The following is a 144,179-nucleotide window of genomic DNA, read 5'->3' as shown; positions in this document are numbered from 1 at the left end:
GAAAAGGCTGGATATGCTAAATTCATATAGTCATTGAATAGAGATGTTTCTTTTTGTTTCAAATTATCTGTTTGGTATTTAATCTGCCTAGTTACTTATTGCCCCACAATAAGCAACCCGGAAAAATGAAAGAAAACAGTTCATTTTGGATATGTCCCAAACACTCCCACAACTTTCCCCTAAAAACCACTCATTTGAAAGTCGTTTTTTTTTTTTAACAGCTCCATAAATTGTATATCCCAACTGTGACTCAGAATTATTGTTAATCAAGTTCAGAATTAAAAACATATTTTAGACATTCTACTAAAATATGTCCTTCAACTGAGAAAGAATTCATTAGAATTTTGAATGACTTTGAAGCTTTTGTGGATTGGGCCCTACATCACGTGTTATTTTATGAGTTCTTTTTGGAGGGCCAGCTTTTTTTCCTCATTCCTATCATCCCATATTCATCAAATATCTATTATGAACTATTGTAAAAGACTGAAGATTGTTGAGTCAGTCCCAAATCTTTCCTTCTTTTCCCATTAGGTGTCAGAACAATCCTTAGGGCTGAAGGGTTTTATTTTTTAACTTAATTTATTTATTTAGAAGACTTTATTTAAGGTTTTTTTTTGGGGGGGGAGGTAATTAGTTTACTTAATTATTTTTTTGATGGAGGTACTGGGGATTGAAACCTAGACCTTGAGTATGCCAAGCATGCGCCCTGCCACTTGAGCTATACCCTCCCTCCTTGAGGGGTTTTTAAAAATGAGTAAAGTAAGTTCCTGTAATCCCAGAAGAGCTTAAAATCTAGTAAATAAATATGAGAAATGTATAAAATCCAATGAGGATCCTCTCCCTTAGGAGAGAAAGAGATCATATTTATTAGGTGGGGCTAGATCACTCACGTTATTTCTCTACATTGGTCTTTCCTATTAGATTGTAATAATAACTACCATTTATTGGGTATCTTCTGTACCCAAGAGAAGCTGGCATTTAAGAAGCATCAGACTCAGATAGGTTCATTGACCTTGCCCAGTGTCACAGAATTCTAAGTGACAGAGCCTGGAATTGACCCATTTGCTTGATTATAAGCCCCTATTTATTTTTCCCCCTAACTTAAAATGTACTCTTTCCTTTGCCTTGAACATACATTCTGTGTTCCCACCTTTCCCTTCACTATAGTCCACTTCTCCTATTTTATACAAGAAAGGCACACCCTCAAGTATCTGGAATCTGCTTATGGTGTACTGACACAAGAAGTAAAAATCTCCTGGTTGCCCAACAAAGGAACAATTCAAATGACTGAGGAAGCCTCCTTGAATAATTAATCAAAACATATTTTAAAATATGTCTAATGCTTGTCTTTTTTATACATATTTCTGTTAAGGGCAAAATGTTGTTTTAGAATCAGGGTATTCTGGCCAGTGTTGAGATCTTCTGAATTAAATCAGAAAGGGCAGTAGGGAGGCGGGGGAGGCGGGGGAGAGTGTGCCTCTGCCCTTTTTGCAGAAGAACGCAGTGCTTTTGAAAATTCTATGACAGCAATGCAAAGATAGCTTTAAAATCTTTTTTAAAGGAAAGCAATTCTTTTCATTATAATTATTGATTATATAATTAATTATAAAAATACTCATCCTAGCACTTGTAAGCTAGTAAGAAAAGCACCTTCAAATTGCCTAAACAGTAGTGGTAATGATGCTGATTATTTTTTAGTGTAACTGGAATTTCTTTTAAGGAATACTAACTTTTTAAAGATACATTTCTTAACACACATAAAATTTTTACCAGATTTTTCTCAGATCAGTTGTATATCATCCAATAAGAGTTAAACCCTATTTTATCAAATCAGATCATGATATACTCATTCTGATTACAGTTCATTCCCATTTTATTTCATCTTCTGCATTATCTACTGTTCATTATCTCCCAATAACAACATATGAATCTGCTAGCTGCTGGATCAATTAGTTATAAGCTATTGTGACAGAGGTTGGCTATATGCTCACCAACGGGGTTTCTTCTTCCTGAGTGTGCAGGAAAACCACATTCCCACTCTGCCCTGCAGTCAGATTAGGGCCACATGCCTGGGTACCTACCACAGGAACACGAGCAGAAATAATGAACACCACTTGCCAGGTCTAATTATAAATACCCCTGGCACCCTTGTTCAAGCTCTCATTCCCTTCTGCTGGGGCCACAGCGGTCAACACTGCAGATTACCAGAGACAAGGAACCAAGCCACTGTTTTGAAGACAGCTGCCCAGGAGTCACCCTGCTCTGACTGGGGCTATGAAATGATTGAGAAATAAAACACTGTGGACTTTTTTTTCAGCAGCTAGTTTTATTACTCTGATTAATACAAACAGTATATACCTTTATCTTTTATTAAGCACGTAAGAAAAATCTGGTATCAGGGTTCAAACCATATACGTGTACATTTCCTAAAGAATATTGTATGTGCTCTCATAGGTCTTGATTCATAAGTAACTTCTACTTTAAGCATGATACTAAATTGCATTATGGTGAACTAAGTAATGAAAAATGTATTGTTTTGTTTTAGCTAATGTAAAATTAATTATATTAGAGCTATGTCATTTTAATCTTGATTGCTTTTAGAAATGTACAATCCAGATTCTGTAACTTATTCTCAGTGTTTTGGAGAGTATTCCTTAAAAGAAGTATTAGCACATCTGACCTGAAAAATGAAATCAGACTTTTTTTTGGAAAGAAAACAAGTCTTATCTGACTGACTAGTCTGAGAATGAGAACTGGCTTTGTCAATTAGGTCATATGGCAACATTTTCCCATACATGCAATAAATGAAAGCTTTAAGATTTTGACATGCGATAAAAGAAGTTTATCAAAAATATTGTACTAGCACAGATGTTGAAATTAGTATCTCCAATTCTTACTGACTATATTGGTTTAAATGAAGCACTGCTGGGTGGAAGAATAAAATATATAATTAATAGTCACTTGATAATCTGTGATAAATTCTTTTTGGTATAGCTTCAGAGACTGAGACTTAAGTCTATTTAATAAAACTCTTTATAAGTCAGATGGTTTCTAATTCATAGCTTTCAACAAAACTAAAATGAAGACCTAATTAAATTGTTAGCTGATAAATCTTTAAAAGTAATTTTGGATAACAAATTACTCTGTTATTTTTGACATCTCATTTGAAAAAAGTTCAAAGAATTGGGTGAGACTGTCATAATTAAATTCTTTCTATTTTTATGTTATTATTATTGTGAAAAACAGCAATAAAAGTGGTACTCTGTTCCATTTTAGACATAACTAACATTCTTCCACAAGTACCTGAACTAATGGAAAAATAAATCCCCGTTAATTCCAATAATAGGTACATTCTTAAAATTTTCTACTTGGATATTTAGCAATTATAAAAATGTTTAATATATTTATATTGTTTTAATAATAATTATCACTGTAACTATAGAAGTGCCTTCTTTTAACTTAGAGGGAACTAAAAAATTTTAAATGTATGTAAGTATTTTTGTTTGAGACACAATAAGATGACCAGTGAAAGCTTTTTGAGCACAAACACTTCTAAACTGGGGTAAAAAACTTACATTAGGGTGAAAAACTAGGGGACATGGAATGCAAAGAAGTTTGGAAAGTAAAAAGAAACAATGCTCATTTCCTGACCGCTAAAGAAGAGCTCATGTATTTAAAAAAAAAAAGTATGCAAGTCTCAAAGTTGCTAATATCAGATCATACTAGTCTAATAATTTGTAACTTGGTATTTCCCTTGTGTGTGTCTTTTTTAAAAACTGGTTATGCTCTGTGTATTCACATTCTGGTTCTGCCACTCACCTATGATGAGTGCTCGGGCATGCCATCTAACTTTTCAAGGCCTTGGGTTTTTCCCTATAAAATGCAAAAGTTGAACCAGATCATTTGCTGGCCCCCTGGTATCTCTAATATTCTATACCTCTGTGACTACAGACTCAGAAATATTCCTTCAAACAACTGAAAACAAAAAGTATCTAAGTGTGCACTTGTTTTTTTCCCTTCTTTTTCATTTTCCTTCTTCTCTTCTTCCCTCCCTCTCTTCCTTCTCCCTCCCAATGTCACTAAGGCCCTGTTGGCATAGAGCAAAGATGGTATTTTTTGTGGGATTTACAAAAATTGGTCTCATTACGTGGCAATTAATTACAGTAATTCATTGGTTTTCCTCAGTCAAAAACAATCAAACTAGTCATGACAGTATTATTTTACTAGTAATTGAAATCTGAAAAGCATATAATAAAGATAATAATATCCAAAATAAAAAGTTCATATTGACATGATGATCATACTTCCTCCTTCTGAGGTAGCTAGAATTGTGAAATAGCTCATCAGAAATAGAACTCTTCAGAATAGTTAAGTTCACCAGAAAATCTCTAACTGTTAGAAAATATGTATGAAGTCCACTAGCACTGCCCTGGGCTATTTTCAAAACAATGCAAGTTACGACACATAAATACTATTTTTGGTTTTAAATATTTCCATTTGGGTAATAGAATGCTGTAGTTTTTCATATTTGCAGTGAGAAAAGGGCTTGAAATGCTAGTCCTATGTTTTTTCTTTCTTGCCCCACACTTCCATCCATGAAAGAGTTTATTAGTTGGATGTATAAATGAATTAATACTGTACACTTTCTTATATGCCATCTCATTTAGTCTTAAGACCCTAGTATTTTTCCAGTATAAATATATACACATAAAAAATATACATATGTAAGTATATACATATACTCGTGCATGCATAACCAGGAATAGGTTTCCCAGTCTAGACTCTTCCAAGTGCCAAAACTGGAGCTTCTGTTTCTACTTCATCTTTGATGTCCTCTGGTGGTGAGGGATCTCACACTGTTTTGAAAAGAGTGTCCTGTTGAGAGAGGGTGAAATTCACAGAGAGCAGTTCATGTCGAAGCCCAGCGAAGCCTGAGGGCAGAGGTGGACATTCTTTACCTGGATGAGCCATCAGATTGATCCATCTATGCTGGCCTGGGGACAACTGAGATTGTTAGATCAGGGATACAGAGAAAGAAACAGTTAATATTCAGTTGATTGACTTCCAAAAAAGGGCAAAGTAGGGGAGGGAGCCCATGTGAGGCGATGGTTACTGACCCACTCTACAGAGGTAGATGGAAGGGAGGCTGGTGATTGCAGACCATCCCTACCATTGGAGTCAGCATGCCACTTCATGTAGAAGAGCCACAGGTGCTACTGTCATCGCTGTCAGGTCATTACAGCACCTGTACTCGGCCTCTTAGCTTATCCAGGTGAAGAATGTCTACCTGTGCCCTCAGTCTTCGCTAGGCTCCCACATGAACTGCTCTCTGTCAACTTCACCCTTGTCAATAGGACACTTTTCAAAACAGTGTGAGATCCTTCACCGCCAGAGGACATCAAACATGAAGTAGAAACAGAAGCTCCAGCACTTCCGGAGCACTTGGAAGAGTCTAGACAGGGAAACCTATTCCTTCACTAGGAGGTGATGGGGTCTTACAACTTGACACACAGTAAGTGCTTAAAGGAATGTGTTGTTTCTCTGACACATTACATTAGGAAATGTTTATTAAAAATTTAGAAAGAGTTTATAATACAAAGCTTCCCCTGCCCTCCCCCTGTCCTGGTCCTGTTTCCCAGAGGCAATCACTCTTACAATTTGATTTTAATTCTTTTGGCATTTACTATACATATCTTTGAATATATACTGCTCCTAATACTATTTCTTCATGTATCAATTACAGACATTATTTAGTTCCTACAATGACAGATTAGGATTTAGCTCAAGAGAATTATGGTTATTTTTCTGCCTCTACTGGTTACCTTTGCACCTATAAATAACATACTTAAACTTCTATGTCCTCTTTCTTCATCTCTTGACTCCCATACTATAAGACTGAGATGTTACAGATACAATCCTTTCTGCTGCTTTTCTTCCTCCATGACCCTGCTGGGCACAACCTCCTATGCCTTATAGAATATAGTAATTCTAACTCTTTTTTAGCATGTCATACAGGGTCCTTTATGATCTAGACTCTGCCTACTTTTTTCAATCTCCTGTCATTGTCCACTTTAGTTATACACAGTCTTACTGAGCCATATACTTAGAGTTTTTGTAAACTTCTGCGTGCTCTAGTCTTTTTTTTTTTTTTAATTAAAAAAAATTTTTTTGGTAATAACCGAAAACTTCCCCAATTTGGGAAAGGAAACAGTCACCCAAGCCCAGGAAGCATAGAGAGCCCACACAGGATCAACCCAAAGAGGTACACACCAAGGCACATAGTCATCAAATTGACAAAAATTAATGGTAAGGAGAAAATATTAAAATTAGCAAGAGAAAAGCAACAAATAACATATAAGAGAATTCCTATAAGGTTATCAGTTGATTTTTTAGCAGAAACTCTACAGGCCAGAAGGGAGTGGCAAGATACATTAAAAGTGATGAAAGGGAAAAACCTACAACCAAGAACACTCTATCCAGCAAGGCTCTCACTCAGATTTGATGGAGAAATCAAAAGCTTCACAGCTAAACAAAAGGTAAAAGAATTCAGCATCACCAAACCAGCTTTACAACAAGCGTTAAAATAACTTCTCTACTCATCAAACCGTAAGAAAAGACAAAAAGAAGGAAGAGAAAAAAAAATAAGACCTATAAAAGATTGTGTTGGCAGTTTGGGGTCTTTTACGGTTCCATATAAATTTTGGAATTATTTGTTCTAGTTCTCTGAAAAATGGTGTGAATACTTTGACAGAGATTGCATTGGATCTGTACATTGCTTTGTGTAGTACATTTTGATAGTGTTGCTTTTTCCAATCCAGAAACACAAGATATCTTTCCATTTCTTTGTATCATCTTCAATTTCCTTCATCAATATTTTACAGTTTTCAGAGTGTAAGTAACCTCCTTGGTTAAGTTTGTTTCTAGGTATTTTGTTCTTTTTGATGCAATGGAAATGTTTATGCCAGTTATAAAATTCTGGTTTTCGAAGTGGGAAAAAAAAGTGAATGAAGGGCTGCAAATAGTAAAGTATTTTTCTTTCTTATGGGTGAGTCATATTCCATTACGTATATATGCTGCATCTTCTTTATCCATTCATCTATTGATGTGCACTTATGATGCTTCCATATCTTGGCAATTATAAATAATTATTAATAGTGCATTGTATGTATCTTTTTGAATTAATTCTTATTTTGTGGTTGTCTTTATTCCTTTGATAACTATGTAAGTTTAAAAAGCTAAAGCTTTAAACATTCTTAGAAACAATGAACAGTACATATATGTAAATTTAAAAAAAATTTGCAGCATATTGTATATATGTATTTACATGCAATACATTGTATATGTGCAGTCAAATTGTAACAATTCTACCTAATAAAACTGAAAAATGAAAAAAAAATTGCGGGGGAAGTAATCAGGTTTATTTACTTTTTTTTTTTTTTTTTTTTTAATGGAGGTACTAGGGTTTGAACCTAAGACCTCATACCTGCAGGACCTCATACTCTTACCACTGTGCTGTACCCTGCCCGCCATCTTGTCTTTTTTCCTCATTGCCTCATATGTTTTCATTGCCTGGAATGGCCTCCCTCTGCAATTCAATGGCAAATTCCATTCATTCATTTGAACCTACATGCCACTTTAAGAAATAATCCAAGCGCTCCTTGACCCGCTCCTTGATCCGCAGGTTCACAGGAGGCCTCAGCCAGGCTCCTGCGGGAACCATGTTTCGCAACCAGTATGACAATGATGTTACTGTTTGGAGCCCTCAGGGCAGGATTCATCAAATCGAATATGCAATGGAAGCTGTCAAACAAGGTTCAACCACAGTTGGTCTGAAGTCAAAAACTCATGCAGTGCTGGTTGCACTGAAGAGAGCACAGTCAGAACTTGTAGTTCATCAGAAAAAAATTCTCCATGTTGATAACCATATTGGTATCTCAATTGCTGGACTTACTGCTGATGCTAGACTTTTATGTAATTTTATGTGCCAGGAGTGTCTGGATTCCAGATTTGTACTTGACAGACCTCTTCCTGTGTCTCGTCTTGTATCTCTAATTGGAAGCAAAAACCCAGATACCGACGCAACGATATGGCTGGAGACCATATGGTGCTGGGCTGCTTATTGCTGGTTATGGTGATATGGGCCCTTACATTTTCCAAACCTGTCCGTCTTTTAACTATTTTGACTGCAGAGCTATGTCTATTGGAGCCTGTTCTCAATCAGCTCGTACTTACTTGGAGAGACATATGTCAGAGTTTATGGAGTGTAATTTGAATGACCTGGTTAAGCATGGTCTGCGTGCCTTACGGGAGACACTTCCTGCAGGACAGGACCTAACTACAAAGAATGTTTCCATTGGAACTGCTGGTAAAGACTTAGAGTTTATGATTTATGATGATGATGATGTGTCTCCGTTCCTGGAAGGTCTTGAAGAAAGACCCCAGAGAAAGGCACAGCCTGCTCAACCTGCTGATGAACCTGCAGAAAAGGCTGATGAACCAATGGAACATTAAATGATAGACCAGTCTGTATGTGGATTATCAAACATGTATGAATGCAGGAACACATACTGAGGACAATAATTTATACTTTGAACCAAAAGATGCAGAATGGTGGAATGGTATGTTTTAGGAATCAGTCCAGAAGTGAGGTTTTTCCAAGCAACTTTACTGAAACCATACAATGGGGTGCATTTTTCTTTAAGAGGGTCTATATAATCATTTTCTAGAAAGTATAGCTATCTGTACTAATGTTTTTATATGGAGAACATAGTGTCTTTGTGGTTTTAAAGATAACTGTGAAATAAAATTGTTCTACCTGCAAAAAAAAAAGGAAAGAAATATTCCTTGGTAGATGCCTTTTATTAAATAAGAAGATATTTATTCAATGGCTGTTATATGCAAGACACTCTTCTAGGTGTCAGGGCTATAGTGGTCCTAGACAGACACACTCATGAGCTTGCATCCTAGTGATTTAATTAGCAGACAATAAAAATAACAACCATGATGAAACATACTATGTGTCAGGACTGTACCTAAATAACTCACCCATACTATTTTAATCCTTACAACTTCATGAAACTTTAAGAAGTTAAATATCCTCGCTAGAGTCACTTCCTGTAAGTGGCTAAGCTTATATTCAACTCAAACCTGACCTCAGAGCTGTTACTCATAAGCTGTGCTAGCTCTGCTCCTGATACTCCTTGTACACTTCTATCATATAGATTTCCTCATATAAACCACAGGACATAAAAAATGATTTGTATGTGTGACTATTTTCTCAGGATGGTATAGAAATAACATCATTCCAGAGGCATAGGAGAGAAATTAATGCCTTACATACAAGTGTCTTAAGGAATTAGGGATTAATTCTTGAAATCACAGATTGAGTAAGGCTTGCTTTAGACCGAAGGCTTAAGGGTAGAGATATCTGTTGCAGAGTGGGTGCTTGATAAATGTTTGTTAAACCCATTATTCAAACCTTTGAAATCAATACATACTCAGTTCGTGGACAGAAAAACCATGTTAGTCTTGCGACTTGGCTTTGTAGCAGGAGCTAGGCACTCAGTCTGCTTTTAATAGAATCCCAGGGGTGTAATAGGCAGTGGTCAATTGCAGACTCTAGAGCCAAACCACCCAGATTCCAATTCCTTTGTTTACTATTTATACAAGAAGTTATTACTTAACATGTGCCAGGCACTTTAATAAGTACTTTACAAGTATCACCCAAATTAAACCCACAACCTCCATGTAGTAGATGTCTTTACTATTCCTTAACAGTGCCATGTCTCAGGTTGTCTCCTTTGTTAAATGTGGGATACTAGTAACAAAATACTTCACAGGGTTATTATTCGGACTGAGTAAGTATAAAATGCTTAGAATAGTATCTGACACATAGAAAGGTTAGCTATTACTATCAGTAGAGGCTGTGACCAGGGCAGGAAATGAGTTTGACATAACTTAACAATTTTTTCATCTTATGCTAATGTTCACTTCAAGGGGACAGATGGAATTCTTTGGGATGGGGACTAAATCTTAAGCATCTCCCAGTCAAGTTGGTTCTATGTTTCTAAGGGAAAGCCCAGTTACTGGTACTGAAATGGAAAATGTAGGAAAAATTACCTCTGAAGTCCGTCCAGTTTTCCACGACTGCTCTGCCATCTCCCAAGTCCACATTAGCATCACCTCTTGCTGGGATGTCTGCAAGAGCCTGCTATCTGGTTCAACGGCATCCTCCTTGGCAGCCTCCATTCCTCCACTCCAGGTTAACCTTTTTAAAACAGAAAGGCAAATTGTACTTGTATTGTGCTCATGCTTAAAACAGCCCATTGGTTTCTCATTGTTCTTAGAATAAGGATCCAAATCAGTAACTTAGCTGACTAAGTCCTGTAGGATATGGCCCTGGCCCATCCCTCTCCACCATCTCCACCCCAGCCACAACAACCTTCATTCATTGTTCAACAATTATTTGTCTGATCACCATGTATTTGCAGAATCATCAAGGCTACATAAGCGACCCAGGGAAACACAGTTCTTGTACTCAGAGAACTTAACTTTCAGGAGGTGGGAGAATAGCAACAATGACAACAAAAACCAGACATATGATGATTATTATAAAAATATAACAACTGCTGGTTATAATAAGTATAAAAATAGAATTAAGCCTGCAAATTAAAAAGATGGCCATTGAGATAAGGTGAACAGAAAGCCTCTCTAAGATGGTAATATAAGAGATGACATCTAAAGGTGGAAGAGAAGTGAGCCACATGATAAATGGGCAGGAGAGAATTCAGGTGAAAGGGAAGCATGCAAAGTTTCATATACGCTGGAAAGAGCCCAGTGTGTTTGAGGTACCCAGGGCAGATCAACTTACTGCACAAAGTCAAGTTAAGAGAGGAGTATGGTTGGCTGGTGCCTGATCTACAGGGTTTGGTTGGCCACTGTAAAGAACTGGACTTTTTTTTTTCCCTTTTCTTTTTATTTTAGAAAATCTCAAAGCTATTTTTAGAAATTGAAAGAGTGGCACAACAGTACATCATTATAACTTTTTATCTAGATCCACAAATTGTTACCTTTGTGTGGCATTTGCTTTTTGTTCTAGTCTCTCTGTTCTCAATTCTTTTGTTCTCCTTAATGTTCTTTGTATTTTGTTTTTTTAATTTTTTGCCAAATCTTTTGAAGGTATATAGTTGCAGACACTGACACTTTGCTGCTAAATACTGAGGCAAACATTTTCCAAAAGCAAAGACATTCTTCTACATAGTCACACATTATCACGTGCCCAAAATTTAATACTGATTCAGCATCATCTATTATGTAGTCCATATTTAAATTCCCTCAATTGTCCACAAAAGGTTTTTGCAGTTACTTTTAAAGATCTATGAACCAGACAAGTTTCATAAATTTCATTTAGCAACATCTGTCTCCTGACTAAAGCAATCCTCCATCTTTTGATTTTCTTTTTCCCTAACATTGATATTTTTGAAGAGCCTAGGTGTGTTGTCTTGTAAAATGCTCTACATTCTCCACCCTCCCCCCCCCCTTTTTTGATTGTTTCCTCGTGATTAGATTCAGGATAAACATTTCTGGCAGAAACAGTGTCAGGTGATAGATTGCTTCATTATTGGTGACACTAAGTTTCCTCACTTGGTGAAGGTATGTGTAATAAATAAATCTCTATGTTTTAAAAATTACCTTTTCCCTTAATTAAGAATTGATCTTGAACCAGCTGGAGCTGGAACTGAACGCTGCTGACTCCTGGTTTCTGAGAAAACAAGTTGGGCAAACGTCTTACTGTGTGGGCTGTGAGACGCTTGGAGGACATGTCCCTCAGGGCCCTAGGAAACACAATAAAACCAGTCTCAAGTGAATCCAGTGAAGCTTGCCACGTTGGAGGCACTTTGGTGCAATGGAAGAAGGGCCACACTGGGAATCAGACTGTGTAGATGCCATCCCATCAGCCACTGAATTTCAGTGATCACAAACTCTGGTGCAGAGAAATAGGTGAAAGCCTCTACCTTACTCTCACCAAAAAAACAGAGTTAAGGTACTTCCGGGAGAAGACGGCGGAGTAGAAGGACACTCGCAGGTCACCCTCTCCCACAAATACACCAAGACCCACATCTACAGACCCACTCAGCCAACCAGAGCACCTGTGGAACTCCGACAGAACATCGCCCTCTTCAAAAGATAAAGACGCCAAAAATCTGGTAGGAGAAAAGGAAAAAAGAAAGAAAAAGGCAAAGCAGCGCGGGACGGGTCCCGCGGGGAGGGAGCGGCAAAGGAGGACTGGCGCTCGCTTCGCTGGGTCTCCCCTCTCCAACTGAGAGGCCAGCGGGACGGAGGGGGAGCCTCCGAGGCTCGGATCTGTACAGAGCAGCCCTTGACTAACAGAACTAAGTTAAACGGGCACAGAGCGTCCCCCCGACACCCAGCCTGAGACGTGGGCCGGCAGCGGCGGGCAGGGCCAGGCTGCACAAGCCGGGCGGAGGACGGAAGTGGCTGCACGGAGGCAGCCCCGGGGGAACGCAAGGGGCTGCGCGCCGTGGCTGTGGGTGCACAGGGCAAAACAACCTGGGCCCTCCATAAAACAGCAAGGTTGATGTGCTCGTCGGGGGAAGGGTGCACACCCCCATCTCTGAAAACCCGCGGAAAAGTTTTCGGGGAAGAGAGGCGGGGCTCAGGCACAGCCGCCATGTCCTCCGCGCTGAGCACTCAGGCGGGGGCGGGGGCGAAACCTGCATCCGCACCGAAGGGCTTAGCAGCCTCAAAGGCCAGACTGAGACGGGCCTGCAGCCCGTGGCAGATAGGATCCTTCCATCCTGGTCCCTCAGAGAACTTGCTCCACAAAGACAAACAAGGAGCTGGGTTCTGGCTCCAAGCAGGGACAGGGCTGTCCCTCGGTCTTCCCCGAGCCCACCTGCGGAGCGCCGACCAGGGCGGAGCGCGCAGCCGCACAGAGCAGCGGAGCTACCGGCGGCAGCGCAGGTAGAGCGAGAGCGGCCCCCCGCCTTTCGGGCAGGAACACAGCCCCTGACCGAGGTGCTGGGAGGGGGCACGACCCGCCCTCCTACCTGGCCAGTCTGCAACATCTGACTGCGGCATCCGGAGGGGCAGCGACCCGCCCCCCCACAGCAGAGAACTGCACCTGACCCAGTGTTAGGAGGAGGCGCGATCTGCTTGCCGACAGGTGCTGGGAGCAGCACAGAAGAGGGCGCCAACGGAGGGCCTCTGAAAACATCAAGCTGAGCTTCCAAAACAGGACGAAGACAGAAAGACTTCACATTAAAAGCACACAGACTCCAGGAGAACACCGACAACCCCCCCCCCTTTTTTTTAAATCTGTTTTTACCTGTTCTATTTTCTATTACTCTCTTAATCTTTACTTCTTAATTCATTTCTATTTCTCTTGGGTTTTGATGTCCTGCTATTGATTAGACACAGGTTTCAAATACATCTATTCATCTCCCCCCCCTTTTTTTGTAAAGGTTTTAAAAGGACGTCTCAACCCGATTAATACTCTGCTTCAACTCACTCTTCTATTATTCATTATACACTGTTTTCAAACCCTCTTTCTCCCTTCTTTTAAAATTCTTTCTCTCTCTCTCTTATTTTTTTTTCTTTTTTTCCTAAGTTCTATTCCTAAATAGGCATCAGATAGATAAAATCCTTAAGGACCAAAATAAACAACTGATACTCCAAAAACCACAGTGCCAGAGAGGTATGAGCAAGATGAAGAAGCAGAAAAACTTCTCCCAATTAAAAGAAGAGAAATCCCCTGAAAGAAAGATCAACGAAATAGACATCGATAGCCTACTAGATCAAGATTTCAAAAAAGGAGTGATCGAATTGCTGAAGGAATTAAAAGAGATAGTTTAGAGATATAAAATATGTCAAAAATGAAATTGAAGCTATAAAGAAGAGCCAAGTAGAATGGGTAAACTCATTGACAGAGATGAGGAATGTTCTAATAGCTGTGCAAAGCCGACTAGATAATGCAGAGGAACGAATTAGTGATCTAGAAGACAGGGCAATAGAAAGCACCCATTCAGAAGAACTACAAGAGAAGCAAATAAAAAATAATGAAAATAGCATAAGGGACCTATGGGATAATATAAAGCGTCCCAATCTTCGCATAATAGGGGTCCCAGAAGGAGAAGAAAGATCAAAGGGGATTGAAAAGGTTTTTGAAGAAATCATGACTGAAAACTTCCCAAACTTAAAGAAGGAATCAGATATCCAAGTACAGGAAGCTCAGAGGGTCCCAAACAGGAAGAACCCAAATAGACCCACACCAAGACATATCATAATCAAGATGGCCAGAGTCAAGGATAAAGAAATGATTCTAAAGGCAGCAAGAGAAAAGCAAAGAGTAAGTTACAAGGGAACCCCCATAAGGCTCTCAGCTGATTTCTCTACACAAACACTACAGGCCAGAAGGGAGTGGCAAGATATATTCAAAGCCCTGAATGAAAAAAAGATGCAGCCTAGGATCCTTTATCCAGCAAGGCTATCCTTGAGGATAGAAGGAGAAATAAAGAGTTTCACAGACAAAAAAAAAGCTGCAGGAGTTTAGCAACACTAAACCCATGCTAAAAGAAATATTGAAAGGGCTATTCTAAATAGAAAAGCAGCAGGATGCTACAGAAATGAGAAACACACAACTGGAAAGGTGATAACTCATGAATTACAAATAAAGTAAACATGAAATTATAAAAGAAGACATACAAATCACTGAGAGTGGGAGAGGGAGGCAGGGAAATATAGAATATTTTTTTCTTTCTTTTTAAATTTTTTTTAACAGTAGGATGGGTTTGAGATCATGTTACTATCAGTTTAATAAAAACAGTTATAGTAATGGGTTGATAGATTTACAAAAAAGGGTAACCACAAGCCAAAAATTTACAAAGGAGTCACAAAAATTAAATAAAATCCATGATAATACAAAGGAAAATTACCAAACCACAAAAGGAAGAAGAAAGGAACAAAGAGGATATACCAATTCAACTGCAAAGATAAGTTCAAAATGGCAATAAACACACATCTATCATTAATTACTGTAAATGTTAATGGACTAAATGCTCCAGTCAAAAGACACAGAGTGGCAGACTGGATAATAAAGCAAGAACCTTCAATATGCTGCATACAAGAGACCCACTTTAGGGAGAAGGACACATATAGATTGAGAGTGAAAGGATGGAAAAGGATATTCCATGCAAATGGAAAAGCCAAAAAAGCAGGTGTTGCAGTACTCATTTCAGACAAAATAGACTTTAAAACAAAGGCCTTAAAGAAAGATAAAGAAGGACATTTTATAATGATTAAAGGAGTGATATATGATGAGGATATTACACTCGTTAATATATATGCACCCAATATAGGAGCACCTAAGTACATACAAGAATTACTAACAGAGATAAAGGGGGATATTGATGGGAATACAATCATAGTTGGAGATTTTAACACTGCATTAACATCACTAGACAGATCTTCCAGACAGAAAATAAACAAGGCAACAGAGAAATTAAATACTACAATAGAAAAGCTAGATTTGGTGGATATTTTCAGAGCATTACACCCCCCAAAAATAGGATATACATTCTTTTCAAGTGCACATGGAACATTTTCCAGGATCGATCATGTACTTGGGCACAAAAGAAACCTCAACAATTTTAAGAAGATAGAAATTATCTCAAGCATCTTTACTGACCACAATGCCATGAAACTGGAAATCAACAACAGAGAAACAAAGGAGAAAAAAAGGAAAGCATGGAGATTAAACAATATGTTATTGAAAAAACAATGGATCAATGAGGAAATCAAAGCTGAAATTAAAAAATACCTTGAGACAAATGAGAATGAAAGCACAACCACTCAAAACCTATGGGACACAGCAAAGGCAGTGCTAAGAGGGAAGTTTATAGCGATACAGGCCTTCCTCAAAAAAGAATAACAATCTCAAATAAACAATTTAACCCACCACCTGAATGAATTAGAAAAAGAAGAACAAAAAGCCCCAAAAAGCAGCAGAAGGAAGGAAATAATAAAGATCAGAGAGGAATTAAATACAATACAGATTAACAAGACTATAGAAAAAATCAACCAAACCAAAAGCTGGTTTTTTGAAAAAGTAAATAAAATCGACAAACCTCTGGCCAAACTCACAAAGAAGAAAAAAGAGAGAGCACAAATTAGCAAAATAAGAAAGGAAAATGGAGAAATTACAACAAACAAAATAGAAATACAGAATATCAAAGGAGAATATTATGAAAAACTATATGGAACCAAACTGGATAACCTAGAGGAGATGGACAAGTTTCTGGAAACATACTGTCCACCAAAACTGAATCAAGAAGAATCTGAGCACTTGAACAATCCGATCACTAGAAAGGAAATAGAAATAGCAATTAAAAACCTCCCTACAAATAAAAGTCCAATTAAAAACCTCCCTACAAATAAAAGTCCAGGACCGGACGGCTTCACCGGGGAATTCTACCAAACATACAAAGAAGAACTCATACCAGTCCTTCTCAAACTCTTCCAGACGATTGAAAAGGAGGGATTACTCCCAAACTCATTCTATGAAGCCACCATCACCCTGATACCAAAACCAGGCAAAGACACTACAAAAAAAGAGAATTATAGGCCAATATCACTGATGAACATAGACACCAAAATCCTCACCAAAATTTTAGCAAATAGAATCCAACAACACATAAAAAAGATTATACATCATGACCAAGTGGGGTTCATCCCAGGGACACAAGGCTGGTTCAACATACTGCAAATCAATCAGTGTAATACATCACATCAACAAGAGAAAGGACAAAAACCACATGATCATCTCAATCGATGCAGAAAAAGCATTTGATAAAATTCAACACCCATTTATGATAAAAACTCTCGCCAAAGTGGGTATAGAGGGAACATATCTCAACATAATAAAAGCTATATATGACAAACCTACAGCCAGCATAGTACTCAACGGTGAAAAACTCAAAAGCTTCCCACTAAAATCTGGGACAAGACAAGGATGCCCACTATCACCACTCCTATTCAACATAGTCCTGGAAGTCCTAGCCACAGCAGTCAGGCAAGAGAAAGAAATAAAAGGGATCCAAATTGGAAAAGAAGAGGTAAAAGTGTCATTATATGCTGATGACATGTTACTATATATAGAAAACCCTAAAAGGTCCACACAAAAGCTACTAGAGCTGATTGAAGAATTCAGCAAGGTAGCAGGTTACAAAATTAACGTTCAAAAATCAGTTGCATTTCTTTACACTAACGATAAATCAACAGAAGAAGAAAGTAAAGAAACAATCCCCTTTAAAATAGCATCCAAAGTAATAAAATATCTGGGAATAAATCTAACCAAGGAGGTGAAAGAATTATACACAGAAAACTATAAACCATTGATGAAGGAAATTAAAGAAGACTTTAAAAAATGGAAAGATATTCCATGCTCTTGGATTGGAAGAATCAATATTGTTAAAATGGTCACACTGCCCAAGGCAATCTACAGATTTAATGCAATCCCTATCCAATTACCCAGGACATATTTCACAGAACTAGAACAAATCATAATAAAATTCATATGGAACCATCAAAGACCTAGAATTGCCAAAGCATTACTGAAGAGAAAGAAAGAGGCTGGAGGAATAACTCTCCCAGACTTCAGGCAATACTATAGAGCTACAGTCATCAAGACAGCATGGTATTGGTACCAAAACAGACATATAGACCAATGGAACAGAATAGAGAGCCCAGAAATGAACCCACAAACTTTTGGTCAACTCATCTTTGACAAAGGAGGCAAGAATATACATTGGAATAAAGACAGTCTCTTCAGCAAATGGTGTTGGGAAAACTGGACAGCAGCATGTAAAACAATGAAGCTAGAACACTCCCTTACACCATATACAAAAATCAACTCAAAATGGATTAAAGACTTAAACATAAGACAAGATACAATAAAACTCCTAGAGGAAAACATAGGCAAAACATTATCTGACATACATATAAAAAATTTTCTCCTAGAAGAAATAAAAGCAAGAATAAACAAATGGGACCTAATGAAACTTACAAGCTTCTGCACAGCAAAGGAAACCAGAAATAAAACAAGAAGAAAACCTACGGAATGGGAGAAAATTTTTGCAAGTGAAACCGACAAAGGCTTGATCTCCAGAATATATGAGCAGCTCATACGACTCAATAAGAAAAAAATAAACAACCCAATCCAAAAATGGGCAGAAGACCTAAACAAGCAATTCTCCAAGGAAGACATACAAATGATCAAAAAGCACATGAAAAAATGCTCAATATCACTAATTATCAGAGAAATGCAAATCAAAACTACGAGGTATCACCTCACACCAGTCAGAATGGCCGTCATTCAAAAATCCACAAATGACAAATGCTGGAGAGGCTGTGGAGAGAAGGGGAACCCTCCTACACTGCTGGTGGGAATGCAGTTTGGTGCAGCCACTATGGAAAACAGTGTGGAGATTCCTCAAAAGACTAGTAATAGACTTACCATATGACCCAGGAATCCCACTCCTGGGCTTGTATCCAGAAGGAAATCTACTTCAGGATGACACCTGCACCCCAATGTTCATAGCAGCACTATTTACAATAGCCAAAACATGGAAACAGCCTAAATGTCCATCAACAGGTGACTGGATAAAGAAGAGGTGGTATATTTATACAATGGAATACTACTCAGCCATAAAAACCGACAACATAATGCCATTTGCAGCAACATGGATGCTCCTGGAGAATGTCATTCTAAGTGAAGTAAGCCAGAAAGAGAAAGAAAAATACCATATGAGATCGCTCATATGTGGAATCTAAAAAACAAAAACAAAAACAAACAAACAAACAAAAATAAAGGACAGAAATAGACTCACAGACTGAGAATACAGACTTGTGGTTACCAGGGGGGTGGAGGGTGGGAAGGGATAGACTGGGATTTCAAAATTGTAGAATAGACTACACTGTATAGCACAGGGAAATATACACAAAATGTTATGATAACTCACAGAGAAAAAAATGTGACAATGAGTGTGTATAAGTCCATGAATAACTGAAAAATTGTGCTGAACACTGGAATTTGACACAACATTGTAAAATGATTATAAATCAATAAAAAATGTTTTAAAAAAAAAAAAAGAATTGATCTTAGGGTGATTCTTTGCGATAGTGTCAATATCCTGCTCCTCAAAGACCATTTAGCCAATGGTTTAGAATCTTTTATCCATCATTTTAGCATTCATTAATAAGCTTTATCTATGTCAGTCTTTACATTGGGAGTTGCAAAATGGGGATTTTTAATTTATTATTCCTTTTGTACTCATTAACTGACATTCTGGTGTAAAGAAAAACTGTTCACTCTTAAGTCCTTTTTCCTCTATTCCCTACCCCCTACCATGAAGAGAACTTAAAAAAATTAGATCTGCTTTAATCTGTTACCATCATTATTCTTTCTGATGCTCAAATTTTTCCAAACACGGTCAGTGGGAGCCCCTGTAGGCCAGGTCCACTGTCCTTTTCAAAGGACCCCATTAATCTTTACGGACTTCTTTGCTTCCTATTCATTCTGGGCTCACTTTGCAATTTCCCTGCTTCAGATCTGGAATCAGCCTTCTCTCCAAAGAGATCTGGTTCCTTTTAGTGATAAATGGTATTTAGAAACCATTTGAGTGGCTTGGTCCTGGGGGTGCTGATTGTTACAGGGCGGTCAGGGCTTCCCGGCCTCCAGACCCTCTCAATGGACACAATTAAGATTTTTTTAAAAAATCACAACTTCATTCTACTACCAATGTCATGGGGTTCTTCCTTATTTTCTATCATTCCATATTTGTTATTTCCTTTCTCCCACAGTGAGAACCCTGGTACCAAACAACATGAATACATTTACTCATTTGCTTTGTCCTATAACACGTGAATAATAGTTTCAAAATTACTACACCAATACCCCTTCCAATATCAAATCTCCTAAGCCAAGTTATTGATTTTTTTGGCATTTCTTTTTGCTCCTATATCATATCCTCCACTTGCTAACTCCAGTATACAGAGTACTGTGCTCAAATTAATTGAACAAGTTCTTTTTCTTTGTGTGGCTATGCTAGCAATCTGATAATACAGGTAAGTTCATTTCTTTCTTTGTGTTATATTTTAGGGCTTGTTTTTATTTCCATTGGTTAAGATTTAATTTTTAAAAAAAGCAAAACTCTATTTAACAAAAAAGGTACTCAGAGAAGCCACACTCCCATCACTAATCCTTGCAAAACATTCCCATGCCCTATAGATAATAACCATTTTCAATTAATTTTCTCATTTATAGTTTCTGAATTTCTAGCTTCAAAAATAAGCCAAAAATGTGAATGTGGTAATATATACCTAAGTTTGTAGACCCATTTCTCTTTCTTACACAAAAGTTAGTGTATTCTTTTACACCTTTTTCCTTCACTTAACAATATAAATACGTTTTATTCCAAAAAGTCACTGAAGGGCTTTAAGCCAGGAACTGACATAATCATTTCCATTTTGAGATTGGCTGGGCTGCTCTATAAAGAATGGAGGGTTCAGGACCTGAAGCAGGAAGACCAGTTGGTAGGCTGTCGTCTGGGCTACGAAAAGGGAAAGGAATATTTATTTCACTTACAACACAAAAGTACAACAAATAAATTTGTTTATGAACTGGATGAGCATGGTGAGGTAAAAGGACTCAAAGATGATTCTTTGTCTTGAATAACTGGGTAGATACACAGTGGTGTCATTTACTGAGACAGATTGAGGAGGAGAGAATTTGGGTTTTGGAATGAAAAATCAAGGTCCCATATTGAATATGTTAAGTTAGAGATATCTGTTACACATCCAAGTGGAAATGTTAAGAGGATAATGAGATATTTGCATCTGGTTGGAGCTCAGAGGAGAGGTTTGGGGAGGATAAGGAACTTAGGAGTCACCAGGATAAAGATAATTAAATCCAAGGGTGTTGATGAGGTTGCCAAGAAGAAGACTGTAGAGGAGAGAAAAGCAGGCTCAGGATCAGGTTCTGAGGATTCCCATAATTTTGAGACAGAAAAAGGAGACTAAGCTGGGTGGCCAGTGAGGTTAAGAGTAAACAACAAGAGAGTGACATTTTGTTGACTCAGACGCCAAATGAAGAGTGTTTCAAGGCGGAAACAACTGTGTGTATGAAACATTAAACTATGCAGAATGTTTCTGGGACCTAGAATAAAATAAGGCAGAGAACCTACTGGATTTTGTATTTATCCTTCCCCTGTGCCTGGTATTATGTTCCCTACACCTGGAGTGCTTATTTCTCTCTTTTTTTTAAACCTAGTTACTGCCTGAAGACCCTTGGAGACCCAGATTAAACATTATTTGCTCAGGTTCCCGTGACATAGTCTTACAGCTCTAAAAACCATTTCCTTCAAATCACTCAGTACAGTTGTAATTTCTCAATTATTTGCATTTGTAATTTTGTTCCCAGTTATTAGAATACAAGCTCCTTTAGGGTGAGTGTCTGTTTTGCTCACTCTTCTCCACTGTTTCACTAACTCCTGGCCTACTGTTTGGCACATAGGTTTTCAATAAGTATTTAAATGTAGCACCTGGGGGGCTCAAAAGCTGGAAATGAGTAACAGCTAGTAAAAGCAATAAAGGCATTACCAGGTATGGCCGGAAGTGCAGATTTAGCCGTAGACTTGTCTGGGGGAGCAATGGAGAATTTGACACAGAGGACCCTAAGGACTTGAGTTCCAGCTGGACAGTAAAACACAGTTTTTATTTTACCTTTCCTCCTTTCTTCCCTTTCACACCTACTTTCTCTGTTCATTTTTACTCCTGGTCTCGCATTCTCTTCTCTACTCCAAACTGGTGCACCTCAAATATGACTATTTTGTAGGGGAAGAAGGGAAACTGAATGAGGAGACAGTGGGAAGTTAGATTGGGAAGGGGGAGGTTATGGGAGATATAAATATGAAATAAGGAAGGGAAGACAGTAAGTTTCAAACCAGTTACTATTCTACAAACTATTAAAATAGTTGAAAGTGAGACCACATGTGAGAGGCAGGATCTTGAAATCATTCAGCTGAGAGTTTAAAATTCCACCTCCATTAATAGCCATATGCCTTTCAGCAAATTACTTAAACATACGAACTCAGTTTCCTCAGAATCTATAAAAAGGGTATAATAATAGGACCTACCTGAAAAGGTTGTTCTCAGGATCAGTGGGACGATCCATTTTAAATGCTTAGATCTTGACTGGCACAGGGTAAACGCTCCATTAACATTAGCAGTTACTTTTCTTTAAAACGAAGTACAGCAGGAAGAGACGGTCTAAATACTTGTCATTTGAATGTAATAACACTACATTCAAAAGAAGAGGACCACTTTAAAAGAAGAGACGTACTGGCACTTACATTTTGGGCATTGCAAACACCTTGCCTCTGCATGGAAGATAGATTGTCACAGTACAGCGCTTCACAGCAGTAGCTGCTTTATATTTTCAGGAAGGCAAAAAAAAAAAAAAATCCCAAAACCAAAAATGCTTATGAAAATTTATTCTGAGAAAAATTTACTTCTTTCAGGAGGGCCACTGTGGACGACAGGCAGGATCATGCAGCGAAGGAAGTGACCCTCCGAGTGCGGGCAGCGCTCGTTCTGACTCTCCGGATGCGGAGCCCGTTCCGGCCTGCAGGGACAAGGCCATTTCTCGACCGGTTCCTAGGGGACTCGCGGGGCTAAGTGTAGTGGCACCGGCCTCACCTCGGGACCTTCGCCACACCTTTATTGTCTCCAGGACGGAATCCGAGATCGGCGTCCCATCCGGCAGAGGGTGGTCCCCACCGTAGTCGCGAGGCAGGGTCCTACCCTGCCGGGCGCGTCGAGCCCCGCGGGAAGCTCCGCCCACCGTCCTCCTCCGCCCATTGGTCGCCCGGCATTCCGAGACCCTCCTCCCAGATTTGAAAGCATCTCCCGGGAGCTGGTGGGAAGCTCACAGCGGCTGTCGGCTGCGCCCGGAAGCCCCGCCCACTCCCAGCGTTCAGTGCGGGGCCTTGGCCGCCATTGTTTGAATTTGAAAAGGAATATACGTCTGTGGTGCTCGCTGGTCGGGCTGGCAGGACGACGTTTGCGGGTGAGGGTGCGAGGAAGGCGATGGGAGACTCCGCACACACCAGGTGACTGGGGGAAACGGTTCAGGCAGCGTGCGCACATTCCGACGGGGCTCGTGACGCCCCTGAAATTACTCAGGAACTGGGTTGTGGAGCAGTGAGGACGCCTTGGGCACCGGGTGCGCTTTGGAAAGCTGAGGCTTAGGGTTTAATCTGTGTCCGCCGCCTCTTGTTAGCTGTGTGACGCAAGGCAACGTCTTTAAACTCTGGGCCTGTTTCTTCGTTTGTTACCAGGGATTAATGATAGAACCTACCTCTTCGGGCTCTTATGAATATAAAATGATAATATATAAAGCTGTTAGAAAGAGTGCCGGTATATAGTAGGCACCAAGTGTTTGCAATCGTTAATATTTTTATTATTGTTGCTTTTGTTATTGACAGATCTAGCGTCCTGAATCCCTAAGGTGAGCAGTTCGCTCGGCAAGTGGCATGCTCTCATTTTGTGGGATTCCTGTGGTGGCAGTCTGCAGTTAATTCCCAGGTTGCTGCCGGTGCCTGGGGCTCGCACTTCTTGAACTTTGTAGTGCTAAGCGGAAGGGGATGTGTGTGGCTAGTGCTGTCATGACCAGTTTGGAAGGTTTCCCCCATCTCCTACTTTTTCTTTCAGTGATAACTGCCTGGTGCAGCACTCAAATATTCCTTGCAGAAGGACTAGTTGACAAAAGTTCACGCCTTATGGATTAGCTTGTTTATAATCCCAAAGATGGTTAAATTCAGATTTGTTTTTGTTCTTGAAATAAGGTAGCAATTTACCCAGAAGCAGCATAGCAGTGTATACGTTTTATTAGGTGTACAAGATCTGAGACTTCAGGTTACAAAATAATATAAAGGACTCATTAGTTGTGAAGACTTAAAATTTTTTTTTAATTTTTTTTTTGGTGGGGGGAGACAATTAGGTTTATTATTATTAATTTACTTTTTAATGAAGGTACTGGGGATTGAACCCAGGACCTGATGCATGCTAAGCATGCACTCTACCGCTGAGCTATATCCTCCCCACAGTGAAGACATTTTTCAGACTGTATATTGTGGATGACATTCAGAAACCACATTCAGCAGCAGTTATTTTTCACCAGCCTTCAATCATGGAATCTCACTGGCGAGATGATAAAAGATACAGTTTCTCAGTTGTGGGAACAGCCTTTCCAAATTAGGTCTTGAACCCTGCTGTTGCTAAAGATATCTCTAAAGAGTAGGGCCAAATAATTTTTTGGGGGGGTATAGAGGACTTTATTTATTATTATTTAAGTCACTATGCAGAGAATCTTCATCACTACATGAATCTCTGAATTTGTTGTCAGGGATTCAGAGTAGTATAAGACGTGGTCCTTGATCACAAGAAGTTTCTAGTCAGGGAGGCCACACAAAATTAGAAGTTAACTGAAAGTACAGGAAGTGACTGTATATCTCAACAATTTTTTAAGTGTTAAGAGGCAGTTTATTCATTGAAAACTGAACATATAAGCAAGTAGAAACTACTATAACCTTACTCTTTTTTAGGAGGTACAATATTCTTTCTAAGTTACTAATTTCATAAAATATTTATCAACACTTTTTTTTTAACCAAAAATTAATTGAAGGCAAAGAATGACACCTCCCTGTTTCCTGGACATTTCTATGAAATCTGAGATATGAAATGTCAAGCCAGTACTTTCATGTTTTTGCAAACTTTTCTCATGTTCTCCTAGATCAGTGTTTTTTTTTATTCTATCAGTTACCTTTTTGCTTAATTTTCATCCATAAATTACATGTTTGAAGTATTCTATTGGACTTCATTTAAGTAATTTTCTCATTTGATTACATCACTGATTGTACAATAAAAAAAAAACAATGAAGGTGTTAAACTTGCTTAATTATATGGTTGGTTGATCCTATAGTTTGCTGGGTTTTGTTGAAAGCAAATGTATAACTTCCTTAAGTCTTTTTGCAATTTAGGAAAAACAGAAAATTGAAAACAGCCCTATTGTATTGAGTTTGGGGAGTTTCAGGGCTGAGCAAGGAAAAAGATACCACCACAAGGCGGCAGTAACACACAAGGGGCTTTACTGGGGTAACACTTTGACAGGACTGCATGCTGGGAAAGTCGCCCGCAGTATGAGACCTTCCAGAGACTAGAGTGAAGGGCCATCACCTAGAAGGAGAAGAGGGCAAGGGAACTGGGAGGGGCCAGGGGACTGGGAGAGGGAGTGATGTTGCTCAGCAGCACAGTAGGGAGTCCCTGTGTCAGAGGCTTGGGGTCTTCATAGTCCTGGATGTTATCTGTGGCTAGCAGATGATGGGTGCAGTTTCATGGGATATACAAACCAGTTAGGCTCTGTATAGCTAAAAATAAGCGTATTTTGGCTATATTTAAAGTAAATGGATATGGGGAGGTGTTGAGTGTAGCTCAGTGCTACAGTGCATGCCTAACATACATGAAGTCCTGGGTTCAATCCCCAGTACCTCCACTAAAATAATTAATTAATTAATTAAAAATAAATAAAGTAAGTGGATGTGTGAAAATTTGAGTTTCACACCTCAGTAGATTTTTGAAGTAATGTTTGTGGCCTGCTGTGAAGAAGTAAACAACAAGGACTATCTTTGACTCATTTACTTAACGTCTGCGGATGCCCATTACTAACTACCTTCTTGAGCCAGGAACCCTGGTTGGCAGTCGCTGTCCTGGATATTTCATAATGTTCAAAGAGTAAAGCGCTCACTCCTTTTCCCCCTGGTATTGTGCAGTAAATATTTGAATGTTAATATTTTATCAGTGAAGGTTACCTCTGGGTTTACCTTTAAATTTAGTACCTTGGTGTTTAATTTAGTTGTAATAGTTTACTGATGCATTATTTCATGTTAAACTTAATTTTTAAGACCTGTGATGTATCAGGTACTGTTTCGAATGTGTTCATATACTTTTTTTCACTTTTATTTAGAAGAATTCAATTGAAAGTAATTGTCCAGATAACTGACTTTAAATTCTAAATGCAACGTTACAAAGTCTATAAGTAACATTCTTCAGAAGATACTAAACAACGAAAAACAGAAGGTTATAATTTACTCCACCCTCACTGTTTGATTTCTGAGAGGATATCAGGTGGAGGCTGAATGTTTTATACTATCATACTTTCTGGATTATCTTTACTCATGAAATCTCTTTGGATGAATCTACCCATGCACCGGTGGTGTGTGGATCATATGAATAGTAGTGGTAGGTTGTGTCCAATATTAGTTTTTTCAGAGTCTGTAAATAATTTGATCTTTTGTCTTTTCCATGGGTCGTCACGTTATAGATGAAGTCCAATGTTTTCCTTTTGGAAATCTAGCTATATGGAGGAAAGTAATGGGCTGGACTCACAGACTTTTTAAATAATGGATGGCTTGTATATTGATTTATGGAGGTTATCTAAAGAAATTACTGTTATTCTTGCAGAATGGAATCTAACTTAAATCAGGATGGGGTGCCTAGACCATCTTATGTTTTCAGTGCTGACCCAGTTGAAAGGCCTTCGGAAATAAATTTTGATGGCATTAAGCTTGACCTCTCTCGTGAATTTTCCTTAGTTGCTTCAAGCACTGAGGTAAGTACAACAGAGTTATGTTGACTATCATGATTGAGTGGAACTGGGTACGTGCATGTGTGTGCTTGTGCACACGTACACACACGTGGACAGATACAAGAGCAGAGGTTTCCCCACTTTGTAGACTTAAGGCAAACTTCCATCTTAGTAATTTTTTCATGGTGTCCTAAACACATAACAGTTCCTTTTCAAATAATAGGTGCAAACTATTTAATAACTGTTTGTGCCCTAACCTAGTAGCCATTTGGAAAAAAAATTAATGTTTTATTTCATTCTTCAGTAACCACGGTTACTTCCTAATGGGCTTTGTGTGCCTTTTGGGTGCTGCACAACTTCTCAAGCTTTGGAATTAGATTGGATACTGCCACCCTCATTTCCTGTTATTCGTTGTTTTGGGGCTGTACGTACTTTTTATCACAACCACCACTGGAAATCCACCTTCACTAAGATATGCCATCACAAAAGAAACAGTGTGATCTAATGTTGAAACTGAACTACTTCGAGTTAATAGTTCATGGTGTTCAACATATGTCAGGTGCTGCTGTGGGTCTTTCAAAAATGTAAACTGTCCACTATGCCCCTAGGAATTGCAGGCCTTAGTTTAAAAAATAATGCAGATTAAAGAAAAATTTACTTAGTAGTGTTTAAGAAATAAAAGTCCTTCTACCACTCTACCTTCAATCACTATGTTTGCTGCTTTTCTTTATAGACTTGTTCTTATACATTTACTTTCAATCCATTTATATTCTGTTTATTGCAGATTAGACTTAATTTTGATGCCTTAGAGAGATGGACTAATCCATTTTATAAAGAATGATGGAAAGGGAAAGGAGAGTATAGGGGACTTAGATAAAGAATAGTTATTTAATACCCATCGTATGCCAGGCTCTTTAACTTTAGCTAAGTTAATCAGAAAAAGAAAAGGGAGGAAGGGATAAATGCTTCTCGATATATAAATGGAATTATACATTACATAGTCTTTTTTGTGTGCCTTCTTTCACATAACACAAAGGTCAGTATACAAAGGCCTATTTTTGTATTGTTCACAAGCTAAGAATGATTTTTACATTTTTAAGTGGTTGAAGAAAAATCAAAAGAAAAATAACGTTTCATGATGTGAAAATTATACGAAATTCAAACTTAAAGTTTTGCTGAATCACAGCCATACTTACCGGTTTACTTATTTTCTAGATCTGCTTTTGCACAACAATGGCAGAGTTGAGTAGTTGTGACAGACTGTGGGACCTGTAGGGCCTAAAATATTAACTGTCTTTTCTTTACAAAAAAAATTTGCTTGACCCTTTGCTTATTTAGCATGATGTTTTTGAGATTTATTGACACATCATGTGTCAGTAATTTGTTACTTTTTGTTTCTGAACAGCAATACCTTGTGCAGATATGCCACATTTCCTTCTACAATTTGATGGACATTTGATTTGGGTGGTTTCCATTTTGGGGCCATTACAAATACTGCTTCTCTGAACATTCATTTGCAAGCCTCTCTGTGAACTTGTGTTTTCATTTCTCTTGGGGAAATAGTTAGGAGTAATTGTGGGTCAAATGATAAGTGCATATTTAACTTCATAAAAACTGTTTTCCCAAGTGGCCATACCAGCACCAGCAATGTATGCAGGTTCCAGTTTCTCCACCTCTTTGCCAGCTCTTGGTAATTTTCTGAGTGTAGTAGTAGTACCTTATTGTGGTTCTAGTTTGCATTTCCCTAAATGAGCACTATTTCAAGTATTTCTTGTACCTTTTTTTGTAAAATGTCTCTTCAAATTTTTTCCCCTTTTAAAAAGATTAGGTTGTTTGTTTTATTATTGACTTGTGAGAACTCTTTATGCATTGTAGATACATGTCCTTTATCAGATAAATAGGGTCTTGATTAATAGAGGTTTTTAATTTTAAAACCCAATTAAATTTTTTTTTTCTTTTATGGTAATTTCTTTTGAATCCTCTCTAAGAAATCTTTGCCCAAGGTTGTGAAGGTTTTTTGAACATTTTCTTCTAGAAATGATTAGAGCCTTGGTTTTAATGGTTGTATTTGTTATCCATCTTGAATTAGTTTTTGTGTATGGTTGATGTAGGTGTCCAGGTTGGTTGATTGATTTTCTTACTGCCATTTATCTAGTTATTTTAACATTTTGTGTTGAAAAAACTTTATTTTCCCCATTATATTGTTTTGGTGCCTTTATTAATTATCACATGGGTGTGTATATATGTGTGGTTCTATTTCTGCATAATTCTCTTTCATTGACTTATTTGTCCATCCTTATGCCTATACTTCACTGTCTATTTCTGTAGGTTTCTAATAATACTTGAGATCAGGCAGTATGAGTTCTCCAACTTTGCTTTTCTTTTTTAGGAGTATTTTGGGTTTCCTAGGTTCTTTCCATATTCATACATTTTAGAATTGGCATACCAGTTTTCATAAAATAGTCTCCTGGGATTTTGGACTGGGATTGCGCTGAATCTATGAATCAATTTGGAGAGAATTGACATTTTAATAATACTGAGAGTTTTCATCTATAATCATGGTATATTTCTCCATTAATTTAGGTCTTTAACGTTTTAGCAATGTTTTGTACTTCTCAGTGTAGAGGCCTTTAACATCTTTTGTTAAATACACTCATTAACATGTCATGGTATTTGATGCAATTGTAAATGATATTTTTAACAGCTTTATTGAAGTACAATTGAGATACAGTAAACTGCACATGTTTGAAAAGTTTTGGATGAGACCATCACTACAACCAAGATAGTGAATATCTCTATTACTCCTAAAAGTTTCCTGTGCCTCCTTGTAATCTCTCCCTCCCATCACATCTCCAAGTAACCACTGATCAGATTTTCTGCCAGTATACATTAGTTTGCACTTCTAGAGTTTTTTTATAAATGAAGGAGGGGATCTGGTTTCATTTACTGAGCGTAATTATTTTGAGTTTTATGCATGTTGTATGTATCAATAGGTCATTACTTTTTACTGCCAGTTGTTTGGCTATGCCACAATTCGTTTATCCATTCACTTGCTGATGGACATTTGTGTTTATAGTTTCTAGCTATTACAAACAAAGCTTCTATGAACATTTGTGTATAAATCTTTTTATGGACATGTATTTTCTTTTTTTTTTTTTTTTCTTGGATAAATACCTAGGGGTGGAATGGCTGGATCATTGTCAAAAATCCGCCAAACTTTTCCAAAGTGATAATAGCATTTTACATTCCCAGCAGCAGTATGTGAGAGTTCTAGTTCTTCCACATCTTCGCCAACACTTGGTGTGGTCAGTATATTTATTTGTTTGTTTGTTTTTAAATACTTTATTTTTTAGAGTAGTTTTATGTTCACAGCAAAAATGAGCAGAAGGTACAGAGATTTCTCATATACCCTCTGCTCTGACACATGCATAGCTTCCCTTATTATCCACATTTCCCACCAGAGGGGTACATTTATTATAACTGATGAACTTAACATTGACACATGATTAATACACAGAGTCCTCACAATATAGTTAGAAATTATGGCTTTCTCTTGGTGTTGTACATTCTACGGGTTTGAACAAATGTGTATCTGTCATTGTGTATCCATCATTATATATCCATCATTATGGTGTCATATGGAGTATTTTCACTCCCCTAAAATTCATCTGTGTTTTTCTCCTGTTTGTCTCCTCTCCACCCCCACTAACCATTGGTCTTTTAACTGTCTCTATAGTTTTGCCTTTTCCAGAGTATTAAATAGTTGGGATTATACTGTATGTAACCATTTCAGGTTGACTTTTTTCATTTAGCAGTGTGCATTTAAGGTTCCTCCATGTCTTGTCATGGCTTAATAGCTCAGTTCTTTTTAGTGCTGAATTATATTCCATTATATGGGTTTACTGCAGTTTATTCATTCCCCTAGTGAAGGGCATCTTGATTGCTTCCAAGTTTGGGGGACTATGAATAAAGCTGCTATGAGCATTCATGTGTAGATATTGTGCGGACATAAGTTTTCAATTCTTTTGGGTAAGTACCGAGGAATGTGATTGGTGCATTGTATAGTACAATGGTTTTTATTTTAGTAAGAAACTGTCAAACTGTCTTCCAAAATGTCTGTAGCATTTCACATTCTCACCAGCAGTGGACGAGAGTTCCTGTTGCTCCACATCCTCACCAGCATTTGGTGGTGTCAGTGTTCAGATTTTGGCCATTCTAATAATTGTGTAGTGATAGCTCATTGTTTCAATTTGCATTTCCCTGATGACATACAATGTTTTCATATGCTTATTTGTCATCTGTATATCTTGTTTGGTAAGATGTCTGTTAAGGTCTTTGGCCCATTTTAATTGGTTTATGTGCTTACTGTTGAATTTTAAGAGTTCTTTGTGTATTTTGAATAATAGTGCTTTACAAATTTTTTGGTACATATTATCTCTCATTCTTTGGCTTGTCATTTCACTCTCTTGACTGTGTCTTTCACAAAGCAGAAATTTTTAATTTTAATGAAATCCAGCTTATCAATTATTTCTTTCATATATCATGCCTTTGGTGTTGAATCAAAAAAGTTATTGCCAAACCCAAGGTCATCCAGATTTTCTAGGACTAACAGTTTTGTGTTTTACTTTTAGGTTTGTATCCATTTTAAGTTAATTTTTGTGAAAGGTGTAAAGTCTATGTCTAGGTTAATTTTTGTATGTGGATGTCCTGTTGTTCCAGCACCATTTGTGGAAGAGACTGCTTCATTATACTACCTTTGCTTCTTTGTCAAAGATCAGTTGACTATATTCATGTGGATCTGTTCCTGGGCTCTCTTCTGTTCCATTGACTGATTCTGTTCTTTTGCCAGAACTGTCTTGATTACTGTAGCTTTGTAGTATGTCTTAAAGTTGGGTATTATCAGTCCTCGAACTTTGTTCTTTTCTTTCATTTTTTTGTTAGCTCCTCTGTGTAGTCTTTCTATTTTTAGTCATTGTAAGAGGTATGTATTAGTATCAAATTAGTATTCGTGTTTACTTAATGACTAAAGATGTTGAATATGTTTTTATGTGCTTATTTGCCTTTTGTGTATCTTTGGAGAAGTGTCAGTTTAAATCTTTTGCCCATTAAAAAAATTGGGTTGTTTTCTCATTAAATTGTAAGTGGTCTTTATATTTTCCAGATACATCTGTTTGTCACGTGTATCCTTTGCAAATATTTTCTGTCAGTCTATGGCTTGTCTTTTCATCCCTTAACAGTGTTTTTGAAAGGGAAGTTTTTAATTTTGAGGAATTCCAGTTTACCAATTTCTCCTGTTACGGATTGTGCTGTTTGTGTTGTGTCTACGAAATCTTTGCCTAACTCAAGGCCACAAAGATTTTCTTTTATGTTTTCTTTTAGAAGTTTTACAGTTTTAGTTACATTTAGGTCTGTGATCCATTTTGAGTTAATTTTATGTACAATGTGAGGTGTGTATTCAAATTCTTTTTCTTTCTTTCTTTTTTTTGTTTTTGTTTTTTTGCATATAGCTGTCCAGTTACTCTAGCACAATTTGTTGAAAAAGCTGTCCTTTCTGTACTGCATGTCTTTTGCACCTTTGCTATAAATCAGATGTCCTTATATATGGGGGTTTATTTTTGAATACTCTATGTATTCTGTTTCATGGATCCATTTATCTGTCTCTCAATACCTCTCTGTTTTGATTACTGTAGCTTTAAAGTAAGTATTGAAATCAGGTAGTAGTGTTAGCCTACCAAGTTTCCTCTTTTAGGGTTGTTTTGACTGTTCGAGGTACTTTACATTTCTGTGTGAATTTTTAAATGAGTTTGCCAGTTGCTACCAAAAAACCCTCCTGGGATTTTGATTCAATTACATTGAATCTATAGATCAATTTTGGAAGAATTGACATCTTAACAACATTGAATCTATTAAATGACCAACAAGGTGTATCTCCATTTATTTTGGCCTCCTTTAGTTTCTCTGAGCAGTATTTTGTAGTTTTCAATCTACAGGTCTTTCACATCTTTTGTAAGTCTTTTTCCTGAGTATTTCATAATTTTTGAGGTTATTGCAAATGGTATTGCTTTTAAAAATCAATTTCTGTTTCTTCCCAGTATATAGAAAAAACAGTCGATTTTGCATATTGATCTTCTGTTATGCTACATGGCTAAACTCATTGAATAGTTCCAGTAACTTTTTTGAAGATGTTGTCAGATATTTGTAGATGTTCATGTTGTCCATGAATAGGGACAGTTTTATTCCTGTCTTCTCATTGTGGGTACTTTTCTTTCCCTCTCCCTTTTTCCTTTTCCTTTTCTCCCTGCCCCATCCAACTTTCACCTGATTACGTTGGCTAAAACCTCTAGAACCTCTAGCACAGTGTTGAATAGAAGTGGTGAGAGCAGAAATCCCTGTGTTGTTACTCATCTTGCTACTCATCTTTGATTCAGTCTTTAATTAAGTATGATCTTAGCTGTAGGTCTCTTGTAAATGCACTTTATCAGGTTAAGGAAGTTCCCTTCTCAAATTTGCTGAGAGTTCTTATTAATGGATGTTGAATATGTATATTAAATTTATATCATCATTCAAATGCTTTTTTTTCTACCTATTAGAAATAAGTTTCTTCTCATTTATTCTTTTAATGTGTCTAATTACCCTAATTAATTTTTGATTGCTATATTGGCCTTGCATTCCTGGGATAAACTATTTTGGTTAGGATGTGTTAATCCTATTTTATATATTAGCTATTATTTTGTTATGGGATTTTTGCCTCTATCTTAATTAGGGATATTCTGTAATTTTTCCTGAGGAGATCCTTTTCAGGTTGTGATGTCAAGGTTATGTTAAACTCAAAATTAGTTGAAAAGTATTCTCTCTTCCTTTATTTTCTTAAAGAGTTTGTCTACAGTTTATATGATTATATCCATACATGTTTGAGAAAATTCACCCATGAATTACCAGGGTTTGGAGTTTTTTGTTGGGATTCTTTTGTTTGAATGTAAATTGAATTTCTTTAATAGATACTGGATTATTCAAATTTTCTACTTTTTGTGTCTTATTTGGTGAGTTGTGTTTTTCAAGTAATTGATTCCTTTTCACTTTTTTAAAAAATTTAAGGTATTTCATTAAAGTATCTTAAAAAATGAACTAGTCTTGTTTCTTCCTCAAAGGAAGCAGTAAGGAAAATGCTATACAGCAAAAAAAAATTCTAAATGCAAAGTGGAATTGAACATTTGGGTTAACAGACTATTCTAGTTACCTGTGATTATTCTGTAGTTAGATGTTTTAGTGACTTAGATCCTTGTTAATCTGTATCAGTTATAAAGGTTAGAATTTTATGGCAAAGAAGGATATTGTAAACTTCAAGTATAAACATAGAAGGTAGAAGAAATTGAATCTCTTGTGATATATATATATATATTTTTTTAAAGATTTGTTTTTCTTTAAATGTATAAAATAGTTAAAACCAGAAGTCACTGTTTGCTTAGAGATTGTGTATAATCTCACATTGTTCATAGCAATCAGACACTTTAAAGAAAGATATCTCTGAAAATCCATATTTAGTATTTTTAAAATATTTTCTCCTTTTTAAAGGTAAACAGATTGGAATCCAAAGATTATCTCCAGGTTTGTCTTCGAATAAGACCATTCACACAGTCAGAAAAAGAACATGAGTCTAAGGTTTGTGTTGAATTTAATTGGGTTTTAATATTTTACTTTCATTAAATGGGCAAAATATCATTTTTATTTATTGTAGGTTTACTTTTATTTATTTATTTGTGTTCTAGGGCTGTGTGTATATTCTGGACTCGCAGACTGTGGTGCTGAAAGATCCTCAAAGTATCATTGGTCGGTTAAGTGAGAAAAGCTCTGGGCAAATGGCACAGACATTCAGTTTTTCCAAGGCAGGTACCCATGTGAAATTGAAGATTTTACTTTTAAGAAAAAGAGACTTGGCTAAGGCTAAATTGCTACCTAGTTGTATGTAATGAACTATATATATCTAGTACTTATGGAACTTAGACTTTAGGCACTGGTATTTTTTTCTTAATGGTAGGACTCAAATTTCAGGTGTGTGTATATATATATATGTGTGTGTGTGTGTGTACATTATATATATAATTGGAAGTGAATAAATCTCTGTAGAGTTCTTACCTGTTTTTTTAAATGTTCTTTTCAAAATTTAGATGAAAACTTACTGGTTGGATCAGATTTCTATCTTGAAAACTTTTTGACAGTAAACTATCAAGTATATTTGTGGGAATTGGAGGATATGGCAGCTATTTTAAGAATGAGTTTTGTAAAACAAATCTTTTAAATTTAAAAAACATGAGAGTGTAGAACTCACTGTGAATAGTAACTTGATTTTTCTAAAAGGACTTGTTTTTAAAAACGCTTCTTTAGGTTTTTGGCCCAGAAACTACACAGAAGGAATTCTTTCAGGGTTGCATTCTGCAGCCAGTTAAAGACCTCTTGAAAGGACAGAGTCGGCTGATTTTTACTTACGGGCTAACCAATTCAGGAAAAACTTACACATTTCAAGGTAAATGGTTTTATTTTTGCTAGAAAGGAAACAAAAGCAGCACTAATGTTTTACTCATCTTTATAATACTTGCATGTAGTTATGTTTTCATTACCTAGCACATTTGCCCCATTTGTAGTATGTAATAGCAGTATCAAATGTGTATTGCTGATGGCTTTTAATTCAGATTGACTTAATTAATTTGTGAAACTACTCATATAACAAGAATTATACGATGAGAAAAATTCAAAAAAGGATTGATGTGACATAGGGAATTAAGCATGGATAACCAGGGAAACACTGTATTTTGTTTTACTTTAATAGTTTGTGATAATGGATGATAGCCAATCTTAAAGCCTGATCTCAATGTACAATTTCAGGCTTTGAATCAGAATAATAGTTGATGAAATATCAATTATACAATGAAGACCAAAGTGTTAGAAAACTGAGTAATCCTTTAACTTCTCTCACTTTTGTCTCATCTTTTTCTCCTGCCTATTTGTGGTATAAAAGGAGCTCTGGCAGTTCAGGAATGTATTTTGCCTCTTTCCTAATACTCTTAGAGAGTATAAAACAAAAATTCTTTTCGTAGGCACAGAAGAAAATATTGGCATTCTGCCTCGAACTTTGAATGTATTATTTGATAGTCTTCAGGAAAGACTCTATGCAAAGATGAACCTTAAACCACATAGATCCAGAGACTACTTACGCTTATCACCAGACCAAGAGAAAGAAGAAGTTGCTAGCAAAAGTGCGTTGCTTCGGCAAATTAAAGAGGTATGGGAGTATGTTAGTATGTAAAATATACGTAAATCATGACCTCTTAATAGCTCTTTCGTTTGTTTCAGCCTATATTGGAATGTTCTGTGGTTACTGTTTCTTTTTGAAAAAAGTTTTAAAAGCTTATTTGAAGATACCTCTTCTTATTTTATATTGTATGAACAGCAGAAATATTTAAACAATACAAATGTAAATGGTTCCGAATTAAAAATCTTTTTTTTTAATTGTAAGAGTAATATGTATACACGTCTAAACAAGGGGATGTGAAAATTAAACAGTGAAAATTTCCTATAATTCCATTCCCAGGTAGAAAACCGCTATTAACAGATATGAACGTACCTTTTTTGATCTTCTTCTCTCTACACAAAAAAACTTACATATAGAGCTTTCTGTATATGTCTGTATATACACATGAACACAGTCATATATAGTTGCATATATCATTATATCTTTTTCTTTATGTGTAGGATATATTCTTTTTTATGAAAAACAAAAATGAGATTTTATTATACAGACATTCTGTAACTTGTTTTATTCAATATATCTTAAATCTCACACTACTTTATTTCATGTTGTCTGTTATAGGTTATGTGTTTACCTCCTTTTCTTTCTTTTTAATAATTTTTAATGAGAAAGAAATTTTTGTAAACTTGTGCTTGTCTATTTATTCCTCCTATGCCTTCTGAATTTTGTTATATTTTCAGAATTCTATTTAATGTTGTTAAAAACTATTAACTGTCTTTATAAATATATTCAAAACACTGATGGGGATTTTCTTTTTAAAGAAATTTAAAAATCAGGGTTCCAAGGTAATAAAACTTTGTTGCTCAAGGAAAACAAAGTTCAGAGTCCATGATTATGGTCTCTGTGAGTAAAATAGTAGTTTAACAAAAATTATGGAGATTGGTGGATAATTGAATAGATAATTCATAGAGGAAATTAAAGTAATTAATAATGAAAAAAATTTTCCCTAACAAGTTACTTTGTTACAACAAAATATTATTTTGCCTATGAAATTATTAAAATGTTAAGGAAAATGAGATAACACACTTCTTTTTTTAATTTCTTTTTATTGAGGTATAGTTGATGTACAGCATTATATAAATTTCAGGTAACAACATGAGATACACACTTTAACTTTCATAGGTTGATTGTAAAATGTGTTTCTAGAAAGCACTTTGGCAATGCTATATTAAGAGTGGGAACTTAAAGTTCTTATCTTTTCATTCACCAATTTAGATTTAGGTGTATATTCTAAGGAAACAATTAGATTACAGAAGGAAAAATAATATGTTAAGATGTATATCTTAGTATTATGTAAGTCATCTCACATCTATTCAGTTATGCAGCCACCAGATGTTTACAAATAATTTTTAGTTATGGAGGAAAAAAACTTACAAGGCAATAAGTGTGGGGAAGAGAATAGAATGAAATATGTTGAAATATTAATAGTAATTGCCTCTGAGTGGCAGGGATTACTTATAAGGATATTCTTTTTGATACTTTTTTGTAGTTTCCCAAATTTTCTGTTATGAGAATATGTTATTTAACTAGGAAAAAATTAATAGAGGTCGTTGAACTGAGTAGATGAAAGGTAGAAAAGTAGATGACTTATTTGGTTCATGCCTTATTTGATAAGTAATTAATTTACTGGTTATTTAACCTTAACTGAAAATGTTTTTTAACTTTAAAAAAAAATCTTTCTTTTTTTAGGTTGCTACACATAATGACAGTCATGATACTCTTTATGGTAAGGTTTCCATTCTCATTTACTTTTAAATATTGATTATTTGAAAAGCTTTTAATTTTTGAATCACTTCTGTGGGTGATTTAATTTCTTTAATGACAGTAATACTTGGAAAATGGTACATTAACTGTATGAAATACCAGTCACTGTGAAGTCTTACTTGGATTTAATATCACCACTGTCCCTTTCACTGGTTGTTAACTTTCATATTGAATTCAAGAAAGATTATTTTTTTCTTTGTCCTTTACATTTAATTTCAGTGTGGTTTATTAGTATATTTGTAAAAGAAAAGGAGAGAAAGAAGCCAAGTTTTGGTTAATACAAATATTTATATTTATTTATGTCTGCTTTGGTCTAAAAAGTTTTTAACATTGATGGTCAAAAGATTAAGGATACTTTGTTTTTTAAGTCCAGGAGTCTTGATCTATCCTGTTGTCTCATTTTTTGTTGATTGCTTAATTTTATGATTATCTTTTTTTATTCTTTCTGTAGGGAGTTTAACAAACTCTTTGAATGTCTCAGAGTTTGAAGAATCCATGAAAGATTGTGAACAAGCCAGCTTGAATATGGATAATAATATAAAATTTTCTGTGTGGGTTTCTTTCTTTGAGATTTACAATGAATGTATTTATGATTTGTTTGTTCCTGTATCATCTAAGTTCCAAAAGAGAAAGATGCTGCGCCTTTCCCAAGATGTAAAGGGCTATTCTTTTATAAAAGGTATACTAATGAGTATTTTTTACTTTATTGCTCTGAAGTTCTTTTCTAGGCTTTGTTACAGGAAAGCAAAGTAGAAATTGAATATTTTTATACTAATTATTAACATCAAGATAATGAGAATAGTTTGTGCTTTGGAAGTACGTTTTAGTATGTTAATTAAACCTGAATATATAGGGTTCTAGTTTAGTACTATGTTTGCTGAGTATTGTTGATTGGATTTTAGAGAATGGGAAAAGCCATGTGTGTTGATATTCAAATTATTTTGCTGCTTTGTAATAATATTCAAATTTTAGAGCTATGTAAATGTTTCTGTCCCACAGCAGTGTTTTTCCAACCTTTAAAAACTACTACCCCACTGTAGGGAATACATATTAATAACATCATGATCCTGTACCTGGGGGGTGTGTGTGTGTGTGTACACATACATATATATATATGCATATATACAATTGAAAAGTTTAATTAATTATATTTACCCTTACTACAAGGAATGTACTTTGGTGTTTTCTATATTCTACTTCATTTTTACAAAATGCTGGGTATGACTCAATAAATTTAATTTCATGACTCATTAATGAATTGCAATCTGTAATGTCTCATAGCTAGATAATTTTTTAGATGTAATCTGTACTGTATTTTGTCTTTATTTCCTGAATGTTTAATTCTAAGGAATCTTACCTATTTTTAACTTTCCCTTTGACAGACTCTGTTTAAGAACATTTACTTTGTATGTTAGTACAACTTAAATACTGGAAAATCATTATAATATCTTCATCTTCTGTACTTCTTTTCTGGTAGAATATGGAATAGCTAGCTGAGTTGACTATACCTAGGGTATGTTATTAAAAGAAAGATTTCATTATATGTCATTGGGAAAAGAGATAACAAATCTTCAAAGACATTGCATTGTACAACAAATGCCATGTTTTTATAAATTGATATGTGCCCTCTTTATTTTTTGAAGACCTACAGTGGATTCAAGTATCTGATTACAAAGAAGCATATAGACTTTTAAAACTAGGAATAAAGCACCAGAGTGTTGCCTTCACAAAACTGAACAATGCTTCTAGTAGAAGGTAAGGAGTAAACCCTACAGTATAAACCTGAGGCACCCAGGGTGTTCTGTGCTAATTTAAATACAACTAATTTAAAATTAAAGTGGGCAGTAGGTTCTCTGATATGTTAAATGAATCTATAGTCATAATAACATTCTGTAAACTGAAGAGAACTGAACACGTAAGATTATCAAGACTATTTCTTGTTACAACAAAAGATTTACTAGTTTGCACTCAGTCTGATGTATTTTTACTCTTTCCATGTGTGAATATCTAAGCTCAATATTTTCAGCTGCCTGTAATAGTGGACTTTTCTCTGTGTTTCGCCTCCTTACCTCATGAACACAGACATTATACATATACTGAGTTATGCTACAATCTCAAGGGGTTAAGGAAGGATGTTTTTGATGGAAGGGATTAGGGGATGAGAGACAAGTTTAAGCAGTGAGGTACTTAAAACAGGTTTTCTCTTAAGGGGGAAAGAGCCCTGTCCCCCATGTATAGCATGAGAATAATACATGATCCAGATAAGCCTATATTTAGGTCAAATGTATGCTTTGCTTTAGGTATATCTTCAAAGTCGATTAGCTGTACATATTACCATTTAACTAATAATATCATCTTTGCAAGCAAATTGAGACTTTATTATAAGTGATTCCATTAATGTAAGTTGGAATGTTAAGAGGAGTAAGTTTGAAGGATTGGGGGCTAAGTGAAAGATAATTGCTTTTAGGCAGTTGGGTATGTAGGTGACAGTGGAGCGCTGGATTGAAATATCTGGCAGCTGGTTGGAGAATGCAGTGCAAGAGCTATGGCTAGTATTAGGATATAAATAGATGTCGATTTAGATGCTTGCCTGTCCTATTTAGAATGCAGAAATTTAAAGTGAATGATAGTATTTGAACTTTGTGTATTTCTTTTAGTCACAGCATATTCACCATTAGAATATTACAGATTGAAGATTCTGAAATGCCTCGTGTAATGCGAGTCAGTGAGTAAGTTGAGCATTCATTAAATTGTAATTATTTTGAATTGTTTTGTTTTGAGGAACTTTTAAAGTTCTTTTTTTGTTTGTTCAGATTGTCTTTATGTGATCTTGCTGGTTCAGAACGAAGCATGAAGACACAGAATGAAGGTGAAAGGTTAAGAGAGACTGGAAACATCAACACTTCTTTATTGACTCTAGGAAAGTGTATAAATGTTTTGAAGAACAGCGAGAAGTCAAAGTAAGAGTTGCTGAATGTGTTACTAACAAATTAAGTATTAAAATATTTACACTTTCAGCTTTGCTAGTTTTAGAAAAGCTCTCTTCTTTTTAACTTGCTTCTTATGTAATGACTATGGATTGTGATTAAAATGTTTAGGCATTTTGGATTTTAAAGAATGATAGGAACAGTGTCAGTTGGTGCCATTGGTTCATCAGGTAAACACAGTATTTTCCATAGCACGTCTATATCTACAGACACCTTAGATAATAAGCTTTTAATGATGCTGGTTCAGCATCTAAAACCACGTGATTCTTCCTAGTGCATTGTGTTCTTTTAGATGTGATAGATTTCTGCATTAATTAGCACTTTAGGCTGAGTAAATTATAAATCAGCCTTTACTATTTCTAGTTAAGGTGTATATGTTATATAATTGCTCTACGCTAGAGAGTACAACCCAGTTCAATGTGATTTTCTTTGCATTTTGCCTAGTAGATTATTGTAGTTATTAGTAGTAGTAGTATTACTGGTAGTAGTATTTAAAGAAAACAAGATAAATAAACAAAAATGACTGTTACAGGTAGAACTAATCACTGACCTAGAATTTAAGTCAATGATATCCAGATTATTTTTGTAAAATTTATCAGCACCCTGAATTCATGAGATTTGTTTTAACTTACAATTTTTTGAAAAAATTTTCCACAGGTTTCAGCAGCATGTGCCTTTCCGGGAAAGTAAACTGACTCACTATTTTCAAAGTTTTTTTAATGGTAAAGGAAAAATATGTATGATTGTCAACATCAGCCAGTGTTTCTTTGCCTATGATGAGACACTCAATGTGTTGAAGTTCTCAGCCATTGCGCAAAAAGTAAATATACTTAAATTTCTGCAGAATTTATTAAGCTTCTTATGAGAATACTTAGACAATTTTTTCTTAAGAGTAGATAATCCATTTTGCACTTACAGCTGTAAAGCTAGAAAATAATTGACAATCAAAAAATGTAATATTTGATCAAGTAGGAGGATATGGGGAAAGATTGAAAATTACCACTGCTTAAGATTAAAATGATCTCAGTAATAAATAAAATTACCCATTACAAATTGTGAGTATTCTTGCAATGAATTGTCTGCTCTGCCATCCTTCTGGTTCATTTAGTGACTAGTCAGGAAGATCCTTGCTAAGAATAATACTAGGAACTTAACCCGGGAAAGTAAATTTACCTGTAGTATTAATGTATAATTAGCTTTTTTCTTATCAAATATTTATTTAAGGATGCCAATTCCTTGTATGTTTGTTTGCATAAGTTTTTTTCTTTTTTTAATTCTCAAGTTGTCATTCAATGAATTAAAATAAATTTATAAATTTTTTTTTGTGGACAGTTCTTGCCTTTTCTGTTTTAAAAGTTACGTTGAATATTTTAACAGGTTTGTGTTCCTGACACTTTAAATTCCTCTCAAGAGAAATCATTTGGATCTGTCAAGTCTTCTCAAGATGTATCACTAGATATTAATAATTCAGATAATAAAATAGTAAATGAAAAAAGATCCACAATTTCATGGGAAAGTAGTCTAGAAGATGTGGTGGAAGATGAAGATTTGGTTGAGGATCTAGAAAAAGCTGAAGAAAACCAAAATGTAGAAACTGAATTTACCGATGAAGATCTAGATAAAACATTAGAGGAAGATAAGGCTTTAATTAGCCACGAGGAGAAGAGGGTATGTATGTATTAAGAACTCAAACTTCCAAACTTGGTTTTTTTTCCTGAAGTTAGGGTTAATAATTCTTAGGGCTCCCGTTCCCATTTTTTTCAATAAGACTAAGTTTATCTTTCATCTTCATGTTTGGAAAATTTTCAAACCTGCAGAAAGAGAATACAATGAATACCCATTTGCACTTCACCTGGATTAGTCAGTTTTTAACATCTTACCATGTTTACTTTAATTCTCTTTCTGTGAATGTGTGAATGCACATGTTTTTTGCCTGTGTCATTTGAAAACAAGATGCAGACATAATGACACCCACAACCAACTACTTCAATGTGTGTTTCCCAGAAATACAGTTTCCTCATAATCAAAAGACCATTTTCATACCTAAGCTATATCACATTGATACAATAACTTAATGTTACATTGTCCATACTGAGATTTCTCCAGTAGTCCCAGTATTTCCTTTAAAGCCACTTTGTTTTTGATCTACAACTAGAGTTAATACATTGCTTTTGATTGTCATATTTCTCTGGTTGTCTCTAATCTAGCAGAAATATTTTTGAAAAATTGTGATTAGTTATCTTGTAGAATACTCCTGGTCTGGATTTGTCTTATTAGTTCCTAATGATTCAGGTTCAACACTTTAAGCAAGCCTATCACATAGGTGAAGTTGTGAATTTCCCATTGCACCACATCAAGAGGTACATGATGTCTGATTTCCTCATTTTTGGTGATGCTCAGTTTTGCTCACTTGGTTAAGTTGTTGTTAGATCTCTCTTCATTGTGAAAGCCTATATGATCTGTGGGAAGATGCTCTGAGACCATGTGAATATCTTGTTTCCCCGTATCCTTTCATCCAATGGTTTTAGCATACTGCACCAAAATTCTCCTTTGTAGTCTTAAGTACAAGTATGTAAAATGTCTGCCCAGCACCAATTATTCTGTTTATTCAAAAGCAGAAATTTCTTGGTCATCTTATATTAATGGTAAACAAAGTTTGATGGCAGTTCTTTTAACCTCTGTCTAAGTACAGTTCACACATCAATTTAAGTGGTATTAATCCTGAAATGTGGATATGTCCACATTACCAGTTCCCCTCATTAACTGGACATAACTACATATGTACACATGAAGCCTTCTTACCAGTGTCCTAGGACCACCAATAATCCTGTACTCATGAATATGCTTCAGTGGCGTTGACACATCTGACATCATAGAACTCTTAGACTGTAGAAGTCTAAGTAGCTGGATGATGTTTTGAGTTAAATACTCTCACTTTAATAGTTTATTTCAGTGTCCTTGAAAGCCATCATTATGCCTTTGTTGTTTGGAAATGAAGATGAAAGCTTTAGATGCCACTAGTCCCAGTTTATCTCGTCACTATGTGATTTGACCTTATTTACCTTGGATCTCTAGAATGTATTTCCCTCAATGACAAAATGAGCTGTTAATAGTCCTATTTTAGTTTGTATTGATCTTCTCAAAACTGAAGTTTATGTGTAATGTCAATTAAACTTAAAACGTTAGTAGAATTTGTGAATTTATAAGGGAAAAATAATGCTGTAGTTTATAAAGGATTACATAGTATAAATGCATATCTTACAACTGACTAGATAAAATTCCATCAGAGTCAGGATATCTATAAAAATATTTTCAAATATAAAATTCAGAAAGTGAAAGATCTGTAGCTTTGAGAGAGTTAATGTATTGTTGAGAAACTTTTATCAAAAACCTTAAAAAAGAATATCAGAATGTTTTTTGAATCCCATAATTTATTTTATTACATATCTACACTGGCTATAATGTCAAGATTAATTGCTTTATTGCTTACATGATTAATTATGTATGTGTTTTCAGAGACTGTTGTTGCTAGAGTTGTTGCTCACATTTGGATAGTTATAAAAGCCTAATAAGATAAGTTTATGTAACATTTCTCTTTGCCATTTTGGAAAGTGTTTGGGGGTTCTTAGTAGCTACACTGTATAAAACTTAAGCTTTATATTTTGGCAGACTAATTTTAAACTCAACCTTAAGCGTTTACCACAGACCTGCTCCTTAACTTTCCTCACCTATGAAATGTGGATGCCACTACCAAGTTCATTAAAGATTATATGGATTAAATGAAATAAAATGTGAACTCCCCAAAGTAGTTCCTGGTAGATAATAGATGCTCAAATTTTCTTTTTCCATCTATCTTTGTGTAGCTAGATAGTGAGGCATTTATTTGAGTTACTTTATGTTTCTAAAATGTGGAGAGGTGTACTTGATTTTTCACATTAGTGAATTTCTGTAAATACATAATTTTCAGTGAAAATATCTCTATATTAAAATGATACATAATTGATTAAATGAAAAGTTTATTTTTGAACACTTTGTCTTTCTCTTCGGATATATTTGTTCCTTAGTTAGAATTTTAATATTTATGTTTTAGAAACTGTTGGATTTAATAGAAGACTTGAAAATAAAACTGATAAGTGAAAGAAAAGAAAAGTTAACATTGGAATTTAAAATTCGTGAAGAAGTTACACAGGAGTTTACTCAATATTTGGCTCAACGGGAAGCTGACTTTAAGTAAGTTTTTTTGTTCTTGTCCTGGTAATTGAGAATTTTAGTTACTTGTTTAAATTTTGGGGGAGCTTTTTATTAGGTGACTTCTGAATTCTGACCTTTATACAGGCTTGAAAATAGCTGTTACTAATCTCTATGGTAATTGTGAATTACACGTGAATAATTATTTAAATTGACTTTTAATTTATAATGTACTTAATCTTAGAAATTCAAAATAAAAATGCAAAGTAGTGCTTTTTCTGTTTCCTAATGGGACTAATTTCTGTATGAAGGGAAACTCTACTTCAGGAACGAGAGATACTAGAAGAAAATGCTGAATGTCGTTTGGCTATCTTCAAAGATTTGGTTGATAAATGTGATACTCGAGAAGAACTGAAGAATGAAGATCGTGTCATGAAAGTTGAAACTGAAGTATGTTAAATGAAATATTAAATCCATGGTGTTTTGCTACTAGGATTTAGTATACTACATCAATGATATACTTTAATATGTTATGTATATATTAATATACTTTTGAATTTAAAAAAAACTTATTATCATAGCGTTGTTATAATTGAACATGCTTTGTTAGGAATGTAAGCACAAATAGTTTAAATATAGCTTATGAATTTGGAAATATATATATATATATATATACACACATATATATCTGTTACATTTATATCTCAGTTTGGTGTTGCTTGAGTCATTGTGTTGATAGTAGGTAGATTACTTTTTGTTGGATTATGGGATACCCCTCTCAGATCTGTCTTAAACTTAAAGAATTTAAATAGATAAGAGATCTAAGGGGTCATTTAGTTCTGTTCTGATTAAAACAAAAACATTTATTTATAGAAAAGATGACTCTTGCTTGGCTGACTGACCATTCCCTACTGTTGAGGAGACATTCTTTTCTGCTGCTTCTGTTGAAGCTGAAATTGATCACATCTTTTTGGAATGGCTGTTTTTATTTTGTTTTGGATTTTAATTACTCAGTTCAGGGGTCTGGGATGGTGATGTCCAGGCTCTTGCTATCCAACCATCGTTGTGTGTCCCTGACATAGTTTGGGATTTGGTCTGAATTGTGAAAATGGAGATTTGTTTCCTCAGCTATCCCAACAAAGCCTTTGAAGACTCATTGTAATGAATATAACTGAAAGTATATTTGTACTAGGTAATCATAATTGTTCTATAATGACCTATCACAGTTTATGACCTTGTTTTTATGGAAAAATATGTCTCATGTTCCATTAGACAGAAAAATACATAACAGAGCACACCTTTTTTTTTATAATTAGAGATATTTTATATAGTAAAAAAACTTCAAGTTGTGAATTTTTTTGCTATTTGTTTTTAAAACTGTCTAAATCAGATGGTACCACACTGAAATAGTGAAGGCCACTGTTAACATTAGGTATGTGGTTTTTGCTATTTTTAGGAAGGACATAATTATGTAGGAATTGAAGATATTATTGATTCTCTTCAAGATGATGTCACTGATATTAAGAAACAGGCTGAAATTGCTCACTTATATATTGCATCTCTTGCTGACCCCCAGGAAGCTATTGCTTGTTTAGAAATAAAGCTTAATCAAGTTAAAGCTGAATTAGCTAAAACCAAAGAAGAATTAATCAAAACCCAAGAAGAGTTAAAAAAGAGAGAAAATGGTAAGTGGATGTATTTTACTCCTATTTAGATATTGTAAATGCATAAAAAGACAGTTGGTAAGTATGAGATTTATGCAGCTTATTTACCATAGTGACCAGACAATGACCTAAGTAACATATTTAATACTTTACCATTTGTATGAGTTTATAGTAATGTACTAATAAAAGTATTTTTTCACTTTTCTTTACTGTTAGACCAATATTATTAGCAAATGGACTTCTCAAAAAAAACGAAAAACCAAGTATAGCTTTATCAGCAAATTAAGAAATCTCATATAAAATTGTAAAGTTGTAAATTTTTTTCTTTCATATTCTTTCTGAACTCTTACAGTGTGGTTGATTCTGCTCTGGACTTGTAAGTTTGGGATGGAGTTACTCCTGTGGAGTAGTCTTAAGTTTGTTAGATAGTGCCTCATTCTAGCTCTGAAGTCACTATATATAAATATGGGATTGTTTGTTGTTATTATATATGTAGGATTATTTGTCACTTCTGGGTTTCAAGTGTTAGGTAAAATACTCTGCCCTTTTCTGTGTGAAACAAGATGGGTAGAAAATCCTAATTATGAAGTGGAACAGAGAGGTACTAGATACTTCTCTTCTGACATTATACCAGAAATTTTTTATCATTGAGGATATGTCATTCATTTTTACCCTGAGTTTTGAAAGTGGCTTTTTCAGAAACAGCTATTCTCCGGTGGTAGAATTTGTAGCTGAGGGCTTGTGTGCTTCTAGTGCTGTTAAAAGTCTTTTTCTTGAGTATAGCAATAAAGTGTCTACTATAGCAGCTTGTGTTTCATAATTATTCAGTGATACATTTTTTTAGGTGCTTAGGTATTTATTTTTAATACTCTCTTTCAGAATCAGAAATTAATTTAAATTCATTGGTTCAAGAGCTTGAGAAATCTAATAAGGTAATACTTTTAAGCTTTATTTTGTCTTGATAAGGAACTTAATAAAGTTAAATAAGTGGCATGAATTATGACTAGGTGCATCTATTTTAAAAATAATTAAAGAAAAAGTAGTAAGTGAATGTGGTTTTAAAAATTGAGACGTGTAAGTGCCTTCACCTTATACCATCTTTCTAAAGATGGCCACTGGAAAGTTTCTTTAGTCTTTCCAGAAGAGATTTATGTGTGTGTATGTATATAGAACACACATACACACACCTTTGAAAAAGTTTATACAAATGGGATTGTAGTTCTGTGTCTTGCTTTCTTCCCTTAGAAGATGTCTTGAAGATAATTCTATGGCAGCACATACAGACTTATGTCATTTTACTAGGTGCATTGTGTCAATTATATATATTTAAATGGTGTTTATTTTGTCTGAAGTTACTGTTTAAAAATACAGTATATGGCCTGAGCAGTGTGCTTCGGAATTGTGAAACTCTCTAGCACTTTGTACCTTCAGGTCAGATAATGACTCCAGATTGTTGTAGATGGATTTGACATTGATAGATCTAAATATGAAATTGCAGGTATATGCAGAGGTGAAGGGAATTTAAAGCTCTAAACTTAATATTTTTCCTGACCTTTTCTGGCATAGGTCTTCTTAGTTTAAATCTATCCTTCTGAAGAGCTGAGTATTTTAAAATAAGATTAGGTATAAGTAATTCAAGATCTTGGTATCTAATATGCATACTTGTAAGGTTAACCAAAATAATGTGCTTATTTAGCATAAGACATTATAGCTACTGTTTAGACAATTCCTGATCTTTTCCTTTTCCTTTATTTTTTTAATTATAAAAATAGCTACTAGTTGTAAAAATTCAATTGAATTAAACTATGTAAAATAGTCCGCCATAATGTTTCTCCTATGTCAAAAACAAAACAAAACTAGGTTGGTTGGTAGCTCTTTGAGACTTTTATGTATATTCATTTTTGTAGAACACTTACTATGAACTCTTTTAATTTCTTTGCATATATTTACTTATTTAAATCCCAGAACAACCTTATGATGTAGATACTGTTATTTTTTATTTTTACAGAGACATTAAATAAGTTGCCTAGGGTCATACAACTAGAAGGTAGAGAAGCTAGAATTCAAACTCAGATCATCTGACGCCTGATTCCTCTTATCCAATATGATATGTTGCTTCTGTTTCCTTTTGTATATAAACATGTTGTGTTTTAAATGAAAGTAAGATCAAGTTATGCATAATATATTGCTATTGGTATTCTTGCTTAATCTTAAAATGTGAAAGAATTCTAAACTGCATCATATTTGCACTCTAGTTATCCCAAAATGCATTTACTAAACTTTGCTTTTTTTAATCCCTTCCCAAAGAAAATAGTTGTGCAGAATCAAAGAATTCAAGAGTTGATGGATAAAATTGATCAAAAAGAGGATACTATCAACAAATTTCAGAACCTGAAACTTCATATGGAAAACACATTTAAAGACAGTGTAAGAATTTAACTTTATTTGCCTGTGTTATAAATTACATAAGAAAACCTATGTTTGGCTTGGTTTAAAATAATTTAAAATAGCTTATACAGCTAAGACTGATTTACTAAAAGTGCTGAGCTGCTTATACTGGCATTGAATTCAATTTACTATTCTGCAAATCTGAATTTTGAGAACTTAGCAGAGGGCAGTTTGACCTTCTTGTACTTAATATCCCACAAACTAAGCTGGCAGTTCTTTGCGCATAAGAGGGACAATACTGTGTAGCCCTTAGAAGAGTAAGCCTCAGCAAATTGATTGGGGAATTATGGGGTGAAAAGAACTTAGATGTGCTTCAATATCTGCAGATCATGAGGTCTCTATCTCCATGTAGCTCTGTATCTCTATGTATCTGTCTATATGTGTATCTATATAGAACTAGAAGTGAAATTCAGTGGAATTTTTTTCTTTAGAAACTTATTTGTATTATATGCAATTTTGCTAATGTTCATATGCTTAATAGCAAGGATTTTTTAAAAATTATGTTGCTTACTATGTTATATAAAGCCTTTAAGGATTTTAAAATAGCCTTTCATCTATAGAAATTCAGGTGATTTCATATTCGAATAGTTCCGTATGGGATGATTAGCCTGTCTTTTCAGCCTTTTTTAAAACAATGGTTTTTGGGGGTTTTTTTATGTTTGTTTTTTATTGCAGGCTCCTTCAGATTATTTTTTGATGTAAAAATGGTAAAATATATGTTAATAACATAATAGGTTGAGTAAACTAATAGCTAAAATTCTCTGCTTTTGTATGTCTTTTCTCTGACCAAAAAGGGTATACAATAGTTGTCCTTTCTCTGTTGTTTCACTTTCTGTGGGTTGACCGTGGTCCAAAAGTATTAAATGGAAAATGCCAGAAATAAACAATTCATAAATTTCAAATTATGCACTGTCCTGAGTCGCATGATGAAATCTCATGCCATACTGCCGGGGACGTAAATCATCCCTTTGTCCAACGTATTCCGCCCGTTAATCACTTAGTAGGTGTCTTGGTTATCAGACCAGCTGTTGTGGTATCACAGTGCTTATGTTCAAGTAACCCTTATTTTACTAATGGCACTAAAGGACAAGAGTAGTGATGCTGACAATTTGGATATGCCAAAGAGAAGCCGTAAAGTGCTTCATTTAAAAGTAGAGGTGAGAGTTCTCGACTTAATAAGGAAAGAAAAAAATTGTATGCTGAGGTTGCTAAGATCTATGTAAGAATGAATCTATTTATGAAATTGGGAAGAAGGAAAAAACAATCTGTGCAAATTTGCTGTCACACGTTAAACTGTAAAAGTTATGGCCACAGTGCATAAGTGCTTCAGATGGAAAAGCCACTTTTCTATCTTTAATTTTAAGATTAAATTTGTACAGTAAGACATTTTGAGAGCAAGAGAGACTGCATTCACATAACTTTTATTATGGTATATAATTGTTCTATTGTATTATTATTATTAATCTCTTACTGTGCTTAATTTATAAATTAAACTTTATCATAGGTATATATAGGAAAAAACATAGTATATATAGGGTTCAGTACTATGCATGGTTTCAGGCATCCACTGGGTCTCTGTAGTTAGAGAAGGACTACCGTGGTTGACCCTGCTTTGTATCTAGACAGTTAAGCTCTAATACCCACCAACTTTCCCTGTGTCATCTCAACATCAGATGGACTTTTGATACTATAGGGGTAAATAAGGAACATTTTCTAGAGAAGAGTAGCTCATCCTTTGTCTAAGCTCTTGTAGCAGGCCTTTCTTTTGGTATTTATTAGATGCATTATTCACTCTATCTGACTTTTCTGTCAGTTCTGTTGGATGTATTATCATAAACTAGCAATAATTACATTAAAAACTTAGAATTATGTTAATATAATTATTAAAGAGAGTTCGATAATGTATTTAATAATTTAATCGTATATTATTTATAATTATATATTATTAGATATTTTTGTCAGATCTGTTATATGCATTATTCAGTCTAACTTTCCTGAACTAGGAGAAAGCCCCTTGTAATAAGGTAGGGAGTAAGGAAGAAAAGCATAAAATGATTTATTTTAGTCAGAAAACACTGAGGTTCTACTGTGTGCCAGGTACTGTGTTAGATTCTGGGAATTATACAGATTAATAAAAACTAGTCCCCTTAACAACTCCCCAGTAAGAGAGAAACAGTGTAAACATAATTATAATGAAATGTGCAGGGGTAATCAGTATATGCAAGAAGCTGAGAAGAGGTGGGGATTTAGAGAGTACATTCTGGAGATGAAAATGATTAAAGTGAACCTTAAATGGTGAGTAAAATTTAGCCAGTTAAAAGTAGAGGGAGGTAGCAGCTAGTAGCTGTAGGGGACATGAAGATACACTGGCCTTCCAGATGTAGGAGTCAGAATGTGTAAAAACATGAACATGAGAAGGCTTTCAGTCACTGTAGAAAGTACAAGCAATTTGTTGTTCAAGAAGAAAGTATGAAGCAAGGAGAGGTGAGTAGTGAGGCCAGGAGCAGTACATTGGGGTAAGATGGTAGGAGGCCTTACATCCTGCATTAAAGCGTTTGAGTTTTATTCTGAAGGCAGTGAGCAGTCGTTAATTTTAAGGAGCATAGCAAAGTTGATTTTTTATTTTGAGTAGATATTTTTAGAAACTTGGAAGTTGGGATTCAGATGGAATTAGACTGAAGGCGGAGAGACCTCTGGAGGAATTCAGGTGATAGTTGATGAGAACTTTGATTTAAGGTGGTTGGGTAGCGGTAGTAGAGATTAAGAAGAGAAAATTGATTTGTGAAACAAGAGGGGGTAAACTTTTGGGAACTTAGGGCTTAACTTTTTCTAGTAACTTAATTACTGGGCTTGCAGGCTCTTCGTACTTTGATTTGGTTATTCATCATCATCTGCTTATTTGCTCTGAGCACTAGATCTGGATATTAAGTCTGGCCTTTGGTTTGGTGAAGGAAAATAAAACAAGAAAAAGAAAAGCCAGAGATAGATCACTTCTCTTGACTACTGACTTTAAAGAAAATTGTTGGAAATTTAATAAGGAATTGTATCTATTTCTGTAGTATGTTTGCGTACCACATGTGTTAATAATGTTTATGTCAGTAATAGTAAAAAAGCAATATAAAATAAGCAATATTTCTAATTTACTAGTCCTTGCCTATAAATAAAATTTTTAGGTAGGTTCTGAACCTCTTTTATCAACTAACTTAAAACAGTGTGCCCAGTTGTTCACATAAATACATAACTAAACAAATGCAAAATCATTTGGAACTTAACCTGACTATGTTGATTAACTGTTGATCTCAGGTCACTGTTCCAAAGCTTGTCTTGAAAGCAGACTCTTCCAATGATGAAAAGTTTGTTTTGAATGATTCTTTAGCATCCTTCCAACCAAGCACACCCTAGGGGCAGAAAATATTCCTTTCAATAACTGAGACTTATAGGGGGTAGATTTTTTTGTGGAGATTATATAATTTGAAGGAGGAAAAAAAAAGATTAGGTCATTATGGTAGGTCTGAGAGTAGAAGTGACAACTTGAAATTGTCATGGAGTGTTTGAAAACTCAAACTCTGCCACAGATGTGATCCCTCTACCCCAGGATTTGTCATTTATCAGTGACACCAAGGGACTAATTTGAGAAAGCTTGGAGGTATTCATGACATCCTTTGTTTAGGGATATCTAATAAGGCTTTGCCTTTTTTTTTTTTTAATAATCTGTTACTTTAGTATAAAGTCATATTTATCTATATCTTTTTAAGAACAAAGCATTCACTGATTTTATGATATAAAATGATGTTTTGTCTTCTCATATAGTTTTTTCCCCCAAAATGGATTGCCACCAGTATGCAGCAATTTAATTAATCTCTGCCTTTAAAAAAAGAAGTCTCTACCTTTACCATACCTTTAATTACTTTTATAGACATACACTTAACTGCTGAGATTTCACCCTTCTGGTTTCTGGGTACCTTTTTCTGCTAGCCCTTTAGGGAGGCATAGTCTTTGCCTTAAAAAGTAAAAATCTGAGTAATTTTTATCATTTAGATAAGCTAGGAGCTCAGTTTTAAAGCAGTATGTAGATTATATGTCTTTGAATATACATAGGCTAGAAGCTAAGGTTAAAACTTCGGGGATTTGTTAAAAGTGTAAGACATTGAGAAATTTTGGTTACAAAACAAAACAGTTGATTAGTTTCTCAGGTGGGACCTCAAGATTTTAAGTAGAAGTATCTATAAGAAACAGTTTTGTCATAATGTTTTCATATTTTTCTTTTCAAAGAACATTTTGTTTATCACTTAGAGGTGAGTGTTTTAGGGTTCTACAGCTATCTACAAACAAGTCTATAGCCCACTTGATTACCTTAGAAAATCTAAAGATGAATTTGTTTTTAGTGTTAGAGTGAAACTACACACTTAACTGATTTTAGGACAGGTTTTTTTGTTTGTTTGTTTGTTTTGTCCTCCTTAGTAAATGTACAAGTTAGTTAACATTACTCATTTCCCAGAGCCATCAGTTATTTTAGGGTGAGATTTAAGAAATAACTTAGAAAATGTTTCAGCAAACTTGAAAATAAAATTTTTATGATACAGTATTGAATCATAAGTTACATAGTTTTTACATTTATTAAAACTTTCTATACGTGAACTAATGTTAATTTATTTTATTTTAGGACAATGCTGGCACATCATCTTTAATAATAAACAGTAAATTGGTTTGTAATGAAACAGATGAAATGTCTAAGGATAGCAAAACTAAAACCTATTCAGGAAGAAAAAGATTAAATGAAGTTGAACTTCAACAAGATGAACCACCAGCAAAGAAAGGTACTTGTTCAGCTGCCAGCAGGAGGCCTTTAAGAAAGCTAACCCCTAAACCAGTAAACAGAAAAGTTACAAACAGAAGGAAATTTACTTGTCTAAGGAAAAAACCTGGGAAAGTCTAAGTGTCCCTAATGTTTACACTAACGTTACAGACTGTCTAGAGGATGAGTATATTTAAAGCTGCCTTAATTTCAATAAATATGTTTTTAGATATTGTGCTTTTGTCACTTTTACATGACTATAATTCTTTTACGTCTGTACTTACAGTAGTTAAAAGTCAGCACTTCCACTTTCATGATTATAGTACCTTTTCTGCCAAAGTATTTCCACATTCTTTTTTCTTCTTCTGCATTCTTTATTCATTTGGAGAAAAGGACATTTGACAGTAAGATTTTGGGCTGAACATTACTAAAGACAAATGTGGTCAAGTTGTGTTCTCTATAGAATTACTAAAAAAAGGTGGTCTTGTGCTTACTCTATACTGTACCTCCCTGTATTGGTCAGCTTTTACCTTCTCTCTAAGCCATCCATTCTGTCTTCTAGAAAACTTTTATAGTATAATACAGGGAGGGAGGGCTTTTTAAGAGAAGGTACATTAGCTTTAGGAACCTGATTAGCTGCTTCACTTTGAGAAAAATGAGTAAGTTAAGTCTTTCTTTACACCTGCCTCCTGAGGTTGTTAACACTAAAAACAATTGGGTGATATGCCAGTATAATAAATGTCTCATAGAACTTCAGTAAAATTAATGTTTTCAAAAGTAGATGCCTTTAGCGATAAAACAATACTAGATACATGTGAGATTGAGATGAACCGTCACCTTCTGTTATCCACTGAAGAAGTGGTGCCTTAGCTTCAGCGAGTGAGCCTTGCTATGATTTCTGTTGCACTGTTCATCTCTCTTTTCACCTTGATCAGTGCCATAGAGTAGTTCAGAATGTAGAATCGATAGATCACTAGGAAGTGGAAGTGGGCAGGAATGAGTGATCTACATGGTGGGACTTATCCTAAGGGTCACTCATTCGTGCAGAAAATGATTATAGAAGACCTATAGTTGATAGCTATAAATAATTTGGATGCGGGTAGATTTAAGTAAGTTTAAGTAACAAAAATTTTTTTTCTCCTTCAATTCTACTATTTCCCAGTTATTTACGTTATTAGCGACTACAGGGATCACATAAGGGATCATATGAAAATTGTAGGTATAACCACCCTTTTTCCTCTCTACCTGCTACTGAACAATTTCTGGAACAAAATATTCCTTTAACCACTAGAATAGTAATAGGGGATTGATAGTTTCATGGGATGTATGTTTTCTGCTCTTAAAAGGGAATGCAAGGCCATTTCCCTGCGAAAGTGAATTTACTTGTTTGAGGTATCTGTACTTTGGGGAAGCCTATAATCATGTAAACAGTGCAAGAAATAAGCCTTCAGAATAGTGATTAGGGGGCCATCCAGAGAAATACTGCCTATCTGTGACTTTTCAACCAAAACTGATTTTTGTAGCAAAATATAGGTATAGGTTGAATGTGGTATAAATATTGAATTAAAGTAACTTTCTTTCTCATTGTTTATGTTTACTTTTTATGTTAACCTTACTGTGTATAGGCTAGGTTTTATATACAGTAAAACCTATCCTATCTTTATTGCTAGACTGATTAATACTTTAATTACTTCCTGACAAGGCTGTTCTGAATATGTTCTAAGAGTCTTTTGATATAAAAAATATAAAAATGTCTGAAAGAATAATATGAATATCTGAACAAGAAAATCAGGTGCTAAACACATTAGCTTGAATTACCTTATATTATGTAATTAACCTAGTTCTTGAAGTATAGTAAAATTCAAAGAACATTACTTGATCACAAAAGCTTTATTGTGCTTACTGTAATTCACTTCAGAGTTTAGTGATTATATTGTATGCATGACTCAAATCTTTTCTCTCAGGATAAGTATTTGTGAGCTCTGAGTTTCAGGTCTTTGTTGTTTTTAACTTGCATCGATCCCATCTCTCTCTCTCGATAAAGGGTTCAGACATTTTTATAATTCGTCTTCTTAAAGGGCAAGAGGATTTTTTCGAACATTTCTAAGTCATAAAAAAAAATCTAAGAGTGGGAGGATACAGGTCAGTGGTAGAGTGTGTGCTTAGTGTGCACAAGGTCCTGGGTTCAATCCTCAGTACCTCCATTAATTAATTAATTAATTAATTAACAAACCTAATTACCTTCACCCCCAAAAAACAAACAAAAAAAGAAATTCAATGAATCCTAAGAAGGATAAATATAAACAAAACCTCACCAACGCACATCATAATGAAACTGCTGATATTATTTCCATTTTACATTTGAGGAAACAGTCATGGGGTCAAGTAGTTTATTGACACTTATGCAGCTAGTGAGGGGTAAGGCTACATTAGACTTGCCAGAATTTTAACCATTTTTCTCTTAACTTTAGCTGTGAAAGTATAAGCTATTCAGTTCACAGATCACTAATTTAGTAGATCTGTAATGTAATTGTACTTCAAAACTGTTCTTTTTAGGATATGTTTGCCTTAGGGTGTGATCCCCTATTGTCTGTCCCATATTAAGATGATAATAAAGATTTGTGGTAGACAATTTAAATACCATTGAAAGTTACTAGAAAGTAGAAACAACTGGTAATCCCACTCTGGTGGCTACCAGTATTTTCTTGCACATTCTTTGCTAACTCTCTCTGCCGTGACTTGTGGAACTATACCTTTTATATAAATGGGCTTATTCTGTGTATGTTTTGCAACCTGTTTTCTCCTTTTTGCTCAATAACTTATTTCTATCTTTCACTAAAAGTTTGCTTTCGTATGTTTCTTATGTTTGAATATTGACTTACATGGTAATTTTTTAGTTTTAGTGAGATTTGCCAGGTTAATAATGATTTTTTTATTTTTAAAGGACCTACACGTGTTAGCCCAGCCACCACTGAAGACCAGAAGGAAAGTAAAGACATGCAAGAGAGCATTTCAGAAAATGAGGAAAACATTAGATTTTTACAAAAAAATAACGAAGAGCTGGAAACACGTTTACTCATTATTGAGAATGAACTTAAAAATGAAAAGGAAGAAAAAGCAGAATTAAATAAACAGATTGTTAGTTTGCAGCAGGAACTTTCTTCTTCTGAAGAAAAGAGTTTTAGTTTTAGTATAGAGATCCAACAAATTCAGTCGAATTACGACAGTGCGATTTCTGAATTACACGTGCAGAGAGGTATAAATCAAGAGCAGGAGGAAAGGATCATGAAATTGTCAAAGGAGATAGAAACTGCTAGAAGAAATATTACAAATAATGTTTCACAAATAAAATTAATGCAAGCAAAAATAGATGAACTACGGACACTTGATTCAGTTTCTCAGATCCCAAACATAGATTTACTCAAACTCAGGGATCTGTCAAGTGGTTCTCAAGAGGATGATTTGCCGGATACGCAGATAGACCTTTTGCAAGATGATTATTTGAGAAGTAAGCAGGTTAAAGAACATGGTATTCAGGAACGTAGTAGGAAAAATTCTTTCCACTGTACTGTTGAAGCCATTTGGGAGGAATGTAAGGAGATTGTAAAGACTTCTTCCAAAAGATGTCATCAGATCCAGGAACTGGAACAGCAAATTGAAAAGTTACAGGCAGAAGTAAAAGACTATAAAGATGAAAACAATAGACTAAAAACAGAGGAGAGGGAGAATAAAAATCAAGATGATCAACTGAAAGAAAAAGACACTCGTATACAGCAGCTGAGAGAAGAATTGCAAGAAAAAAATGTTAGTCTTGGTGTTCAACTACAGCATGTAATTGAAGGAAAAAGAGCACTTTCAGAACTTACACAAGATGTTACTTGCTATAAAGTGAAAATAAAGGAGCTTGAGGCAATCTTAGAAACTCAGAAAGAGGAATGTAGTCGTTCAGCCAAGTTAGAACAAGAAATTTTGGAAAAAGAATCAATCATTTTAAAGCAAGAAAGAAATCTGAAGGAGTTTGAAGCAAACCTTCAAGATTCTGTTAAAAACGCCAAAGATTTAAGTGAAAGAGAAATCAAGCTGAAAGAAGAAATCACACAATTAACAAATAATTTGCAAGATGCAAAGCATTCACTTCAATTAAAGGAAGAAGAAAAAGAAACCAACTGGCATGAAATAGAAAAGTAAGCTAAATGTTATTACAATGTTTAAAAATGTGCAGAGTATTTATTTTATAGATTTTTCTGTGTAGCTTTTAAATTTAGGTGGGCATGACAATCTGATAAAGTGTAGCATGTAAGATGAGTGAAGAACTTGAACATGGTTTGTCTAAACCTTTTGAGCCAAATGTTATATGCGAAGATCTCTTGATAAAATCTCCTGAAATCCTCCTTGGAGGACTCATTCATAGTTTGGACATTCCATATTTGTGAAAAGATCTAATTTTGTAGATTGTCAGTAGCTCACGCATATGATCCAAAGTGATTTGTGTTTTTTAGGTTGAAAGAGGAGCTCTCTGCAAGCTCTGCTCTTACCCAGAATCTGACAGTCAATCTTCAGAGGAAGGAGGAAGATTATGCTGAGCTGAGAGAGAAACTGGCTGATGCCAAAAAGCAGATTGAGCAAGTACAGAAAGAGGTACGTTATTGGAAAAGTTGTGTTGGCCAATTTAATTGATAAAGATTGTTTTCCTCATATCAAGTTTAGACACTGATTTTAGAATTGACCAGAACTTTTGTCAACTTAATAATTCTTCCTAAAATGAGAATAGTTACTTAACAAGAGAAAACTTAGTCAGCTTATACAAACTGAAGAGTGTCCAATATTAGGAAAAATACATGCCTTATGTAAGATTAGAACCTTTTCTTTTAAGGACTACTAAATTCAAGCCCCTTCCCCCCCACAAAAAAGTAAAAAGCCAACTTCTGTTTGCAAGATAGTATTTAGGAGAGTATATAGTGCATTTGTAACAAGTTTTTATTATAATTTGATTAAAATATGAAATATAATCACGTGATTATATTTAAAATAAATGGAAGTATATATATATATAAAATTTAAAATAAATGGAAGGATATATAGTGAGGAAAAAACTGCCTTCTAGCCATCAAGTTTCCCTCCACCCTGTCAAATATTACCAATTACTTTTTTCTCTTTACTTCTCCCTCTTCTCTTTGTCCTTCTTTCCTTCTCTTCCTATAAGGAAATGGAAACATCCTGCAAACACTGTGTGAACCTTGGTTTTTTTCACTTAATAGTATATCTTGGCTGTCTTTCTATCTCAGGATATAGTCTCCAAGTAAATTTGTATGACTACAAGCATATATTTACCATTAATCAGTCCCCTATTGTTGGACAATTAAGGTAATTTCCAATCTACTGTTGATACAAATTATGCAGTGATGTCATTTTGGACATTTGTATGTCTTCCTGTGGTATAAATTCCTAAAAGTGGAACTTGTGGCTCACTGGTTTGTATATCAGTAATTTGGATATTTATTACGCTTTTTAGAGATTATGCCAAATTTGCTCACCAGAACTAATGTATAATAATAGGAGAGTATCTTTTTATCTACAACCTTATCCACAAAGTAGTATTTTATCATGTTTCTTTGATATTTGCTAATTTGATAGGTAAATAGTGTATCTCAACTATAATTCTAATTTGCATATTTTTCATTGATACAACAAATGCTTGTGGGTTTCATCCATATTATGTTTCCTACCCCCACTGAAGTTATATACTGAATATTTTGTGTGTATCTTTTTTATCTGTTAAAAATATAATTTCAACCATGTTTGGTTTTTTTATCTCTGAACAATATATTATGTTGTTCTTCTGAGACTTCCATTTTCCACATCATATCCTGAGATTCTTTTATGTATACTTAATCCCTTTCACTGCTGTGTAATACTCTGTTGTGTGACTCTGCAGTTTAGTTATCCATTCTCCTAGTGACCGTTTAGGTTGTTTCCATTCTTTGCTCTTAGAAGCAGTGTCCCTATTTATAAATATCCTTGGCACACATGTGCAAGAGTTTGTGTAGCAAGTTAGAAGATGTAAAGGGGTGTCCTGAGTATTCCTCTGATAACTAATAAAATGTTCTTATTGACTATTTGTCTATTCCAGTTTTCACTCTGTGAAATCCATTTGTTCATATTTTCTTTTAATTTTGCTGTCCTTTTAAAATTACTATTGTATTAGATTTCTTTATTGTTAGCTCTGATTCTTTTTTTTTTTTTTAGCTCTGATTCTTTGTCATTAAAATATACTGCAAATACCTTCTAGTTTACCTGTTGAAAATCAGGCCCCTTCATTCTACGAATGTCCTCAGAATAAAAGCTAGTTAGTGCTCCATTTATTTCTGTGATTCTTTTTTCACTTAGTTTCTTTTTTTATCTCAGTATTTCTTTACTTTTTTTGTTAGTTCCTCAGTACTTTTAGAAACATTTAAAACTTTTTAATCCAGCATTTTTTTGTTGTTTTCAACAGAGGATTTGTTGGTTTCTTGTAAACTACTTGAAATTGAACTCTGGAACAATTTATGTAACATAAAAAAATAATCTCAGAATAATATAGCATTAATGTAAATTAAAAACGAATGGAAAGAATGATATGAACTTTTTGATTAAATAAATAATAATTTTCATGGCTATTAGGCCTGTACTGGTAAAGAAGAAAAGCTCTTGCTGGAGGCTTGGTACCCTCCACATCCATCTCCTTTTCCTGTGAGCAGAGGTTCTTTTTTTCCCTGACAGTTTCTTAAGTACTCTGATACCTGGAAGCTTTGGCCTAAGTCCTGTTGCTTTGTTTATAATGATTTGTAGTGATGTTTAATGTGTTTTCCATTGCTTTATTAGTGGTTAAGTTCCACGATTCATTGTTAATGTATTTAGCAGGATTCTGATTTAAGTTTAGTGATAAGTACTAAGTTTTTATTATAATATGGGAAAATGCTTGTGTTATAATGTTAAGTAATATAGAAACTGAACTCAGTTTTTTATGTATAATAGGATTAAAACTATGCAAACAGTCTGTATAATATAGACTGCAAAGAGATATATAAAAATGTGTATTTTGATTATTTTAGGTAATGGCATTCATTATAGGTGATTTTTTTTAAAGCTCTACTTGTTGCATTATTTCTTATAACAGATATGTATTCATTCATAATGAAGGAAATGTAATAAAGTTTTTAATCAATGGAAAAAGATGGATATGTATTCATTCATAATGAAGGAAAGGTAATAAAGTTTTTAATCAATGGAAGAAAAAATACAAAATTTATGTTGTTTTCTGATAATTATATACAAAAAGTTTCCAGGCCAAGCAATAAGTATTTGAAAAGTAGACATGACCTAAACTGTAATTAGGTGTAAGAAAATTTTTACTCAGATCAGCAAGTTAAAAGCAGTGCATAATTTAGAAAAGCACTTGTTTGTCACTCAAAAGATTTGGATTGTTTGCTTTCTAGGAGTGTAATTTTGGCCAGATCAGCCTTTGTTCCCCTCCTAGTTGGATATAAATTACTTATCTTTGGATTTAGTGTAGATTGTGAGCTTGTAAAATAAATTTAGAATGAAATTGAGGTTTTAACACCTCAGGATCAAGACTAGAGTTTCCAGAGGTAGTAGACAGGCTTGAAAGCTTTATAAATTCTGGACAAATGACAGGTAAATGGATTAAATTCTCCAAAATACAAACTGCAGTCCTAGTCTTACGCACCTTATTGCCTTTTGTTAGGTTCCCTTCACTTAGCTAAGTTGTCCAGAGGAAACTTTAGATTTATTGTAATTCCTACATATTATAATAGGATTTATTATAACTCCTATTATCAGTCCATATGTTGTTCATAGTATCCTCAGCAAAACAAATAAGGAAATAACCGTTAGGGTGAACTTACAGCCTTCATGCATTTTCCACGTTTCTATTAGTTGAAGTATGAGTGAGGCCTGTGCAGCTTGATTTTGAACTACTGATTCTGAGATCTGGGACTCAGATCCTCTCTTGACTTTTCTACAGTATGGGAGAAAATACCATTCCTTTGTCTTTTCTGATCTTTTTTTTTTAATGTATTTTTTATTTTACATTGCTTTAATGTCGTTTGTTTATTTCTGTTTTAAGTGATATCTTAGCTGAAGATTCTTAGAGTATAGAAACTTCCTGGTTTAAGATACTGTTTCTGAACACTGTGATTATCAGTAAGCATTATCAAACATGGTGTAATTGACTTATGTTCGTATGGAACTAGTTACTCAGTTTTAAAAAAAAATAGCTTCTTTTTCCAGTTAAAAGCTTTTCATTATAATACAGTATTAGGAAATTTTTTTTAAGAAATGAAGATAAAAGTAAAAGCCTTCTCCCTGATCTCATTTTTCCAAATATGACCATTCCTGACAATTCTTCTGTGTTCTTTTAGCTCTTTTTACATGCATTTTACATAATATATTTTTGTAATTATATGTTTATATATTTTTATTTTTATAAATCAGATCAACTATATATAAATACTGCTTTTTAAATTTATGCTAATTTTAAGATTTTTTCATAGCACAGTTTAGGAGGTATCCCTTTTTAAGTGATGTTTTATTTTATAGATAACTAACATTAATCTAAGGGTATTAAGAGTGTTTTCTATTTTTCAAAATAAACAATGTGTAATGTCAATGCTAATAATTATAATAGCAGCTTACTCTGGATCAGTTGTTCTGAATTTACATGTATCATCTCATTTAATTCTCACGCAAATATTAAGAATAGGTACTGTTTTAACTTGCATTTTATGGCTAAGGAAATAGGCATTGAGAGATATAACTTATCCAGGTTTACTTGGCTGGTAAATGAAGAGCCAGGATGGAAACTGAAGCAGTCCTCATGTGCATCTTGCTGCAAATAGTTTGTATCTGTAAAGTTGATGAAGATGGTGTTTATTACTGGAAGCCCCATATTTTTAAACAAAATAAGCCAGTAAAAATATTACTAATTGGTGATTACAAAAGGAATATATATATTTATTGTAGTAGATTTGAAGCATACAGAATACCTAAAAAGGGATGTAAAAATCCCCTGAAAACAAACCACTCAGAGCTACTATTATTATGACACCCCCATTATGAGGGGGAACTTTGTTCAATTAATTTCCTTCAGTTTTTGAGATCTCTAGGATTGGTACAACGGAAACTGGCCTAAAAATGTACATAGATTACCTGTGTTTGTTTGTTCCTTCCTTCCTTCCTTCCTCCCCTCCCCTCCCTTCCTTTCTTGCGAAGATTTGCATACTAATTCATAGTGCTTTTTGATTTCTTTAGCAAGTTTGTAGAATTAGGTTACCAGTAACACCAAAATCGATTGACCTTCACTTACGTGGGTACTTTTTGATCTTGTAATTGTTCCATTTTCATCCTCTACGTGCTAATAGCTTTTAAAGTATTTCTTATATTTCTGGATCACAGTAATTAATAAATCTTGGAAATCTGAGCCAGTATTTTTCCCCTAGAGTATCTCTATTGTTTTTTCCAAGACAATGGTTTTGCTATTGCATGCAAGGGGCTATGTTGATTCTTTTTTGTGAATACTTACAGAGTTTAAGATTCTTAAAATATTGTAAGAAAAATATGAACTCCACATATGTATCTCCTTTGGAATGTCAAGCAATTTTCCGATAATTTGAAGTCATATCACGTGTGTTCGAATCTGTAGTTTTTCTTACATGCTTTAAAGGACATAAATCTTTGAGTCAGTGGCCATGAATTTTAAACAACAAAAAGCAATTAGTATTTATAAATATATTTAATTTAATTTATAAATATTACTTTGTAGGTATCTATAATGCGTGATGAGGAGAAATTATTAAGGAGTAAAATTAATGAACTGGAGAAGAAGAAAAACCAGTGTTCTCAGGAAATAGAGATGAAACAGCGAACCATTCAGCAACTCAAGGTAACAGTTTTGTTTTTAAAGATGATTTAAGTAGCTTCTGTTGGTATATTTTAGTGTTTAATTAAGTGTGTAAGTTTTTTTTTTTTAAGTAAAATATGGATTTTATTTGAGCCGATCTGAGGATTATAAACCCGGAGACAGTCTTTCAGAAAGCTCTGAGGACTGTTCTACCTGCTAGAGGTCAAAACAGAGTTATATACCTTTTTGAGATAAAGGGTTATATATCAAATGATGTCTTGTTGACGGCTTACACACAGTCCAGATGTACAGTACAAGTGAGTAGTGGGTCATCTTGATCCCTTACACGTTAAGAAGGAAGGTTATCTCCTAAGGAGTTATCATGCTGGCACCAGGAGTAGCTCTTTACAATCCAGTAGGCATTCCTGTGTCTTCTAAGGAGGTTTGGTTAATACAGATGCATAATGCACACTACAGGGGCAGGGTGGCCCTAAGGGCACAGAGAGAATTGTATGTTTGAAGAAAAAAATTTTTTTCTTGTCCTGCCTTAAAATTAATTTTGTTTCATCACCAGCCAGTGAGAACTCTGAGGTGGTAAACCCAGCTTGGTTGTGTGGTCAGTGTGAGGAGCACTGCTGGGGCTGCAGCAGACACGCTTTTGCATGTGCTGTCAGGGAGGGACCCTGCAGCCACATCTCTGCGTGAGTCAGGGGTAGCTGGGGAGCCCTGTACGCGATGCCCGAGGTCAAGGGGGTTCCCCTCCTGGGTGTTGGGTGTTCTGAAACTGTTTGGACAGCAGGTGGCTGAGAGGTGTGGGCTGTGGCTCCCAAGGACCCCACCCTCTCCTCAGTGGAGCTGGCTCTGAAAACCCCTGTTTCTGGGTCTGAGACCAACTGTGTCTCTGTCTTGTGCTGCAATAGGACCTCCCAGGGTTTCTGGGGGAATTGTCTCCTAGCCTGCCTCCATATCTGCCCCTCCCCCCCAATCCACAGAACAAGAGTCACCATGTTTTCAGTGGACTTTTTGGAGGCCTTTAGGGAAAAAAGCTGTTTAAAAATCCTACTTTCAAGAAAAATGACAATCATTTCATGATTCCAGCAACTTAGGGAACTTTAAGAGACTTCGGAGAACAGCTGTGAATGCTTGATTTTAATGGGTGACTTCAGCATCAACCCAAACATATAGTGAGATTTCAAAACAGATTGAAAACCTGTTTATAGTGTGGCCCGTATATAGCCAGACACAATCTAGCTTCTTCCTGTCACCATCTGTCCACCTCCATCATTTTCTGTCTCTTTCCCTCACTGTCCTTCCACCTGTGTCATTCCCTTTCATCCTCCGTCTCTTTCATTATTGTCCATCTCCCTCCATCAGTCTCTATCTCTGTTCATCACCGTGCGTCTCCTTGTGTCATTCTCTGTCATTCTCCGTCCCTTTCTGTCACTGTTCGACAGTCTCCATCGTTCCTGTCATTTTCTCTCTTTGTAAGATTAGGTTCGAGGTTTGCTCCTTTCATCACACGTCCTCACTCCCTGGTAAGGCTTGGCTCTTGGTTGACCCCTCATTCTTCTCTCCCTTCCACTTTATCGCGTATTCACTCTGTTGTCCTTCCAGGCCTGTCTCTCCTACACAGATACTCCCTTCTTGTCACTCTTCATTTTGGTCCACCAGCTTTAGTGCTTTCTGTGTCCTCCTCTCTGCACCCTCAGTAATCTCTGTTACTCTGTCATTCTCCATTAAGCTCTCTTTGTCTCACTTGTCACCATGCTCTTTGTCCACCCCTGACGATTTCTGCCACCCTGGCCACTCATTGTCATATCGCTGGCCCTTCACTGGGGTCCACTCTACCAGTCCTTTATGACAAATTCTCTTTTGACCTTTTCTGGAACCTAAAAATAAATTGCTTAAAATAAAATAAGGCCCTGGTGATTTGCTTCTAGCAAAGGGTATGGAAAGGAAAAAATTGTAACTTTACAGTTGTATCTTAACCAAGGTGTTTAAGAATAACATCAACAGTAGTAAGTCACTGTGAACTTCCTGATCTGATGTGATCAGAAGGGCACAGTGCTTTTGTGGCATTTGTCTCTAAAATCCATAACCTCAGAGAGAAAACAGCAGATCAAACTGAGGATGTTCTACCAAATACCTAACCAGTAAAAAGTGTCAAGGTCATTAAGGTTAAGGAATTATGGGGCAACTATCACAGATTGGAGGAGACATGGTGACTAAATGCAGTGTTGTATCCTGTATGAGATCCTGGAACAGAAAAAGGACATCATTGGAGAAACTGGTGACATATGAATAAAGTCTGTAATATTATTAATAGTATTATACCAGTGTTCATTTCTCTTTTACAAAGATGTTTCCATGTTCTAAATAACAAAGCTTCAAAACTCAGGTGCTCACTTTTGTGTCCAGTGTTAATTTCTTGATTTTTAAATAAGTGTCCCATGGTACTATAAGTTAACATTAGAGAAGCTGAGCAGAGGTTAGACAGGAAATCTCTGCTATCTTTGTGACTCTTTTATAAATAAAAAGTAAAAAGAAAATGAAGATTAAGTCTTGTAAAAAATTTTTTAGAAGGGCACTTGGAGAGCAGAATCCCTTTATAAATGGTTATATTTTGCTTGACATCAATTAAATGGATAAGACAATAATTTAAAAATTGAACTTGTTGTATTTGCTTGTTTGCTTTTAAATGAAGGAAACTAATGAATATTTAGATGTAAATACATCTAAATATTATATTCAGCTTTTGACTGAATATAATTCTAATAAAGCAGTCAATACTTTCATAATAGGATTTAGAGATTTCCAGGTTCTATAATGATTATTCTAAAACTTATAATATGAGAAGATAGTGCTGAAATTAGATGAGAGAGGGAGTGAAGTTTGGGTTACATGACAGGTTAAAACTGGAACTGAAGGATTTCAAGTGCCCATACATTTATCTTGCAAGTTTTTCAAACCTCCCAGCTACTTTCTACATAAAGGGCATGTGGGAGCCCTATTTTTCCTGCATTTTGAATTTACTGAAAGGGAATTTGTTTATGGTTTTTTTTTTTCCTCCTACATTAAATACACAGTAAACTTCCATTTCCCCTGTTTATGCTTTTTGTGATGTGTGAAAAAAACATACATGCTAGCTTAAAAGGTTGAGTAAAGAAAATGATTTGGCATTTTTCATTCTCATTAATACCACTTAATAAAGGTATAAAGTTTTGGGGGTTTTGTTTTTGTTTTTCTTATTATCACTCTCACCCTGCCCTTTTCTCCAAGGTGAAACTGAAGAGATTGAGACTAGTAGTCAGCCTTATAGGAGATAGATTTCCAAATTTAATATTAACCCCCATTTTCAAGCCCCACTATTAAATATCGGGGCATAGTTAAGTTACAATTGCATTTAATTCGTATTCTTTCATTTCACAGGAGCAGTTAAGTGATCGAAAAGTGGAAGAAGCTATACAACAATATGAGAGAGTGTGCAAAGGTCAGAAACAAACCTCTACTTCCAGTATTAAAATGACTACAAAATAAGTAGTAAGAATAACTACTATTCCTTAGACAATTCTTAAGTGAAATAAGGCCAACAAAGGATGTAACTTCATCAAAAGAGAAAAGTATTGATTTTAAAGAGTAACTTATCAACGTAAAGTTTATTCTTGAAGTAAAACATTAAGAAGTATTCAGTCAAAGCAACATTGGTTTCTAGGTAGTGGCCAGTACGTTGTGAAAAATAAAATCAGTCAAAGTTGTATAGGTCACAGTGAATGGAATGGATTTCTAGACAAAATCATTTAAAGAAAATTCTTCAAGTAAAATAGCTTTAAAATTTTTTAAATATTTTAAAAAACCATTTAATAATTTAGATTCAAAGTATATCTGCTGAATTTTTTTCTCAAATTGTATTGACAGTTTATTTGAAATATCACAGAATTATCTTTGTAGATGATATATACATATTTCTGTTCATAAAATTACGCAGATTCCTCTCCTTCCCATCACTCACCCCTTCACTTCTTAGTTGTGTGAGTAGTAGACCTGGGCTTTGAACCCATGTCTGTTTCACTCTTAAGTTTCAGACTTTCTTCACTAATTCATGCTATTTGTACTTGGCCAACTAAAGAGGAGGGGTAAGACAACCAGATTATTATTTATTTGGATGACTTGAACATTTAGAGGATTAACTTGAATCAGTAACTTGGATGTGAAAATATCTCTCTGCACACAGTCGTATTTTCTCCTACCCTTTTTAGGCCATTATCCCTTAACATCTCTTATTTCCATAATCTTTTTAGAGTTTCCATTTACTTTGGCTCCTGTGTCATTGTTGGCAGATGTGAATAGTAAGAAACTGTTGCCTAATCTCAAGTTATCTAGGTTTTCTTCCAAGAGTTTTATAGTTTTAGCTCTTACATTTAGGTCTTTGATCCATTTTGTATTAATCCATTTGAGTATAATTTTGTATATTGTGTGAGATAGGTGTCTAACTTGATTCTTTTTCATATGGAGATCCAGTTGTCCCAGCACCATTTGTTAAAAAAGACTGTTCTTTCCCTCATTGCATTGTTTTGCCCCTTTGTTGAAAGTCAGTTGACTATATATGTAAGGGTTTATTTCTGAACTCTCAGTGTGTTTCATTGTTCTGTATGCCACTTCTTAGGCTAGCACCACACTGTCTTGTTTCTTACCTTTTAAGTAAGTTTTGAAATTGGGAAGTGTGAATGTTCCCACATTCTTTCTTCTTTTGCAGGATTCTTTTGGCTATTTTAAATCTCTTGCATTTCCATGTGAATTTTAGAATCAGCTTGTCAATTTTTGCAAAAAAGCCAGTTGGAATTTTAATAGGGGTTGTGTTAATTTTGAGGATCTATTTGGGGAAATTGCTAACCTAACAATATTAGTCATGGATGCAGGAGATCTTTTCATTTATTTAGGCCTTCTATAATTCCTTTTAGTGATGTTTAGTTTTCAGTGTGTAAGTTTTACACATCTTTTGTTAAATTTATTTCTAAATATTTTGTTGTTTGTAATACTATTGACAATGGAATTCTTTCCCTAATACCATTTTTGGATTGTTTTTTGCTATTGTATATAAAATATAATTGATTTAATCATACTCATTTTGTATCTTGCTACTTTGCTGAAATGGCAAGAGAGTCTCTGTGCACACATGTGAATATATTTGTATAGGAAATTCCTAGCAGTGTAGTTGTTGGCCCAAATGATGTATATTTAAAATTTTTATGACTATTGCTAACTGCTTCCCAAAGTGGGTATACTAGTTTGTATTTTCAGTGATAATGTGTAGAGTGCCCATTTCCCCACATTTTTGCCAGTATTAAGTATTATCAAACTTTAAACTTATTGCCAGTGTGGTAAGTGAAACATGGTATTCCCCATGATTTGAAGCTTTCATACTTGTTTTATGTATACCTGATATACTGGTATTCTAAAGTAAATTTGAGCTGTCACTAAGTGAGTATTTCTAATCCAGAGTTTTACAGGACATTTATGTGTCATTTCTTTCCTTAGTTTGTGTGGTGTCCCTTTTTCTCCTCCCTACCTGTTCTCAAATGTTATGCTTAAGCCTTTTCTCCTTGAAACCTGATGTAGCTTTCAGTGATCCTCTTCCCTGAATGTTAAGCATTTAATTACTTGTTCATTTGACAGGCATTTATTTAGCTACAATAGTTCATAGCTACCTTTAGATAACTTTGATATGCTATCTCGTAACTGTTTTTATGTTGCTTTATTTTCTATTTTGCTGCATATTTCTGGATTCTTCCCTGAAATAAAATGTAAATTATTGGAGGCAGTGACTGATACTGATAGTTCTCTTTTTTCCTTTACTGCTCCTACCTTTCAAATAATAGGTATTTAGACAGTGAAGTTATCATCGTTGTCCTGGGACTTTACTGATTAATAACCAGATACTTAAACTCCTTTCAAGCCCTCTAGTTTAGAGCAAAAAGTAGGGTGTAAGAGGAATGAATTATTTGAATACAATTATAATTGATTATATAATCTGAATATATTTACAAATCATGCTTTTTGAAAGAAAGACTTTTAGATAGTAATACCAGTACTCCTTTAATCCTAAGGAGGAATTCTGTTTTATTAGCTCCCCTGCAGCTTACATCAAAGGACAGAAGTACTGAAAATTACTCAAAATTTTTCTTACTGTTTTAAGCGTGCTTTATATTTAGAATTTTAAGGGAGCCATCTTTTGAGATTTGTGTCATTTTTAATGTCATTTTTAGTGACCTGAGTTTGAGCTATGCATTTAAAGATTCATCACCTCTGACATGAGCAGTCATTTTGGTAAGAGGTGTCTGAAGTGAGCCCTGATACTATGTGTCTGTCACCAGAGACAGTAAACCAGTTTTTCCTCCTTTCTGTATCAGGCAGAATTAGAATAGATTTGTTTATAAACCATTACTTCAATCACTTTTAAAGGGCCAGAAGCAATTTTGGTAAGGCTATAATAATAGCACAGTTATTCCTGAGGAGTTGGTTTTAAAAACACTAGAAGTAAATATTTGGCTTTGAGCTTTTTTCAAAAATAATTGCGATTAAAAAAAATAAGTTTAGGCTTGAGAATTTTTTGTTTTTAGGAGGTAAAGATTTTAGTTTGGTTTGAGAATATTAACGCTAAAAGTAAGTGTTTTGACAAAAAATATTTTTTCTAAATCCTAAGATTTGTGTTTATTAGTACAGACATACCTTGGAGACATTGCGGATTTGGTTCCAAACTACCACAGTAAAGCAAAGATCACAGTAAAGCAAGTCACACAAATTATTTTGGTTTTCCAGTGCATAGAAAAGTTATGTTTACACTATTTTGTAGTCTGTTAAGCGTGCAACAGTATGATGTCTAAAAATACGATGTTCACACCTAATTGAAAAATACTTCATTGCTAAAAAAATGCTCACCATCGTCTGAACCTTTAGAGAGTTGTCATCTTTTTGCTGGTAGAGGGTCTTGCCTTGATGTTGATGGCTGCTGACTGCTGAATGATCAGGGTGGTAGTTACTGGGGTAAATACCCAGTTAGTCAAGTTAAGTTAGTTAAGTTAGAAGGGTGGGACGGCTGTGGCAATTTCTTCAAGGAAGACAACAAGGAAATTTGCCACATCACTTGACTCTTCCTTTCACGAACAATTTCTCTGTGGCATACAATGTTGTTTGATAGCATTTTACCCATAGTAGAATTGGAGTCAGTCTTCTCAGACTCTGCCACTGCTTTATCAACTGAGTTTACGTAATATTCTAAATCCTTTGTTAACATTTCAACAGTCTTCATAGCGCCTTCACTAGGAGTGGATTCCGTTTCAAGAAACCACTTTCTTTGCTCATCTGTAAGAAGCAACTCCTCATCGTTCAAGTTTGATCATGAGATTGCAGCAATCCAGTCACATCTTCTAGATAACTTCCTACAGCTTCTGTACCAGGACTTCCTGCTTCACCTTGCACTTTTATGTTATGGAGACAGATTCCTTCTTTAAGCCTCATGAACCAACCTCTTCTAGCTGGAAACTTTTCTTTTGCAGCCTCCTCACCTCTCTCAGCCTGCATAGAGTTGGAGGGAATTAGGGCCTTGCTCTAGATTAAGCCATAGCTCAAGGGAATGTTGTGATTGGTTTTGATCTTCCATCCAGGTCACTGAAACTTTCTCCATATCCGTAGTAAGATTGTTTAGCTTTCTTACTGTTTGACTGTTCACTGGAGTAGCATTTTTAAATTTCTTCAAGGACTTTACTTTGCATTCACCACTTGGCTGTTTGGTGCAAGAGGCCTAGGTTTCGGCCTGTCTCAGCTTTTGACATGCCTTCCCTGCTAAGCTTAATCATTTCATATCTAGCTTTTGATTTAAAGTGAGAGACTGTGCAACTCTTCCCTTCACTTGAACACTTAGAGGCCACTGTAGGGTTATTAACTGACCAAATCTCAATATTGTTGTGTCTTAGGGAATAGGGAGGCCCAAGGAGAGGGAGAGAGAGAGGGGAACAGCCAGACATTGGAGCAGTCACAGCACACACAATGTTTATGGATTAAGCTTGCTGTCTTATGTGGGTATAGTTTGTGTAACATCAGCAGGGAGGGCATAACTCAGTGGTAGAGTGTGTGCTTAGCATGCACAAGGTCCTGAGTTCAGTCTCCAGTACCTCCATTAAAAATAAACAGAATAAAACCCGAATCCTTCTCCCCCCCAAATAAATAAATAATTTAAAATTTTCAATTAAAAAAAATCAAAGATCAGTGATCATAGATCACCATAACAAATGTAACAATAATGAAAATGTGTGAAATATTGCGAGAATTACTAAAATGTGATGGAGGCAGGAAGTGAGCAGATGCTGTTGGAAAAATGCGCTAATAGACTTCCTTATGCAAGATTGCTGCAAAACTTCAGTTTGTAAAAAATAAACAATGTATGAGAAGCACAGTTAAATGAAGTGCAGTAAAATAATAGTTTTATTATTTTATCAATAGTTTAATTGTATAGAAAATTGTTAATTTTATCTGAAAAAATTCCTTTTCCATCCATTTATTCTTGCCGTCATCCAAGCATCCATCTGTATATCAGTTTCTTATTGGGTGCTTCACATATGCCGGTACCGTTTTAGGCTCTGAAAATATAGCAGTGAAGAAGACAAAGTGTTCATCTTTCTGGAACTCATCTTCTATTATGGTTAATAAAACTGTATTTTAATTTTAGAAGAACTCAAGAAAAAAATAGAATCTAGATGTCTATGTTAGTAATTTCTAAAATGTTCTTTCCAAATTTTTAGATTTAAATGTTAAAGAGAAAATAATTGAAGACATGCGAATGACTCTGGAAGAACAAGAACAAACTCAGGTAGAACAAGATCAAGTGCTTGAGGCAAAGTTAGAGGAAGCAGCAAGGCTGGCCACAGGTACAGCAAGATTACTTAAATATCTCAAGATGCACTCTTCCATTTTCTTTATTTTCCTAGATTTCCTTCCTTCTTAAAATAGTTTAGTGTTTATAATAATTCATAGTGAAAAAGTATTTGGTGTGTTTTTGGAATATCCCGTCACTTGTCATTTTCCATTGTGATGAAAATTGTTTTATCTAAGTAAAATTGTATGTAAATAAGGAAGGAATAAGGACACTGATAATAACTGGGCGATGACCTGTTGCAGTGTTCCGCAGATGTTAAGAATAAATTTTCAACTTAATTTCACATGTGCGCACCATTTGATGTCATCTTGTATGTTTATCTCAATAAATACTCTGATTCTATCCTTCAGAATACCATCAGTGGGGGTTTTTGCCCCCTTTTTTGTTTTTGATTTTGGTTTTTAATTTATTTATTCATTTATTTGTTTTGAGAACGTGAAGTTTCCTGTTTATTGGCATGCATTTATACTATATACTTTGAACACTATGCAGTGGGTTATTGAGAAGTTTTTTAAGTTCTTTAAGAATTTGATAATCTCTTAGAACAGTCTCAGTTCTGTCTTGGTCTGTGTACTTCTGTTTCTGGTCTCTGCTGATTCCTGATCTATATCTCATGCTGCATATATCTCTACTTGGTATAACTTTTGTATGTGCTTTTTAAAATAATTTTTATGTTTTCAAATCAGAATTGGAAAAATGGAAGGAAAAATGCAAAGATCTGGAAACCAAAAGCAATCAGAGTTTAAATAAAGAACTTGAGGATAACACAGATGTACTTAATACAAAGCTTAGTAAGCTTCAAGATGAGTTACAGGTATGGTTTTTACCTATGTATGTATATGTATCTATATGTTATATTTCTCATAAGAGAAGAGTTTAGTAAGTATTTTATAATTAATTTAGATATAGGTAAAGCGATACTGGGGAAATGTTAATAAATATAATTTTTCAGTACACATTAAAATGAAATGGGGAAGAAATTCCCAAAGTACAAATTACTAAGCGCCAATGAAAATGCAGTGGGCCTTCAGTTTTGCACTTTACACATTTAATTCTAAAATTGCCACTTTTTATGTCTTTATATCTCTTTTGCTACTCCTTAAATTTTCTAATTCATCAAATACTGTTGTGGAGAAGATGACTGTTAGGAAAATTATTTTGATTATTGTAAATTTAGTTATTAATTTGGTAAAGAATAGAATTGTATATCTGAATACTGGAATACATTTGAAACCATACTGCTACATAGAAGATATTCTGTTTTGTGTTTGTATTTGCCCCCATGTTCAGCTTTCACATACTATGTATGTGAAAGGCAACAGCATATGGAGGAAATAGCTTTTTAATGGGATTTAACGAATACTATGTAAAGTTTTGTACATTTTATTAGAAGTTGTATTCATAATTGTAGTTTTGAGATTGAAGAAAACATGATTTTGAAAAGTTGACTGCATCTAAATTATTCTCTTAAATTCAGGCTGTATATAATCAGATACTGAACAACAAAAAAATCAGTTACTTTCTTTTGTAACTGTTAATTATGTACTTTGGAATTTACCCTCTCCATTGTCAAAACCCAAAAGCAACTGGAACAGAGTAAATACTCTATTAGTTATGAAAAAAAAAATACATTAACTACATTGAGAATGTTCACATTAAGGACATTGTATAACATGTAGTATGTTTTACATTGTTCTCAAATGATGTGATCACATATCTTAGATAATAAACTTTGTAATCCTGGAATGGACTTGCCATAATTTATCAAGTACAGTGGGTTTAGAAGTTTATAAAACAGTGGGATTTTTAATTATATAGTTTTTAATGTAGTAGTATTGTTTTTGTTAGAAATGAATTTTTATTTGAATTTTGAATGTATAAATTAGATGTTTTTGAACCTAAAGAATCCATGCAAGCCTCTTTGAACTTTACCTATGAACTGTATTCTCTGTCTAGCTGTTCCCAATGTTCCTTAAATTAATAAATGTTTGTCCTGTTGCACAAGTTACTCTTTATTTGGCATCCTGTGTACCCAGGAAAATTTTATTTTTGTAACCATGCAATTAGAAATAACCACCATAAGTTAATTTCTTTTTTTTAATCTGGCATTTAAGAAGGCTTGGTTCTCTGTAACTCTTTCAGAAATTTAAATTATTTCTTCTTAAGCTCACTGATGAAGGAAAGCCCTTAAATGGACTTTATAGCAAAATTAAGTTTATAGATGAAATACTGTTTAGAAAAGCAAACCAGCAGTGTTCTTTGCATAATCTGAAATAAACTCTAATCTTGTCACTTATTTAAGGAAAAACACTTAGTTTTAAGTTTTTGAAAAGTTGAAGTGAAAAATGATGGATTATATGGAATGTTAAAAGTACAAATTTATAAACTGTATTTTTAGCATGTGATAGTTAACTTGTGCTATTTATACATTTAGGAATCTGAACAGAAATATAAAGCTGATAGAAAAAAATGGTTAGAAGAAAAAATGATGCTTATCACTCAAGCAAAAGAGTCCGAGAATTTACGGAACAGAGAAATGAAAAAATATGCTGAAGACAGAGAGCATTGTTTGAAGCAACAAAATGAAATGGTTGGTAAAATTTATACTTTATCTTCAGTGTATTTCGCCTGCTTTGTTTAGTTTGTTAAATTTTCCCCTGAGATCCTTAGGTTCTTATCAGTGTCTGTATGGTTGCCTGTTTTTCTTTTTATTTTTTTAACGGCAGTTTGTCTATTTGTAAGATGACTTTTCTATCCCAATTTATCTTGAAGTTCATTTAATGTTCTTATTTAAACTTTTCAGTCCATTTAGCAAGTTGGGAAAATAACTGATTACATCTCAGTATCTAGATTTAGAACTTAAAAATCTCTTCCTTTTGACCACAGGGTTATCCCTACTAGATTGTAAAAATTTGCATTTTGAACTTTAGATTCTACTAACATGGTGTTATATTTTACCTCGTAAGCTGATTTTATCAGGACTTTTTTTTTTTAAGTCAACTAAGTATTTCTTAGAAGACCATACATAGAATAACTTCTAGTTTTACATTGACTAGCTATGGTTCTTAAGCGATTCTATCTTAGCGTGTTTTTTTCCTCCTATTTAAATCAACATCTTAGTCTGTTTGGCACCCAGTATTGCTAATCAGAAAAAAGAAGTTAAAAGTCATCACTGATCCTAGGAAAGCTATTACCTAATAGATTAACATTATTTTTAAATGAAAAATTAGTTCTCTGTTTACAGTAATAGTAACTTAGCAGTGTCACATTGTCATCTGTTGGCATTTCCAAATTTGTTTATAACAGAATGTTACTAGTATCAGCTACACTTTCCTGTGCAAACAGGAATGTTAACTTTCAATATGTTAAGGATGATTTTCCCACTGATTTTTAAAAATATTGTTATCTTGTTATTTTGAAGTAATTTTATTTCCAATAAAGTTGCCAAACTAGTACAGAGAGTTTCTATATACTAATCACCCAACTTCTGATGTTAGATCTTACATAAGAACAATACAATGATTAACATCAAGAAAAAATATTACTGTAGTACTGTTAGCTAAATTACAGACCTTATTAGAATTTCACCAATTTTCCCACTGTCTTTTTTTCTGGATCTAGGATCTAATCTAGTATACTACCATTTCATTTAGTTGTCATGTTCCCTTAGAGACTTGACTCTCTTTGTTACATGACAAATTATGTGAGACTAATACTTGTCATTACTACAGCACCGAGATGGCAGTATATTTCATTTCATGTGCCAGTTGCACATGATTGCAGGTACCTTCAGGAAGTGTTGGGCTGAGCAGGATCGTGATGCTGCATCTGTCTTAACAGGAGAGGTTGCTGCTGGTTCTGTTTCTGTCCCACAGCCCACATCCACCCTTCCTGGACAGTAGTAGGAGGCAAGAAGTGAAACCAAAGCTGTTGGCTGTCATAGTTACTCCAGCTCTAAACCAGGAATGGGCCTATTTTTTTTTCCTAGTCAGTGGTCCCTGTGGCAGCTATGCCTGCAAGTAAACCTACTTTGAGTTTTTAATCTAGCTAGCTTTCTCCTTTCTCCCATATGTTTCTTTACAGTCATACCTAAGATATATGTTAATGCCATATTTAAGAAATAAATTGATGTTTAAAGCTTTTTAAATTATAACCTATAACACAGTAAACAAAGCAAACATGTAGTTCAGTGAATTACTGTAAAGTCAAGCACCCACTTAACTGTCAGTTTAAGAAATAGAACAGTATCAGTATCTAGAGACCCCCTCTTCTCAATGGTAATAACCTATTCTGTTTTTTAATGTTAAACTTTAATTTTGTGCATTTTTGAATTTTAAATAAATGAAAATTTTTAGAATGCATTTCTTTGTGCCTGGCTTCCTTCACGCGGTATTATGTTTGTGAGAATCATCTGTGCTGTTGTATGTAGCTGGAGTAAGTTTGTTTTCACTGCTGAGTATTTCAGTGATAAGTATACCACAGTCTGTTCAGTTTAAAGGTGAAGACATGTAGATTTTTTTTCTATTTGGGGCTGTTATGAGTAAATTCTTGTAGAAACATTTTTATACATTTCCCTTAGTGCCCATGGGCATGCTTTTCTGTTGCACAGCCAAGAATAAAATTGCTAGTTGACAAAGATATACATATTTGGAACTGTAGTAGAATGCCAAACTGATTTTCAAAATAGTTGTACTCATTTATATAACTCATTCAGTTAGTACTGATGGATGCTTTGTTTACTGGCTCTGCCTATGTAAGTCCCCTTGCTTATTTACTGTTGAACTGTCTATCTTTTTTCTTGCTGATTTATAGGACGAGTTCTTTATACTTTCTGGATAGCAGCCCTTTTTCCTCTAATGTGTTGCAGTTACCCTTTTTCAATCGCTAGTTTACCTTTTCACTCTCTTGTTGCCTTTTTATGAACAGAAATTCTTAAACTTATTTTAATTCATTTTCCCAGTCTTTTCCTTTATGGACCTCAAGGACATGAAGATGTTCTGTTATTCCCCAAAGGTTTGGGGTTTTTGCCTTTCATATTTAGACCCTAGAATTGATTTTTGTGGTGGAGTGAGATGGGGTAAAGGCTGCTGCTGCTGCTGCTGCTGCTGCTGCTGCTGTTCTAAATGTGGATTCCCAGTCGGCTTGGTAGTGCTTTCGGAAAAAACTGTTTCTTTCCCATTGTTCTGCCACTTTTGTCATAAATCAGTTGTCCAAGGGTTTGTATGTGGTGTGAGATTATGATTAAGGTTTTTTCTTTTTTTTCCATTTGGCTACTCAGTTGTTTCATCACCCATTGTTAGAAAAACTGTCCTTTCCTCCTTTGAATTTCTTTGGTATTTTGTCAGTAGGCCATACATTTGTGGACCCTCTCCTCCATTCCTCTAATCTCTGTCTGTCCTTTAATCAATATGACACTGTCTTGATAATTATTATAGAAGGCTTGAAATGACATAGTGTGATTGCTCCTACTTGTTCTTCATTTTCAGAATAATTTTGACTATCCTTTATCATTTGCGTTTTCATATAACTTTTAGTCAGCTTTTTCATTTCTGTGCACGTGCACACACTCACGTGCATGTATAAGCCTGCCTAGATTTTGACTGAAATTGCTTTGATTCTATGGATCTGTGAGGAGAACTGACATCTTTACAATATTGAATCTTTTGATCCTTAACACAGATTCTCTCCCCATTTATTTAAGTGTTCTTTAATTTCTTTCAGTAATGTTTTGTAGTTTGTCATGTTTAGGTCTTGCACTGACTTTCTTTAATTTACCACTGCTTCATGATTTTTGAAACCAGTGAAAATGGTATTTTAAATTTTCATTTCTCTATTGTTTGTTGCTATTAGTGGTTTTTTTAAATTTGCTTTTCTGTAATTTAACCCTCTTATTTCCCAAATATTGGGGGAGATGCTAGAATTAGTCTAAAGACTATAATTTTTTATTGAAAGAAGTACTCAATAAGCTGTTTTTTGGAATGAGGTGGGATAGGATAAATATGAATTTGGACATTTAAGATATATGAAAGGTATTATGTATTTTGTTTTACCAGTAAATGCTTCATCTAGACCTGATTACATAATTTGTTATGTATCTAGTTCACAGTTGTATTTGTTGTGTTACTTATAATAAAAATTGCAACAAATTCTTAGATTCATAATGTTTCAAGGTTTACTTTAACATTTTCTCTATTTTCCGTTCAGGAAATACTTAAAGCACAGTTGGCTGAGAAGGATGGTAACCTCCAGCAGTGGCGGGAAGAACGGGACCAGCTGGTTGCAGCTTTAGAAATACAGCTGAAAGCCCTGATCTCCAGCAACACGCAGAAGGACGCTGAGATTGAACAACTGAGAAAGGTCACACCAGAGGCTTCTGAAACAGTCAGTAGAATCTTGTTCTTTCTATGCCTTTTTTAATTAAGCATAGGAATTTTTCAAAATTATTTAATTAACTTTTTGGGTTTTTTTTTTTTGAGGTATAGTTTACAATGTTGTGTCAGTTTCTGATGTCTAGCACAATTCTTCAGTCATAGTTTTTTGGGGTTTTTTTTATGTCTAGTGTTTTTTCTTTTTTTAATAACATCACTTTATTTATTTATTTATTTATTTTGGTTGGAGGAGATTCGGTTCATTTATTTTTTAAATGAAGGTACTAGGGACCTCGTGTATGCTATGCATGCACTCTACCACTGAGCTACACCCTCCCCCCTGAGTAACTCTTAAAGAATAAAAAAGTAAGTTTCAATAGATCAGTGGGGAATCAGAGTTTGAAAGATTATTTGGACATTTGTCATGAATTTTGAGTTTTCAGAGTTTATCATTATGATTGACTCATCAGTGACTCAAGAATAGCACTTTCTCCAATATTTTGGTCATCTCTCTCAGGTAGAGTAATTAGAAAATAAACAACTTATGATTTAGTCCCTAATCTACCTTTAAAATGTAGAAATGTGATTCAGCTTGAACTCTTGGTAATATTTAAATATTTGAGCCCATCCTGAATTTGCAGTAAAAATACAAATTATTTTTGGAAATAAGCACAGTGGTGAGGGAATGTGTCATTCAGGAGTTACTTTCGTAATATACTGGGGCTCAGACCCCTGGCTGAAGAAAGTATTTGCATTTCTCATACTTCGCAGATGAATTGAATCAGGGTACATCTGAAGCTAGTCTTTTCAGAGTAAATGATCTGCACTTAAAAATCTGCTGTTCTAAAGCCTTCAGACAGTAGGAAAATAAATGTTTATATGTGTTTATCTCTTACATCAAAAGACTTTATGATTCTGAGAGAAAGACCGTCTCCTTAAAAAGATATATTAGCATGTGGTATAAATTGCGCAGAATACAAAGTTAGAAAACCTAGGTATCAGCTGCTGTCATTGTGGTTTGGGGAGTTTTGGGGAAAATTACTTAACATTTCCAAACTTTAAAACAGAGATGATGATGTCTTCCTAATAAAATTGTGAGAATTAGTTGAGAGTGTTGTAAAACAGTGCAGTTCACAGTGGAAGTCAGTACATGCTAGTTGCTTTCCCCATTATGATTGTAATGGAATCTTTTTCATTTATCAGTAAGGGGTAGGTACATAAGAGGTGTATTTGACTTCTGATTTTGATGGTAGCAATAAGAAGGTCCACATTGGAATTTCTCAAGTTTAAAAATGTAATCCTATATTTCTTTACAGACCTGTTAAGTAAGGTTTAGGAATAGAACATACCCTATGACCGAGAAAGTAGAATGAAGAAAGTGCAGCAAGGAAAGATTTAGCTATCAGCGTGGTCTTTTCTGGTCTAACACTATAGTTGCATTCCTCAGACACCTCTAGTTTTTCAAAATTGTGTTAACGTGATTGTTGGAGTCAAGGTCCAACTTAGGACAGACATTGGTCATGTCATTTGACATCTCTAGGTCTCTATTTCCTCCTCTGGGAAGTAGGACTAATGATTCTTGCCAAATCTAACTCAGAGTTGTAGTGAAAGTCAAGTGACAGAATGTAGGTAAAACACCTTGGAAGTTGAAAGTAATCTTCAAATTTCTCTTTACATCAGACTCAGAGGAGGCTGGAAAGTTGCCTAATCCTTCCTAAGTCTCTGAGGATGAAAGAGAGGAAGGAGGAGAGTTTGGTGGTCGTTGAAGAAGTCTTTAATTAATTCCACAGCTTAATGCACCCAAATCTTGATTTTGTATTCTTTAGATGAAGTGTTTTAATGTATTTTCAGTTACGATGGCTTGCTGCTTTAATATTTCCTTACTTTAGGGAAAACAAACCATGGATTTCCAGCCCAGACGTGTGAGTTCAGTGGATCCTGACAGGGTTGAAACTGAACCTCAGTCAACAGGGTTTGAAATTTCCAGAGATGAAGTAGAGGTGGGTATTGGATAACATAGCCCAGTTTTTAACGCAGTGACCATTAATTTCTAAATAACACCTGCAAGTATAATTTAATCAGTTGTTGTAGGTACCTTGCTTTACAATTAGTTGTGTGTGCTCTTGGCTATGGGAAGGAAAACTAATGGCTTTTTAGGAGAGGTGAAATTCTTTTGGAGAAATTTGATCCCCAAATGATACTACTCTCAAAGTGATACTGATCTCAAACAGATCTTTTAATATATACAAATTTGGTGGTCAGAAATAGAAAATCCCACAAAAGATAAAATACGAATGACTATTTGGAGGTCATTATAAGAAGTCCTTTAATAAGCATTCTATTAAATAGTATTGTTTTGGAAATTTTATCCATTTAATAAGTGTCACCAAATCTCAATAACTCATAATGAGTTTCCTTAATTTGTAATGACTCACATTGGATAACATAGAGTTTCTCAGATTGCATACAAAATGGATAAAAACTCTATGTCACTTTTTGAAAATAGAATTACCATTTAAAAATTTACTTAAAAAACACATTTATTGGGCATGGTCAGTGTTGGGAATCTTGCTAGGCACCGAGGATGAAGACATAAATAAGAAATGATTGCCATTCTCAAGGAGTAAGGAATCTGATAAGACAGGTGTGTAAATGACTACCTCATTTGACCTTATGGACTAAGTGTTAGGAAGAGGGTGCTAAGAAGGAACACTGACTGAGGAGGATACGATGAATTTTGCCTGAGTGGCTGTGGACGTGGATTAGAGAAGGTGACATTGTACTGGGTCTTAAAGGTGAATAGAAGTTTACCAAGCAGAGAATGGGAAAAGAAGGGCATTTTAATCTGGGGGAATAACACAAGTCATTCCTTACAGAGCTTCTTATAATCAAACCTCAGAAGAATCATGATGTCACTTGTACCACATGCTGTTGGTCATGGACGTCATTAAGGCCAGCCCAGGTTCAAGAGAGGGGAATGAGACTCTGTCTCTCAGTGGCAAGAATAATAAAGAATTTGCAGCAAACTTTAGTTAACTGTAACTAGGGTGCTTATTAAAAATCTAGATGCTTTCATTGGAGATATCTGATTTAGCAGGTTTGTAGTAGGGTCCAAGAATCTTCTAAACAGTTTCTCTAGGTAGTTCTTATGATCACACAGGTTTGGGAAATAATGGATCTCTAAGTTTCTCTCAATTTTAACATACCATGTAGAAACCTTGAGAAAAGTAGGTGATAACTCAATCTTTCTGTCCTTGCTGTGGTGAATTTGACCCAGAAAACTTTTCATCTTTCCCAATTCATTCTCTTTAATAGGTATTGAGAGAGGTAATTTTTGGCAATTTAGAAAATCATATTCTGCAAATAAGATTTGTTTTCCCTTTTAATTCAATTCTGTTGCAGGATGGATCTGTAGTCATTGACTCTTGTGAAGTGTCAACAGAAAATAATCAGACTTCACGATTTCCAAAACCCGAGTTAGAGATTCAGTTTACACCTTTACAACCAAACAAAATGTCAGTGAAACACCCGGGTTGTACCTCACCAGTGATGGTTAAGATTCCCAAGGCCCGGAAGAGGAAGAGTAATGAAATGGAGGAAGTAAGTACTGTTAACTATTAATAGAATTTAACAAGTAAACCTTATTCTTACTAAACTTAGTGATAATATATAGTTAAACTCTTGTTACATTGCTTTCCTGTTCATAAGCACTGCTATTAGAGACCAAAATCATAATTTACAGTATATTCAATACTCTTTAAGAATATTACTGTGGTGAATAGTCCTCAAACAGAAAACTTATGGATTTTAAAATACGTAGTTTATTCCTTATTTCAGTGAAGCTGTGATAGGTCAAAAGCTGGCAAATTTTATTAGAGAGCTGTTTCAATATACCAGTCCTGTTCAAACTTAGTCACTTTCCCTCCAATGAAAGAGGAAAACAGTTGATAAAGAAATTAGAGAAACTGAAATAGCTAATTAACCTCCTTGAATATAATCTTTGTCTCTTAACTAAAATCTTAGGTTTCTATGGTCATAATAGGTTTAGGAAGAGATTCTTTTTCAGCCAGCCACTGTTAAAATTTGGGTCTCTGTTTAGTGGCAGGCTGAAAACCGTTTTACTTCTTCCTACTGCAGTTTTCTAATTACGGAGTTTCCAAACCTTCTACCATATCCTAGCCACGCAGGTTTGACAAGTCACATAAACTTTCTGATCCTCACTTTCCTCCTTTGGGAAATAAAGGGTTAGATATACTATGTTTAAAATGCTTTGCTTTTGCTCCACATGTGGTAGATACACAGTAAATGGCAGTATGTATTTTAAAAGAGACTGTTTTAAGTTTAAAACTAATTATAAACTCTCTAGCGCAATAACTTTCTCTCCAACTTGTTTTTTTCACTTCTTTAAAGAGTAGTATTTTTGCAAGCTGGTGGAAGAGCAGAAATAGTATTAACCATACTCCTGAGGCTCTCTGTCAGGTAATACATTTGCTAAATGAATACTAGTTAGCATATTTCCTGCTATACGTAGAACACCTTTAGAGATTGTTTTGGAGAGCCTTAGTTAATTTTTATTCTATCTTTATTTAATTTATAGTTAACTTTTATTCTGTATTTAATTTATGTTTAATATATTTTAGATACCATTAAGATACAATTGACCCTTGAACAACAGGAGGGTTAGGTACCAGCCACTGCATAGTGAAAATCTTGTGTACCTTACAGTTGGCCCTCTGTATGTGAGGTTTCTCATCCACGGATTCAACCAACTATGGATCGTGTAGTAACGTGGTATTTACTATTGAAAAAAATCAGTGCATATAAGTAAACTCACGCATTTCAAACCTATGTTGTTCAAGCGTCACCTGTACTAAGTAGTTTAATTTCATCATCATTTATGTTAACATGTTGGCTAACATCTGTGTTGACTTTTCCTTGATTCATTTTTTCCAAGAGAAAAAGAAAAATTTGCTGTGTGCTCTGGGTTAAGACACAATTATTTTATTCATTTTACTGTTGGTATATACCCCCCATTTCAGAACAGATACACAGATTGTTGTACATATATCTTGTAGGAACTTAAAAGATTTAACTGATTTTGCTAGCACTTTACTGTCGTAATAAACTGAGGAAAATAATTTACACATTGCTGTGTTCTACTCCCGTGAAGACTCCAAAGAGATCTTTATTGTCGCTACAAATATGGTGGAGTTACAATCTTTCTTCATTTGCTTCCTCTGATTCCCATCTGTCTGTCTTCCCCTTTTGGGAAATTTACTTCTTATGATCCTGATGACTTGACTTTGTAATTTGAATTTTGAGGTTCAGTCATGGTCTTCTCTCTGCTTCTTTTGACTTTCTTTTTCATTTTATGTTTATAATCTTTAGTACAACTAGGATTTGTTCATGTGTAATTCAGTTAATATACTACAAAAGACTTTGTCTTAAGTGAGATTATGTGTGGAAAAATAGAAGATGTCAATGGTATAATAAGGAAGACATCTTAACTTTCACATTTTACTTGTACTTATACCATAGATTTTTATTTGTTTTTGTTTTGTTTTGATTGAACCCAGGACCTCATACATGCTAAGCATGCGCTTTACCACTGAGCTGTCACCCTCCCTTTGTGCTGTATTTTAAAGATGGGGTTCAAAGATGTTACCCTTTTTACTATTTTTCATTTAGCCAATGTAATTTCATTATTATGCAGGTGAAAAGTTTATACCTTTAATCATTTTGCAGTAAAAACATGTATTAAATCAACATGCTATACACTTAAACTTACGTATGTTATATAACAATAATATTTCAGTGAAGATGGGAAAATATACCTTCAAGTCAAGGTCTGTCAACTTCAGCACGATTGACATTTTGGACCAGATACTTCTTTGTGTTGGAGACTATCCTGTACATTTTAGGGGGTTTTAGCAGTATTCCTGGCCTCTACTCACTGGTTGCCAATAAACCCTCCCTTATTCCCAGCAATGACAACCAAAAATATCTCCAGATATTGACAGTGTCCCCTGGTCAGGATTGCCCCCAATTAAGAACCATTTTCTTGTTTTTTGTTTATTTTTATTCCTTTTTTTTCATAGTCTAGAGAGGGAAAAAATATTGTCAAGAAATTAATCAGAGCTGGAAATCATTATTTTTAGGACTTTGTGAAATTTGAAAATAAGAAGAATGCTACACCCAGAACTAATTTGAAGTCCCCTGTTTCTGAGCGTGGAAATTCTTCTGTCAAAGAGGAAAAAAAGGTTTGTCTTTTAAATTTGTCCAAAACTGACCATTTTCATAAATTTATAAAGTAGAAAATGAAAATAAAGATGTCAAATTTGATTAGTAATTATCCAGTTATAACTAATTTATCTTCCATTTCCTGTTCATCAAATCCAGCTCAGAATATAACCTTCAGCATTTAGCCAGGAGCAGGTACCTCTAGATGTTCACTTCTGACTGTGCACTCTGCCTGTCACACTCATTTTGCCACTTTCTGGCCTTTTCATCCCTCTCATGTTTTTAATCCCAAGTTCCCTGCCTGAGGATTCATAACCTGTGTCTGGCTTCTTTAATTCAACTTTAATGTTTCCTTCTAACATTCCTCATCAGCAGTAACAGAAAATGTTTGTTTATTAGGTTTCCACACGTCCATCATCTAAGACAGTTTATTCTTTACGGAGTCAGGCGTCCACAATTAGTATAAACGTGCCCTCTAAGAAAAAAGAAGGAACGCTGCAGAAATTTGGAGACTTCTTACAACATTCTCCAACTATTCTTCAGTCAAAAGGTTTGTAGAATGTTAATTAAATGACCTTTAATGTTAGGTATATGGTACTTTCTAATATCTGACTGGTGTCTTAACTCAACAGTGACTGTTATATTTCAGATAGACGTTGTCCTATGTTAGGTACTGTGAAGGAAACGTGAAAGGATGATATGCCTTGGTGTTCACTATGTAGTGGAAGAGAAAGACCTGTATTTAAGTAATTGATCCAGAGCAGGCTGCTTAACGTAGTTATAGAGATGTAGGCAAAGAACTGTGGTAGTATTGGGGGGAAGAGAGCTGTTTTGTCTGGGGCTATGGGAAGATTTTATAGAAGAGATAGGATTTAACCTCGGAATTGAAATGTTGGAAGATTATACCCTCTAGAGATAATCACTGTTAATATTATGGTATATATTATTCTACCTTTTTTCCTCTGCATAGATAAATATTGCCTGTTTATATATATCAAAAACATATTTCTGTAAATACCTATTGGGTTTAATTGCTTAATGCTTTTTTCTTTATGATGTAAATATATTAATACCTGTATATTAATATATGCTAAGAGATATACTCCCTATACATATATATTTATGTACACATCAAGCAGAGGGAACAGTTAATACAAGCAGAGTATCAGGGAAGTGTAGGGGATGTGCAGGTGGCAATATGTGTCTGGCATGTAGAATGTGGCGAGGGTACTGGGGGGGAAGGGGCTTTTCATGAGATTACCTGAGTGGTAGCATACAATAAATTGGAGACTTGAGGTGGGGAGAATGAGGCAGGGGACAGGTGAACTGAGTCAAATTGGTTGTATAAAAATACTTCCTATAAAAACTTTACATAGAGCTTCCCAAACTTTCTAGGCTCACAGTGCCCTTAGTGTCTCAGTAATTTTTTCCATTGTGTCTGTGTACCCAAAGAAACACCTAATAGTTCGATCCTTTAGTATTTAAGGCCGAACCAACCACTGAAAATTCAGCTTCTGAAAATTCAGGTTGCCAAAATACGGCATCTTCAAAAGGAAGGTAATGTGATATCTTTTTGAAACCGTGAACTACCCTAAGCTATTGAGTGTCACTGTTTACCTCAAAAGTTTAAAATACTCCGAGGCACTCTTGTGAGTTTGCTGCAGCAGTCTTGGTGCACAGTTCGGAAACTTCAGACTTATCAGGCCCATTTGTCTATATTTTTCAAAAAATACCTGTATTTTTTGTATAAGTTTAGAAATAGTTTGTATAAGCATAGAAAATATCTGGAGAGATAAACGGTAAGCTGTTAAATGTCTGAATTTGGAGAAGTGGGACTTGTTGTTTTAGGTTCTTGTGTATTTTATTTAAATTATATTGACCATCACTTATATATAAAAAGGAAATATATTTTCAAGGAAAGGAGGGTACCCACGTGGTAATGACTCTGTTACTTGGTTGTCTCAGCTCCTTAACAATTTCCCTACCCATATACATGGTGTGGATTTTTTGTTTGTTGAACATTTTTCTAGGAATGTAAGGTATCTCTATTTTGGATTGTAACTACCATACATGTCTGTTGTTCACTTGGAGATACAGGGAAAAAAGAAGAAAAGAGATTAGTTCTTAAAATTCTGCTGCTCTGTTAACTACCATTAATCCATTACTCAATGTCTCTGGTCTCCCAGCTTATCCCCTTTGCCTGTCTCCTGGTCAGTACTTGGCGGGCCAGAGTGATCTTTTCACAGTGCAGTTGGATTATTTAAACTATAGTTTTTTTGTTTTCTTGTTATCTTTTCCAGTAGAATATAAGCTCTACAAGTGCAAAATGTCTGTCTGGTTTACATCCTTAGCTCTCAGTATAGTGGCTGGCACAGAGCAGTGAAGAGTTTGGAGGCTCCAGGCCAAAATCCTATGTGTGATTTGATTCAGACTGACCACAGGCAATTACAAAGACTACCTATTAGGCCTCATGGGGGAAAGCTGCCCTTCCCCTGTCAGACTTGGTACACAGCCAGTGCATTGCAGTCTCTGCAGCGAGTTAGTCAGGGACTCGAGTCTCCTGCAGGCCATGCTCTTATACACATCTGCATTCCTAGCCTAGGAGCCTTTGTCTGGATGCTCTTCACAGGGAACCTTCAGTAGAGAACTTCCTCAGGTGCCTCTGCTGAAGACCTTCTCTATGATGCGGAAGCAGGGGATCCTTGAAAACACTCCTTTCCAGTCTGACTACCTTTCCATTCCTAGCCCTTCTCCCTTGTCTCCAGCCCCAAGGTCCATAAACCTGCAAGTGCAAGGACCTTTTGTTAGGGCTCACCCCGCAGTGAGATGACCCCCACTTCTGTGCTGACCCACCTGACCTAGACCATGTACTATTCTATGGGGGAGTATGGAAGTGGGGTGGGGTTGGTGCATTCTCAGGATCAGCTTCTTTCCTATTCTATTGCAGTAAGTGGTTAGAGTCTTGACTGCTAACTTTCATTTTGACTTGTTGTCTTAATTAGCTACTCTGACATCTGGCAGCTCAGCTCTCAGGCTCAGCTCAGCCCTTGACAAGTATACCATCAATTCAGCATATTTCCTTAAATGTGGTTTCTTTTCTTTTTTTTTTTTTTTTTTAAATACAGTTGATGTCATATGTGTATGGATTTCTATTCAGGAGTTTTCCCAAATGGAAATATGTTGTGTGTTAAAATCAATATGTGTCTGTTAAAAAAAATAAAACAGATGTACAAAGTAAGAAATTTAAAAATTTCTATTCTACTTCCCAGAAGTAATCAACTGTTAACAGTTTACTATGTGTGTGTGTGTGTTTGTGTGCGGGCATGTGTGTTAACTAAAAGTAAAGGGCTCACAATTACACGTTACTTTCACTTGATATTCGTTGTGGACATCTTTACATGTGAGTTACTGAACTAGTTCTACTCCCTTATTATTTTTAATGCTGCGTGGTCCACCATATGTGTGTCCTGCTCTTTTCCTTAATGTAGCATAAACCTCTTGCAAGTTATTAAAGACACCTGAGTTTTTACTCTTGTACTGTAACTTACCATACCTTTTCACTATGTTGAACATTACTGAAATGATATTTTATTTATTTGTCTTTTTGTTTTTACTGCTGATCACTATTTCATGTGTTTATTAGGCATTTAATTTTTTTCTTCGTGATTTTTCTGTTAATGTCCTTTCACCATTTATAAATTGCAGTGCTTTTCTTTTTAATACGGTATGTTCTTTCCTTATTAAGGATTTAGAACCTTTGCAGTTAGATTTTTTTTCCAGAATTTAACTAATGTATTTTTTTCATAGCAAAGAAAATAATTGAAACAATGAGCTCTTCAAAGCCCTCAAATGTAGAAGTAAGTAAAGAAAATGTGTCTCGACCAAAACGGGCCAAACGGAAATTATACACAAATGAAATTTCATCTCCTATTGATATATCTGGCCAAGTGGTGAGCTACCATTTCAGTTTTCTTAAAAGTAAAACTCTTCATGTTCTTTTTAGTTCTGAATTATTCATAACTTTGTAAATTTTATAATGGTTTGAATTTTCATTCTGTTCATCAAATTTCTTAAAACATGCTTTAAATGTTACACTTTTGGTATTGGATGTGTTAAATTTGTAGTAATTGGATATAAATGCTGCATTAATGTATACAGGTATCATGTATTTACATTTATAAACTCATCAGGAATTTTAATTCCATCAGTAAAATTATCATTATTTAATAATTCATTTGCTTCTAACATACGTTTTTCTTATTATCTTTATCACAAGATCTGGGCCTAAAGTCTGCCTGGTAAAGGTGTAGAATTGACATTCAGTCGTTTCCTCCCACCTTTCCTTTAAGGCTTCTAGATTCTCTTAAGAAAAGACTGTAGTTTGTCATCCTGGCTCTATGACTCATTCTCCTTACTCAGAACAGGCTGTGCTATTACAGAGAAAGTTCTAATTTTCTATCATGCTTGCATTTGCCTAGTGGATGAAAGTGAAGATAGAAAAGTAATTAAAGGAAAAGCCTTCAATAGGAGGTGGCCAAGAAAAATCAGGGGAGAGACGTTTTGCAACAGTAACTATCAGATGTAAGACACTTAAAGCGAGTGGTTAAGATTAGGGTCAATTAGGACATGCTTTCAGAAGTACTGTTTTCTTGGTCACTTTTCTCCATCTGTCTGATAAGTACGTAATTTTCTCCCCTGGCTGAAATTATTTCTTTTCTTAGTTGCAAAATAATGCTCTTTCTACTTTCTAAGTTATGTACTTGTTACTGCAAAAGATCATTTCTTAAAAGTTATTTGAGGCATTTACCTCCAAAATTTTAGTAATTATTTCAAATTTGAATTCAATACAAAGTGTGAATTATTTTAATTCTATAATTCAGTAGTGTTGAAAGACTCTTATAGAATCTATCACTCTAGGCATGATTTATTGTACAAGATAGTATACCTGCAGTCCAGGAGGACAAAAAAATACTGTAATGTACTAATTATTTCAGTTATTAATAACATGAACATATCTATTAATTATAAATAAGCTTTTATTTTTATTTATAAAAAATTATGAAATTGTTAATTTCAGATTTTGATGGACCATAAAGTGAAGGAAAGCGATCATCAGATTCTCAAACGACGACTTCGAACTAAAACAGCCAAATAAATCACTTATGGAGAATGTTTAAATATAAATTTTATATTCATAATCATTGTAACCTGCATCCTGACTTTTTAAAGATAATTGTATATACTATGATGCATCAAATCCCTTTGTATATACATTGCTATTTTATAATAGTATAATTTTAATTCAATAAAGAAAATAAGTCAACAATAAATTTACTTGTCTATTTTCTAAGAGTTTTTAATACTAGCTTTTCAAACTGTATATATTTTCCTATCATCTCAAGCGTAGAACCAGTGAGGATCTTAGGAAAGATGCTGTTATTTTTGTTTTTCTGTACATGGATGTCATAGATTAGATATTTAGTTTACTTAATATTTAACAGTGTTTTAGGGATTGCTTTTATTGTAAGTACCTGTTAGGAAATATGGATGATTTTACTTATCTGTTTGGAGTATAGCTAAGATTCAGGGAGTAAATGTGTATAGGTCTCCTAGTTGCTAAAATATGTACACACATAATTTAAGACCTCAGGTCTTTAATTAGAATGTCTTTTATTCTTAAATAATTGAATAGAGTTGGCTTTCTGATTTTGCAGGACACAGACAATCAGAGCCATAAAGTTAGAAAAGAAGAGGAGTTATCTAAAGGCCAAAAAATAATACTGATAACCAGAGAAGAGAATTTTAGACCCACAGAGACCTTAGAAAACTGAGACCCATAAAGCTTACTTTCTCAAGATCACAGCGCTAGGGTATAATAAGCTTTGGTTTAAAAAAACACCGACAAGAAGCAAAAAAAAAAAAAAAAAAAAAAGCAGAGGCATCAAGAATTATTGCCAACTGGGGCTTTTTAAGAGCACACATTTATACATCTAAAGCCTTTAAGATTTCCTTGGATTTTAGCATTTATTATAATCATGACCCTGAGTCAGGAATATTATCTTTGGTGGCTTGTTTAGGAAACACTTATACCATATTTAGGGACAATTTTCATCAAAATAGTTAATTTAAAGTTAACCTCTTTAAGCACAAAAATATTTTTATGATGCTACATGATTTCATTGTGCTAAAAATATATACAAAATTGGTCCTCATTATTCACAGATTCCATATTTGCAAATATACTTATTTGTTAAAATTTGTTATCCAAAATCAGTACCTAGGCACTTTTGTAGTCATTTTTAGACCTGCACAGAGTGGCAAAAAATTTGAGTCACTCAACATATTTGTTCCCAGCTAAGGTTGAACAAGGTGACGCTGATTTCTTGTTTCAGCTCTCATACTGTAAACAAGTGTCCACTTCCCAGAATGTAGTCTGAAATCAAGCCTCAACCATATTCACAAAGGAGAGAGAGTTTGTCAAATTACAAGGGCTTGAGAAATACCTTGGGCTTTTTACACATTTGTATTAACAAAGCGTAAAACCAAGTCTGTGTAAATTGAAAGTAATCAGTCAGTAAACAAAATGCCTACTGGAACAAAAATCAACATTCTTAAGAGAAAAATATAATACAGATTCTCTACAATGTATCTTTTATAAACATGATACATAGTCGAAAATTACTATGTATGGAAAGAAACAGGAAAATGAATCCTATGTAAAGAAAAAAAGCAGTCAAGAAAAACTTTTGACATGGGCCAAATGTCAAATTTTGCAAAACTTTAAAGGAACTGTTGGTGCGCATGTTGAAGATTTAAAGGCAATGCCATCTTAATGAATAAAGACAGGGAATCTCAGCAGAGAGATGGAAAGTATAAAGAAATCAGGTGAAATTGTTACAACAGAAAAAAAAATAACTGAAGTAAAAAAGCCTGGCTGGATTTAACAGCAGATTAGAGATGTCAGAAGAAAGTGTCAGTGAACTTGATTCAGTTTGAGGAAAAGAAAGGAGATCAAGGAAGAACAGAGCCTGAGGGTCCTATGGAACAATATCAAGTGGATTAACCCAGTGTAACTGGAGATCCAGAGGGAATAAAGAGTAAAAATAGAGCAGAAAAATATATTTGAAGAAATAATGACCAAACATTTTTACAAGTTTTATGAGGAAACATTGACTTTTAAACTCCAATTAAGATAAATCGAAAGAAAAGTGCACGTGGGAAGATCATAGTCAAACTACTAAAAATCAGCAATAAAGAGTACATTTTGATAGAAAATCAACAAAATCTCGAGAAATAATAACATGTTGCATATAAACCGCTGACCTGGAGATAATATTTTGGTACACACAGACAAGGACTTACATATAAAAATATATACGTAAAGCTACAAGTAGAGGGGAAACTACAGCGAGAAGGAAGACCATGACTGCCTTGCCTGGGGTCAGGAGATGGGATCAGAGGACATGAGGAAACGTCTTGGGGAAATGGCTATTTTCTATACCTTGATTGTTTTGTATTCTGTATGCAATTACTAAAAATAAAATTGTCTACTTGAAATAAATAAATTTTATTGTATGAAATTTTACCTCAATAAAAAGCTGGGAAAAAGGATTTAAAAAAAAAACTGTAATGAGATATCATTCCAGGGAGACTAGAATAGCTAAAATTAGAAAGACTGACAGTACCAAGTGAAAGATTCTGGCTTCTAGCACATATACTTAAAAGTTTTTTGTTTTTTGTTTTTTGTTTTCCCCTGTAGAGTTACCACATTTGTTCTTTATTGTGGCAAGAGATCATATTTTGGAAAATGTTTTGGGGGCATCTTCTGACAACTGTAAGGTATGGTGAGTTAAAAATAATAGAATTATAACTGAAGAATTTTATTAAAGTTCACTTTAGAATACAGCTGTTAATAATTCCACTTGATGAAATGATTGATAGATTTGGGGGACAGTTTGAAAATTGTAAATGGTATTCAAAATGGAATATAAGATAAATGTAAGTTGAATTAATTCTACATGCCTAAGGAGAGATCATTTTAGGAATCTATTGCAAACTCTTTTGGTAAAGAAAATCGATTTTAATACTTAGAGTAATCACTTTCTAATATATGTGTTTTACAAGTTTAAAATTTTATTTTTTCTTGCATAAGATTAAACCTGATTTGTGATTACAAGTCACTTTAGCAAATGCTTATCAAAAGTTAATTATGATAAATAACTACTAAAAACATAAGAGAAGAAAGCCAAACATTGTTTATCTAAAAATAGGAAAAGGATATATACTGCTAAGTTCTCTTTTTGATTATAATTTTTTGATCTTCAGTAGCATTTAAGAGAATTTAAGATTTTATGTTAAAGTCAGGGAAACAACTTCAAAGAAATTTAGGAAACTATTATTGGTAGGCATGTTTAATAAGCCTGTTATTTTTGGTCCCTTTGGCTTTCAGAGATTTATTCATCACTTCATCCAATTATACCCAGGTTTTGCAAAGTCATAGTCCAAATATACTGAATGTTCTCACTGATCTGAGTCTTGAATCTCAGCCAGAGGAAGAACCTATGAACTTGATGTTCTGGTTACTCTAATCCACCATGTCAAATTGTGCTTCACCTCCCAGCTGCCCGGGGTCCCTAATCTTGATCTTCCTCACTTCTTTGGAGCAAGATAAAAGTACTTCAGCTATTTGATCTCTGCCTACAACCATCACTACCGCTGTAATTGCTGAATGCAGTTTGATCAACTTCCCTTCCCTTCCATACTTTTTGTAAAGCATAGAGGCTGTTAGTGTATCTGCTTTAGCCAAATCCCAAAGAGTGACCAGACTGGGTACTAGACTGGAATTTTATTGGCTAATTTGATTCTTTAAAGCCTTTTATTTGTTGTAGGTGACTAGCACCTTTGGACCAGTATCTGAACTCTGTCTCAGAGTCACACACACAATCAGATCCTTAGTTTCCCAAAATAAGGGACTGATTAAGGAAATTTAGGCTTTGTTTAGACCTGTTTCATAGCCAAGTAGGCTAAATTTTCATAAATGGGAGCCTTTATTGTGGCTTTCTAAACATAAGGCTTCAGCTAGCAAAGCCTAGTCTGATTAATAGTACACACAATAAAAATGATTTTTTAAACATTTTTTTATAGAAAAATGATTTTTCAGCCCTAATTAGCTAAAAGTTTGGTCAGTTTGGTCTTTGATTCTAAAACTCATTTTTTATTTTCTCTGGTTATATCTTCCACGTGCATCAAGAACATGAATGTATGTAAAATAGCAAATGGGCCTCATGGTACGGACTTGGCATGACTAGGTTCTATGTACCATCGAAATTCAGATATGGAATTTTTGTGCAATTTGTGTACCAGTTCATCAATGTGATGACTAATGGCTAGTCCCATGAAACTGCAGTGTAGTATATGGTTCAAGAATGCAATTTATATGCCAACACTTACCCCTCTGTATTATCATTCTGTTTATCACTTATTTGGGGACTTGTCTTTAGGTGACCATTTAAAAACTTACTTAGCAATGAATAACCAGGGAATAAACATTCACAACAGCAAACTAGTGTTGTTGAGATAAAATATGTACATTGATTATTGGTCAAAGTTAAAACTAATTTTTGAAACTTTTAATAGAAAAGAAATGAGACATTTAAAATGTTTTCTCAGATTACATATTCAGTCACTACTCTCTGTTACTGAAAGGTAATCCACTATCTTAATTTCTGACAGTGTAGAATGCAAAAATTGTGTGCATTGATTGTGTCTTACTCCATTTGTGCTAAATTATACTTGTGACATTAATCCATGTTTTTCTTTACATTTAGGGTTTTCACTTTTATTGCTATGTAATATTCCCTTATATATCACAATTTATCTATTCTACTGTTGATGGACATTTAGGTTTCTAGTTTTTGATTATTTACAAATAATGCTGCCATATTCTATGCATATCTGTGGGATGTATGTAGAAACTGAAGTTGCTCAGTCATAGGGTATATTTTTATGTTCAGCTTTAGAATATACTACCATTTTCCCAAGGTGGTTGTACCAAAGTACATTATCACCAGCAGTTGCTCACAATCATTTAGTATTATATGGTTTTAATTTGCATTTCTATGATTACTAATGTGGTTGAGAACCTTTCATATATTTATTGATTATTTGACTGTCTCCTCTTGCTAAGTCCCTTGCCCATTTTAAAATTGTGGTGTCAGTCTTTTTCTTATTTATTTGTAGAATTCTGTATCTTCTGGATAGGAGCTCTTTTGTCATTTATATGTGTTGCAAGTATTTTTTCCCACTCTCTGACTTGCCTTTTCACTCTTTTAATGATGTATATACTGTATAATTTTTCAAGTTGTATTTAGTGAGAGTTGATCAGAACCATCAAGTCCAATATTGCCAGAAATAGAACTGGCCTGCTTTTTAATAACTAAATTTTGTACCAACAATGTATGTATCATGATGAAAAAAGCCATTATGTGTGGGAATTAGTTTGAGAAACTTTTCAAAAAAAGTTTTCAAAGAAAGCTACATATTCTAGAAGACTTCACTTGAAGCAGTAAATAAGATGTATCATCCGTGTTAACCTGTATAATAGCTTCTATAGTTGTACATGTGCCTTTGATATATTTTCCCTCAAGATTACCAACTGTGTGCTTAACAAGTGCATATTAAATAAATCTGAAATTGGTTAAAAGACAAAGATAGCAAGCTGAGATCTTGGCAAAGTAAGTTTATAAAATATATTTTTAAAATGTTTCATTTGTAAATAACTTCAAGATTACCAAAAATTGCAAGAATAAGAATATTAAATGAAATACTAATTTAATCTTTACCCAGATTCTCCTGTTCTTTTCCTCAGCTTTATTGAGGTATAATTGATGGGTAAAATTATAACGTATTTAAAGGTACAAAGTAATGATTTGATATCCATATATGCTGTGAAAGGATTCCCCCCCATCAAGTTAATTAACACATCCATTGCCTCATATATTTACTTTTTTTGTTTGTTTGGGTGAGAAAATTTAAGATTTTTCCAATTTCAGTTATACAATATGGTGTTATTTGGCAAAGTAAGTTTGAATGAGAAGATGCAGAGAAAAGCCGGGTTTGAGTGTGCACCTAAAATACTCTAGGGCTCTCTCTGTGCTCGTAGTGAGTGTTGGCACTCGTGGGAAGAGGGAATACCCATCGTAATGGGTCCTTGAGAGAAATAAATGAGAAAATTTGTAAAAAGGTTATCTGTGAACACATCAGGTATCAAAATGAGATTGAAACTACTTGACAGTTTTGCCCAGGGACGAGTTTGATTGTGCGTGTGTGTTTGCTCAGCATTCTCTCTGTTATTAGGGAGAGTCACTCAGGAACTAGATTTAGATGTCTTGTATTCTTAGCAACTCCTTGATGGTTTCCCCTCTGGCAGGTGGAAAAGGGCCTCTGGAAGATTATAGAATTTACCTACGTATATTGCTCTTTTTCCTTGTAGCAATCTTCCAGGAAGAATGAATGTCCAGTGTTCATCACAGATTTAGAACTGCTTCAGTGGTTCTTGACCCCAATTGCACATTCAAATTACCTACTCACCTTTTAAAAAATACTGATGCCTGAATTCTATCCCAGACCTGATTTAATTAATCTAGGGAGGGGGCTGGCTATTACCATTGTTGACAAGTGCAGCCCAGCCTGAGAACTACAGCTGGTGTTGAAAAAAAATGTTGTCCACCAGATGGAGACAAAGCACTTCTCCGTGAAAAAGTCTGCACTCAAACAAAACCCATCCTCTGACTTTATAGCTCCATCAACTCCAGTTTATGTAATGTGCCAAGTGGGGCAAAAATGTGGGAAGATAGGTAAAATTATCTTTGGTACTGTTGCTTGCCAAACAAAGAAGTTCTTGCCACCACTGGGGAAAATTCCAGGAACTAATTAAAAAAATAATGCAGTTAAAAATATATCTAATTCACCCAATTACCTGAACTAGCATCTAGAAACATTTTCAATCCTAGCTCACTTTGATAAAATAAACCATATGAAAAAGGAGGGTAACACTGTTCAAATGAAGTGGAAAATTTTGGCATAAGATCACTCCAAGAATCCTGCAAATAGAAATCAACTGAGGAAAAGTCAATTAGCTTAAGATATGCTCACAGGATTTTAGGAAATAGACAGATGTAATCATGTGACAGATTTTTTAAAAAATTTTTATTGTATTGAGTTACAGTCAGTTTACAATGTTGTGTCAATTTCCAGTGTAGAGCACAATTTTTCAGTTATACATGAACATAACTTAGATTTATTTTTAAGTCTAAAGTACTTGATTTGGCAGCTCTCGGTTTTCATGTCTCCCATCTCTTGCATACCTCCATCATAGAAGCTATAAAAGCTACAAAATTTATCTCTGTCCCCATGTGGCTGAAGATGGCCAGTGACATGTAGTGAAAATCACTGGGGAGGGCTTCCTTTCATGACTAAAGTGATAAAGAAATTTCTGTTCTCTCTTTTCCCCACCCTCCTTTCTCCATCTTCCTGGCGACATTAAACTTGGAAGTGGAGCAACCATCACTGTCCACGAGATGACCAGCGTGGGGATAAAGCCAGTATTACTAAGGATGGCAGAGAGGACAGGCAGGAGGAGCCTGGGTCTCGACGGGCCCCCCTGGGCAGCTACTCTGCTAGTCCGGGACTTCTTAACTCTGAACATGTTGGAAGGAAAAAAGTCTCCGTGTTATTTACAGATAAATTCATTCCTAATTGATCCATCACTGACAAGTTATTATATTGGCATACAGGCTTAAATATATTTATCATACTGACCTTGGACATTATCCCTTTTAGTTATTTTTTTTTAACTTTCAAGTTAAAGAAACCCTGTGGGCTTTAGGCAAAGCCAGAAATTTAGAAGCCCAGCTTCCTATTTTGGTTGTTATTTCTAAAAAGCATATATATTTCTTAAAAAGCATAAAAATTATAAATACCTGTCAATCAAGCATTCCTGCCCCAACCACATTTACTGAGCCAAAATATATAGTTTGACATATCACCTGGTTGTGGGGTTAATATTTTCAATAGAATGGTGTTTGAAAATCCAGGAGGCCCAGTGACCTTAACTGACACAGCCTGTGATCTCTTCAGGGTCTGTACTAGGGCAAAGCATACAGACTGCTGCAGTGGCCAAGCACACAGTCAACAGAATAGAAACAATAAGCCCAATGGTGATAGACCATTGGGACTTCAAGGCAGGCTGAATTTGTTGTTAAAGGTAGGTGTCAAACAAAGGTATTTAATTTGAAAAACAACTGAGGATGAATTAAGATTTCTACATTTTGATTAAGCAGAGTGGCAGTTTGCTATTTGATGGCCAGGATATTCAGGATAATTGCTACTCTATGGTCCATTGGGGAGGATTTCATAGAAGAGGATTGTCCTGGATATTAGGGGTTGTTTAGAGAACCTGGTTGGCAAAAAGAGGGGAAGATAGAATATGCATATGATGTCTCCTTGGAAAGATCATAAAGGTGTGTGTGGGCCCCCCCTGGTGCACACTGTAGCACTGTGTCCCCCGGAGCTGTGTCATACGCTCCCTCTGGGAGCTGCCCAGGGGACAGTGACTGTACTTCCAGAAAGCAAAGGTAATTGGCTAAGAAATAGGAGGAAGTAAATCTCTTTGAATGTTGAATTTCATTAGGGTCTGCGTCTGATACTCTTCTCACTTTCAGGCTTTCATTACATGCTGGTAACTTTCAAGTCTTTATCTTCAAACCTAATCTCCCTGAGTTTCAGACTCATTTCCAGCTGCCTCCTGGTTATCTACACCTGGATTTTTGCACAGTCATTTCAAACTCACTGTGTCCAAAAAGAACTCATTGAAAGTGTTTTTTCCCTTATATATTCTCTTTCTCATTCTGTAGTTTTTGGCAACCATTTATTTAGCCTTATTAAGTTATAACTGACAGAATTCTAAGATCTTTAAAGTATTCAGCGTGATGATTTGAGATTATATATACATTGTGAAAGCATTCCTCTCACCAAGTTAATTAACACATCTATCACCCCACATTTTTTGGTGGGGTGAGAACATTTAAGTTCTCCTCTGTTAGAAGATTCCAATTATACAACACAGTGTTATCAACTATAGGTACACCATGTTCTATACTGGGTCCTCAGACCTGGTTTTTCTTGTAACTGAAGGTTTGTACCCATTTACCAACTTCTCCCTGTTTGTTCCAACCCGCAGCCCCTGACAGCCACTTTGCTATTCTCTCTTTCTAGGAGTTAGGCTCTTTTTTTTTTTTTTTTTTAATATCATATAAATAATACCATGCAGTATTCGGTATTTGTCTTTTTCTCTGACAACTGTTTATTCAGTGCTGACTGTGTGCCCCTTGCTTTGCTAGCGCTGGTGACACCAGGAGGAGCAAACCAGACGTGGCTCTGCCCCACCGCGTTCTCAGGCTAGAGGGGCAGACTGCCACGAAACAAATAAACCACAAATGCTTACACACTTCAGTCTGTGATGACAGGAGTGGACACAGGGGTACCTGAGAGTCCACAGGGGAACTTCTGTCTATTTAGGCAGAATATCACCCACCTGGTCACCTGGGCGTCATCCTCTCTTTTCCTTCTTAACATTCACATACAACCAACTACCACATCTTGCCTACTTGACCTCCTAAATATTTCTCAAGCCCATCTCGCCTTTCCCTTCTCATTACCCTAGTTGAGACTGTCTCCATCTTCTGTGTGGATCAGGCATTACTCTTTGATGCTGGTCATTATTCCCTTTCCCCCTTGCCCTACATCCCACTCCGCATCCCTTTCCATACTGCCTCCAGGCAGCTTTACCCAAAACCTACATCTGACCATGTCACTTTCCTACCTAAAGCTTTTCTAGTGGTTTTCTGTTTTATGTTAAAAAGTCAGGTCAGATTTTTAACCTCGTCATGTTTTTTCTTCCTGAAACTTATGCTTGAGGACCACCAAACTGTTCCTAGTTCCTCGAGCGCACTGTGGCATTTCATGCCTCTGGGCCTTTGAGCATGCTGTCCTGCCCCTATGGTGGCACCTTCCCCTCTTGTCTTGTCTAACTTCCAGTTTGCTTCTATCTCACATGCCCCTCCTGTGCTCATCAAAGTGGTTCATGCTTATTTACCCCCATTACAGCACTCAGCATTCTACATTATATTTGTATATTTCATGTTTGCCTCCCTTTCTGAAATGTGGGCATATCAAGGAGGGGGGTCTTACTTTACCCATCTCTGTGTCCATCAGTATGCTTGGCAAATGCCATATGTGATGGAGCTCATAATGGGAAGGAACCAGAAGTGAAGAGATACTAGTTTACCTGGAAAGAAACCCAATTTGATGCCAAAGACAAGGAAGCAACTGATGATTTATGGTTTGATTGTTTAGTGGGCCCCCAAAGTCAGCAGCACAGATATTACGGCTCCCTTACACAGACACATATTCTCAACAATCCCAAATGGGCTCATCCACTTGATCCACTAAATTGTGAACATGCGTAGGGCATTATCTTTAAGATAACACTGACCAGTTGTGTCTTCCACCTTCACCAGGGAAGCCATCATTTTTCCCTAATGAATGGCCAGGATTGTTGTGGTAATGGTGCTTGATCCTGACTCCATCCATAATAGCACACTGGGGAGCATGATTTATGAGCTGGGTTTTTATCCTTCAAACTGGGAGTTAAAGAGTAGTCTCTTGATAGCAATACACTGAAAGCCTCAGTGTTGCTGCAGCTTCTAAGATGGAGCACTTACGGACCCTGGTGTTTGGACAGCTGGACATTTACTATGTGATGATAGGCTGTATCCGAGACATACTAAAATATTTTTTGTTTATCTGATATTCAAATTTAATGGGCATCAGCTGTTTCATCTAGCAACTCTACGTGGAAGTGGCTTGAAAAAACATACCCCCAATTCAGGGCTCATTGACATGTTAGGAAGAACGTTGGAAAAAGTGTCAGAAGGACTGTTTTCTAGCCACAGCTCTGCATCTTTCATCTGCTGTTTCTTTATCTTATGAAATGAGAGGGTTTCAGATTCAATGGTTTTCAGATTTTGCTTGTCTTCAAAAACTTCGCCCAGGTGAAATTTTATTCAGAAGCCCAATATATAAAACAGATAAAGGCTGAGTTGCTCTGATTGAAGCTGAGTATGGGCTACTCCCCACCACAACGTGGTGGAACAGAGAACAGCCTGAACACCACAGGACTTGATGATTTCTAAAATTCCTTCTACCTGTGACCGTCTGTGAGTCCAGGTGAATTCATTTTACATACAGTAATCGTCTAGTTTGTGGTTAATCATACCTTGTCCTTTCCTTTAGCAGGACCAAAGAAGGACAAATAGAATTATTAACTGACTTCATTTATTCTTTCAACTGACATTTGTTGAGTACTTACTACAGGGAAGGCAATGCGTGAGGCACTTTGGAGGGAGAATACTAAGAGAAAACTTTAGAAGGACTTCTTAACTTAGTAGGAGAGCTCAAACTTGTGTACAGGTAACTATCTGCAATTATTGAAATTTACCATGTGATAGGCATGTTATTGTTTCCAACTTTAAAATGTATTTCAATGAACATTAGTCCTACTTAAAATTCTTATGCCTTTCCACCTGCTTTCATCACAACCTTAATTACCTTCCAAATTTTTTTTTCTAAAACTAAGGAGATGATTCCCCTCCTTGCTTTTATCTCTGAATTTGCCTAGCTGATTCAGGATATTTCTATTCATAACAAGCCCTGCCTTTGCTAAGTGTAGGATGATTAAGTCATAATGTGTTTTTTTTTTTTTTTTTCCAAAGACCTAGCCTCCTCCCACAGCATGCTGTGTCCCCAGGTCTGTGGTAGAAGAGGTCATTTTGGACATCATTCTCCTTTTCACCCACCCACATGCTGAGGCTGTTATCAAATTTCACCACTTCTTGCTCTGCAGGATTCCCTGGCTTTCTCCTTCCTTCTTTCTCTGCCATGCCGGTTTCCTCACTTGGGTTCTCACATATACCTCACTGCTGTTTTCTACTCCCTAGTCTCTTTTTCCCTGTCTTTAATATTTTGCATAACTCAGCAAAAGTTCTTTTTGGTCACCCTAAGGCTCACAGTAAGCTGTTTGAACCCACTGCTTTGTCCTTGTCTTCCTGTTACTGAAAATCCCCAGGTGCATATCTGAACAAATGTCAACATTTTGATATGGCTCTCAACAGCCAGGTATTATTGCCGAGAATCTGATGGATAACGTCTTTATCACCTCTGCCCACCCAGGTGTTTGGATTGTCCTCCACAAACTTGGACTTGTGGGACCGGAGTCAAGGGTAAACGCCCTGGAAGCTGTCAGACTGGCAGGAATCAGGTGCAGTGGGTAGACGACTTAGGACAGCAAGGTGGCTGAAGATAATGATGATGTTACTTAAGAAAGTGGCATTTTAAACCTGAAATGATCTATCATTTCTATCTATCTCTCTAAAGAAACTTACTAGATTGGGTCATTTTCCAGACTGGCAAAAATTTAGTTTCATTTCTGAGAATGAATGAGTACTCATAAAAGAAAAATTCAAGTACTTATAAAAGTAAAGTGAATTTTATGCTTGCACATAGATTATTTATGGCCATCTTAAGTCACATCTGCTTTTCTATTTTCCAGGTGAGAAATGAGGCCCAGAGAAAGGGAGTGATTTACTCAAGGATTTAGTTATTGAGCGGCAGTGTTGGTCCTGGAACCCCTGTGCTCGCTCGCTCGCTCTATCAGTGCCCCCAGTGGAAAGGCACCAGAGACACACTGTGATCAAACAGAATTGTGCCTATGGACTTGCAGTGAGGGAGAATGAATGCCATGGAGACACATGGCAGGGCAAGGAGAGGGGAGGTCCTAGGATGGACTCCGAGGGTTGGGGCTTGTAGTAGGTGATCTGGGGGCAGGTTTAAGGAAGTGGGCCTTTACTGTCTTAGCTGAATTGGATGCTGAAGTAAAACATTGCTGTCTGTGAGACAGATGATGTATCTGAGGAAGGAATCTGCAGGTCAAATATACTCTGGGGCACCTTCTGATAACACAAACAGTTGGCTTGAGTCAAGATACACCCAGGTTAAAAAGAACAGCAGATAATTTATAGGGAACATATAATATGATACCATTGTTTTTCCCCCAATATCAGAACAGGGGAAGCCAGGTTGTCTTTTAGAAATTTGAACATTGTGAGTTAAGAGTTAGATCAGGTGTGACATCTAGGCTCCAACCTTAACATGTCATCACAGAGAGTAAACAGTCTACAAAGAGATCCAAGATACTCGTTTCTCCTCTATTTTTGCCAGTAGGGGTTTGTCTTGCCTTTCTTCTCCATGACCCGCACAACGTAAGAATCTGAAAATCTCTGCTGTCCATCTAATTCTAAAGCCTAAGTACCAATCTAGACAGAAAAGAGTGTTGAAAGTAAGAATCTGTACATACATTTTGATATCACTGTAACTGTGGTTATAATTAAAAATTAAATATTCCTACTTACCTGGGGGCAGTAACCAAATACTCAGAATTCCTCCTGAAAATAGCATTTGCATTATGCCTCAGCTTTTTGGAGAAGAGGGATATGGAACTTCTGACGTGGAAATGGGGACTTTTTCCAGGTTTCTTATTTGGTATCTGAGCTTGGCCTCTGACTGGAAGAGGATAACCCCTTGAGGGAACATCAGTGAACCTGAAGGTTCAGGGTTGGTGGAAAAAAGCTCTACCTTATGGAAAAGCCAGGGAAAGCTTGTGGATGTGGTGTTGTGCAGGGTTGCATCGATTCATTCCTGACTAAACTCTTGGGACTGATGAACAATATATGGCCTGTGAACTCTAGATAGACCTACCAGCTTCTCCACACACCAGTCAATCTAGATAGAAATGACATTTTTTCTTAAGTCTTATAAAAAGAAGAGGCATAATGGATGTAAGTGAATCATCTCAGATGCAGAGAAACCTTGTTAGAATCCTCTGGAAACATCCAGCAGCTGAAAAAGCTAGGAGACTAGCTGAGAGGCCCAGGGGGAGACAGGCTGGGCAAGGGGACGATCACCCGGTGAGAAGGGCAGTGTCGGGTCCCTGCCAGAGTCAGGAGACGTCAGGGTCAAAATGGGTTGCTTGTTGGGGACAAATCTGAGAGCATGCCTGCATGCTGCCCTGCTGTCTAAGAATCCAGGTGCTGCTCAGAGGAAGTGAGGGATCCTGGGAGCTCCCACTGCTGAGATCTGGGTTTTGAAAAGCTTCCTCCTTGCCTGCTCCGTGTTAATTAAACTGAACATGGGAAAGGAGCAGGAGCCCCGTGGGGAGAAGCAGAGCGTGCCAGGTGAAGGAGAAGCTGCTGCTCAGTCCGTTTCTGCTGCTTGGATCCCTGCTCTGCACCTTTTAACTCTATAAGCTTGACTCTGCTACCTAGGTTGTCTGTATATCGAGTTCCTCATTTGTCAGGGGGAATTGTAAAGATCTTCTTCCTAGGTTTGATCTGAGGATGAAGAGAGAGGCGCTTTTAAAAGAGCTGTGGTGGGCCCCAACATGTAGTTGGTTCTCAGTGAATACTGGCTCATTTCTTCCTCCCTGAGCAGCAGAAAGTAAAACTCCCCAAGTCGGGGGTCTCAGAGACCAGACTCAACTTGGAGGAAAAGGGATTTCACATAACCCTCTTTCTAATTCTTGCTCTACCACAGATTACAAGGAACGGAGCAGTTCTCTGCAGGAGGCCTGTCACTTGGATCTGCTACAGTCCTTCAAGCCACGGACCTGAAGACACATACTTCTGATTATCTGGAGCCAGAGAGAGGGATCTGATTGTGTGGACTGACAATGCTCACAAACACGGACACTGGTTTATTAATTATTCTCTCCCAAAACAGCATGAGAGCCAGGTAAAACCTGGCATGTCTAAGTGTCTGTGGGCAGCCAGCAGCTAAAATTGACAAGACAGTTCAAATTCTAGTTCTTACTCTTGTTTCCATGGATTTAGGTAGAAGTTAGATGGATGAAAACAAAGAAGGCTTAGAAATGGTTGGAGTCAAAGAAACCAGCCCTACTAGGAAGCATTAACTCTTGTTGTTGTTCTTCCTGACCTGTCTTTCTACCATTTCAGCTGTTACAGAAGCACAGCTGTTTGTAGAAGGCCAAGCTTCTTGCCACAGTGACTAACTCATCCTGAGCTTCCTGGATGTTTCCTGTTTATATCACTGAAAGTTCCAGTAAACCTTTCTGTCCTGGAAACAACCAGGACAATTGGTCATCCTCCTGGAAAGGACCTAGAAAAATCGTTGAGAAAGAGACAGCCTTAATAAACTCTGGAGCTGTAGGCTGGGGTCAGGAGTAAGGGAAGTCAGGTAGGGGACTGGCTGCTTGAAGTCAGCCCCCAGAGTCACAAAGTTGGACTCTTTAGTTATTGGGGAAACCTGGAAGTTGGGGAGGCCACTGAGGCCACTTTAGATAACTAATAAGCAAAATAATCAAATGCCACGAAAACACAAAGACAAAGAAATTCCACTCCCCACCCTAAGTTGGAATGTAGACTGGCCTCAGACAAAGACCTCCTTTGGGACATGGGACAGAGGAAATAAATTAGTTTTCTAGGGAACTGGGCTGCAGAGCAGGCCTCATCAAAATCACCTGAAGTGTTTAATCAGTAGTTTCCAGGACCTCACCCCAAATCTACCAAATATAATTATTAAGGGTAAGGACTGGAACTCTGTCCTTTTAATAAGCACCTTGGGGAATTTTAATATGAAGTGGGGTTTGGGGATCATTTGCGCTGGGACAGGATCTTCAGATGTTTCTGACCACTCATCCCGAGTGGTGAAAAAATGTTAAATATATATTGTCAACAAACACACATGCGTCTATCGAAGAAGTTCTCTCCCTCTATTACCCTGACTCACCTTTTAGGTTTCTGATTTCACACATCTAGGAATGGTTAAATCAGACTCGGTTATGTTCCTCTACCTGGGATCTTCCTTTTCAGAACACACTCCAGTCTGTTAGGCTGGAGTTTCATGAAGGCAAAGGACTCTATTTTATTTACCTTTGTACTCACAGCAGCACAGTGCTTGGCCCATAGTAGGTGTTCTATAAAGTATTGGTTTGAATTGAGTTTGGGACTCCTCCTTAAGAGATAGAAGGGTTGCGTGTCCATGGAGCAGTGCTGGTTAATGCTCACATTGCACGTCCAGACTGCTTCACGTTCCCATGGAAACAACTGGTAGTTCACGTTGCCACCTCTGCCTGCCAGTGCCAGGTACCTAAGGAGAGTTTAAAGTCCAATTTCCTGATCTACAGCTGGTTTCTCCTGCAATGGCAGAACTCCCGCTGCAGGAGAAAGGGCCCTCCGTTGAAAGAGCAGCAGGAGGCATCAGTAAGAGGCTTTCAGTCCAGACAAGTAAAGGAAGGGAGTGGGACAGCTTCATTCTTCAAATAATGCCCCCTCTCCTGTGGCATGACTCAGGGGGACGCCTCCTTGGACAGGTAGGCGGGAGAACACATCCACTTCGTCCTCTCAGGGGGCCTTATTGTTGAGTTCCAGTGATTGCTAACATCAATTATGCCATCACTCCTTAATAGCACCTTTGAAAATAGGGACTGCTGGCTTTGGAACAATCTAGTTAGTTTCTTTATCTACCATTGACTGAAGAGATCAACATGAAAATGAAGATTGAAAGACAAGGAGCATTTTCATGGTTATATAATTGTTTCCCGGCATGGGAGGTAGATGCTGTGCACATTTGAGGGAAATTGGGAAATTGTGGACTGTTGCAACTGGACAGATCTTCAAGATTCTGACCCTCAGTCTGCATCATCGCTGAGGTAGGTGTTGTGAAATGACCCAAACTAATTTGCTCTTGTACAACTAATGCAGGAAAACAGATGTGGGGCATGAGGAGGGCCATGTCCCAGGTCTCGGTTGAGCCCTAGGGACGTGCCCCGCCAAGTGTGGGTCCTTGGCTTTGCGCAGGAAAGAATTCAAGAGTGAGCCACAGTTGAGTAAAGGTAGATTTATTCAGAGAGATGCATTGAAAGGCAAGAGAAAGGCCATGAGGTGTGGGGGTTGGGTGCTCAGATTAAAAGTGGGTACACACTCCATAGACAGAATGTGGGCTGTCTCTGAAGAGGGAGAGAGGGGGCGGCCGCAAGGCACCTTGTTGCTGGTTTTTATGGGCTTGGTGGCTTCATATGCTAATAAGTGGAAGGACCATTCAAGTAGCCTGGGGAAGGGGCTGGGATTCCCAGGAAGTTGGCCATTTCCCACTCTATGACCTTTTGTGGCTAGCCTTGGGACTGCCATGGTGCCTGTGGACGTGTTATTCACCATGTTGATATCACAATGGGCGTATAATGAAGCTCAAGATCTGCTAGAAGTTAAATCTCTTATCATACTGAGCTTCAAGGCCTCCTGGGGGTTGAATGTTTCACCATTTTGATGTTAATTGCTGTGGCATTCCTTGAATGGCTGTGCCTTGCCCTCTTCCATCCTGTCTCACAACCATTAGGTTCTTTTTGGCAATGTAAGTAGCTTTAAATGATTAGAAGCTACAGAGGGTTATATGTTCCTGCTCATAACTTTCTACAAGATTTTGATAAAAGCAAGTTTCAGACCAAACCTGCCACACATGCTCACATTTAGTAGCAAGCAGGCCCCCAAGTGATTGGATCTGATCTTGGAGGTCTTTTGACCATTGTTAAAAAAATTTTTCATGACGCTCGTTAGATCGGTAAGGCAGACTTTATTCAGGACTACTGAGATGGGTACAGGGACTAGTGCAGTGGGGTTTTTCTGTGAGGGAGAGAGATTGGGCTAAACTCCTAACACAGCAAGGAAAAGTGGGAATTTATAGCTAAGGAACAATGTGTGTGCTTGGGTTGGTGGATGAAAAATTAAGAGTAAACATCAAGGGTAAGGGAGGGATTCTGGCTAAAATGATCTGATGGGACTCTTCCTGAAGGCAGGCTAGGATGATGAGACGTCACCTGGGGAATTAGGTGTGAAGATGCCCAGGATGGGAGATTCTGGCTAAACTGCCTTAGTAGGATTCTTGCTAAAATTGGGCTCTTGAGAACATGCCCAAGGATGGGGCTTATTGGACAAAGAGCTCAGAGGATACTGATTGGAATTTGGTAGAGGAGAAAATCTTTGTCACCATACCTCCAGAAAAGGAAACTGTGAAAATACTCTGAACTCAGCTAACTTTACAGTTAGATCCCAGCAGCAAGAATCCCCCAAATCAGTAGCTCTTCTGTGTGGAATCAAGCTTCAGGTACATTTCAAAGGATACAGACTACTGCATTTGCTAGATTTATTTATTCTATTTATGCTAGAGCAGGAAGAGCCTTTGTAATACTTTTAGCCAAGCCACGTATCTTGAAGACCATATCAGTGAAAAAGCATAGCTCACTATCACTACTAGGAGTTGTTAAAGATGGTTTTTAGAAAGTTGTAGGTGTCATCTGTGTGGTGTGGCTTTCTATCACAGTCTTTCAAACACTAGCTGCCACCTGTAGAGTGATGTTCCCCTTAGGGTGATGGACCACTCAGGAGAGTAGCTTGGAACTAGCGAGCAGTTAATGCTGTACTTAATATAAATTACAGACTGCAGGATAGTAGTGTTACGGAAATGACAGGCCAGTCAAGAAACAAGCACCACTTGGAGGGTTGGAGTACTCAGATGTATTACGCCGGCGGGCTCAGAGGGGCTTCTGCTCCGAAGCTCTGAGCACCTTCAAGATGTGCACATGAGGTTTTATAGGGTAAAGTACAAGCTTGGGGTATTTGGCCAATAGGCATGGAACAGCTTTAGCAGCATTATCATCACAAAAGTGGAGGCAGGGAGGCAGCAAACCAACATTCCAAAGCCAGATATGTATCTTTGAAAACCCAGCTGGCTAGCAAAAAACATGAACAGCAAACCAACACTAATTAACCTAGATTTACAAGTTAGTCTAGCAGAACTCAGATCAGTATTCCAATACTTAGATTTGTGTGTTATCTTGTTAGCCCAGCCCAGCCTCTCCTTCACATTCCTAGACTTGTGAGTTATCTTGTTAGACCAGCCCAGCTTTTCCTTCACAGTAGTACTCAGGATTTTAAAAAATCTATAACTTGAATTAAAAAAGGCATTTGTGCTTCTGATGCAGGAAAATGGACGTGGGGTGTGAGGAGGGCCATGTCCCAGGTCTCAATTGAGCCCCTAGGATGTGCCCTGCCAGGTGTGGAACCTTGGCTTTGTGAAGGAAAAGGGGTGAAACATATTGGCTACTTGCCTGGTTTCTTTAATAAGCCTTGCTCCCATTTCATGGCCCCTGTTTCAAGTAGAATGGTTATGCTGGGGATGGGGAAGGGTGATGTGTGGTTTGTTTGTTCATTTATATATTCATTCAGTCATTCAACAAATATGTGGTAGGTGCCTACTATGTTCTAGGCTCTTGTGACATAGAGATGAATGCAATGTGATCCCGACCATAAATCAACTCATGTTCTGGAGAAATACATAAGCAAATAATTGCCTCACAGGATGAGAAGTTCAATGACAGAGAGGCTTTTTAGTTGCAGTGGGGGTAGAGGAGAGGGCTCTGAACAGGAGGGCTGCTCAAGTCCTCCTTGATGAATCTTGAAGTTAACAAGTGCTAAAAGCAGCGCAGGTGCAACCTGAGCTAAGGAGAGTAATTTTTGGCTCATAGGTATTAACGATATTAAATTCCTGTAGAGTCCTCCAAAGTTCTATAAAACAATTGACAAAGCCTCATTCCAAAGAAAGCAACTGTCCTAAATGGGCACATCTTCATGCTGAAGTCTTCAGGATTCTGAAACCCCATCTACTAAATAAATGCTCCTGATGAAACCTGGGTTTTGAATATTCCATTGTGCCTCTGCTGGCCATCTGTTGTGCCTGAATTTCTATGGGAACAGCATTTAACCTTTGGGTTAAATGGTTCTTAAATGGCACAGTGAGGAGGAAAATGTCACATCAGTACACTATGAATTGCCTCTGCCCCTCAGGTGGCATTTTGTGCTCTGTGAGACCCCAAGGTACAATTTAATAGGAACTATTGTCACCATAGGTTGGGTGAGGGTACTTTGTCTCAGATTCAGTACTGGCTTAGAGATAGGAAGCAAAATGAGTAGGTAGAAATGCACACTGTTTAGAAGGAAAAGGGTAAACACGGTGGGGTTCCTCAGGGGTTGGTCTGGGTCAGTCTTGTTTCATACCTTTATAAATGATCCATTGAAGGGCTTGTACAGTAGAATCTCCAACTCTGCAGTTAATGCTGGACTCTATTTTGAGTAGGGAAAAACCAAGCCAATGAGTACCAATTGCAGGGAAGACTTAGGAGGCTGTGTTAATGTATGGGAAGGTGGTAGATGAGTCTAAGTGTGGACATGGGCAATGTAATGTGTTTAGCACAGGAGCATTCAATGTTTTAAAAGGATGATTCTAAAATGTGACATAGGAGTCACATTAGGTAAATTCTTGCCTAATGGCATAAGCCCACATCTTTCTGCAGCCAAATATGTGCATTATCAAGAGGGAAAACAGGGACAATTGTTATCATAAGTGTGACATTTGATTTTCTAAAGCTCGGGCTCTCTGTCATAGATTAATCTATGTGTTTATGGAGCACGTACTATGTGGGACGTTCTTGGCACTGTGCTGGATGAAGACGGGCCTCCAAGGGAGATGGCCTGATAAGTAGGCATCATCTGATAAGTGAGAGTGATGAGAGGAAACCAGTGAGGGTCCTTTAAATTGCCAGGAGCCTGGAAGGCAGCCTAGAGTAAGAAGCAGCCAAGAACCTCAGGCACCAGTGGGAACAGCGACTGATGAGGAAACTTAGTGATGTGGTCCTGGGAAGGATCCCTTTACTCTTCTGCTGATTTGATACAACAGTTGTTACCACTTAGAAGGGCCTACCAAGTGCTCCTAGTCTCGGTGCTAAATGTTTTACAGACTTTGTTCTGACAATGTTGCACTTTATCTGAGCACTGTGTTCCTAGAGGAGCAGCATGGGTGGAGAAATCCCCTCCACCCTTGTGTTCTGGGAAATGGCTAACTGCCCCACGTATGCCAAGGTAGGACCTGTCTCAGTCCTGCATGAGACTCAAGGATGACTCCTTTGTTTCCCCAACTCTATAAAAGCCCAGATCCCCTCCCTTTCTTTGACAAAATGAATATTCTCCCTGTTGCAGTAACCTAATAAAATCACCATCTCCTTAAATGTCTGGTACATTTTGTCTTTTACAATTTCAAGTAATCAACTACGATTGAGTATTTATTTGGTCACCTGTGCTCTGTACATTGGCTCATCAGGCACCGAGCTGGGCTCCAGATAGCATAGCACCGAACAAGGCACACACAGCTCTTTCCAGAACCCCCAGCTCAGTCCAGTAAGGGCATTAGATGATTAAGTAGGGAATTACACTAAAGTGTGATGATTGTTGAGATAGGTGTTGTAAGTGCATTATTGACTGTAAAACAGAAAAGGATTTAAAAATGTATTTAAAATTGCATTTCCATTAAATGCTTCTTTAATTTATTTCTTAAAATATGGACATTGCTTTTGCCAAGGAGCCATATGACTAATCATATAGAGGCCTTATGTAGTTGAGGCGGGGCTTGCTGTGCCTCTGTCCTGGCAGCTCAGGGGGCTCCCAGAATGAAATGACAGTGGCCGGATGGATTCTCTTTTTTCTTTCATGCTGGAGAGGCCTCCACTGCTGAACAAGCAGGCCACCAAACCAAAGGTCGGCTGCGGTCTCCAGACGAGTTTGAAGGTGGAGAAAGGGAAGAAGGTATGTTCCCCTGTGTGACTATAAGCCTGAGTTGATCTGGACTTCTGATGTTTGACAGAGAGCAACAGGAACTTGCTGATGGTCTGTTTAGAAGACAAAGAAGATTTCTGCACCAAGGTCTCTGAATAAGAAAGCCTTAAAAATACTTCCTTTGAGCCTATTTTGTTTAGTGGGTTACCATGGTAATGGGCTTTTGGGAGGAATCAGTTCTACTTACACATTTTTGTGTATGTGAAAACTTTGCTCAGAATTGGATTTGGTCTAGGACTTTGCCTGAGTCCTGTAGTGTGGGAAACTCAGTGTTCAATGTTTCCTAAGATCTTGGTGCCCAAATATTTTCTAAATTTTTATAAGTTACCTTGGGGCCTTGAAAGGGGCCATGGTAGGTATAAACACAGATCCTGGTTGCTATGAAGATTTTATCATTATAATAAATATTATTTATTATGATGACTATGAAAGTGATCAATTGTAAAAATTCAGAGAAAATAACGAATAAAATAGTATTTATTAATATTCCCTCCCCAATGAGATAGTGATTATCACCATCATTTTACATATGAATAAACTGAGGCTTAAGGTTGAACACCCAGGTTGATTTGGCCACAAAACCAACACACAGAACCACTCTGCTGTTCAGCTTCCAATTCTTCACATTGTCACATGACTTCCATGGCCATTACCTTTAAACACTCTGACTGCTATAAAAGAGAATTTGTCCCAAACCTGGTGTAGGAAGGAATCTTTGTATATGATGTAATGTGCAACCTCTTTCCTGGGAAGAAATTAACATTCCCAGTAAAACACTAAAGTAATTTTCTGGTAAACATTAATGAAACAAAATCTTGTTCTAGGAAACCAGTTGCCTATCTGCCCTGGTGACTTGATACTCTACAATCTAATGTCTTTAGCAGGCATTCTTTTCTTTTTGTATTTTCCTATAACATTTTCCTATAAAGAATGCATTTTTGATCACCTTACAAGAGGCTTTTGCTCTTACAGTAAGATTGTGATAAACCATGATGGTTCCCACAACTAAACAGCCTGAAGGGTTTCCACGAATGCTCTAGACTCCATCTCTGCTGTGGAATCTAGCTTTATTATAAATCCAATGGATGAGGATCCCTTCAGCTGCCTACTGCTTACCAGCTTCTTTCCGCATCTCCAGTGCCTCCTCCACCCCACCATGATTCTGTTCCTGGTTGATCTGACAGAGACACTGAGAAGGCTTGGCCTTTGGCTCTATTGGAGCTTTGTCTTGGAGCATCTTTTTCTTGAAATGGTTATGAGCCACATCTCAAATGCTAAGTGCAGTTTTTTTTTTTTCAGGAAAGATGTCCTGGTAGGGATGGCTCATGAGGATAAGTTTAACTGCCCAAGATCTAGCCTGGAAAGAGGGGAGGTGAATCAGGAGATAAATTCCCATCTAATCTATAAGGTCAACTGTCTGATCTGGATAGCGAAAGAAACTGTTTCACCAAATCCTGAACAAAAGAGAAAGCAGCCTTCCCTGGAGCTTAAGCAAGTCATCCTTAGGGTAAATAAAAGGAGATACTACTTCCTGTGGTGGACAGTAAATAAAGAGAAATAGTATTAAGAGATTAAAAGTATTTTGATATATTCACAGATTAAAGGACCCTGAAATGCTTGGGAAATGTTGTCCCTGTAAAGATTGTAACCAGGGGCAAATTACAACCCAAATGTACTATTGAAGATGCTGCTGGGCAGAATGCACCATTGAGCCAGTCCAGAAAAGTTATCATTTCTTGTTTTTGTTTTGGCTAGGAAGGGGATTGTTTTTAATCACTTTGATAAAAATTACAGAGTAAGAGGCATATTACTTATTTAGCATCTTGCTAAATTTCCCTGTGATAAAGGAAGCAAGGCAGCTGGCCATGAAGAAGGCTCAAATAGCATTATATGTCATTCCCTAAGGTCTTCATCATCAAGGAGGTTGAAGAGTACAGTGGCTCAGAGTTGACTTGAGAGTCTGAATCCCACCCAGCTCTGCCACATGCCAGACTTGAATTTTTCAGCAAGTAACTTCACCTCACTCAGCCTGTTTCCTCTTATAGAAAATGGAAATACCTTCTCCATAGTGTTTCTGAAGTTACCTGCTCCTGTTTTGTTTTTGTTTTTCCTTGCATCACTTTCTCTCTCTCTCTGTCTCTCTCTCTTTTTTTTTTTTTGGTAATAATTTTCCTATTGGAAATAACCTCACCTTAACTTTGATCCAAATAGTTCAAGTAAGACTCACCTCACAGAAGCAGCTCAAAGGGTCAGCAGGTGACCTAAACCTGGTAATAAGGGAACACTCACCACCGCGATTGGTTCAGTGGTGGACATGTGCCCTGAAAAAGGCCAATCAAAATCAATTCTGGGACTTTTGCTGAGGTTGTCAGGGCAACCCTTCCAGGGTTGTGTATTAGTCAGTTGGGCTGCCATGATAAAATACCATAAACTGAATGGCTTAAACCACAGAGACTTATTTCTCACAGTTCTGGAAGCTGAGGCTTCCAAGATCAAGACGCCAGTATGGTTGGTTTCTGGTGAGGACTCTTCCTGGCTTGTAGGTGGCTGCCTCCTTGCTGTGTCCCCACATGGTGGAGAGAACAAGCTCTCTGGTGTCTCCTTCTTCTCTTACAAAGACACCAATCCTTCCTACCTCATTTAACCCCAGTGAAGTCACACTGGGGGTTGGGGGGTTCAACATATGAATTTGGTTGGGAGGGTACACAAGTCAGTCCAGTGCAGGTTTTTTTGTGGACAGGATGTAAACATGGAGCTAATGTCATTCATCTCCTAATAACATAGGGATAGCCTGAGAATAAAGCATCTTAGAAGAAAGTAGAGCTGAGAGAAGAAAGTGTCCGGATGACATCATTGTGACTCTGGATCCAGTCATGTCTTTAGCTAACTATGTTCTAAGACCTCCAGGTACACAAGCCTATGCTTTTTCTTTTCCTTAAAATTTTTTGAGCTGGATTCTTGCCATTTGCAACCGAAAGATTCTTGACTAATAGTGGATTATTGGGAAGTAATATGAGATTGCACATATAAAATGCTTAACACAGCACCTGTTGGAGAGTGAGGGCTCAATAAACACTGGCTGTTTTAATTATTATTAGTGAGTGCATCAGTGACAGAGTCAAATGATTTTGGATTTTCTGAGACATCTAATGGAAACATAGAACAACTTAATCATCTGAAAAATGGTGTGAAGGTAATTTAGAGAACTTCGAGTTTTGTGGAAACGCATTTTTGAAGGGCAGAGGGTGGCTGGACAGATTGCTCTCAGTGAAAAAGAAACAGCACATGATTTATAACTTTTAGACAATGTGATTTGTCTTTCCAGTGAATTGAAGAAAAGGCCAGTCGAGATATTTTAAGATGGAGAGCTGAAGTTACCGAATCAATTTAACAAAGCATGAGTAGAAGGGAAAGGAAGAAAAATAGAAAAACATATCATGTTTCAACAAGCCATTTAGCTAGCTGAACAAACACAGAACTAAACTAGTGGTCTGGTGTCTTGGTTTTCATACTTGGTGAGACATTACACTGATGAAAAAAAATAAAACCTATGACACCAGTTCTGTCAAATTTATTATTGACTTTCATTAACATCACTGGATTTACTTTGTTTTAATGGCAAGAAATAAATATTTTTCACTATTTTGTTTATGGGAATATTTTACATCCAGATCTTTTAAGAAACTACTTATATTCCATTTAAAAGTTAGATTTTGAACATTACATTTTAAGTTTAAACTGATTTCTCTCTCCCCCTCTCTCTTCCCCAAACCCCCACCCCTCCCTCTCTCTATACAGGGGAATTTTTTTTTAAGGATTCTGGTATTTTTATCTAGAGCTTAGATAACTTTACAATGCTCAGAGATGTTAACAAGATTTCAGTCTTCACCAAGTGAGGAGAAACTAACCAAATGTATGTGTGTGTGCACGTGTGTATGTGTGTGTGCACGTGTGTATGTGTGTGTGGCATAAGAAATTTTGAAAGCAGTGAAAATGTATAATGATGTGTAGGGGTGGAGAACCTGGAATTGTAATTTTTAGAAGTGACTCATCTCCAGTGTTCTCTGTCGAAATGTAGAAGACTCTTTAGAAGAGTCTCTAGTTTTCATAACCTCAAAAAATAAGAAAATAAATACCAGTCCTCAAAGTTTTACCATTTCAAGAGTTGAGGAAATAGAAAACATAAAATAAAATATCTAAAGAGTTTGGGGATGTGTTATTCTGTATCTTCATTTTTAAATTATTGATATAAAGCAAAACTTCCTGTTTTGTACTAAGCATCCTGTTTGATGTGATAAGAATTTTCAACAGTGTGATCTAGATTTATTTTTGTTGTTGCCATTGGCAAGGACAGGATTTTTATAGAAACGTACATTTTGGAGCATCTTGAATTTAAAAAGCCAAAGTGGAATTGGGTCACTGACATTGAGGTGCCTAACTCCTTGAGGGTAGAGCTAACATGGCCCTGATGAAATGTTCGTGTGTCCTTCTCAGAGCTTTCAAAAGTGTAAATATGATTTTGCTTTCTGTTTAGTCCACTAGTAGAAAAGAAGGTAAATGTTTGCTTCAAAAGTTCAGAATCATGTGCTAAATTTGTTCAAAATTTGGTGTGCAGTAATAACCAAATCGATGCTTCCCACATTTATCTCCTTATAGTAAATGATATCAAAAAAAGAAAAATGTCTATTAAAAATGGAGCAAGGTTAGTTTATTCCTTGCCCTCAATCATTGGATAAGGATCTTTACAATATGTTAATATGTCCCAAACATATTAAGATAGACAGCATACACATTATATTGCATGTAAAAGTGTACATGTAGTCAAACTGTAATAATTCTAAATAAACCTAGGGGAAAAAATCCATTCACACACATACAAAAAAAGATAGCATAGAATCATGTGGAGACAAGACCATCCTTATTCTAATGGAGCTTCTTGTTTGGTGGGGGAAACAGGCCAAAGATGCAAAAGGCCTAGAGAATAGAGGAAAGGGACCGAAGTTAGTGACATGACATGAATTGGTGGAAAATGTGACAAACTCAAAAGAGGATGTACTGACTAATGTTCTTCAAGTTTAATGAAAAAGAAAATGCCATATGAGCCATGGACTTTGTCTGTAGGCGCTCTAGACCTATACACCACTGGAAACCTCTACATTAAAGGACAATGGCGCAAATAATTACGTAGGTGGAAAGGACTATCAAGAATAGTGCGAGGTGTCATGAGGACGTGGCTCCTCACTATAATTCCCCAGGAAGTTACAATTTATCAGTGGCCTGAACGATTAGTAGGAGTTAGGCCAGCAGTGGGCCTTGGGGAGAAGAGATTTACACTGGATGTAACCGTAGTCCAGATTGTGGGATGGGTAACTAGCAAAGGATGAGTCCAAGTTGTAAGGGGCCAATGGGAGACTGAATAGGCTGTCTTGAGAATTTTAAACTTGTCCTAAAATCAACAGGAATTCATTAGAGGATGGTAAACAAAAAGTGATTTAATCATGTGTATATTTTTATAGGAATACTCCGGTTGGAGTGTGTAGAATTGAATGGAGAGGAAGGTCAAGAGTGGATGTGGCAGAAACAAGTTAGGATGCTGTTGCAATAGTTCAGGTGAGATGGGTTGGGCTTGGACCAAGTGGTTGACGATTGAAATGGAGAGCCTTTTTATCGTTTGAGATCAGGAGTAGCTGTGACTGAAAACTCTGTATTATAGTAGCTTGGGCAGATAAGATGTTTGTTTCTTGCTCATTTAATTGAAGTCTGCACATAGTTAGCCTAAAATTAGATTGGTGGCTTTGAATCACCAGGGACCAGATCCTTCCATCTTGTTTTTCAACATGTGGCCTCTACCTCCTGGTGCAGATGGCTGCTCTAATTCCAGCCATGTTGTTTTTATTACAGTCAACATGAATGAGGAAGGGAAGCAAAGGTTATGTCCCCTCCCTTTCAGGGCATTCCTAGAAATTACACTTGACACTTTCAGTTACAGATCATCGGACAGAACTTAGTCACATGGCCCCATGTGGTTGCAAGGAGAGCTGGGAAATAAAATGGTTATTCTAAGACTACAGGTCTAGTTGAAAACCTAGGGTTTTATGACAGAGGGCAATGGAGACAACCAGCATCTTCTACCACAGAAATAGACAAAGCTGAGGTATGTTTTGGAGGTAAAATTTAATGATTGATTTAATGCAGGGGAGGTGAGGAAAAGAGAATGAAGTAAACTGATTTCCCCTTGTCTGACATAATCCACAGGATAAGTGGTAATACCTTTTTGAATATGAAGAAAAGGAAGAATGGGCAACGTTGAGGCAAAGATCTAGAATTAATTGGCTGCTGGGAGCATGTCTACCCATGTCTGCCCTCAGCATTACAGGGAAACAATTTATCTGTTTTTTGTTGTTGTTGTTGTTGTTGTAGCAGCACCCTATCAGATGTGCTCTATGACCACACAGGTATGTGCGTGTCAGCCTGTGTATGATCTGTGTGTACACACACTGACTTAGACTCACATACATGCACATACATTTCTGATTTTATTTTTATGAAATGGTAGTGTTCAAGCACATCATTATATACCTTGAATTTTTCACCAATGTATCTTGGAGATATTTCCATATAAATGTATGAAGAGATGCCTTACTATTTTTAACCATTACAGAATATTACATTGTATAGCTGTGCCGTAATTTAACTAGTCCCTAAGTTGTTTCCAGTTGTTTCCTATTATGAAAAATGCTGAAATGCTGTAATGCATCTGTCTATACATATATCATTAACACATGATTGAATATAACTAGGGGATAAATTCCTTTAAGTAAAATTGTTGGGTTCAAAGTCCTATGCATTTGAAATTTTGATATGCCTATTTCACATCATGGAGTTTTCAGCAATTTATACTCCCACCAGCAATAGGAGTATAAATTAGAATGCCTGTTTTCCTATACTCTTGCCAACTCAATGTGTTAAACTTTCTGATCTTTGCCAAGCACATAGCTTTAAAAACTTATACTTAGATTTGGTTTCAGTTTGTGTTTTTCTTACTATGAGAGAGATCTAACATGTCAAATGTTTAAAAATCAGTTTTATTTACTTCTCTAAATATGTCTTCAATTTTGCTATTACATTGTTAATCCTTTTCTTATTGATTCCAAGTGATGTATTAAAGAGGTTATCTGCTTTGTTTTGCAAATATTTTCCTTTGTTTGTTTATTCTTTTGTTATTTTTTCTTCACAGTAAATTCCTTTTTGTAAGTTAAATTGCATTATTATTTTTATTGAGATATAATTGACATATAACATTTATTAGTTTCAAGTGTACAACATAATGATCCAATATATGTATATATGGCAAAATGATCATTACAGTAAATCTAGTTAACGTCCCTCATTACACATATTTACAGATTTTTTTCTTGTGATATAACTTTTAAGATCTACCATCTTAGAGACTTTCAAATAGACAATACACTGTTATTAACTATAGTCACTATTCTGTACATTACATCTCCCAGGACTTATTTATAACTAGAAATTTGAACCTTTTAACCCTTTTCACCCATCTCACCCACCTATTCCTGCCCCTTAAACCATCAATCTAGTCTCTGTATCTAAGAAGTTTTTTGGGAGGGGGAGGTTCCCACATATGAGATCACATTATTTGTTTTTCTCTGACTTATTTTACCTAAAATAATACCCTCAATGTCCGTCCAAATTGTTGGAAAATGCTAGGATTTCCTTGTTTTTTACGGCTGAATATTATTCTATTTAATTATTATTAACGGCTTCTTGTTATTATGTAGATTCAATACGGGTACTTTACAGTACTTTCAACCTTATTTTGCTTTCCATACTAATTTTACAAACCATGCTCACACCATGCATAGTATTTAGGTACCTACTTTTAATTTCACTTAATAATGAAAGTCTTTCTATGTCATTCAAAAAACCATTTTTAATGGTTGCATGTATTATTTTGTCATTTGGAGGTGCAATAATTTAACCAATCCCCTTCTCTTGTTTAGGGGTACCAATATTTAGCTACACGTTCATGGTAATTTCCTTAGGATAATGTCTTGAAATAAAACTCGCAGGTCGCAGTGCCAAAGTCCCTCCTGGCGCTTCAAGGCCTCCCGCAGCTCCGCCGGGCTCTGCGGTCCAGGGGGCTGGGGGGCGGGCGAGGCTGCAGGATGATGCTCGGCCCTTCCGCGGTCCCGCCGCTCGCGCACGCCCATCACGGGCCATTAAGGATGTTGATTCCTTACCAAACCGCCATTTAGAAAGCCAGGCACGACTTGGATTTCTATCAGAAAAAAATCGAAATATTTCGGGAGAAGAAGTGGTTCCTTATTTCGGTACCTACTTTGCAAATTATATTATGTAATACCGACTCTTTCTTTTCTTCCACCTCCATACTCCTGTTAGTGAACATAAAATGTGTTAATAGTCGTTCAGCGCATCTCCTAAGGTGTTAAAAGGGAATATGATTCATGTAGAGACGGGATGAACATTCCTCGTAGATAAAGGGACATATGGGACTTCATATCCTTTTGGGGGAGAGGCTTAGGGTGTTTTCGGTTGTACCAAGAATAGCTTCATTATCGGAGGTGAAAAGCTAGACTTTGCTATGGGGGGTTGGATGTGGCTAAAAGAGGTGAGTAAGAAGCCAGTTTGACAAGGGGTGGACAGGGGCCTAAGGTGGAACTACACTTCCTTCATGGTTGCATGTTAGAGTTGGCCGGGACAAATATTTGTGCGAGACCTGGAAGCTGGCAGTGAAGCAGAAGCCATTATTCCCTGCAGAAGTGTTTAGATGCAGTGAGAGGCAGAGACCAGTGTGCTAGCAGGTTCTTGTTCTTGTTCTCCTTTGTTTTGCCTCCAGCTTTATCCTCCCAGTCTGCCCTGCTCGGGACCCCAAGTCCACCATCAGATGCAGAGACATCTGCATCCTAGGGCTTCTTACACCTCCCATCTGTGTCCCCTTCTTAGAGCTGGATGTGCTGTTCCCCAGATTTTCCTGCAAGTTCTGAGTTTCCCCTCACATGACTACTTCAGGGAGGCTTGTCTCTGCTCCTCTCCCTCCTCAGTCTGGACTTGCCTTCCTCATCGCCTCCCATCACTGTGTCAGGTCTCATTCTGTAAGTTATTAGACCATAAACACTGGGAAGGCAAGTAGGGTGTCTGTTTTGTTTGCAGCTCTAGCCCCAGTGCCTGGATCCTGGAAAACATTCAGTAAACATTTGCTGAATTAGTAAAAGACGTAATGCATGTGTTTGGCCCATAATTAGCACACAATGGATGATAGCTCTATTATTCATCCTGTACCCAGATTCTCAAATATGAGGGTGTGGCCTAAGAAAGAAGGTACCTGAGCAACTTGCTTTTACTATTTGGCTTAAAACGTTTATTAGAGAAAATGATATTTTTATATTTTGGACAGCATCTGAGATTTCCTGGGTCTCTAAACTCAAACTGCCTTTTGTGCTGAAATCTCTTTGAGATACAAGGGTGGTCGGGTGTCTCACCGCTTGCTGATACCTTCATCATAACTCTTCTCTGCTGTTCCTGGATTTTTTTCTTCAGTATGTTAACATCAACAGAATTTGTTTCTTCCTTTACTTCTGTAAAGTGGCAGGATTTCTTTAAACACTCATTTTATGCATAACTAAGTATTTATTCATGCCTGACAGAAAAACCATTTGCTTTTGTGTTGGTCAGAGTATCTTTTCTCTGTTCCTTATTTCCTTTTAAAAATCACACAGCTCAGCCATCCCTGGATGAGTACACAGCATTGTGGTATGACATGTCGTTTTTGGAAAGTTGTTATGGACTTAAAAGAATCCATTGAAAGACGCATTCTGAATTTTTTTTGGGGGGGATGGTAATTTTCTGTGATAGATTTTCAAGTATCTTTAAGGTTTTTTAATATAATATAGCCTACCTAATATGTACCGTTTTAGCAGACTGTAATAGTTACTCATAAAATATTATGTTATGTATTCTCTTGTTTTGCTCTTTCCCCAGTGTCTTGTTCTGGAGAGGTTATATATTAAGCTATTTCATAGTCTGCCACATTGACTATAACGTACTGGCTGCTTCTGGCACTTCTGTTTGATTAGATTGAACATGTGCCACTTTCCTCATTTTCGATCATTTTCCTCTTTTCGAAGTAGCTCTCTTCATCCACATCATGTTAGAATTTCACTTTGGCCTCACAATCTGCTCAATTTCTTTCACGTCCCATGAGCATGTCTTTCATGGGTTCTAAGTGTTCTAATATGCAATTCAGTCATTTTTGCACTTAAACTTTTACAAATTTAATACATAGAAAAATAGAAAATTCTTCAAGTAATGTAGATTGACCCTCAGCAATGCTTTTAGTTCCTTTAATTTTAATTTTATTCAAGTAACATATGTTCTCCATCCTGAAGTAGAAAAACTATATGCCATAATGCAAGCCAGCACCCTGTTCTCATCCTTACCACCACTGATTCTCCTCACTGGCAACAGCTTACATCTCTTTTAACTCTTTCATCTATTTACCTTCACATTTCTATCACATCTCCTTCACTAGTTCTTAATTGTTCAGCATATTTCTTTTCTATTTCCTTCCAACTGTAGAATATGAGGAGTTAGTTCTCTTATAGTTGGGCATACATCCCCTTCTCCCATCTTCCTAATCTAGAGATATATACATATTTTATCACATCAATTTTCAGTACTTTTTTTGACAATGTATTGTCCAGCTGATCTAGTATATGTTACGATTACATCTCCTTTCTTGTAGACTTTTTTGGTCTTTCCTTTACTGTATATTGTCTTAATTTTTCTTTGCTTAGTTTTTTCTGTGTATTTATCACTAATCCTTTCTGCCAAATTCTGACTGAAGTCTAAATCACCTTTCCATATGTTCAAATAAAGTCATCCAATTTCTTTTCTGTTTTCCCTGGAGGCCAGGGCCCCATTATGAGTTTTGTAGGTCCTAGGCAGTTTTCCCTTTGTGAACCCCTTCCTCCATTAAAAAGATAAATAAGATTATATTTTACAGCTGCATTGAATGTAATGAATGTGATCTAGACTGAATATATATATATATGTATGTATGTGTGTGTGTGTATGTGTGTGTGTGTGTGTATATATATATATATATATATATATATTTTTCACTCTTCTTAAAATGTTCATCCTGACTTTAAAAGAAATGAAAAGGGAAACATTTTTGTAAATTCCTAAAAGTGTTGCTGGCCCTTGGCCCTTGTCTGCTGCTCCTGGTGGACGAGCTGGCCCACTGATGGCAGCCCCGGCTCCTGGGGCCCTCCTTTCTCTTGCTCCGGTCTTTGTCTTACTCTCTAGGCCCAGACATCTTCCTTTACCTTCGTCCTGACAAGTCCTCTCATTTCTCTCACATATCGGATTCTCTGTTTTTTTAGATTGCATGTCTTTCCCCCCCTGCATTATTCCCTCATTTTGGTGGAGTGCAGCTTTCAGAAGGTTCCTGAGAAATGGTGTCTGGGAAGTACATGTACATGTCAGATCAAGGCCTCAATCTACCCTCATAATTGGTTGCTTGTGTGGCTAGACATAGAAGTATAGGTTGGAAATAATTCATCTCCTAAATTTTAACTGCTTACGTAATACGTCATTGTAAGGAATTCAAAAACATAGAAACAAGGAAAGTAACGGTAGCCTGAAAGCTGCAGCCTAAATTCACCCCCAATATTCAGGAAGCCCTGTGGACAAGAGGCCAGAGGGTCTGTTTGGTGTGTAGACTCTCCCTGGTTCCCGTGTTTTCAGCACAGCCTTACTGCCTACAGGGGAGGCTGGGGCCCCAGAGTCTAGGGCTTTGTTGAATTAACATCTCCGGGGAGTAAAAGTCTTGGGCCAGCGGAGAGGGGGTGTGGGCTTCCAGCCACTCTGTGTTCAGACTTGCAGTGACTCCCCTGATTGTTCACCCACCAGGCCCGGCACGGGGTCCCTGAAGCCTCCGGTTCAGAGCTTTTGAGGGGCTGAGCGGGGCAGGGCTTGCTCACACTGTGCTGCTGCTGGCTTAGGGTCTGGCTTTCTCACATTTGCCAAAAGGTTGCGACTCACACGCATGCGTTCTTGCTTCCAGATTTTATTGCCGTCATCTCTCTGCCACTTCTGTTTATCCTTGTGGTTTCACCTTTTAATCTAATCCCTTTATTATCATTTCAGGAGTTATAGGAGGAGAGTGGAGGCAAATGCTCTTGTTCATTTTTTGATAATTAGTGGGAAGTATCTCATAAAATTCTTATGCACATTTTTACACACTAAGTTTAATCTAGTGCCCTAGAACACTTAGAGCAGAGTAACTATTTTGCTGTCCGTGTGTGTGTGTGTGTGTGTGTGTGTGTATTGAGGATAAGAGGACATTACTTAGTTCAGCCTTAATTTTATGCTATTACTATATTTATTTAAAACACAAATTTAATCTCCCTTACTCATTTTTTCCCACATATGTTATAAATAGCTTAAGTTTTAAAATCTAGTCTTTCTTTCACACACTGACATTAAATCTATGTCAAAACAAGCTCCTTTTCCAGGAATGAATAGAACCTGTCTTGGCGGGAACTTAAAATAATTTTTCAAAATATAGCAGACCTCTTTCTTCTTTTTGTTAAATATGCTTGTGTCCCACCTACGCACATTAGGAAAAACTAAATTTTAGAAACTATGGAAAATTAAAAAATATAACATTTGTCATAGCTGTAGATATGAGGGTTCTAAAAAGACATCTATAATCATCTCAGTTTTTATTACCCCATTTACTTATGATACTAAATTTCTCTCATATAAATCCATTTATGCCTGTAGTCCACACTAAGTCAATCAACAAATGTCATACATTTTAAATACATATATTTTTTTAATTCTACAATCTCTTGGGTGTAAGTGGAAACTTATCTCAAATGAAACTCAAAAGGTAATTAATTTTTATGAATACTTGGGAAATCCAAGAGTTTATTCAGCTGTAGTTACAGCTGGATCAAGGTGAGTGTTAAAAGCTATTGTCAAGGGTCTAGTATGTCTCTGTGTGTGTGTGTGTGTGTGTGTGTGTGTGTGTGTGTGTGTGTGTATGTAGATATATCTATATCATAAAAACATCTTAAAATAAAAACTTCATCATGTCAATAATATTCAAATATCCAAATGAATGTTGTTCATACTTAAAGTAGTTTTCTAGGAGGCTTAAACACTTATTAAAAGAACAAGACATTTCATTTTTATTTTTCTTTTGGATTTTCCTTTTAGGTTAAAGTCATAGAAGGAAATCAGTCTGGTAATTTTTAATCATTGAACATTCTCTGCTCCCCATCTGATATACTTTTTCTTATGGACAGTTGTGTAGTGCATCTGCAATCCCTTGGGTATTTGGTCTTTCTCTAACCTTGTTAGCCATAGTGGGATGCAGAGGTTGCCTCATCCAGTGGGAGATGAAAATACCAAACTTTTGCTTTCCTAGACTCCCTCGCAGCGAGGGCATGGTCCCAGCTGGGGCATGGTCCAAGACAATGACTCAAAGGCAGGAACCGTGACTCAAAGAGGTAGGGACTGGGAGCCTCCACTTGGATTCAGTTCCTAGGGCAGCAGTGGCAGCAGGGTAGGGGTGGTATGCAGGGTGCCATGCTAGAGGGCATGGCAAGATGTAGTGTTTATCTTACAGAGCACCCCAGCTCCGCACCAGGCAGAAGAGAAGAGCAGGAGCACCACGGCGGGAGCAGGGCTCCAGAGAAGCTCAGGTTTGGGCCCAGGTGGGTGAGCACGGCCCCATTTCCGAGCAGCCCCTCCTCTGGTCCCCGTGAAGGAGGATTAATAAAATGGTCACACTTAGGCTAACAGATTGCTCATTCTTATGCTCGCCCTGAAAACGGTCAACTGACCTGAGGGACCGGTTGCTACTCACAGTTCCAGGCCCACTGTTAAAAGTAAAGCTATTGATCTTACTGTTCCTACTTTATTCCAGTAACTGAAGGTAATAATCACAGCTTGGTCTCTGGGTCCTTCTCCAAGGAGAAGGTCACAGGACTGTAACTTACAAAATAGCCTGAATTACCAAGAAGACCACACCTTGAGTGCTTACGAGATAAAGAGATCTAACCGCTGGCCTCTATAGAATTGGTCGCCTGGAGGCGTCATGTGGCCATTCTAAGTCTTCTGATGAGAGAATGATTCTGTTGCTTGTTATCAATGCTTTATTGTTTGAGCTATGGCTATATAACCACCCCACCCCATCCCCAAGGTGGGCTCACAGTTTTGAAGGCACTAGCCTGCTGTGAGTCCCCTTTGCCCGGCAAAGCAATAAAATTGCCTCTTTTTCTTCTAAGCTCCAAGACCTTGTCTCTGGGTTATTTGGCTCGGCAGTGACAGGGCCGTCAACACCCAGAGGGCGGTTTTGGAGGCGATGGTCCTGGAGGCCCTGGAAGTTCAGGCTGAGTTTCAATCCACTGCCCTCCCCTCCCACTAGTCCTGGTGGCCGGCACAGCAGGTCCTGCATGGGCAGCTGCTGGCATGAGCGACCCACGTCTCCGTATCATCTCCTGTCCCTGCATCATCTTCTGTCACCGCATCACCTCCTCAGGCTCCACGGAGTTTGCGATCTCCATCCTCCACCTCAAGTGTCGTGAGCGCCACTCGGCCGCTGGAATTTCCCCTTCATTGTTTAATCACTGCCTTGGCTGCCCACCACGTGAGGATGCAGTGTCTCCCCTCTGTCTTTGATTTCAGGTTCATTTAGGTTCCTCTGACAAACCTCGAACAAAAATTTCTTCCTGTAGAGTTGAACTTCCTGAAGGAGCTTCCAGTGGCCCCCTGCTGGCCGTGACCGTTGTCGCGGGGAGAGGCTGGGGTCTCACCTCAGGGCAGTCAGGTCAGGCATCTGTCCGGTGCCCCCCTGTGGGCGGAGCCCCCTTTGGACAGACCCGGGCTCCACTGCAGATAGACCGGAGGGCACAGGGCCACGCGGGGTGGGGCTGTGCCGGGCTTGGGCTCCTCGCCGTGCTCTCCACACCGCGGGCCCCGAGGCCCGGTTGGGCTGCACTTGGATTCCTGGTGCAGGCGGGCTGGGGAGCCCGTGGCAGAAGCTGAAGCCGTGGCGGCCCTGGACCTCGCGGTCAGGCTGTCTTTCAGGCTCTGCAGGGAGGCCTGGTCGAGGCTGGTCCTCCCCCGAGGACGTGGGGGATTCCTGCTCTGATTTGTGCTGGTAGAGATCTCGCTATTGGCCAGGGGACAGGGGTGGTCTTCTTCCCACGCTTGCACGTTGGCTGTGCCATGACCCTCTGCACTGATCTTTCTCGGAATCTCCGTTCCTCCTCTGAGTATCTTAGAGGAGCAGTTAGAGGTGGGAACCGCAGGCTGCTGAAAGCGTGCTGCTTGCAGTTGGCAGGGAGCCTGTGCTGTACGTGGGGGCAGGGAAGGAGCGGGGCTGTTGGTCAGAGCAGCCGAAGGCTGAGGCTTTGGGACGACCAGGTAGCTCTCCTCAGATCTCTCATAACCCAGGAGCAGGTGCTGGAACATTACCTCCTATGTCTGGCCTATCAGTGAGTCCCGATCTCTCTCTCCATGTGTAACCATGGACACCATGTATTCTGTCTGCCCAGGGTCCCTGTAGTCAAGAGAGTGGCTTCGTGTACAGCTTTAGTTCTTCATACCATGATCCACAATAATCAGTGATCCTTCATAAATTGCTCTCTTGGTGGGACTGAGAATGAGACATTTCCTGAGCAGATTCTCACATTGACAAGAATAGAAGGTGTTATGTTCTGCTCAGAACCCACTCTCACAACTCCTTAAGTTTCCTTCCTTTAAAAGGCAGGAATCCATTGACCAGTGTAAACAGTATAACTTTGTGTGGTTCTTCCCTGGAAGAGTTGTGGGCCAGCGTGAGGGCGATTGCCCCAGAAGGTATTCAGCTTGTTGTAAAAGGAGAATTTGTCGCTGAAGCCAGAGTTTGCAATCTTGATGTTCAGGTTAGCATCCACCAGCAGCTTTTCTGCCCTTAAATCCCCATGGACAGTACCCTCCTGGTGGCCATCTGCACAGCGCACACTGTCTGCTGGAATCTGCCTTCAGCCTGTTTGCTTTCTTGTTGCGGTGAGCCACGAGGTACTCAAACGCCTCTCCTCCACTAGTGTCCTTCTTAACGAGGCGGAGAGTTTCCTCAGCTGCCATCACTTCAAATATTCACTGTGCTGGGATGATCCAAGCCTTCGTGATTCCTGCTTTGCGGCATAGTCTCTGGATGTTGGAGTCTGCTGAGTCCCACCAGTGATTTTCACAGCTATCGCTTTCCCAGTCGGAGTGTGCTGACCAACTTCACTGTAGCCAAGTCACTTATACTCCCGAAGGTCTGGAGGAGACCGTGTGAATCTGTGTCTTTCCTCAGCTGAGATGGCTCAGAGGCTCCAAGCACGCTGGACTCACTGCCGCGCTTGGAGTCAGGGTGTCCTAAGGTCAGCTTACATTTGGGAAGAGCTGGTGAGAAGCTTGGTCCTAAAGAAAATCAGTTCGAAGTTCACCCATGCACTGGTCTTTGTAGCTGAATCAAAACACAAAGCCAGACAAAAATAAACGAAGTAAATACCAACAAACTAAATTTAAAAAGAAGAAACTAAGTAAAAGGAATAAAGAAAAACTGAGAAAAGTAGAGACAAAAGAATAAAGAAAAAAGATCAAGAAAAGAAGAGAGAAAAAAGGGGGGAAATTAGTAAGAAACAAGACAGGAAACCCCCAGTGCCAAGGAAGAAAAAGCTAACTTTGGTCAAAGTCTCCCAGGTCACTGAAAAGCAGCTTTCCGAGCCAGAAGGACTGATAACCTAGGTCCAGACAGGAATTTATTTGGTTCTTGAAATTCCAAAAGAATGGCTCTGTATGAGGTCATAGGAAGAAATGGACTTATGGCTGGGATCATCCAGAGTGTCTCACATTTTGGTCTCAAGAAACTTTTATTCTTTAAAAAAAAATCGAGGACCCCAAAGAGCTTTTTGTTTATGTAGGTTACAGTGATCAATATTTACTTTGCTAGAAATTAAAACCTATAGGATGCTTCAGTGGCCTTTTCATAGTTTGAAAGCTGTCATAATTTTTGGCTTTTAAAGAGTTCATAATGTCTACACTTAAAATATTTAATCCCCTCCTTTTTTTTAAAACTCTAAATGATCTCAAAATGATGCCACAGCTTAAGTGGCATCATGATTTCTGATGCTGGGTAAGCTTGCATTCCAGCAGTCTGAGCTACAGCTCTGGTCTCAGCCACTTCCAATGAGAAAAGTTATGCAGAAACAGCAGATAGCACATCGTCGTATATGCATACAAAGGGGACAGGTTTCTTTACCTCCCTGAGCTCCTGGAAAGGGCAGAGCTTAGTCTAAAGTCAGGTCTGAAATGACGTTGTAAACACTTTTGCGTGGCGTATTAGAGTACTAGACTTGGTGTCCAGAGATCTGCTTTTAAATCCCTTCTTCACCATTTATTATCTTTCTGCCTTTGGCATTTCTATTTGTCTGCCAGGGGTGTCAAACAGAAAACCAATGACTGGGTGGCTTAGACAACAGAAATTTATTTTTTCACAGTTCTGGAGGCGAGATGAGGGAAACATCAAGATGCGTTTCTGGTGAGGCCTTTCTCCCTGGTTTGCAGATGGCTACCTTCTCACTGTGTCCGCACATGACTTTTTCCTGTGAGTGCACACAGAAAGAGAGAGATCTCTGGTGGCTCTTCCTCTTCTTATAAAGGCACCAGTCCTTTAGAGATCACCCTTATGATCTCCTTCAACTCTAATTACCTCCTTCAAGGCTCTATCTCCAAATACAGTCAGATTGGTGGTTAACAGTTCAACATATGAATTTAGGGGGAATACTGTTTAGTCCATTAGAGAAATGTTGGTTAATTTTAGTTTGTATCTCATATGTATCTTGCCAGGTAAGTCTGAAGACCAAATAAGGAGATGTCTGTAGTAGACACTCAGTACTTGATTTTTAAATGTGTATCCATTTATTTTTCAGATCTCTGCCATGCACTGGACTCTTGAGAGAGGAGATGATGAAAGGAATTGAGAATTTATATGAGTAGATTGAGTAGATGACATATATGCTTGGTTTTTCAGCATTTGTGAAGAACATGTGGGAGTTTTTGGAAAAAGCATTCATTTCTTGGATATATATGCATTCTTTTCACAATGAACACAAATGCTGAATAAGCCATGTTTAATTATGACTGGTGGAACTGGACAACACCAGGTAATGTTAGAGAACTTCAGAATCTATGAAGTGCAAAACAAACGTATAGCATTATATATTTTGAAATATATTTATACACTGCATCTCTCCCCAAAAGGCTTTGAGGTAGTTGCCAAAAACCAAAACCAACCCCCCCCCCCAAATCATTTGGTTGTTTCAGTTTTCTGTGGCTTATTGACATCAGTCATGGAGAAGTGGGGATGGCATTTTGAGATATTTGTCATTTGTGTGACTGTGAGAATAAGCCACAGCCAATTAAAAGAGCTTTTAGGTTTCAGTTGGCCTGACACTTCCTGCAAATCTGACACATGTCACCTAGACTGTGTACATAACCAACTTCTCACCCTCTGCTTTCCAAGCAACAGTTGCCACACAACTCAGCTAATTTTCACCACGTGAAAAACAAGGAATCGTCTGGTGATATAAAAATCCTAATTCTATTTGACAGAAAACACTAGGTATGTACTTGCCATGAGCCAAGGGTCAGTGCCTTCTGGCCAAAACCACCAGGAGCTCATCACGAGCTGTACCCACTGGGCTTGCTACTCACTGCAGCAAGGGAGCCAGAACATCACGAGGAACTGAGGGGTTTCTCAGTAAGTGGGTGTTAGAAAAAAACTAGGATTTGGTTGTTTTAGGTAATTTGGTGAAGGGTTTAAGGAAGCAGGAGTTTGCTTTGGATTGGACGTCTGGAAGGTGGGTTCATTTTGCTAAAAGAAAAACAAAGCAAAGAGGAGAGAGGCCAGGTGGAGGGCTGACTTTGGGAGATGGTGAACACAATTACGGAAGCAAAGTGTATCTTGTCTATTTGGGGCTGTTTGTCTGGGGTGGATGGTTTGTGGAGTTAGTAGTGGTGAAAGAGAGCTGAGCAATAGGTTGGGACTAGATTATGGAAGGCCTTGAACATAGAAAATGGGGAGCCATTGAAGATGTTTGGAGGGGGTGCCGAGAAATTGCAAGAAATATTATCAGAGACTCACAGCTCATCCTGATGTTCCTGACAGGGCTTTCATACAATTTTGACCATGTTACAGTAAGAAATAAGTTTTACACTAAAACCCAGTACACACACACCTGAAACTTAGGTTTAACAAAACGCGACTCAGCCTTAACTGCATGAGCTGCGCCCTGATTTCCACTCCATTCGACTGACTCTACCTCCCTCTACGCTGCTTCACTCGATTCTATTTCTTGCTGGGTTTTAGTCACTAAATTGATTTTTCTTCCTACTCGGGAATAACCCGAGATTTGAAAAGTACTGTTTTAAGGAGATGAATCAGTGTGAGGGGAAATAGGAGTAGGAGGGCTGTTCATTGGGAACAGTAATTGTTCATTTACCAAAAAATTCATTCATTCCATCAAAAAGATGTGTTAAGTGTCTCCTACATGCCAGGCCTGAAAATGCAGGTTCCCAGACTCAGCAGTGTGCTTGAAGGAAGAGCTCACACTCAGTGGGGGCGACAGGCAGTCAATTCACATTGTAAGTCTTTAATAGATATTTGAGAAGGTGTTGCAGGATGATCTAAACTACCTGAGGAAAACAGGGAAGGGTTCACAGAGAAAAGGGCCTTTGAGGTGGTTCTTGAAGCCTGAGTTTGCCAAGGGACGCGACTGGTGGAATGTATTGCCAAGGGGAACATGGTGGGACAGTGACAAGGGGGCTTGAAGGCACAGAGTGTGATCTGGGTAGGGTTGCCATATTTTGTACATAAAAATAGAGTGCACCCAGTTAAATTTGAATTTCAGGCAAACAATAAATAATGTTTAGTATAAGTGTATCCCTTCCATCTGGGGGAGGCCAGGCATTCTGTGTGGCTGCAACGTAGGTGAATCTGGGGATGAATTGGGATCGTGTCGTGAAACGTTACCAGGGAGGAAGACTCTCCCGTGTAGACTCAGGCTCACACTGAAGGCTAATTTGAGGAATAATTATAGAATGCTTGAAAAGAAATTAAAAATAAACACAGAAAAATATGTAGCCCTTGAGTCTTCAGCTTATTAACAATAAAGGTACATCCTAGTGTGTGGTGGAATGAGTATTAATTATTAATGATTATTAGTGGCATTTGAGTAATTCTTTCTCACGTTCTATCCTGCTGATTTTAATTATTTCCAAGATGCCTTTTTCCTCCTGTTTAGTTGAGAGGAGGGAATGAATTCACTTTGACTTGTGTACTGATTTCTTACTACAGTCTAGCCTGAAGTCACATTTAGGTTGGTAACAGTAATGGGATGAATAACACGTGTGTGATCAGCCAAGTGAGTCTTTGCTCTGTTTACGCAGTTTCCCAGATGTAACAGATACAGGTTGTCTCTCTTCCAATCTGTCTCCTCTACTCCCACACCCACTTGTGGTCTTCACCTACTCTTCATAATACCATAAGGATGGCCCCTGGCAGGCCAGGGGAGGCACCTGACCCCAGGTGGACCAGGCCGAGTTCAGCTTCTCTTGTCATAGTTGTACTTGTGACTGTAAACCTGGGAGCTCACAGTAGCCCTGTTTTTCTGCCATATGGACTGGAAAATCAGAGGAAGCCAGTCAATCCTGGGAAGTGGGGGTGGGGGTCCTGGGCAGCGATTCACTGAAGGAAGGACAGAGAATGTGAGCATTTGTGTTAAAGCAAAAGCATAGTAGAGTGAGAGAGTAAAGAATGAAGAGACACAGAAGGAGAGGAGAGAGGGAGAGAGAGACAGAGATAGGTAGGTAGGTAGGTAGATAGGGTTGGTTGCATTCCCATCTTTGTGTTTTGTGAGGTGCCCTTTTCCTTCTGATGTCTTTAGGTTTAAGATCACTACAGTGATTCTGTTACTTGAAACAAGAGTATTAATCAGATCACTAAAGCTGTATTGAAAAACTGCTATAATAATTGTGGTTTAGTGGGGATTATGAAAGGGGTGTTTATTCATTAGGTAGAAGCTGACTGGAGAACTCCGTTCATGGCAAATAGGAAGAAGCATGGTTTTCATTAAACTGTGTGTGTGCACTGCGGCACCAGCAAAAACTACCCAGGCACATGGGTTTCTCTTTCCTATCTGGATAGAACCCGTTCTGGATTTGTTCTAGGAAGAACCCATGAGTTTAATTTGAAGCCAGTTTATTTTGGTTGGTTGTAGAATTGTTTTGTGGTACTTAAAAAAAAAAAAAAAAAAATATATATATATATATACACATACACACACACACACAAATTGGTGTTTCCCAAGGTGTGTTCTGTGTTCTATGAAGCTTCTAGTTTGGCCGTGGAGTGAAGGAGGGCGGGCAGTTCCTGGTCAGGCCTGCTTGGGTTGGGGAAATCACTTGGAAGTACCTTGCAGAGCCCTTCCTATGTTAATATGCTTTGTGAATTTCTAAAAGGAAGAGAGCAGATGGACACAGCATTTCTTAAACTCCCTTGACCACAGAATGGAGTATTTCATTGTACTAGTGTCTCCCAGGACACACTGTAGGATAAGATGGCTGAGCACATTTAAGTGTGTGTGGTTAGACCATGAGAATGAAGCCTTCATGAATGGGATTCGTGCTGATAAAAGAGGCTCCAAGAAGCTCCCTTGCCCCTTCTGCCATTGTGAGGACAGTGAAAAGATGGTTGTCTCTGAACCAGGAAGCAGGCTGTCAGCAGACACCAGTTCTGCTGTCGCCTGGATCATGGGACTCCCCAGCCTCTGGAGCAGTGAGAAATAATTGTTGTTTATAAGCCACCCCACCTGTGGTATGTTGTTATAGCAGCTCATAGGACCTGGGCGCCTTTGGGAGTCTGAGCCTGAGCTGGAGCCAGAGCTTCGGCCTTGGCCTTGGCCTTGGCTGGCAGAGTCTTGAGACCCTTGGTGATGCAGGCAGGAGCACAGTTTCCCGAGCTTGGGGTGAACAATGGAGGCAAGTCAAGCTCAGTTGTCGCCCTGTGGGACCTTGGGCTTGACCCCCTTGGTCTTTACGAGAGCCTTGACAGCCTCAGCATGTGCACTCACGGCCTTGGTGTTGTTGGCCTGCATCTTCTTCAGGCCCTTCTTGTTCCTGAGGCACATGTTTCTCAGGAACTTGGGGTCTACCCCCTTAAAAAATACATATCATTGTGATCTGGGTATTTTCGATGCTGTTTCTCTGCCATTTTCGGGACTTGTTTTGCATGATGTGGTTCTTCAACTTGGCCCACAGTTCCTGAAGCACAGGCATATATATTCTTTAAAAAAATATTTTTAATTGAAGTGTAGTTGATTTATAACATTAGATTCAGGTGTTCAGCAAAGTGATTCAGTTATATGTATACATATATATATATATTTTTTTTCTTTTCAGATTCTTTTCCATTATGTTATTATAAGAAATTGAACATAGTTCCCTGTGCTAGACAATAGGTTCTTGTTGTTTATCTATTTTATGTACAATGATGTGCTGGGGTGGGGGAGCAGAGAGAAGGTAACATCCGGCAGGTGGTGTGAGATGGCTTTGAAAGTGTCAGCACCTGCTGACCTGGAGGCAACATTTACTGAGGAGCTGTGGCTTGAGTCCGCAGACCTAGGAGAGTAGGAGGTGTTTTCAGCAGCCGGTTGCAAGGGGAGAGCGGAGCCTGGGGAGAGCCAAGGCCCAGAGGCCAAAGTTCAGGGTGTGTGGAGGTAATGGTGGGTAAACCCCACACCCTCCCAGGTGGAGCAGAGGTTTAGTACAAACAGGAAAATTGCAGACAGCACTGTAAGAGTCTGCTCCTAAGGAAGGAGAGAGCTAAGAGGAGATCAGATTCCCTAGAGGCCAAGAACAGCCCCAGAGGGAAGCCACGTGGAGGGCGGTGTTGGGGTGTGTGGGGTCCCTCCCCCAAGCAGGACTCACCAGGAGAAATCTCTCTCCCAGCCCCGCTGGGGTGTATTCCCCCCTCCCCATGTAATTCAAAGCTCCCCTGGGCCCTGCGCTGCTGAGTGATGCCGTTGGGGGAGGCCATGCAGCTTACTTTAGCAAACGGCGTCGAGTCAGCGCCAGTGAATCCTGGCAAGGATTAAGGCCGGAAAGTAAATTAAAATTTAGGAAACACAGACTGAAATAAGGCCTTTTAATCTGTAGCCCCAAAGAGGCAAACTGCCGTGTTTAGGCAATTAAGCCGCTGTGATGTTGAGCGGCGGCAAAACCGCACTGCAGCTGCGCTATCAGAACTAAGGTTCACGAGTCCACCAGGCAGCCGGACCCCTCTCCTGGCGGCATCTTGTACGCCCAGAGTGAGACGGCCTCCGCCTTTCCTGTCGGCAGGGACAAGCGAGAAAGATGAGACTGCGAAAAGGTCATTCATTGGCTTTTCCAGGGTTAGACTGGGTGACCTTTGCAAGCGCAGGTTTAACAGGCCCTGGAGAGCGGAGGGCACCAACGGGCTCTTCCACCAGGGGGCGTGCTTGGCCGACTCACCCGCCCCTGCGGAGCCGGCCTGTGCGGGGCTCTCCACCTTCAGCGCCCTTAGCTCCACATCCTGTTCAGAAGTGAGTAACTTTAACAATAACATCATTTCTATTTTGTGCTTCTAATTTGAAAAGGGACATACAGAAAATTTGGAAAGTACAGAAGACCACAGAGAAAAAAAAATTGCCCGCCATCCCTGAGTTCTGGAATTCCTCTGTTGGCGTTTTAGTGTGTAATGAGTTGAATTCTTCTTCTTTTTTTTTTTTTTTTTAAATTAAGTAACAGCTGGCGTCAGAATTCCTGTTTGGAGTGAAATTCTTTTTTCTTTTCTGTTTTTGAGAAAAGTCGGTACATTTTCTGGATTCAGCGTGGGAGAACTATGGTACAGGAAGGAGAGAGCTGCAGTGTGGGGGCCTGGTGTCCTCTGACAAAAGGGATTCAGCGGTGCGGGGAGGCTGGGGTTTTTTTGGTAACTAATGCAAAAAGCGTTTGTTGCGTTGTGTGAGTGGGTATTTTTTGGGTGCCCTGGGGAGGTGTTAATTTCAGGTCGAGGGCAAAGCAGGCCGCATAGACGCGGAGTCTCGGAGGTGGGGACTCAGGAGGCCGGGAGCCCAGAAACCCCCGGGAGCTGCGGCAATCTGGAGGGAGCCGTTTCGGCAGGGGCTACAGTCTGGTGGGATGACAGGGGTGAGTCAGCTCTACCCAGAAACTTGGGGAAAGAAAACACCCATCTGGGTTATGTGTCGTGCTAGAAATTTATCCTTGGGATCTCATTTGCTTTTTGGATTGTAAGGTGCCTGACATTAAGCTTTTGATTGCCCAGGCATCCACGTTAGACCTCCAACTCCAGCAAACGCATCCCCAGCGACACAGCTGGGTGAAGAACCAGGCCCGTTTCATCCGTGAAGTTCCCCCTTTTTCAGAAAGCTCCGGTTGCCCTAGATAACTGACCTGTTTGCCTCACCACTTGCTTTTCCTTCCTGTGCTTTAATTCTGGATATTATATTTTGTTTTTTGAAAGGGGGGTACTGAATTTATTACTTATTAACTAGAAATATGGACAGAGATTCTCGAACTTTCCTTATGTCGTTGATAGAAATGTTACCGACTCCCAGGTTTTAGACTCTTTAATCAACAGAAATTTACGAAGAGGCCAGAGGAGAAATTCAGGCAAGGCTTTCTTGGGACTCGTGCTCCCTCCTGGGAATGAAAACAAGTAACAGCTGCCCTTGCTCGCTCACCTGATTGGGGAGTGGGAGGGAGCTGGTTCCTTAAATAGGGGCGAGGGTAGGGGGTAGATGAGTGGGTGGGGCTGGAGGAGTGGCTTAGGTGGTCTGCCCACCCTCTTGGTGGTGCCCTGTGCTGGGATTATGTGCAGTACCCTGCTTTTGCTTCTACGCCTCATAAGTGTCCATTGGGTTTTGGCCTTTTTGTAGCTTATTGTCCGTGTTTTTTGTTTGTTTGTTTGTTTGTTTGTTTGTTTGTTTTTGCCACAGCTGTGCATGGAAGCAGTTATTTTTAGTTCCTTGTAGTTTCTTTGTATTTTGCTGGAGGAGACGTTTGTCCAGGTGCAAGCACTCTAGTAAAGGATCCTAGGTCCCAGCCTGTCTCTGAAATAATAACAAAGTTCAGAAACACCAGATTCTTGAGGGAGAGTAAGGTTCATTTATAGTCTATTCTTCCTCCAGTGAGTTGTGACTCTTGATTCACAGGGTCTCCTGGGTATATTTATGCTTTATCTCTTTTTTTTCCTGGATTTAGTTTTTCTATTACAGTTTTTGTTTTATTGTGCACTTTTACCATTTTCTTCTTTCCTGTTTTTGTCAAATATTCTCATGTTTTTAAAAATTGTCTTTTTTTAAAAACTAGCTTTTTGTTGAATGCTTACTTTCATTGCTCTGTTCTTTGGATATGCTCATTTAAGATGTATTTATCTTTATTATTGTAGCTACAGCTCACAAGTCTTTAAATGTTGTAATGTGTTCTTTGTAATTCTGCTCTAAATAGTCTTTCCACTGCAATTTTATTGACATACAGCACTGCATAAATTTAAGTGCATAGCATAATTTTTTGACTTACGTGTGTAGTGAAATGACTACCACAATAAGCAGTGAATATCTATAATCTCATATAGATACAAAATAAAAGAAAAAGAAAGATGATCTTTTCCTTGTGATGAGAATGCTTAGGATTTACCCTCTCAACAACTTTCACATATAACACAGTGTTAGCTATATTAGTCATGTTGTATATTACATCCCTAGTACTTACCTGTCTTACAACTGGGAATTTGTACCTTTTGACCACCTTCATCACCATACAAAAATATTATGTAATTATTGACTATTCTCCCTATGCTGTACATTTCATCCCTGTGATTCATTTATTTTGTAACTGGAAGCCTGTACCTCTTAATTTCCCTCACTTATTTCACTTATATCTCTCTCCACTGACAACCACCTGTTTGTTCTCTGTATCTATGACTCTGTTTTATTATGTTTATTAGTTTTGTTTTTGTTCATTTGTTTTGAGATTTCACATATAAGTGAAGTCATACAGTATTTGTCTTCCTCTGACTTATTCCACTTAGCATAATACCCTCTATGTTCATCCATGTTGCTGAAAATGGCAGTATTCCATTCTTTTTTGTGGCTGAGTAATATTCCATTACACACACACACACACACACACACACACACCACACACCCACACACCCCCCACATCTTTTTTATCCATTTATCTATCGATGTGCACTTATATTGCTTCTTTTTGGATCTTATGTTTTAAATTTACCAATAAAGAGTGAACTGGCGAAACACTAGGCACCTCACCCTTGACCCCAATAAAGGTAGAACTCCAGGTCCTTTCTCTCTCTCCCTCCCTTTTCTCTCTGTGTCTACCTGAGACTTCTCTACATGGCCTTGGGTGTGCCGTGTACGTCGCAAGACATGTGAGTAATAAGCCTTTATTTTTCAAAGTCCCCTGATGGTTATTGCTCAGGGTATCTTGCAATTACAATAAGAACCACAAGGTCAGTCCAACCGAACTATTGGCTCCAAATGGGAAATGTTCTTGGGGTTCACTACAAGTAGTACAGACCCAGTTTAATGTCTCCAGCATTTCTAGCCAGTAGCATCACTATCTATAGGCTGAGACTGACCCAAAACAATATTGTCATTTTATGTATATGTATGTGTATACACACACACACAGACACATACAGTTTATATCCTGTTATAATTTTTCTTTATGTTCTTGGTTATTTTCCCTGTCCATTAAAAGTATATACATACATGCATCTGTGTGTGGATATATGTATGTACATGCATGCATATTGCATGTAAATATGCAACATGCATACATATGTGTAAATACATATATGAAACTTAAAATGTTTAAAAACTGCAATAGTCCATCATTTATATGAAACTCTGATGCCTAAATTTGGATGTTGAGGGTGTTTCTGTGGCAGTGACAAAGACAACCTCTTGACCTGATTAGGAGCTCAGGGGGCTGAGGATTCACTTCTGACGTATCCTCCACAGCTCTGGCCGTTCCTGCCCCCAGAGACCCCCCAGGACCCCCCCAGGCACAGTGGCGACCACTCTCGCATTGCATTGCGCTATTTCCATCGTGTGTTTCCACTTCCTCCACAACGCCAGGGGCTCCCTGATCTCAGGACACCTCCTGTTTCATCTTCCTCATGCAGCTCAGGCATACTGTGTAGGTTCAGGACATGTTTTAAATAAACACGAGTGTTGAGTCAATGGGCAGACGTCCCCCCACCCCCAGTCGTGGGCGGACACCCACCTCCGTCACGCTTCTACTCTGGTGAGGCAGCATTCTACGCTGACAGTTAAATCTGCTCCCCACAGTGCTTAGATGAGCCCCGAGGAGGCGTGTTTTCATGACTCCTGCGTCCAGGTAACTGCACTTACATAGATTCTTTTCATGTGTGACATCCAGCAGGTTTTCCCAAGAGTATTTTGTATTGACCATTGTTCTGTTTTCTGAAGATGCAAGAGAGTGTGGGGAGGGGTGCATGAGATGGGGAAAGAGGGGGCAAGCTGAGACTTCCCCCTGGCATGCATTCATATACAATTATTATTTTGACTTTAGGTAATTAGATCCTTAAAATATCACATTCCAATTCTGGAAAAACTTAAGACCTCAAGAAGCAAAAATATGAGAACCAAAACTCATGCCTTACTGTTTTGAATTTGAATAGTTGAAAGGATGTCCATGTGCACAATTACACTCCATCAACAGTTTTGTAAACTTTATTGTTTTTGACATTTCTGATATCTGAAGAATTGAGCTGTTAATTAAAAAACAGACTTCTTTTTATTGGCAGCTGAGAAGTACCTTCTAGAACCAACACATCCTTTGTGTGGGAAATAAGTGTTTCCTTTGCTTCTTTTTTTTCCCCCCAGGAGTTTCTGTTTAGAAAAGGTGAGTCCTGGTGCCTGTGTCGAGCAGTTAAGTAGAATAAATGGAGTGGTCAGCAGGCAACATGATTCCTTTTTCCCTTCCTGTACCGCTTGCTGAAGATAATGCAGTATGTATATAGTAAGCTCAGAGAAAAAGGAAACTAGGACTTTTTCAGACATTCCATTCAACAGAAGCTGGCTTTCTTCAAAAAAATTTTCCCCCTCTTTCTTTTACCTTTTTACTACTCTAACAGAATTGCAATGAGTTAAGATACTTAAGAGCCAATCAACTATGTGGCTATTATACACGCCACAAAATAAAAACGGAAACTAAGGACAGAGAAATAAATGATGTCTTCCTTAAAAACACGTGCTTTTCAGAGTGTGTGGAATCTTAGAATCTAGAATCTTAGCATCTAAAATCACTGGAGGAGCCCATGGAGGTGATGTAGCAAAACCCCTGGGGAGTCTGCACTGGCACTCCTCTCAGTGACCCTGGCAGACGTCGTTACCCGGTCGCGGTATTCTTTCCACTGTGCAGAGACAGGGCATCGGCATCCTTCTCAGCAAACCATTCTGGTTCTTCTTTATTAATTCATGGGAGTTGGTACTCAAGATAAAAGCTCTTTGCCCAGTGTGACTTAGACATACAACCCACTGTATGAAGGAAGTTTCTTTTATAATGCCTTGGATAAACGATTCAGGGCTTCCCACTTCTGCTTCCAAATTATCTCTGTAGCTCCCAACAATTATATGTACCATGAAGTTCAGCCAAATGGAATGTTCTGTGGTTCCCAAAGAAAGCGTTCGTTGTTCTTGTATGGCTTCCTACGTCTCCAGCATTGGTTCCCAATCTCATAACATTCCAGCATCTTTCAGTGGCCGTCCAAGAGCTGCCATTGCAGCAAAGACTTCTAACCATTCGTACCTCACAGAATTTTATGTGATCATCGAAGTCCTCACAGCACTCTGCATCTTATAATAAACTCTAGTAGATGTTTTGTCTCCAAGACTTTTTTTCCTGTGTGGTATCTCAGAGCCTTAAAAATTATTTTTTTTCTGAAGACTTTAAAATTTTTAAATTGGTTTTAAATTCTCTCTTGGCCAACATTTTTGGGTTTCAGAACATCTGGATGAAATGTAAAAAGACTCAGATAATCCGTCCAATGTTTGGCTTACCCATTGCCAAAGGAGTCTGAGATTTTTCCTTTTCCTAGATTTAACTGATTAGAAATTTGATGTTTTTCTCTCCAGTGGGAAATCACTTACTCTTGTTTTCATTGCCTCAGTCAAATCTGTATCTTAGCGACTATTTTCAAGGCACTTTTCACCAGTATATGTTTTTATGCAAAAGTAGATAACTGTATCTTTCCCAGAGCGTGACAAATACATAGACAGCTGAGGTCTCACTAGCCTGACGATCACGAATTTTATGGTGGAAACTCACTGGCATCGTGGTCATACTATTATCCGCAGAAGAATAAAAGTGAGGGTGAGGCAAGTCTCTCTTGAAGGTGCTCAGGTTAAGGTACTCTACAAAAAAAAAATCCAACTTCATTTTATGTCAGTCTCAGCCTTGGAAGTGCCCTGGCAAATACTGCCTTGCATTACAAAGGAGTTTTCACGTATGTAGAACTGTGACCTAAAAAACATTCTGAAAAATAACAACTCTTCTGACTTGCGAGAGAACTTGGTAAGTCTACGTTATACGTGTCACGTAAACACAGACTTCCTTAAATCGAAGTTTGACGATTCTTATTCGTCCTAAACCACAGTTTCTCTCATTTCTTCCATAGATTTAATGCAAATCTCTCCCTCTTCAGATTGTCCGTTCCTCTGTCCTGTCCTCAGTGGAATGGGCTTGTGGCTAACTACCATTGTTTGTATGATGTGCTTTCATTGCTTGAAAATTTATAGTCACCTTCTGTTCTTCTGTCTGAAATAATCTTTATTCTTTTAACATTTCCTCAGAAGCTCTGTTGAATCTGTTTTAAAAAATTTGCTCTTCTGTGGACCTCTCTGAGTTCACGAGGTTTTGTTCAATTCTGACTTGAGCAGAGTAGCTTCATAGAGGTTGTTTACCGTTGTTCCCGGGCAGGTGACTTGGTGATGCTGCAGGAGAAAAGCACTCTGAGGCCGCTAAAGCAGCGCCCCCCGTGGAGGAGATGGTCATCGCTTGGCTGCACCCTTGGGGCCGGGGGTTCTCATTTCTGGAGGTAAGATTTAACTGTGTCTTCACTTGGTCAGTCACTCATTCATTTATTCAGCGATAACCTTCCTAGCAAATGCTAAATGCTAGACACGTATTAGAAGTTGGGCTTCTCGAGAGTCTAGCTCAAGAATCTTCCCCTTTGAACACCTATGTGACAGCTCGACTTGCCGTGTGAACAAGTTCTCAGGGGTGGAGTCAGAGCAACTTTCAAAGGCAGCTCTCGCTACCTGGATCCAAAGCAGATTTCCTTTCCCTTTCGCCGCTTACTACTGGCGTCCCATGACACAGCTGGGGCTCCTTGACTCATCCCCACGTGGGGGCAAGTTCACTGTTAACTGGGCCTCACCCTCTCAGACTGAGGGCAGTGTCTGTGTCCTTTTGTGTAAATCTTGAGGTTCTAATTTTCAGTCCCCCCCCCCCCGTCATTCTCCTCAGCTGGTTCAAAGAATTTTCATATAAGTGGGGTACTTACGTTCATTCTGTAAATAGGGGTGCTATGGTTTAGGCAGAAAGCTTCATCTAATTTATTTAAAAAATCATTACAGTGCATTTGTTGAATGCCTAGAATATTGGATGCCATGCTAACCAGTGTCCGCTCTCACAAGGGACTCAAAGCCCAAGAGGCGGAGGCGGGGATGTACATAAATGAAACTACACAGAATTATGTATAATGTAGAGTGTGGAAACCAATCATGGGGCCAGGGATGGAGAGAGTCTTGAGCTGAATCTCAAAAGATCAGAAGCTACCAACTTCCTTTTCTGGCCATGACAGAGTAATAGGCATAAGATTTATCTTCCTGTCATGAAAAAATAAAACTGTAAAAATAACATGAGTGAACTATTTAAAACCACAGGGACAGGTTCTCGAGAATAGGGAAATGCATGAAGGGAGCTTCCCGTTCACCTCAGCTTCTTTTCTGGGTGCACAGGGAGGGGGGACCCACCCCCACACAGAGATCTGTAGTCTCACCTGGGGGAGCAAACAGAGATCAGAGGTTGGTGCTCTGGGATGATGGAATTTGCTGGGCAGGATACTGAGAAGAGAAAACTGCTTAGAAAAAGACTTCCAGAAATCTGCAGAGGGGTTCTCCTCAGTCTCAAGACAGATTTTAAGCTGTGCACGTGCAGGGTGAGACTCCACGATACCCGGCAGGAAAGAGCTGCTAGGGGACTGTGAGCCGACTGGAGATTCCGTGGTGCTGGGAGGTACTGGAGTTCTGAAAAGCTGGAGTGGGAGGTCTTACCAGACATTCCAGACATAACTAAGAACCCAGAAAGACCGTTCCTTAAGAACAGGGCTACGCTCACCATAGACAAAGGGCTGTTCCAGACACCTTCACAAAGCCTAAAACAGACTCTGTAAGGTGAAGCTGGCCAGTCAGTTAACTGCAGGCTAGAATAAAACTGAATGTGAAGATGTGGAAAAAGTCTGTTCCATTTGGCACATCCACTGGTCCCAGATGTCTGGAGCATCAAGGTTACTGAGAAGATGGCAGGAGAGGCAGGTTGAGGCCTGGCGATGAGTGACGTCATGCAGTGATCCTGTGATGTACCCCTGCTGTTCAGTCCACAACAAAGGGCAGGACGGGACATTCTTTTAGACTTTGCAGGCCCCATACAGACTCCGTTGCATGGTCTTCATCTTTTTCTTCTTTTCAAACCCTTAAAAAAAAAAAAAAATAGAAGAACTGTTTTTCATTCAAAGGTTGTATGAAAAACAGTGGGCTCAGTCTGGCCTGCATTCATTCTGTCA

At 37.2% G+C, this 144,179-nt stretch overlaps 2 protein-coding genes across 8 annotated transcripts; both read left to right on the top strand.

The window, feature by feature from the left end:
- Window positions 1–7,348: 7,348 nt before the first annotated feature.
- On the top strand, window positions 7,349–9,007 carry LOC102513698 (proteasome subunit alpha type-1-like). Its single transcript, XM_032491351.1, is given in 2 exon segments — window positions 7,349–8,060; window positions 8,062–9,007. Coding segments are annotated over 2 exon segments (792 nt in total). The 5' UTR covers window positions 7,349–7,718; the 3' UTR covers window positions 8,512–9,007.
- A 14,034-nt stretch (window positions 9,008–23,041) lies between these two features.
- KIF20B (kinesin family member 20B) lies at window positions 23,042–90,625 on the top strand. 7 transcript variants are annotated; one of them, XM_032491343.1, is made up of 35 exons: window positions 23,089–23,186; window positions 23,562–23,584; window positions 26,596–26,743; window positions 34,292–34,378; window positions 34,486–34,602; window positions 35,102–35,240; window positions 35,812–35,996; window positions 37,713–37,749; window positions 38,239–38,466; window positions 39,431–39,542; window positions 40,445–40,516; window positions 40,601–40,747; window positions 41,432–41,594; window positions 42,152–42,442; window positions 44,865–45,004; window positions 45,274–45,412; window positions 46,419–46,647; window positions 47,506–47,558; window positions 48,934–49,053; window positions 53,738–53,891; window positions 56,814–58,053; window positions 58,369–58,507; window positions 63,690–63,809; window positions 67,197–67,257; window positions 72,563–72,688; window positions 73,383–73,510; window positions 75,131–75,286; window positions 78,901–79,077; window positions 80,954–81,064; window positions 82,467–82,664; window positions 83,475–83,543; window positions 85,223–85,324; window positions 85,704–85,854; window positions 89,112–89,254; window positions 90,382–90,625. In XM_032491343.1, the coding sequence occupies exons 3-35, from the start codon at window positions 26,597–26,599 to the stop codon at window positions 90,457–90,459; spliced, it is 5,559 nt and encodes a 1,852-aa protein (XP_032347234.1). In that variant the 5' UTR covers window positions 23,089–23,186; window positions 23,562–23,584; window position 26,596; the 3' UTR covers window positions 90,460–90,625. The 7 variants fall into 7 exon arrangements, with proteins under 7 accessions (XP_032347233.1, XP_032347235.1, XP_032347237.1 ...); XM_032491342.1 differs by lacking the exon at window positions 23,562–23,584 and having other exon boundaries at window positions 23,042–23,186; XM_032491345.1 differs by lacking the exon at window positions 23,562–23,584 and having other exon boundaries at window positions 23,043–23,186; window positions 46,539–46,647.
- Window positions 90,626–144,179: the final 53,554 nt, after the last annotated feature.

This window comes from Camelus ferus, chromosome 11 (genome assembly GCF_009834535.1).
Source record: "Camelus ferus isolate YT-003-E chromosome 11, BCGSAC_Cfer_1.0, whole genome shotgun sequence".
Taxonomy (NCBI): Eukaryota; Metazoa; Chordata; class Mammalia; order Artiodactyla; family Camelidae; genus Camelus; species Camelus ferus.
This window is presented reverse-complemented; position numbering and strand designations above follow the sequence as displayed.

Coding starts and splice junctions, on each gene's coding strand:
- KIF20B (XM_032491342.1), top strand. CDS start 23,164: ATGGGAGACTCCGCACACACCAG. Junction 45,413..46,418: donor TCATGAAAGTTGAAACTGAA/GTATGTTAAATG, acceptor TGCTATTTTTAG/GAAGGACATAATTATGTAGG. Junction 82,665..83,474: donor AGAGTAATGAAATGGAGGAA/GTAAGTACTGTT, acceptor ACTTCTTTAAAG/AGTAGTATTTTTGCAAGCTG.